Here is a 143,252-nt window from a genome sequence, read left to right on the forward strand (position 1 = left end):
GTGGATGACGGATCACCACCTCAAGCTGAACCTCGGCAAGACAGAGCTGCTCTTCCTCCCGGGGAAGGACTGCCCGTTCCATGATCTCGCCATCACGGTTGACAACTCCATTGTGTCCTCCTCCCAGAGCGCTAAGAACCTTGGCGTGATCCTGGACAACACCCTGTCGTTCTCAACTAACATCAAGGCGGTGGCCCGTTCCTGTAGGTTCATGCTCTACAACATCCGCAGAGTACGACCCTGCCTCACACAGGAAGCGGCGCAGTTCCTAATCCAGGCACTTGTCATCTCCCGTCTGGATTACTGCAACTTGCTGTTGGCTGGGCTCCCTGCCTGTGCCATTAAACCCCTACAACTCATCCAGAATGCCGCAGCCCGTCTGGTGTTCAACCTTCCCAAGTTCTCTCACGTCACCCCGCTCCTCCGCTCTCTCCACTGGCTTCCAGTTGAAGCTCGCATCCGCTACAAGACCATGGTGCTTGCCTACGGAGCTGTGAGGGGAACGGCACCTCAGTACCTCCAGGCTCTGATCAGGCCCTACACCCAAACAAGGACACTGCGTTCATCCACCTCTGGCCTGCTCGCCTCCCTACCACTGAGGAAGTACAGTTCCCGCTCAGCCCAGTCAAAACTGTTCGCTGCTCTGGCCCCCAATGGTGGAACAAACTCCCTCACGACGCCAGGACAGCGGAGTCAATCACCACCTTCCGGAGACACCTGAAACCCCACCTCTTTAAGGAATACCTAGGATAGGATAAAGTAATCCTTCTCACCCCCCTTAAAAGATTTAGATGCACTATTGTAAAGTGGCTGTTCCACTGGATGTCATAAGGTGAATGCACCAATTTGTAAGTCGCTCTGGATAAGAGCGTCTGCTAAATGACTTAAATGTAAATGTAAATCACCCCTGACAGAAAAAAAACACGACTCATCAGTGAAGAGCACTTATTACCAGTCCTGTCTGGTCCAGCGACGGTGGGTTTGTGCCCATAGGCGACGTTGGGTTTGTGCCCATAGGCGACGTTGTTGCCATTGATGTTTGGTGAGGACCTGCCTTACAACAGGCCTACAAGCCCTCAGTCCAGCCTCTCTCAGCCTATTGCGGACAGTCTGAGCACTGATGGAGGGATTGTGCATTCCTGGCGTAACTTCGGGCAGTTGTTGTTGCCATCCTGTACCTGTCCGACAGGTGTGATGTTCAGATGTACCGATCCTGTGCAGGTGTTGTTACACTTGGTCTGCCACTGTGAGGATAATCAGCTGTTCATCCTGTCTCCCTGTAGCGCTGTCTTTGGCGTCTCACAGTACGGGCATTGCAATTTATTGCCCTGGCCACATCTGCAGTCCTCATACCTCTTTGCAGCATGCCTATGGCACATTCACGCAGATGAGCAGGGACCCTGGGCATCTTTCTTTTGATGTTTTTCAGAGTCAGTAAAAAGGCCTCTTTCGTGTCCTAAGTTTTCATAACTGTGACCTTAATTGTCTACCGTCTGTAAGCTGTTTGTGTCATAACAACCGTTCCACAGGTGCATGTTCATTAATTGTTTATGTGTCATTGAACAAGCATTGGAAACAGTGTTTAAATTTTTTGCAATGAAGATCTGTGAAGTTATTTGGATTTTTACCAATTATCTTTGAAAGACAGGGTCCTGAAAAATAGTTTCTTTTTTTGCAGAGTTTATATATATTTGGACCTTTATTTAACTAGGCAAGTCAGTTAAGAACAAATTCTTATTGACTACCAAAAGGCAAAGGCCTCCTGCGGGGACGGGGGCCTGGGATTAAAAATAAATCAAATATAAATAGGACAAAACACACATCACAACAAGAGAGACAACACAACACTACATAAAGACACACCTAAGACAACAACATAGCAAGGCAGCAACACATGACAACACAGCATGGTAGCAACACAACATAACAACAATATGGTAGCAACACAACATGGTAGCAGCACAAAACAGGGTACAAAAAATATAGGGCACAGACAACAGCACAAAGGGCAAGGTAGAGGCAACAATACATCACACAAAGCAGCCACAACTGTCAGTAAGAGTGTCCACGATTGAGCCTTTGAATGAAGATATTGAGATAAAACTGTCCAGTTTGAGTGTTTGTAGCAGCTCGTTCTAGCTGCGGCAAATTTAAAAGAGGAGTGACCTAGGGATGTGTATGCTTTGGGGAACTTTAACAGAATGTAACTGGCAGAACGAGTGTTGTATGTGGAGGATGGGGGCTGCAGTAGATATCTCAGACATGGGGGAGTGAGGCCTTTTATAAATAAGCATCAACCAGTGGGTCTTGCGACGGTTATACAGAGATTACCCGTTTACAGAGGAGTATAGAGTGCAGTGATGTGTCCTATAAGGAGCATTGGTGGCAAATCTGATGGCCGAAAGGTAATGAACATCTAGCCACTCGAGAGCACTCTTACCTGCCGACCTATAAATTATGTTTCCGTAATCTGCAAAGGGCGGCAGGTAGCCTAGTGGTTAGAGTATTGGACTAGTAACCATGAGGTTGCAAGATCAAATCCCCAAGGTAAAAATCTGTTGTTCTGTCCCTGAACAAGGCAGTTAACCCACTGTTCCTAGGCTGTCATTGAAAATAAGAATTTGCTCTTAACTGACCTGCCTAGTTAAATAAAGATAAAATTATAGCTTGGGTAGGATAGTCATCTGAATCAGGGTTAGTTTGGCAGCTGGGGTAAAAGAGGAGTGAATATGATAGAAGAAACCAAGTCTAGATTTAACTTTGGCCTGCAGCTTTGATATGTGCTGAGAGAAGGACAGTGCACCGTCTAGCCATATTCCCACGTACTTGTATGAGGTGACTACATCAAGCTCTAAACCCTCAGAGGTAGAAATAACACCTGTGGGAGGAGGGGCATTCTTCTTACCAAACCACATTACCTTTGTTTTGGAGGTTTTCAGAACAAGGTTAAGGGTAGGGAAAGACTTAACCAAATATTAAAATAGGATATAGAAAGATAAACCAGATGAACAAATAGGTCAAAAATCTACTAACACCACCATCCTCGTAAAACAAGGTTAAACCACACGACCTTTGTTTTGGAGGTATTCAAAACAAGGTTAAGGGTAGAGAAAGCTTGTTGGACACTAAGAAAGCTTTGTTTTCCAGCTGTATCATCTGCATATAAATGGATAAGAGAGCTTCCTACTGCCTGAGCTATGTTGTGATGTAAATTGAGAAGAATGTGGGGCCTAGGATTGAGCCTTGGGGTACTTCCTTGGTGACAGGCAATGTCATTTACAAAATAGCCTCCAGCACTCTACTCAGCAAATTGGATGCGGTCTATCACAGTGCCATCCGTTTTGTCACCAAAGCCCCATATAGTACCCACCACTGCGACCTGTATGCTCTCGTTGGCTGGCCCTCGCTTCATATTCCTCATCAAACCCACTGTTTCCAGGTCATCTATAAGTCTTTGCTCGGTAAAGCCCCGCCTTATCTCAGCTCACTGGTCACCATAGCAGCACCCACCCGTAGCACGCGCTCCAGCAGGTATATTTCACTGGTCACCCCCAAAGCCAATTTCTCTGTTTGGCGCCTTTCCTTCCAGTTCTCTGCTGCCAATGACTGGAACGAATTGCAACAATCACTGAAGCTGGAGACTCATATCTCCCTCACTAACTAACTTTAAGCGTCAGCTGTCAGAGCAGATTATAGATTACTGCCTCTGTACATAGCCCATCTGTAAATATCCCATCCAACAACCTCATCCCCATACTGTTACTTATTTTTGTTGCTACTTTGCATTTATTGCCTTACCTCCCTTATCCTACTTCATTTGCATTCACTTGTATATAGACGTTTTCTATTGTATTATTGACTGTGCTTGTTTATCCCATGTGTAACTCTGTGTTGTTCTTTGTGTCGCACTGCTTTGCTTTATTTTGGCCAGGTCGCAGTTGTAAATGAGAACTTGTTCTCAACTAGCTTTAAATAAAGGTGAAATAAATTACAATTTTAAAAATCACTGCGGAGTGTTTTTTGTTTTAACGTTATTGAAGTCATGTTTAATATTGAGCGCACGGTGGCGCCAAAGGACAATAACGTTGCCCGTTTATGGCTTAAACTGACAGTGTCGTATTTTGATGACGTCACTGCAATGGCCGCTCTCACTGTATCGTGTAGGTTTTTTTTATTTCCTCCAGCATAGCAGATAAATAACCATACCATTATTTATTGTAGAGCCTCAGACAAAGAGGAAGAGAGACGGGGTTGTTCTTAACGCCGCCTGTCTTCAACGAGGTTCAGGTTGGAAAGGTGACTGAAAATATTTCAAGTTTATGTAGCTAACGTTACTGGTGTTTGTAGGGGGAGGGTTGCATTGTTAATTGAACAGACAAGCATGCTTCGATAGCAGACCAGAAAGTGCTATTTTGCATGTATAAAGTTGCTTTTCAGTTGCATTGGTTGGTTAAACCCTTTTAACGCATTGTGGCATCTTCTAAATACAAATCAGACGTTAGCCTCTTGTCTGGTATAGCCTCGCAGTTTTCGGGCCTGCTTCACCCGGTAACTAGCTAACGTTAGCATTGTTGTTGTAAGCTAACGAGACATCTTTTCGTCCTACTGCGCTGAAGTTGCCTCTTAATTTGCTTATATCTAGCTACGACATTGTTCTACTAAAAACACAGAGTCCCCCAGTTTTAATAAGAAAATTGTGTTGAAGGCAGCTATGATCACCTTCTCTAGTTGAAACACAACTAGTTAACGTTCGCTTACTTCGCTAGGTAATTTCCCAATAAAATGTGATTTGATATAAAATATCAATATGTAATCATCTCTGACAGACTTATTGACCGGCGTGAAGTTTACTATTCTCGAGATAAGGCGGATGCACTCGCTACATGCATGTATCTTATTGCGAACTTTGGGGCCATATGCAATCAGATTACGAGCTACAATTCGCGTTTTGACGTCTTCCATCGAGATGATTTCAATGAAATCACATTTTCTTGGTCACATACAGTACCAGTCAAGTTGACACCTACTCATTTAAGGGCTTTTATTTTTTACTACATTGTAGAAAAACTATGACATAACACATGGAATCATGTAGTAACCAAAAAAAGACTAATCAAAACATATTTTTGATTCTTGAAAGTAGCCATCCTTTGCCTTGACAGTTTTGCACACTCTTGGCATTCTCTCCACCATCTTTACCTGCAATGCTTTCCCAACGGTCTTGAATGAGTTCCCACATGCTGAGCACTTGTTGGCTACTTTTCCTTCACTCTGCTGTCCAACTCATCCCAAACCATCTCAATTGGGTTGAGGTTGTGTGATTGTGGAGACCAGGTCATCAGATGCATCACACTCCTTCTTGGTCAAATAGACCTTACACTGCCTGGGGGTGTAAAAACAAATGATAGTCCCACTAAGTGCAAACCAGATGGGATGGTGTATCACTGCAGAATTCTGTGGTAGCCATGCAGGTTCAGTGTGCCTTGATTTCAAAATAAATCACTGACAGTGTCACCAGCAAAGCACCACCACACCACCTCCATGCTTCACGGTGGGAACCACACATGTGAAGGTCACCAGTTCACCTGCTCTGCGTTTCACAAAGACACAGCGGTTGGAACCAAAAATCTGAACTTTGGACTCATCAGACCACTGGTCTTCTTAATATTGGTGTCCTTTAGTAATGGTATAATTTGACCATGAAGGCCTGATTCACACAGTCTCCTGTGAACAGTGGATGTTGAAAAGTGTCTGTTACTTGAACTTTGTGAATCATTTACTTGGGCTGCAATTCTTGAGGCTGGTAACTCTAATGAACTTACCTTCTTCAGCAGAGGTAACTCTGGGTCTTTATTTCCTGTGGCAGTCCTCATGAGCCAGTTTCATCATATTTCTTGATGGTTTTTGTGACTGCACTTGAAGAAACTTTCTTAAGTTCTTAAGAAGAAGAAACTTTTTAAAGTTCTTAATTTTTTTATATTGACTGACCTTCACGTCTTAAAATAAGTATGGACTGTTGTATCTCTTTGCTAATTTGAGCTGTTGCCATAATATGGACTTGGTCTTTTACCAAATAGGGCTCTCTTCTGTGTAGCACCCCAACTGATTGGATCAGATGCATTAAGAAGGAAAGAAATACCACAAATGAACTTCTAACAAGGCATTCCTGTTAATTGAAATGCATTCTAGGTGACTACCTCATGAAGCCTGTTGAGAGAATGCCAGGAGTGTGTAAAGCTGTCATAAAGGCAAAGGGTGGCTGCTTTGGTGAATGTCAAATATAACATACATTTTGGTTACTACATGATTCCATATGTGTTATTTCATAGTTTATTTCTTCACTATTATTCTACAATGTAGAAAATAGTATAATTAAATAAAAACCCTTGAATGAGTAGCTGTGTCCAAAATTTTGGCTGGTACTGTATGCTGAACAAAAATATAAACCCAGCATGAAAAAATGAATGATTTTACTGAGTTCATATAAGGAAATCAGTCAAGGTTCTGTTATAATCTCCACCCGGCACAGCCAGAAGAGGACTGGCCACTCATCATAGCCTGGTTCCTCTAGGTTTCTTCCTAGGTTTTGGCCTTTCTAGGGAGTTTTTCCTAGCCACCGTGCTTCTTCACCTGCATTGCTTGCTGTTTGGGGTTTTAGGCTGGGTTTCTGTACAGCACTTTGAGATATCAGATGATGTAAGAAGGGCTATATAAATTGATTTGAATTTAACTAAATTCATTAGGCCCTAATCTATGGATTTCACATAACTGGGCAGGGGCGCAGTCATGGGAGGACAACTGACAAACATATGGGCCTAGCTCCCAAGTGGGTGGGCCTATGCCAACCTATGGCTGTGCCTAGTTTCATCAGCTGTCCGGATGGTTGGTCTCAGTTGATCCCACAGGTGAAGAAGCTGGATGTGGAGGTCCTGGGCTGGTGTGGTTACACGTGGTCTCGATTTTGAGGCCTGGTTGGACATATTGCCAAATTCTCTAAAATGATGTTGCTTTATGTTTGAGAAATTAACATTCTATTCTCTGGCAAAAGCTCTGATGGACATTCCTGCAGTCAACATGCCAGTTGCACACTCCCTCAAATTGAGACATCTTTAGCATTGTGTTGTGTGACGACAAACTGCACATTTTATAGTGTCCTTTTCTTGTCCCCGGCACAAGGTGCACCTGTGTAATGATTTTTGATATGCCACACCTGTCAGGTGGATGGATTATCTTGGAAAAGGAGAAATTCTCACTAACTGAGTAAACACATTTTTGCACAAAATTGGAGTGAAATATGGAACATTTCTGTGATCTTTTATTTCAGCTCATGAAACATGGGACCAACACTTTACATGTTGCATTTATATATTTTTCTCTGTATATTTATCAGATGTTATTGCAGGTGTATCAAAATGCTTGTGATCCTAGCTCCAACGTTGCAGTAATATCTGACGATACACACTAATGTAAAATATTGGAATTTAGAAGTATTAGGAAGCGCAATGTCGGAGTCAAGACTATGTATATGTACAGTTGAAGTCGGAAGTTTACATACACCTTAGCCAATTACATTTAAACTCAGTTTTTCACAATTCCTGACATTTAATCCTCGTAAAAATTCCCAGTTTTAGGTCATTTAGGATCACCTCTTTATTGTAAGAATGTCAGAAGAATAGTAGAGAGAAGGATTTATTTCAGGTTTGATTTCTTTCATCACATTCCCAGTGGGTCAGAAGTTTACATACACTCAATTAGTACTTGGTAGCATTGCCTTTAAATTGATTAATTGGGCCAAACATTTCAGGTAGCCTTCCACAAGCTTCCCACAATAAGTTGGGTGAATTGTGGCCCATTCCTCCTGACAGAGCTGGTGTAACCGAGTCAGGTTGGTAGGCCTCCTCGCTCTCACACGCTTTGTCAGTTCTGCCCACAAATTTTCTATGAGATTAAGGTCAGGGCTTTGTGATGGCCACTCCAATACCTTGCTTTGTTGTCCTTGAGCCAATTTTCCACGACTTAGGAAGTATGCTTGGGGTCATTGTCCATTTGTAAGACTCATTTGCGACCAAGTTTTAACTTCCTGACTGATGTCTTGAGATGTTGCTTCAATATGTCCACATAATCTTCCTTCCTCATGACGCCATCTATTTTGTGAAGTGCACCAGTCCCTCCTGCAGCAAAGCACCCCCACAACATGATGCTGCCATCCCTGTGCTTCACATTTGGGATGGTGTTCTTCGGCTTGCAAGCATCCACCTTTTTCCTCCAAACATAACGATGGTCATTATGGCCAAACAGTTCTATTTTTGTTTCATCAGACCAGAGGACATTTCTCCAAAAAGTATGATCTTTGCCACCATGTGCAGTTGCAAACCGTAGTCTGTCTTTATGGCGGTTTTGGAGCAGTAGCGTCTTCCATGCTGAGCGGCCTTTCAGGTTATGTCGATATAGGACTTGTTTTACTGTGGATATATATACTTTTGTACCTGCTTCCTACAGCATCTTCACAAGGTCCTTTTCAGTTCTGGGAACGCATCTCCTTCCTGAGCAGTATGATGTCTGCGTGAGTCCATGGTGTTCATACTTGCGTACTATTGTTTGTACAGATGAACATGGTACCTTCATGCATTTGGAAATTGCTCCCAAGGATGAACCAGACTTGTGAAGGTCTCAAACTTTTTTTCTGAGGTCTTGGCTGATTTCTTTTGATTTTCCCATGATGTCAAGCAAAGATGCCCCGAGTTTGAAGGAAGGCCTTGAAATACATCCACAGGTACACCTCCAATTGACTCAAATTATGTCAATTAGCCTGTCAGAAGCTTCTAAAGCCATGACATCCTTTTCTGGAATTTTCCAAGCTGTTTATTGGCACAGTCAACTTAGTGGATGTAAACTTCTAACCCACTGGAATTGTGATACAGTGAATTATAAGTGAAATCGTCTGTATGTAAACAATTTTTGGAAAAATGACTTGTCATACACAAAGTAGATGTCTTAACCGACTTGCCAAAACTTTGTTTTGTTAACAAGAAATGTGTGGAGTGGTTGAAAAACGAGTTTTAATGACTCCAACATAAGTGTATGTAAACTTCCGACTTGGTAAGAAGTATAGACATTATGGACAGTATATGAATATAATATGTAGTATATCTGAAGAGTGGTATATGTACAGCAGTATTTATACAGTGCATTCGGGAATGTATTCAGACCCCTTCCCTTTTTCCAAAACCAAGCCACGAGGTCGAAGGAATTGTCTGTAGAGCTCTGAGACATGATTGTATTGAGGCACAGATCTGGGGAAGGGTAGCAAAAAATGTCTGCGGCATTGAAGGTCCCCAAGAACACAGTGGCCTCCATCATTCTTAAATGGAAGAAGTTTGGAACCACCAAGACTCTTCCTAGAGCTGGCCAAACTGAGCAACCGGGTTTGACCAAGCACCCGATGGTCACTCTGACAGAGCTCTAGAGTTCCTCTGTGGAGATGGGAGAACCTACCAGAAGGACAACCATCTCGGCAGCACTCCACCAATCAGGCCTTTATGGTAGAGTTGCCAAACAGATGCCACTCCTCAGTAAACGTTACATGACAGCCCGCTTAGAGTTTGCGAAAAAAGGCACCTAAAGGACTCTCAGATCCTCTGGTCTTATGAAACCAAGATTCAACTCTTTAGCCTGAATGCCAAGCATCACATCTGGAGGACACCGGTCACCATCCCTACGGTGAAGCATGGTGGTGGCAGCATCATGCTTTGAGGATCTTTTTCAGCGGCAGGGACTGGGAGACTAGTCAGGATCGAGGAAAATATGAATTGAGTGAATTAAAGCTCCAGAGCGCTCAGACTGGGACTCAGACTGGGACTAATGTTCACCTTCCAACAGGGCAACGACCCGAAGAACACAGCCTAGACAATGCAGGAGTGACTTCGGGGCAAGTCTCTAGATGGCCCAGACAGAGCCTGGGCATGAACCCAATCTAACGTTTCTGAAGAGACCTGAAAATAGCTGTGCAGCAACTCTCCTCATCCAACCTGACAGAGCTTGAGAGGATCTGCAGAGAAGAATGGGAGAAACTCCCCAAATACAAGTGTGCCAAGCTTGTGTCATACCCAAGAAGACTCAATGCTGTAATCGCTGCCAAAGGTTCTTCAACATGGTACCGAGTAAAGAGTCTGAATGCTTATGTAAATGTGATATTTCAGTTTATTTGTAATAATTTAGCAAAATGTCTAAAAACCCATTTTTGCTTTGTCATTATTGTGTATTGTGTGTAGATCGATGAGGGGGGAAAAGATTTAATCAATTTTAGAATAAGGCCATAAGGTAACAAAATGGGAAAAGTCAAGGAGGTCTGAATACTTTCCGAATGCACTGTATAGGATAGACCTTGACTAGAATACAGTACATACTTATGAAGTGGGTAAAACAGTGTGTAAACATTATTAAAGTGACCAGTATTCCATTACGATGTACATAGGGCAGCAGCCTCTAATGTGCATGGTAGAGTAACTGGGTGCTAGCTGGCTAGTGACAGTGACTAAAGTTCAGGGCAGGGTACTGAGTGGAGGCTGGCTAGTGGTGACTATTTAACAGTCCGATGGCCTTGAGGTTTAGTTGTTTTTCATCCTCTCGATCCCAGCTTTGATGCACCTGTACTGGCCTTCTGCATGGTACTGAGGTAAACAGGCTGTGGCTTGGGTGGCTTAAGTCCTTGATGATCTTCTTGGACTTCCTTTGACACCGGGTGCTGTGGAGAGCAATGTTCCCCCGGTGATGCGTTGTGCAGACCATGTGATAAAGCCTGACAGAATGCCCTCAATGGCGCATCTGTAAAAGTTTGATGGTTTTAGGGGCCATGCTGAATTTATACAGCCTCAGGTTGATGAGGTGCTGTTGTGCCTTCTTTACCCACACTGTCTGTTTTGGGTGGACCATTTCAGATTGTCAGTGACGTGTATGTCGAGGAACTTTAAGCTTTTCAATTCATCCACTTCGGCTCATCGATGTGGTTGGGGGCATGCTCCCTCTTCTGTCTCCTGAAATCCATGATCAGCTCCTTTGTTTTGTTGATGTTGAGGGAGAGGTTATTTTCTTGGCACCACTTTGCCAGGGCCCTCACCGTCTCCCTGTAGGCTGTCTCGTCGTCGTTGGTAATCAGGCATACCACTATTATTGTCTGCAAACTTGATGATTGAGTTGGAGGCGTGCATGGCCACGCAGTCATGGGTGGACAGGGAGTACAGGAGGGAGCTGAGCACACATCCTTGTGCGGACCCTGTGGTGAAGATCAGTGGAGTGGAGATGTTGTTTCCTACCTTCCCCACTTGGTGGTCTGTCAGGAAGTACAGGGCCCGGTTGCACAGGGTGTGGTTGAGACCCAGGGCCCCAAGCTTGATGATGAGTTTGTTAGGGTAACATGGTGTTGAAGGCTGAGCTGTAGTCTATGAACAGCATTCTTACATAGGTATTCCGCTTGTCCAGATGGGAGAGGGCTGGGTGCAGTGTGATGATGATTGCGTTATCTGTGGATCTGTTGGGGCGGTCTGCAAATTCCAGTGGGTCTAGGGTGTCGTAAGGTGGAGGTGATATGATCCTTAACTAGCCTCTCAAAGCACTTCATGATGATAGAAGTGAGTGCTACGGAGCAATAGTAATTTACTTCAGTTATTTTGCTTTCTTGGGAACAGGAACAATGGTGGTCATCTTAAAGCAAGTGCAGACAACAGACTTGGATCGGGATTGAATATGTCTGTAAGCCTTGCGAGGGTTAACACGCTTAAATGTTTTACTAATGTCGGCCACGGAGAACGAGAGCTCACAGTCCACGGGAGCGTTGGTGGCCCGTGTTGGCGTCACTGTGTTTTCCTCGAAGCAGGCAAAGAAGGTGTTTAGGTTGTCCGGGAGAAAGACATTGGCGTCCACGACGTGGCTGGTTTCCCTTTATAATCTGTGATTGTCTGGAGTCCTTGCCACAAATGTCTCGTATCTGAGCTGTTGAATTGCGACTCCACATGACTGTTTGTACTCAACCATTTTCCCGGTCACCTTGCTGTGGTTAAATGCGGTGGTTCACGCTTTCAGTTTATTTTGGCAATTATCTGTATATTGCCTAGAGACATTGTCTTTGTGTATTAAACCAAATGTATCTATTTTATTGACAGACAATTGTATAAGTAAATTCTTTCTTCTGTTTTAGTGGATCATTCTCCAATGGACACCCCTGAGAGTCCCACCCAGTCTCCTGAAAGCCCCAACCAATCACCCCAATCCCCAGAGGAAGAGAGGGCAATTTCTGACAGTGAGTTCCTGGCATCCCCCGAGGAGGAGGAGGAGGACAGGCTGCTCTCTGACAGTGAGCTGCTGAATGATGAAGACAACGGTGGTTTAGATGAAGAGGGTGGTGAAGGTGGGGACTCTGAGCTGGATGATGACGAAGATGGGGGGGTAGTTCAGGAGCGTATCTCTGACCCAGAGGATGATGAAGCTGATGGGGAAGGTGGAAGGGATAGGCATACTATTCTAGAACAGGAGCAGGAGGAGTCAGTGGGGATGGTGATGATGGGACAGGAGCGACAGGAAAGCCAATCAGATGAGGAGGAGGACCGGATCAGCCAAACTCCTAAGTCCCCTGATTCTGAGCCAGAGCAGGAGAGGTCATCCCCTTTAGCTGAGGAGATGTCCAGCCATGAGAAGGAAGATGAGAGTGGGGAACCGTCTGTGAAGCTGGCAGTGGAGACGGCAGAAGTAGATGATGAAGAAGAGGAAGAGAGACTGAGGAGGAGGAGGGTGGTGGTGAATCAGATGAAGGAGGAGTTGTCGTCTGTGTCCAGAGAGCTTGACGAGCATGAGCTGGACTATGACGAGGAGGTTCCTGAGGAGCCCAATGTTCTAGCGCCTGAAGAAGATGACGAGGTAGAGAAAGGACCCAGAGAAGGGGATGAGAAAGAGGACAAGAGCGTCAAAAAGAAAGAGAAGATACCAATCCTTCCTCCATCCCCAAAAGACGGTCCACCTAAGAAGCCTGAAGAGTCCAGGGCTCAGGACAGAGGAAGGAGAGATTCCTTTCGTGACAAAAAGGACGAGGATGATGGAGAGATTGATGAGGGAGAAATAGATGTAAGTAATGTGATTTATATGCTCTCTTCAATCTGCATTATACTTTTAATCAAGAAACTGATTTCTTTGAGTATGCAGGACTACTCACACTGAGATATGGGAAGGAAGCAAAACAGGAGAACAGATCAAGTACAGAACTGCAAAGTCAGAACTGGGGCTGTTGCAGTGACCATATTACCGTCACACCAACAGGCATGTATGTGTATTGACCACAGTCAAATTCCACATGACCGTTGAGTCACGATAATCTCCTATGCACTCTGTACATGAATGGCACTGATGCGTTGGGACTACACAACTCGCTAATGACCGTCAGGCCGCTAATGACTTGATACGCAGTGCACTATTGTCCCTCTAATCCAGCGTTTCCCAAACTCTGTCCTCTGGAATTTAGTTTTTTTGCCCAAACACTACACAACTGATTCAAATGATCAAAGCTTGAGGATTAGTTGATTATTTGAATCAGCTGGGTAGTGTTTGGGCAAAAAACAAAACGTGCACCCCTTGGGGTCCCGAGGACCGAATTTGAGGAACCCTGCTCTAACCACTCTGACATCAACGCAAATACACTGGAAAATCACATCAAACACTCATCATCAAAACAGTATTGTGCTTTTAAAACTCACTGTGATTGATCAACTTGAAAATAGAAGTTCAAAAACAGGTTGAAACTAAGTGAAAAACATGTTCGTTGTGGATCTTGTTTTAAAGCCAAACAAGGAAATGGACAGCACTTTCTAAGGGGATGATTCATTAAAAGCAATTGACGTGGCATGTAGTACGCCTATAGGCATATTAGAGCTTATGCATACGCCTATATATGATCACGCCTGGGGGAAAAGTCTGAATTAATGTAATGATTATGCCGTTATACAATACATAGCCTAATAGCCTACCACATATTCTTTGGTATGTAATTGGTCTAGCCTATAATCCAAAACTAAACAAATTCTAGTATTTGCCTTTGAGTGTGGACTGTATTATTATACATACTGGATGGACGGTTTACCTTATGCTACGCTCCAACATTACTATCCATGAGTCTGGGAGAGAACCTACAGGCCTTGGTGATGCTGTTGGTTCATTGATTGTGCAGGGCGGCTACAGAGTAGGCTGGTTAGCCTACAATTACAGTGAATTAGTATTTGTTTTATTTGATTAGCCTCACCACCATGTGTTTCCATCTCCTCTCTCGCTCTCCTTCATTCCTTTTTGTGAGCGCATAGAGAGAAATATGTTTCATTGTGTAAACATGTTACTATCGGTGTTCCTGAACAGATTTCACTTGGTTGCTTTCCCAAACGAAGCACTGTGTAGCTGCAGGAAGAGGGTTGGAGACCCCTTGAATATCACCAGCTCCTCAAACAGCCCAAACACTTCTAAATGCAATCCACAGGAGGCTGGTGGCACCTTAATTGGGGAGGACGGGTTCGTGGTAATGACTGGAGCTGAATCAGTGGAACGGTGTCAAATATATCAAACTCATGGTTTCCAGGTGTTTGATGCCATTCCATTTGCTCCGTTCCAGCCATTATTATGAGCCGTTTTCCCCTCAGCAGCCTCTACTGATACAATCCTGTGTGGAACACAGAGTTTTGGTGATTGCCACTTAAAAGAGGATTCCAGCTTTCTACTGCAACTATATTTATTTCTCAGCTGCTAAATGAAGCACATTGCTCCGCTGTAAAACCAGAGTCGCCTACCCGGCACGATGAAAAAAGGAGCCATGGTAAAAAGCAGCCTCCAGTCGCTATTCGAGTGCATACGGATAACGTCTTTTTTCCCTTGCCCCAGTTCTGCACATTTGATAATGGCCCATTTTAAATCGAAACTAATTCCACATATTATTAAAGACAAGATTATATTGAGAATAATCTGATGGGTGCGAATGTGATCACTTGATGAGAGAACAGCGTGTGCAGCCTGAGGCAAGGAACAGAGCACAAGCTTTTTTTGTAACTTTCTCAAATCATCAATATACTCGCATCATGCAGCCCTTATATGTTTTGATTTCTAAGACATTCTAAGGTTTATATTAGTCACAGTTAAAGTTGCAAAAAATGATTGACTTTTTAAAGGGAAGACTTTCCAAAGGCGCCCATCAGCGGCTTGTATGTGTGCAGGCCTGAAGATGCTGCATGTGTTCATTTAAAGGCAAATTACAGTGAGATCAGCAGTCGTTTGCATGACAGTTACCATCTGACAACATTTAATGACCGCCATAGCCCGAGTCAGAACCATGTGGCAATACAAATAACCTGCCTTGCACCCTGTCCCACTGACCTAGAGTCATAAGGTTACTTCACGGATGCACATGGGGACGTGAGTTGATATTTAGCTGTTCCATTTGTGCAGGATGATGACCTGGAGGAGGGAGAGGTGAAGGACCCCATGGACAGGAAGGTCAGACCCAGGCCCGTCTGCAGGTTCTTCATGAAAGGTACCTCAACGTACTCTCCTGTGCACCACTCGCGTGTACAACACCTGTCTTTTGACGAAACTACACTGTGCAAACATTGCGTGTGCAACTTGAGCATTCCATTCTACACCAGAGACGTATCATAAAGGTTAAACCGAAGGTAAAAACGTGAACCACTTGATCAGCAACACAAGTCTTGCGTGTTGTTGCTTCACTGATGTTCTGCTTCTGTGGCCTGTGTAGCGTTTCTCTTCTTCAATGTAACGGTCCTTTTGAAGCAGTGATATTGAAGACACTTGTTTCAGACAGCAGGGGGAAGCATTGTACTTCATAACTTAAATGAAGATAATGTGGTAATGGATTATTATTAGGAGCTAAGCCACATACAGCGATGATGGATGTCAACTTACACCCAAACACCATTTACTTAAAAGTATTTGAATTCAATGAAAATATGCTTTTTCCAATTCCCATGTGTCTGTTTTCCAAATGATATAGCTCTGTTTTTCTTTTCCAGGTAACTGCACATGGAGTATGAATTGTAGGTTCATCCATCCAGGGGTCAACGACAAGGGCAACTACTCTCTCATCTCCAAGCCAGACCCCTTCTCTCCCAACGGGGCACCACCTGGAGCACCCCACCCTCTCATTCCTGGAAGCAACCCATGGGTATGCACCACCTCTGGCCTGCTGTATTTGGACCTGAAGAGTGTGTGTGTGTTTCTGCATTGGGTAAATGTATTGTGTTTACATCTGTTTCCCTGTCACAGGGTGGACCTGCTGTTGAGGAGCTGCCTCCACCCCCTCCTCCAGTGGAGCCTCCTGTGGAGAGTGCCTGGGAGAGGGGTCTGAGACATGCCAAAGAGGTACAACACCCTCTCAGCTCTTACAAGCATATATGTACTCCTCTTCTGTACAGGTTATTTTTCAGCACCAGCTGATATTGAGTATGTTGATTTTTTAATTGACATGTTTTCTGAGAGGGTCACCCTGCTACATTTGGCTCGTGAAGCGTCTTTATAATAATACAAGTGTGCATGTGTGTTTAGCCTCTATGGGTTTGTTCAGTCAGCAGGTTATGGTGAAATCCCAGACTTTCCTTGTGTAAAAATTGCCCTATTCCCCTAGGTGTTGAAAAAAGCTACCATACGCAAAGAGCAGGAGCCAGACTTTGAGGAGAAGCGCTTTAACGTGACCATTGGAGAGGATGAGCGAGACTTTGACAAGGAGAATGATTTCTTTCGGGAACGCAGCTACCGCATCACCAGAGAAATCAGAGACCCGGGGTAAGCTCAGGAGCTATGGTTCAAAAGAGAGAAAATATCTTGCCATGGTGGATGTTTTCAAGAATTGTTTTAGACTACGTCTCTGTTTAAACTGTTTTTGGCCTTTTCTTCCCCCGTAGTGACTTGGAGTTCAGAGACCCAGTCTATCCGTAAGTACAATGTAGGGGGCGGTAGTAACGTCCTCTTTTCATACATCTCTTATCTCTACGTTTCCCTGCTTGATTATCAGCTCCTGCTCTGCTGTGAGAATCCAGCTGGTCAGTTATAATGACCAGCCCACTCCACTAGGCCTTATGATTCACATGTCTAATTATGGGTTTGTTCAAATATACAAATAAAATGAACCCTAAATTATATAGATGGTGTATATCTCTATTGTACGATTTGTCCTCGTTTGTGATGTCATTTCAGTAATGACCCTTATGCTGATCCATACTATGACTATGAGATGGAGGCCTTCTGGAGAGGGGGACAGTATGAGAACTTCAGAGTGCAGTACACAGAGACACCTCTGCCCTACCACTACAGTGTAAGTACACTCAGAGCGACATCCACCACCCAAGGACTACACAACTTTAAACACAAATGCACAATCAATATTAACTTTGTCGGATTTGCATTTTACTGGTAAGTCTTTTGGTTAAAGAGAATCTTGAATGCGCCGTTGGAAGCGTAAAGCAGGTTGAGCCTGGCTGGAGGTCTATGGCAGTGTGTTTACAAACCCACCTGTATGAATGTTAGGAGCGTGAACGTGAGCGGGACCCGCGAGAGCGCCATCGTGACCGTGAGCGGGACCACCGCGAGCGAGAACGCCGGCAGAGAGAACGTGAAAGGGAAAGAGAGAGGGAGCGAGAGAAGGAGAGAATGCGCAGAAAGGAGGAGTGGGAGAGGGATCGCATGAAGCGTGATGAGAAGGAGAGGCCCGTCAGGGAGCGGCCTCCACGCGAACCTCGGGAGAAGAAGGAGGGGGAGGACAAGCAGCCTAAAGGTCCCCCCAGGTCCCCCATCGATACCAACATGCCCCCCAAGTGAGTAGCATGTCCTTTATTACAGGTAGCATGTCCTCTAGACCAGGGGTTCCCAAATTCGGTCCTGGAACCCCCCCGTGCACGTTTTAGTTTTTTTCCCCAGCAATACACAGCGGATTCTAATAAACAACTCATCATCAAGCTTTGGTTAATTAAACGCGCTGTGTAGTGCTCAGGCAAAAAACAAATACTTGAACCGGGGGGAAATGACCGAGTTTAGGAAACTCTGCACTAGACCAGGGGTTCTTAAACTATTTCGGCTTGAGACCCAAATAGTCCTCCAATGACTTAAATGAAAAGGAAATGATGTGTGATTTATAGATGTATTCTCAAAACTCGTGAGTTTACATACTCTTAGGTTGGAGTCATTAAATCTCGTTTTTCAACCACTTCACACATTTCTTGTTAACAAACTATAGTTTTGGCAAGTCGGTTAGGGCGTCTACTTTGTGCATGACACAAGTAAAATGTCCAACAATTGTTTACAGACAGATTAGTTCAAATCAAATCAAATGTATTTATATAGCCCTTCGTACATCAGCTGATATCTCAAAGTGCTGTACAGAAACCCAGCCTAAAACCCCAAACAGCAAGCAATGCAGGTGTAGAAGCACGGTGGCTAGGAAAAACTCCCTAGGAAGAAACCTAGAGAGGAACCAGGCTATGTGGGGTGGCCAGTCCTCTTCTGGCTGTGCCGGGTGGAGATTATAACAGAACATGGCCAAGATGTTAAAATGTTCATAAATGACCAGCATGGTTGAATAATAATAAGGCAGAACAGTTGAAACTGGAGCAGCAGCACGGCCAGGTGGACTGGGGACAGCAAGGAGTCATCATGTCAGGTAGTCCTGAGGCATGGTCCTAGGGCTCAGGTCCTCCGAGAGAGAGAAAGAGAGAATTAGAGAGAGCACACTTAAATTCACACAGGACACCGAATAGGACAGGAGAAGTACCCAGATATAACAAACTGACCCTAGCCCCCCGACACATAAACGACTGCAGCATAAATACTGGAGGCTGAGACAGGAGGGGTCAGGAGACACTGTGGCCCCATCCGAGGACACCCCCGGACAGGTCCAAACAGGAAGGATATAACCCCACCCACTTTGCCAAAGCACAGCACCACTAGAGGGATATCTTCAACCACCAACTTACCATCCTGAGACAAGGCTGAGTATAGCCCACAAAGATCTCCGCCACGGCACAACCCAAGGGGGGCCAACCCAGACACGTTGTTCACTTATATGTGACTGTCTCAAAATTCCAGTGGGTCAGAAGTTTACATACACTAAGTTGACTATGCCTTTAAACAGCTTGGAGAATTCCAGAAAATTATGTCATGGCTTTAGAAGCTTCTGATAGGCTAATTGACATAATTTGTTTCAATTGGAGGTGTCCCTGTGGATGTATTTCAAGGCCTACCTTCAAACTCCGTGCCTCTTTGCTTGACATCATGTGAAAATCAAAAGAAATCAGCCAAGACCTCAAAAAATATGTGTAGACCTCCACAAGACTGGTTCATCCTTGGGAGCAATTTCCAAACGCCTGAAGGTACCATGTTCATATACAAATAATAGTACGAAGTATAAAAACCATGGGACCACACAGCTATCCTACCGCTCAGGAAGGAGACGCGTTCTGTCTCCTAGAGATTAACGTACTTTGGTGTGAAGATGCTGGAGGAAACAGGTACAAAAGTATCAATATCCACAGAAAAACGAGTCCTATATCGACAAAACCTGAAAGGCCGCTTTCTGTTTGAGCGTCTGTCCAAATATTTTGCTGAGGAAATGGGAGAGATTCCCAGTGTTGAAACAGCTCTGATCCATATCTTAGACTAGAGAGGACAGTGAAACATCGCATCCCTTTAACCTCCAATCAGTCAGTGACTGGACTGGTGCTGTCACTGAACATTCTTTTGCCATCACAGGAACAGTCCTTTGTGCGGAATGTTTTTGAATGTGTGAATAATTATTTTGAGGGGTCATCAGATAAGGTCCGTCCGTGACAGCTTGTTCTGCGCTCATCTCCTCCAGGAATGTTGCAACACATCATGTTGTGATTTCAGTGTCTTTGTTTCTCTTACCTGGGAATAACTGAAGGGAGGTCATGCCATACTATGTTATGAACATAAACTGAGGAATGAAAACAGTGTATGGAACCTTCTTTATTTTGTATTTCTCTCTCATTCGTTTGTGATGCTTTATTGCTAAATGTGTGATTGATTTGATTGCCTCTCTCAACCCCTCTTCCCAGTCGGCCAATGATGGAGCCGCCTCTCAAAACGGAGCTGATGCCCATGTCCAAGCGGCCAGATGAGTGGAAGGACCCCTGGCGCCGGTCTAAATCCCCCAGGACACGTCCGGGCATGTCCGGGTCACCACCGCGGGGCCGCCGGCGTCACCGGCCCTCTGGATCCTCTGTCTCACTGTCCAACTCCTCTAGGTAGCTTTCAATTCAGCCTTACCTTTAGTCTGATACTCTGGTAACACCTTAAATCAACACTTTAAAACAATGTTTTTATTCTGCAGTAATTTATATCTACTTGAGTACTATGGGTTTCTGTGTGTGTGTTAAAGAGTGAGGTTAACTGTGGGTTTTGTTCTGCAGGTCTTCGTCCCGCTCTTCCTCCTACACAGGCTCCGGATCATCCCGGTCTCGCTCTCGCACCTCATCCTTCAGCTCGTACTCCAGCCACTCCTCCCAGCACAGCTCCTTCAGCGGCAGCCGCTCCAGGTCCGTAACACACACTCTGCCTGTCTGTCTGTCCACCCCCACAACACTGTCTGTTGAGTAGGACACCCATTCACTGAGAGCATGGTAACCTGTAATCTCAGGTCTCCCATAAGAGAGCTGATATGTATCATGGATCGGAGATGACTTAGGGTTGAAATTAAACGAGGCCTTCTGTTTGTCTCACTGCAGGTCCAGATCGTTCTCCTCGTCTCCCTCTCCGACCCCTTCAGCACAGAGAAACGCCAAGAATAAAGCAGCGGCCCCACTGGCCCTAGGGCCCAAAGGGTAAAGCTATACTCATCCGTCCATAGACATACTGTATATTCATCGGTTGTGCTGTGCACTTCCATACACAACTCACACAGATCATATGTACTTTTCCTTTCATGGCTTGAGTCAATATACAGTGGGGAGAACAAGTATTTGATACACTGTCGATTTTGCAGGTTTTCCTACTTACAAAGCATGTAGAGGTCTGTAATTTTTATCATAGGTACACTTCAACTGTGAAAGACGGAATCTAAAACAAATATCCAGAAAATCACATTGTATGATTTTTAAGTAATTAATTTGCATTTTATTGCATGACATAATTATTTGATGCATCACAAAAGCAGAACTTAATATTTGGTACAGAAATCTTTGTTTGGAATTACAGAGATCATACGTTTCCTGTAGTTCTTGACCAGGGTTGCACACACTGCAGCAGGGATTTTGGCCCACTCCTCCATACAGACCTTCTCCAGATCCTTCAGGTTTCAGGGCTGTCGCTGGGTAATACGGACTTTCAGCTCCCTCCAAAGATTTTCTATTGGGTTCAGGTCTGGAGACTGACTAGGCCACTCCAGGACTTTGAGATGCTTCTTACAGAGCCACTCCTTAGTTGCCCTGGCTGTGTGTTTTGGGTCGTTGTCATGCTGGAAGACCCAGCCTCGACCCATCTCCAATGCTCTTACTGAGGGAAGGAGGTTGTTGGCCGAGATCTCGCGATACATGGCCCCATCCATCCTCCCCTCAATACGGTGCAGTCGTCCTGTCCCCTTTGCAGAAAAGCATCCCCAAAGAATGATGTTTCCACCTCCATGCTTCACGGTTGGGATGGTGTTCTTGCGGTTGTACTCCTCCTTCTTCCTCCAAACACGGCGAGTGGAGTTTAGACCAAAAAGCTCTATTTTTTTTGTCTCATCGGACCACATGACCATCTCACATTCCTCCTCTGGATCATCCAGATGGTCATTGGCAAACTTCAGATGGGCCTGGACATGTGCTGGCTTGAGCAGGGGGACCTTGCGTGCACTGCAGGATCTTAATCCATGACGGCGTCATGTGTTACTAATGGTTTTCTTTGAGACTGTGGTCCCAGCTCTCTTCAGGTCATTGACCAGGTCCTGCCGCGTAGTTCTGGGCTGATCCCTCACCTACGTCATGATCATTGATGGCCCACGAGGTGAGATCTTGCATGGAGCCCCAGACCGAGGATGATTGACCGTCATCTTGAACTTCTTCCATTTTCTAATAATTGCGCCAACAGTTGTTACCTTCTCACCAAGCTGCTTGCCTATTGTCCTGTAGCCCATCCCAGCCCTGTGCAGGTCTACAATTTTATCCCTGATGTCCTTACACAGCTTTCTGGTTTTGGCCATTGTGGAGATGTTGGAATCTGTTTGATTGAGTGTGTGGACAGGTGTCTTTTATACAGGTAACTGGTTCAAACAGGTGCAGTTAATACAGGTAATGAGTGGAGAACAGGAGGGATTCTTAAAGAAAAACTAATAGAGACGGAATTCTTACTCGTTGGTAGGTGATCAAATACTTATGTCATGCAATAAAATGCTAATTAATTACTTAAAAATCATACAATGTGATTTACTGGATTTTTGTTTTAGATTCCATCTCTCACAGTTGAAGTGTACCTACAAATTACAGACCTCTACATGCTTTGTAAGTAGGAAAACCTGCAAAATCGGCAGTGTATCAAATACTTGTTCTCCCCACTGTAGATCAATCAATATTGATACTTCATAGTCTTACATAATAATAGGGTAGTTTGCATGTAATGCACATGCTGTATTGTTCATCTTAGACATGTAGCTAGCATGCTTCTAGTATTAGTCTGTAGAATCACTGCATGTGTTTTTCCCTCATGGATGTGACGTGTGTAAATGCTGCATGCCAAAAAACAAACCAATGTCTTATCATCCTCAAGCATCCCGTCGAAACCTGGTGCGCCTTCCCCTCCTGGTAGGGAGAAGGCTCCCCCCAAGAAGGCTCCAAGCCCACCACTGCCAGGCCAGCCTGGGAAACCCCCCAAACCCACCCTAGAGGGGGCTAAGCCTGGCAACTCCCGCGAGCCCCGTGAGGTGGGCCGACCCATGCCGCCTCAGGAGGTGGGCCGACCCATGCCGCCTCAGGAGGGGGGCCGACTCATGCCACCTCGGGAGGGGGGCCGACCCGTGCCCCCTCGGGAGGGTCAGGGGGGCCGACCCGTGCCGCCTCGGGAGGGTCAGGGGGGCCGACCCGTGCCGCCTCGGGAGGGTCAGGGGAGCCGACCCATGCCGCCTCGGGAGGGTCAGGGGGGCCGACCCATGCCACCTCGGGAGGGGGGCCGACCCATGCCGCCTCGGGATGGTCAGGGAGGCCGACCCATGCCACCTCGGGATGGTCAGGGAGGCCGACCCATGCCGCCTCGGGAGGGGGGCCGACCCATGCCGCCTCGGGAGGGGGGCCGACCCATGCCGCCTCGGGAGGGGCCGACCCATGCCGCCTCGGGAGGGGGGCCGACCCATGCCGCCTCGGGACAGGGGCCGACCCATGCCGCCTCGGGAAGGGGGCCGACCCATGCCGCCTCGGGATGGTGGCCGACCCATGCCGCCTCGGGAGGGTGGCCGACCCATGCCGCCTCGGGAGGGGGGCCGACCCGTGCCTCCTCGGGAGGGGGGCCGACCCGTGCCTCCTCGGGAGGGGGGCCGACCCGTGCCTCCTCGGGAGGGGGGCCGACCGATGCCTCCTCGAGATGGAGGCCGACCCATGCCGCCTCGGGAGGGGGGCCGAGCCATGCCTCCCCGGGAGGGGGGCCGAGCCATGCCTCCCCGGGAGGGGGGCCGAGCCATGTCACCTCGGGAGGGGGGCAAACCCCTCAACCTGCGGGAGGGCCGACGGAAGGAGCGGCAGCAGCACAATCCACCCAGGAGGTAGGACAGAAGTACACATTTGGTCAGAGATGGCCATCTATCTTTCACAAGTTCCTTTGTCACATTCAACACAGCCAACCTGAAATCTCAAGGTTATCCAATGATATACAAAGGTGTAACAGGGCTCGACATACAGGGCTGCCCGCTTGCCTAGGGATGTTTTGGAATCCCCCCGGGCCTGTCAATCATTCATGTCAGTGGCCCGCTTTGGCCAGTGAAAAAAATATAATAATAATGGTATTTTCAGTCTAGACTAAAATTAATTTTAAAATTACATTAATTCCCCGAAGCTGTTAGTTCATGTATATTGCTGTGAAAAAGTATTAACGCCCTTTCGAATTTTCTCTACTTTTGTATTTTTTTTATACTGGATGTTAAAAGATCTTCAACCAAAACCTAATATTAGATAAACGGAACATGAGTGAACAAGTAACGCAACAGTTAAATAATTATTTAATTCATTTCGTAAACAAAGGTATGCTGTGTGAAAAAGTATTGCCCCTTACACTCAATAACTGGTGGTGCCACCTTTAGCTGCAATGACTCCAACCAAACACTTCCTGTAGTTGTTGATCAGTCTCTCACACCGCTGTGGAGGAATTTTGGCCCACTCTTCCATGCAGAACTGCTTTAACATTTGTGGGTTTTCAAGTATGAACTGCTTGTGTCAAGTCCTGCCACATCTCAATTGGGATTAGGCCATTGCAAAATTTCAAGTGTGTATACTTTTTAGCCATTTTCATGTAGACTTGATTGTGTGTTTTGGATCATTGTCTTGCTACATGACCCAGCTGCGCTTCGACTTCAGCTTACAGACGGAGGGCCTGACATTCTCCTGTAGAATTTTCTGATGCAGGCAGAATTCATGGTTCCTTCTATTAAGGCAAGTCGTCCAGGTCCTGAGGCAGCAAAGCATCCCCAAACCATCACACTACCACCACCATGCTTTACCGTGGGTGTAAGGTTCTTACTGTGGAATGCGGTGTTTGGTTTTCACCAGGCATAATGAGACCCATGTCATCCAAAAAGTTATACGTGTGACTCATCTGTACATAGAACATTCTTCCAAGAGTCTTGATGTTCTTCCAGGTGCTTTTTGTCAAACTTGATTGAACTTTTTGGATGAGATGGGTCACATTATGCCTGGCGAGAACTGAACACTGCATTCCACAGTAAGTACATTGGCCTACCCACTTGGAAGTCAGGCCCTGCCAATTAGAATGAGTTTTTCCCCACAAATGGGCTTTATTACGTACAGAAATACTCCTCAGTTTCATCAGCTGTCCGGGTGTCTGGTCTCCAAAGATCCCGCATGTGAAGAAGCCGGATTTGGAGGTCCCGGGCTCCGGTTGAGCCGTATGCGGTTGAGGCCGGTTGAATGTAATAACAAATTCTCCAAAACAACGTTGGAGGTGGCTTATGGTAGAGATATCAACATTAAATTCTCTGGCAACAGCTCTGGTGGACATTCCTGCAGTTAGCTAAATTGAGACATCTGTGGCATTGTATTTTGTGACAACTGCACATTTAAGAGTGGCCTTTTATTGTCCCCGGCACACAGTGCATCTGTGTAATGATCATGCTGTTTTATCAGCTTCTTGATATGCTACACCTGTCAGGTGGGTGGATTGTGTTGTCAAATGTGAAATGCTCTCTAGCAGGGACATAAACAAATTTGTGCATATAATTTGAAAGAAATTAGCTTTTTGTGCATATGGACATTTTCTGGGATCTTTTATTTCAGCTCATGAAACATGGAACAAACACTTTACATGTTTCGTTTATATGTGCAGTTTTGTCATGCAACACAATGCCACAGATGTCCCAAGTTTTGAGGGAGCATGCAGTTGGCATGCTGACTGCAGGAACGTCCACCAGATCTGTTGCCAGAGAACATAATTTTAATTTCTCTTCCATAAGCTGTCTCCAATGTTGTTTTTGAGAATTTGGTAGTATGTCGGACAACCTGTATGGCTTCGTGTGGGTGAACGTTTTGCTGATGTCAACGTTGTGAACAGATTGCTTCATGGTGGCAGTGGGGTTATGGTATGGGCAGCCATGAACAATGAACACAATTACATTTTATCGATGGAAATTTGAAAGCACAGAGATACCGGGACGAGATCCAACGGCCCATTGTCATCAAATCAAATTGTATTGGTCACATACACATGTTTAGCAGATGTTATTGTGGGTGTAACGAAATGCTTGTTCTTCAAGTTCTGACAGTGCAGCAATGTCTAACAAGTCATATCTAACAATTTCAAAACATATACACGCAAATCTAAGTAAAGGAATCGAATGAATATATAAATATATGGACAAGCAATGTCAGAGCAGCATAGACTAAGATACAGTAGAATAGTATAGAATACAGTATATACAGTGGGGCAAAAAAGTATTTAGTCAGCCACCAATTGTGCATGTTCTCCCACTTAAAAAGATGAGAGAGGCCTGTAATTTTCATCATAGGTACACTTCAACTATGACAGACAACACAAAACCACATTGTAGGATGTTTAATGAATTTATTTGCCAATTATTGTGGAAAATAAGTATTTGGTCAATAACAAAAGTTTATCTCAATACTTTGTTATATACCCTTTGTTGGCAGTGACAGAGGTCAAATGTTTTCTGTAAGTCTTCAAGGTTTTCACACACTGTTGCTGGTATTTTGGCCCATTCCTCCATGCAGATCTCCTCTAGAGCAGTGCTGTTTTGGGGCTGTTGCTGGGCAACATGGACTTTCAACTTCCTCCAAAGATTTTCTATGGGGTTGAGATCTGGAGACTGGCTAGGCCATTCCAGGACCTTGAAATGCTTCTTACGAAGCCACTCCTTCGTTGCCCGGGCGGTGTGTTTGGGATCATTGTCATGCTGAAAGACCCGGCCAAGTTTCATCTTCAATGCCCTTGCTGATGGAAGGAGGTTTTCACTCAAAATCTCACGATACATGGCCTCATTCATTCTTTCCTTTACACGGATCAGTCGTCCTGGTCCCTTTGCAGAAAAACAGCCCCAAAGCATGATGTTTCCACCCCCATGCTTCACAGTAGGTATGGTGTTCTTTGGATGCAACTCAGCATTCTTTGTCCTCCAAACATGACGAGTTGAGTTTTTACCAAAAAGTTATATTTTATAATAATAATAATAATATATGCCATTTAGCAGACGCTTTTATCCAAAGCGACTTACAGTCATGTGTGCATACATTCTACGTATGGGTGGTCCCGGGGATTGAACCCACTACCCTGGCGTTACAAGCACCATGCTCTACCAACTGAGCTACAGAAGGACCACTTTTGGTTTCATCTGACCATATGACATTCTCCCAATCTTCTTCTGGATCATCCAAATGCTCTCTAGCAAACTTCAGACGGGAGTCCCTGGCGGCGTAGTGTGTTACTGATGGTAGGCTTTGTTACTTTGGTCCCAGCTCTCTGCAGGTCATTCAGTTGGTCCCCCCGTGTGGTTCTGGGATTTTTGCTCACCGTTCTTGTGATCATTTTGACCCCACGGGATGAGATCTTGCGTGGAGCCCCAGATCGAGGGAGATTATCAGTGGTCTTGTATGTCTTCCATTTCCTAATAATTGCTCCCACAGTTGATTTCTCCAAACCAAGCTTACCTATTGCAGATTCAGTCTTCCCAGCCTGGTGCAGGTCTACAATTTTGTTTCTGGTGTCCTTTGACAGCTCTTTGGTCTTGGCCATAGTGGAGTTTCGAGTGTGACTGTTTGAGGTTGTGGACAGGTGTCTTTTATACTGATAACAAGTTCAAACAGGTGCCATTAATACAGGTAACGAGTGGAGGACAGAGGAGCCTCTTAAAGAAGAAGTTACAGGTCTGTGAGAGCCAGAAATCTTGCTTGTTTGTAGATGACCAAATACTTATTTTCCACCATCATTTGCAAAAAATTCATTAAAAAACCTAGAATGTGATTTTCAGAAGGGAAAAAAAGCATTTTGTCCGTCATAGTTGAAGTGTACCTATGATGAAAATGACAGGCCTCTCTCATCTTTTTAAGTGGGAGAACTTGCACAATTGGTGACTGACTAAATACTTTTTTTGCCCCACTGTACATACAGTGCCTTGCGAAAGTATTCGCCCCCCTTGAACTTTGCGACCTTTTGCCACATTTCAGGCTTCAAACATAAAGATATAAAACTGTATTTTTTTGTGAAGAATCAACAACAAGTGGGACACAATCATGAAGTGGAACGACATTTATTGGATATTTCAAACTTTTTTAACAAATCAAAAACGGAAAAATTGGGCGTGCAAAATTATTCAGCCCCTTTACTTTCAGTGCAGCAAACTCTCTCCAGAAGTTCAGTGAGGATCTCTGAATGGTCCAATGTTGACCTAAATGACTAATGATGATAAATACAAACCACCTGTGTGTAATCAAGTCTCCGTATAAATGCACCTGCACTGTGATAGTCTCAGAGGTCCATTAAAAGCGCAGAGAGCATCATGAAGAACAAGGAACACACCAGGCAGGTCCGAGATACTGTTGTGAAGAAGTTTAAAGCCGGATTTGGATACAAAAAGATTTCCCAAGCTTTAAACATCCCAAGGAGCACTGTGCAAGCGATAATATTGAAATGGAAGGAGTATCAGACCACTGCAAATCTACCAAGACCTGGCCGTCCCTCTAAACTTTCAGCTCATACAAGGAGAAGACTGATCAGAGATGCAGCCAAGAGGCCCATGATCACTCTGGATAAACTGCAGAGATCTACAGCTGAGGTGGGAGACTCTGTCCATAGGACAACAATCAGTCGTATATTGCACAAATCTGGCCTTTATGGAAGAGTGGCAAGAAGAAAGCCATTTCTTAAAGATATCCATAAAAAGTGTCGTTTAAAGTTTGCCACAAGCCACCTGGGAGACACACCAAACATGTGGAAGAAGGTGCTCTGGTCAGATGAAACCAAAATTGAACTTTTTGGCAACAATGCAAAACGTTATGTTTGGCGTAAAAGCAACACAGCTCATCACCCTGAACACACCATCCCCACTGTCAAACATGGTGGTGGCAGCATCATGGTTTGGGCCTGCTTTTCTTCAGCAGGGACAGGGAAGATGGTTAAAATTGATGGGAAGATGGATGGAGCCAAATACAGGACCATTCTGGAAGAAAACCTGATGGAGTCTGCAAAAGACCTGAGACTGGGACGGAGATTTGTCTTCCAACAAGACAATGATCCAAAACATAAAGCAAAATCTACAATGGAATGGTTAAAAAATACTTAGCACAGTCATTGAAGAAGAGTGGAACAACATTCCACAGGCCACAATCAACAGCCTAATCAACTCTATGCGAAGGAGATGTGTCACGCTGCATGAGGCAAATGGTGGTCAAAACAGATACCGACTGGTTTTCTGGTATCTGTATTCCCAGTTGCGGAATCAATAGATTAGGGCCTAATGAATCATTTCCTCATATGAACTGTAAATCAGTGAAGTCTTTGAAATGGTTGCATGTTGCGTTTATATTTTTGTTCAGTTTTATAGCTTATTAGTAGTGAACACTGTTGCTGCTCCACTAGCTAGAGACTTCACTGGGTCTCATTTTGATCTTTTGCAAATCAAGTTGTTTTCATTATTTTCAGGCTGTATTTCACAGGTAGGCCTAATACCAGGCATATTTGTGTGGGTGTGTTTTATTTTTATTGAACTTGCATGACTGGTATCCCTCAGCTCACAAAGACACTTTGTATGGTAGCTAGATTAGCATCAGGAGGGACCTTTTCTGTGAGCATTGCTGTGTGTTGGTGGAAGAGCTATCCTCTGTCTGAGGGTCAGGTGACACTATGGCTGGGCCTTCATCAGAAAGAACCTCGGTCTGGTGCTGTGTGTTGGTGGAAGAGCTATCCTCTGTCTGAGGGTCAGGTGACACTATGGCTGGGCCTTCATCAGAAAGAACCTAGGTCTGGTGCTGTGTGTTGGTGGAAGAGCTATCCTCTGTCTGAGGGTCAGGTGACACTATGGCTGGGCCTTCATCAGAAAGAACCTCGGTCTGGTGCTGTGTGTTGGTGGAAGAGCTATCCTCTGTCTGAGGGTGACACTATGGCTGGGCCTTCATCAGAAAGAACCTAGGTCTGGTGCTGTGTGTTGGTGGAAGAGCTATCCTCTGTCTGAGGGTCAGGTGACACTATGGCTGGGCCTTCATCAGAAAGAACCTCGGTCTGGTGCTGTGTGTTGGTGGAAGAGCTATCCTCTGTCTGAGGGTGTGGCTGGGTGGAAAGGTCTGGTGCTATGTGTTGGTGGAAGAGCTATCCTCTGTCTGAGGGTGACACTATGGCTGGGCCTTCATCAGAAAGAACCTAGGTCTGGTGCTGTGTGTTGGTGGAAGAGCTATCCTCTGTCTGAGGGTCAGGTGACACTATGGCTGGGCCTTCATCAGAAAGAACCTAGGTCTGGTGCTGTGCTATAGAAGGGAAGGAAAGCACAGCGTGGGGGCAAGCCACTAGCTTTGGTTTCTCTGCCTGCCTTGGTAGAATACACTAGGCTCACTCTATGTGTGTGGCATGGTGTCCCCTGTGGAAAACATCATGTAAAACATTTTGTCCAGTGGTCCTGCATCTCTAAAGACACATTGTCCTCCCATGTAAAAGGACTTGGCCACACTTTTTATGTTAGTCATTTTGTTCAGCAATGATTCATAGTTAATAGGGTGACAGTTTTATACTTTTGCTTGACTCCTATTTAGTGGAACATGATCCATTACTTAAATTCATACCATGCATACATTTTGAATAGGCTACTGTATGAATGCTTTTCTTTGATCTCCACTTTTAGTGGTTTATAATATTGAAAGGATGGGAAAAGTAGTTAAGTACAAATATTTGTGCTTTTATGTTAATTTCATTTACATAGAGTGCTTTGGAACTGATCACCAACCTCCATGTACAGTCGTGGCCAAAAGTTTTGAGAATGACACAAACATTAATTTCCACAAAGTTTGCTGCTTCAGTGTCTTTAGATATTTTTGTCAGGTGTTACTATAGAATACTGAAGTATAATTACAAGCATTTCATAAGTGTCAAAGGCTTTTATTGACAATTACATGAAGTTGATGCAAAGAGTCAAGATTTGCAGTGTTGACCCATCTTTTTCAAGACCTCTGCAATCCACCCTGGCATGCTGTCAATTAACTTCTGGGCCACATCCTGACTGATGGCAGCCCATTCTTGCATAGTCCATGCTTGAAGTTTGTCAGAATTTGTGGGGTTTTGTTTGTCCACCGGCCTCTTGAGGATTGACCACAAGTTCTCAATGGGATTAAGGTCTGGGGAGTTTCCTGGCCATAGACCCAAAATATCTGTGTTTTGTTCCCTGAGCCACTTAGTTATCACTTTTGCCCTATGGCAAGGAGCTCCATCATGCAGGAAAGGGCATTGTTCGTCACCAAACTGTTCCTGGATGGTTGGAAGAAGTTGCTCTCGGAGGATGTGTTGGTACCATCCTTTATTCATGGCTGTGTTTTTAGGCAAATTTGTGAGTGAGCCCACTGCCTTGGCTGAGAAGCAACCCCACACATGAATGGTCTCAGGATGCTTTACTGTTGGCATGACACAGGACTGATGGTAGCGCTCACCTTGTCTTCTCCGGACAAGTTTTTTTTCCGGATGCCCCAAACAACCGGGAAGGGGATTCATCAGAGAGAATGACTTTACCCCAGTCCTCAACAGTTCAATCCCTGTACCTTTTGCAGAATATCAGTCTGTCCCTGATGTATTCCTGGAGAGAAGTGACTTCTTTGCAGCCCTTCTTGACACCAGGCCATCCTCCAAAAGTCTTCGCCTCACTGTGCGTGCAGATGCACTCACACCTGCCTGCTGCCATTCCTGAGCAAGCTCTGTACTGGTGGTTCCCCAATCCCGCAGCTGAATCAACTTTGGGAGACGGTCCTGGCGCTTGCTGGACTTTCTTGGGCGCCCTGAAGCCTTCTTCACAACAATTGAACTACTCTCCTTGAAGTTCTTGATGATTCAATGAAAAAATGGTTGATTTAGGTGCAATTTTTCTGGCAGCAATTTCCTTGCCTGTGAAGCCCTTTATGTGCAACGCGATGATGACGGCATGTGTTTCCTTGCAGGTAACCATGATTGACAGAGGAAGAACAATGATTCCAAGCACCACCCTCATTTTGAAGCTTCCAGTCTGTTATTTGAACTCAATCAGCATGACAGAGTGATCTCCAGCCGTGTCCTCATCAACACTCACACCTGTGTTATCGAGAGAATCACTGACATGATGTCAGCTGGTCCTTTAGTGGCAGGGCTGAAATGCAGTGGAAATGTTTTTGGGGGATTCAGTTCATTTGCATGGCAAAGAGGGACTTTGCAATGAATAGCAATTCATCTGATCACTCTTCATAACATTCTGGAGTGTATGCAAATTGCCATCATACACACTGAGGCAGCAGACTTTGTGAAAATTAATAATTGTTTCATTCTCAAAACGTTTGGCTACGACTATACATGGTTACTTGGCACAAGAACAGGCAAATCAAATTGAATTGGTCACATACACATATTTAGCAGATGTTATTGCGGGTGTAGCGTAATGCTTGTGTTCCTAGCTCCGACAGTGCAGTAATATCTAATAATTCACAACAATACACACAAATCTAAAGTAAAATAATGGAGGTAAGAAATATATCAATATTAGGACAAGCAATGTCTGAGTGGCATTGACTAAAATACAGTAGAATAGAATACAGTATATACATTTGAGATGAGTAAAGCAGCATGTAAACATTTTAAAAGTGGTCAGTGATCCCTTGTCTATGTATATAGGGCAAAAGCCTCTAAGGTGCAGGGTTGAGTAACTGGGTGGTAATCGGCTACGGATGGCTATTTAACAGTCTAATGGCCTTGAAATAGAAGCTGTTTTTCAGTCTCTCGGTCCCAGCTTTGATGTACCTGTACTGACCACCTCTTCTGGATGGTAACGGGGTGAAGATGAATTTCTTCAGTTTCCTGAGGTTGAAGAGACGCTGTTGTGCTTTCTTCACCACACTGTCTATGTGGGTGGACCATTTCAGATCATCAGTGATATGTACGCAGAGGAACTTGAAGCTTTTCACCTTCTCCACTGCGGTCCCGTTGATGTGTATAGGGGCATGTTCTCTCTGGTGTCTGGAGTACAGGAGGGGGCTGTGCATGTACCCTGTGTTGAGGATCAGCAAAGTGGCGGTGTTGTTTCCTATCTTCACCACCCGGGGGTGGACCGTCAGGAAGTCCAGGACCCAGTTGCACAGAGATAGGCTCCGAGCTTAATGATGAGCTTGGAGGGTACTATGGTGTTGAAGGCTGAGCTATAGTCAATGAACAGTATTCTTACATCGGTATTCCGCTTGTCCAGATGGGATAGGGCAGTAGGGCAGTGTGATGGTGATTGCATCCTCTGTGGATCTATTGGGGTGGTAAGCAAATTGAAGTGGGTCTTGGGTGTAAGGTGGAGGTGATATGATCCTTAACTAGCCTCTCAAAGCACTTCATGATGGCAGAAGTGAGTGCTACGGGGCAATAGTCATTTAGTTCAGTTACCTTTTGCTTTCTTGGGTACAGTGGTGGACATCTTGAAGCAAGTGGAGACAGCAGACTGGGATAGGGAGAGATTGATTATCTCTGTAAACACTCCAGCCAGCTGGTCTGCGCATCCTCTGAGGACACGGAAGTAGGAAGTACAGTAATATAATTGATTGATTGCACAGATCTCATGTGGTATCAGAATAGCTTCAATGGAACTATTCACGTAGTGCAGATTGTATTCCACAACCTGGCACTACTCTGTCTGTTCATGGTTTAACAAAATATTATATGTTGCTTAGTTTGGCAAGTGGAGTAGGACAGCTTGTTAATAAGATGAGTAGGACTTGAAGACATGCTATTGTAGGCTGTTTCTTGGGTTTTCCTCTCGGGTGAACTTGTATTGTCAGTCAGTTTATGTTAGTGTTTCTTCTATATTTACAAAACAAATCTGCCGGGACGCGCTTTTAAAGGGATATGGTGATATTTTGGCTATTAAATCATGAACTCATGGATACCATTTGTCTCTGTGTGCAGTTAGAAGGAAGTCGCTAACGAGCGTTGGCGCTGTTTCTAACTGTTTCTAACATCTAGCTATGCTAGACTCAAGTCATTGCGCTAACACTAACTTCGAACTGCACGCAGAGCCATGCAAAAATCTCACATTATCCCTTTAAGATCAGTGGCAAGTTACAATGTATATAAGTAAACAGAGAGCAGTGGCGCGAATGAGAGCCTCGAGTGCACAGCCACCGCTTGCTCCTCATAATCTCCCTACAGTGAAGAGACACCCATCAGTTCTATTTCAGTTGGTGGCAATATAATTAAATATTCATGCATTTTGGAGTAGAATGTCCTTTTAAAAAGTCACCAGAAGTGGCCTTCTCACAGTCATTCTACAACAACACTCCTGCTCTGACTAAAATCTTCCGTCATATGTGATACCAGACTCCATTCCTCCTCTGCAGGGACAGTAGTTTGTTTTCTATTATATGAACTTATAACCCCTTGCCAAGTATGCAATGGGACTGATGCGTTGTTACAGTGATGTACAATCTGCTATTAAAAGTATGCTGATCTTTCCTCTCCTGTCTTTCTATTCCCCTGCTCCAGGCAGACGGTCAGTGGCAGTGTGAGTGGCAGTAGTTACTCTGGCTCCAGCTCTCGCTCAAGATCCCACTCCTCCTCTGCAACCATCTCACCTTCCGGGTCCAAGAAGTCCAGGTAGAAATAACAGATCCTACTTCCACTACTGGGTAAATATGGTGGTGGAAAAGTACCCAAGTGTCATACTTGAGTAAAAGTAAAGATACCTTAATAGAAGTAAAAGTGAAAGTCACCCACTAAAATACTACTTGAGTAAAAGTAATTGCTAAAATATACTTAAGTAAAATATACTCAAATTCCTTATATTGGGAATGGGGCGGCAGGTAGCCTGGTGGTTAGAACGTTGGGCCAGGTTGCTGGATCGAATCCCTGAGCTGACGAGGTCAAAATCTGTTGTTCTGCCCCTGAACAAGGCAGTTAACCCACTGTTCCCCGGTAGGCCGTCATTGTAAATAAGAATTTGTTCTTAACTGACTTGCCTAGTTAAATAAAGGTAAAACAAAATGTATATTAAGCAAACCAGATGGCACCATTATTATTAAATTACGGATAGCCAGGGGCACACCAACACTCAATCATAATTTACAAACGAAGCAAGTGTGTGAATTAGACCATTTTCCTATCTTTGCTAATCATTCAAAATGTAACGAGTACTTTTGGGTGTCGGGAAAATGAAAAAATAACATTTTCTTTAGGAATGTGTTAATGTAAAAGTTGTCAAATTTAAATAGTCAAGTACAGATACCCCCCAAAAAACTACTTAAGTAGTACTTTCAAGTATTTTTACTTAAGTACTTTACACCTTAGGATAAATGAGCATTGCACTGGTTTACACACAAATACAGAATAAACTACAACGTAACGTCTGAGGAAGTGATGCTGAACAGGTATTCCTTCGCCCACAGCTTAATTATTAGGATATTGGTAATCCTCCAAATCGACAATATGTGGATATGATTGTTACTTGGTTTCTTTTAATACCACACTGAACAAACTACATATAGAAAGCCAGATATGATTGCTTTAAAAGCTGGCAATTATGGTGTTTAGTAAAGCACTTTGAGACGGACATGTATTGAATCCTTTCTCTCTTCTTGCTATGTATCCACTGGTCAACTTTGTAGAAAATCCAGGTACTACGTCAATTTTATTATCCTTTTTCCCCCCTATACATCTGCTTCTCTTCATTCCTATTAACTGTAATTCATCTGTTTGATTGATTTCTTCTCCATGTTGCCCCACCATTCACTCATTTGTTACCCTCTGTACGTGTGTGTTGTAATCAACTTTTTTCTCACTCTAAAATATATATATTTTTACTGTGATGTATGAGTGAAACTACGTGTAAACAATGTGTTTTTGTGGCGCAGCACTGAGTCTCTTTCCCTGTGTTCTGTGTGGTCTCTGTGCAGGTCTCTGAGTGTGAGCAGTGTGTCTAGCGTGTCCTCGGCCTCCAGCAGCAGCTCTGTGAGGAGCGCTGACTCAGATGACATGTACGCCGACCTGGCCAGCCCTGTGTCGTCAGCCAGCTCCCGCTCCCCAACCCCAGGACACACCCATGCACGCAAGGAGAGGGGCCCCCCACGGGACAGGGGCCCCAACAAGGACAAAGGTAGTGGTCAGGCTTTTGTTATAGACTCTTGACTCACTCTGTATTGTGTTTAGGTTGGTGTGACACAGCCATAACAGAATCGCAGCATTTATTGGTTGTTGGTGACATACGTAGTGCTCTCCACACAGGGAAGCCCACTAAGAAAGATGAGCCCCATCCCCCCAGGGAGGACCGGAGGAAGATGGATCCCTCAGGCCTCCCTCCCAGAAACACTCACGGTCCCATGCCCAGGTCTGGGCCTGGCAGCAGGGGCCATGGTCCTGGAGGCCACCCCATGCACCCGCCGCACGGACCTCCCATGGGTCCCCCTGGAGGTTACGGCCAGCACAAAGACATCAAACTCACGCTCCTCAACAAGGTGACTAGTACTGGATTACTTTTGGAAGTCCCCAACCCAGGTAGACTACAAGTGATGAGTCTTTGAAGTTCTCTGAAGAGTATGTAGATACGAGTTACACTAATATCACACCCTGTGACACTGATGTCATTACAGGGTTTTGACTTTGGGGAAGGACAGTCAGTGTCTGACTTCCTCATACTCGTGTGATGTTATCAGTGAGACTGAATAAGTAGATATATTATTATCAAGCCTCTGTATACAATACTTTTGTTTTCGCTAACATTTACTCTCGGTTAACTGAAAAACAAACATTATTTGAATACCACCATTTAAGATGTGATTTGATCTCAATTTAATGTACTCCATTTTGCATTTGGTGCTTGTTGAATGTCTGACGAACCATGGCTCTCTCTCACTCTGTAGCAGCAGGCAGAGCGGGGTAACAGGAAGCGATACATGCCTTCAGACAAGGACAGGCCGACCTCTCCCCTCAGCAAGAGGATAGCAATGTCTCCTGAGAGAGGTGAGGGCCTCAAACTGTCCAGAAAAGTCAGGGATGAATGTGTTCTTTCCAGGGAAATCACACACACACACAGACACACACACACACACACACACACACACACACACAAATATGTGGTTCAGTTAACCCAAATGTGGAAATCCAACACCAGAGAAACCTCACAATAGGCTGCATTCTCTATGATCTGTCCACACGTCCCTGTTGTATTGTTGGTAATCAACTTCCCCTCAATGTCCTGCAGGTCGTGGTGACAGGAGGATGCCTGGACGGCCCCCACTCTCTCCTAGAATGGACCGGCCTAGAGGCCAGGGCCCTCGTCCCATGCCCCCACCGGGAGAAAGGTAGGTGCCCTCTGTGCTGCATCTCACCCCAGATCACACACACAACCCCAACCTGCCACCTCTTTGTTGGTGCTGCCCTTCTCCACTGCAGTAGTGATGTCATTTTAAGATTTTAGAGCAACCACAAGCCTTTGTTTTGAATGTGGATCAAGTCACGAAAGTGGAATCCCAGAAGTATATGATATTTAAGCAATAAGGCCCGAGGGGGTGTGGTATATGGCAAATATACCACGGCTAAGGGCTATTCTTATGCATGACACAGCGTGCCTGTACACAGCCCTTACCGTATATTGGCCCGTATATTGGCCCGTATATTGGCCATAAACCACAAAGCCCAGGGGTGCCTTATTGCTAATATAAACTGTTTACCCACGTAATTGAATGTTTTGTCATAGAAATGGTCTGGTTTGACAAATCAATACTTGTTTTATGTTCAAGTGTGTAAGGAGGGCAACAGTGAACCTGACACAATGCTGTAAAGCTAAAGAGACTTCCTTAGTTGGAAATCTAGTGGCCAATCAGCATTCAGGCCTCGAACCACCCAGTTTATAAACACCAATAATACACAGGGCATGTGACCATGGTGCCACACCATATAGAAAACTCACACAATGTGAGCCAAATCTACAGGTATCGTCTCTACCCTGGTAGATGTATCCTCATGATAACCCTTGTAAATTGTCATAGGCTTGTGGCTCTAAACCCAACCTTGTTATTTCCCTGTTTAGAAAACGTCCTCTGTCCCCACCACCCAAGTCGTCTGGGAAAGGTCCAGGGGGGTTGTCATCGGGCTCAGGCAAGCAGCCCCCAGGCGGCCCGGGCTCAGGCAAGCCTAGCAGCACACTGTCCCGCCGTGAGGAGCTGCTGAAACAGCTCAAAGCTGTGGAGGACGCCATTGCCCGCAAGAGGGCCAAGATCCCTGGGAAATAACCCTCACCCTGCTCGCCCGCCTGTCTGCCCAAGTCACCCAGGCAACTACAAGCATCAAGGGACATAAAATCACCAATCCCGTTCATGACGCCTAGCGTTCTCTGGAGATTTTAAAAAGGTTTCTGTCCCAAAATGTAAAGGCTATTGTGTAATTGTTCTTCGACAAAATGGCCACCAAAACATTTTTGCTTGTTTGCCCTCAGAGAGAGGTTGTCTTGATGATTTTACAGTACTGAAGAAATTTAGTAGCAGGGTGTCATTGTTGCTCTCTTGTCTGTTTAATAAGAAAGGAGAATATTGACATTGTCTCAATGATAAGGTGAATTTATATACTTTTGATCCACTCTCTCGGTCTGCCCCTTTTACTGTCTCATATCTCTCATGTCTTATTTTTATCGATTTTTTGTTGTTATTTTGGGGTTGGAATTGGTCTTGCCCTGTTCGATTCTAAAAATCCTGGAAACCGCTTCTAGGCTCCCATCTGGTTCTCTGTACAAACATTTAGCTTCTGTATTCATTCAGACTGAGAAACATTGAACAAGCTCAAAGGACCTCTTGTTCATGGTGGTCACATCTTAACCAATTACTTTTCCTCTTCTAGGTCTGTGCATTGTGTTATCTTACAGTGTGTATTTTACATACTGTTTTCAATCATAGTGAGCATATGACAAGCACCCTTTTTTTTCTCAAGTGTATGATTATAGAGAACAAATTGACAAATTGCTTTTTTTTTCTCCAGCTCTTCTCAAGTGATAAACTGTTTTATTTGTCCCACATTTTTAGTTGACACAGGAGTGTATGTTTGTGCTTTTGTGACAAAAGGCTTCTAAATAAACTATTTTGATAAAGCAAAACCATCTGAGCCAATTCCTTCTCTCCACACCCTCACTCTGCTACGTTTCCACGATCCTACATGACTTTGGATGAATCAATTCTTGAATTGCTTGTTTCATATCGTTTCTCACAAGAGATGGCGCTTCATGTACTGCATGTTAACATACATTTTCACTACCAAATATAATTAAAACACCTTGACTATCTCATCATGATTACTGCAGATTGTATGCATGTCAATGGGCAGGACACAATGCTTTCAATGGTGGGGCAAGGACATCACGTTAACTTTTTTTGCCCCTACTAGCACCTACTTTAATAATGACTAAGATTTGTGGTTGTCCCACCTAGCTATCTTACCCCTCCGGTTGTCCTCATATTCTGTATACACCCCGGGTCAAACTGACCCGCCTTGACCAAACCCCCAATGAGCACATGTGTGACAGTATGCATGTGCACAGCCTTTGCAGATATATTTCTTACACCTGCAGCACACAGTATGCATTGTAGAGTGCTTTGGTGGGCAGATCTGACACCTCTTACTTGCCCCAGCTGGGGCAGTGGCTAGTGGCTCCTCAGGTTGATCATGAGAGCTGGCCCTCTGAACAGCTTTCACAACTGCTGCAGATGCGTCTGCGGGGGAGACGCTCCCTTCTTTTGATGAATGGAGTTACATGTGCCTTTCCCAGCTGCTCGACAAACACCCTCTTCTTGTTGCGCTTACGAGTTATCCAGCAAGAGTTGTTCTCTCTCCATATCACAAAGGTATTGTAGGAGGAAACATCAATGATGTTGTGGAAGATGACCAGGGGCCAGCGGGCAGTCATCCTTCTGCAGCTGTATGTTCCAATCACCTTATTTAGGTGATTTAGGATCATGGCTGGCTTCCTGTCCTGGCGATGGCTAATTTCAGCCTCTGTGCGCAGTGTGCTCAGAAGTAACACATTCTTGTTTTTCTTTGGGAGGTAGGAAACTAGAGTGGTGGTGGGCGTGAAGGCAAACCTTGATGAGAAGACCTCTCTGTCCTTGACGCAAGCAGTGCAGGTGGGATCTCAGGGATCTGCTAACCGTTAGCTGTCTTATCGGCTGCTATCTGAATAGACAATCGGACTATTTATTTATTTATTTTTATTATTATTATGTTTTCTTCTTGGGCCTCTATAACTATATCTATTGTTTTTATTTTTGTTGTTGTGTGATTTGGATTAATCCCCTCTACCACACGGAACCCCACTAATCTACTGACGGAACGCAAGAGGTGGCTAATAACAGACCTCCATCCTATGCTAGCTTGCTACCGATGGCCTGGCTAGCTGTCTAAATCGCCGTGACCCCCAACCAACCTCTCCACTCACCGGACCCTTTTGATCACTCGACTAAGCATGCCTCTCCTTAATGTCAATATGCCTTGTCCATTGCTGTTCTGGTTAGTGTTTATTGGCTTATTTCACTGTAGAGCCTCTAGTCCTGCTCACTATACCTTATCCTTACCTATTAGTTCCACCACCCACACATGCAATGACATCTCCTGGTTTCAATGATGTTTCTAGAGACAATATCTCTCTCATCATCACTCAATACCTAGGTTTACCTCCACTGTATTCACATCCTACCATACCTTTGTCTGTACATTATACCTTGATGCTATTTTATCGCCCCCAGAAACCTCCTTTTACTCTCTGTTCCAGACGTTCTAGACGACCAATTCTTATTGCTTTTAGCCGCACTCTTATTCTACTCCTCCTATGTTCCTCTGGCAATGTAGAGGTGAATCCAGGCCCTGCAGTGCCTAGCTCCACTCCTATTCCCCAGGCGCTCTCCTTTGACGACTTCTGTAACCGTAATAGCCTTGGTTTCATGCATGTTAACATTAGAAGCCTCCTCCCTATGTTTGTTCTACTCACTGCTTTAGCACACTCTGCCAACCCGGATGTTCTAGCTGTGTCTGAATCCTGGCTTAGGAAGACCACCAAAAATTCTGAAATTTTAATTCCAAACTACAACATTTTTAGACAAGATAGAACTGCCAAAGGGGGCGGTGTTGCAATCTACTGCAAAGCCTGCAGAGTTCTGTCCTACTATCCAGGTCTGTACCCAAACAATTTGAACTTCTACTTTTAAAGCTGCCTGCTATAGACCACCCTCTGCCCCCAGCTGTGCTCTGGACTCCATATGTGAACTGATTGCCCCCCATCTATCTTCAGAGCTCGTGCTGCAAGGCGACCTAAACTGGAACATGCTTAACACCCCAGCCATCCTACAATCTAAACTTGATGCCCTCAATCTCACACAAATGATCAATGAACCTACCAGGTACCTCCCCAAAGCCTTAAACACGGGCACCCTCATAGATATCATCCTAACCAACTTGCCCTCTAAATACACCTCTGCTGTCTTCAACCAATATCTCAGCGATCACAGCCTCATTGCCTACATCCGTAATGGGTCAGCGGTCAAACGACCTCCACTCATCACTGTCAAACGCTCCCTGAAACACTTCAGCGAGCAGGCCTTTCTAATCGACCTGGCCGGGGTATCCTGGAAGGATATTGATCTCATCCCGTCAGTAGAGGATGCCTGGATATTGATTTTAAATGCCTTCCTAACCATCTTAAATAAACATGCCCCATTCAAGAAATTTAGAACCAGGATCAGATATAGCCCTTGGTTCTCCCCAGACCTGACTGCCCTTAACCAACACAAAAACATCCTATGGCGTTCTGCATTAGCATCGAACAGCCCCCGTGATATGCAGCTGTTTAGGGAAGCTAGAATCCATTATGCACAGGCAGTTAGAAAAGCCAAGGCTAGCTTTTTCAAGCAGAAATTTGCTTCCTGCAACACTAACTCAAAAATGTTCTGGGACACTGTAAAGTCCATGGAGAATAAGAACACCTCCCAGCTGCCCACTGCACTGAAGATAGGAAACACTGTCACCACTGTTAAATCCACCATAATTGAGAATTTCAATAAGCATTTTTCTGCACATTACTGTGCAGCCGTATTCATTGATCTGGCCAAGGCTTTCGACTCTGTCAATCACCACATTCTCATCGGCAGACTCGACAGCCTTGGTTTCTCAAATGATTGCCTCGCCTGGTTCACCAACTACTTCTCTGATAGAGAAGTGTGTCAAATCGGAGGGTCTGCTGTCCGGACCTCTGGCAGTCTCTATGGGGGTGCCACAGGGTTCAATTCTTGGACCGACTCTCTTCTCTGTATACATCAATGAGGTCGCTCTTGCTGCTGGTGAGTCTCTGATCCATCTTTACGCAGACGACACCATTCTGTATACTTCTGGCCCTTCTTTGGACACTGTGTTAACAACCCTCCAGGCAAGCTTCAATGCCATACAACTCTCCTTCCGTGGCCTCCAATTTCTCTAAAATGCAAGTAAAACTAAATGCATGCTCTTCAACCGATCGCTACCTGCACCTACCCGCCTGTCCAACATCACTAATCTGGACGGCTCTGACTTAGAATACGTGGACAACTACAAATACTTAGGTGTCTGGTTAGACTGTAAACTCTCCTTCCAGACCCATATCAAACATCTCCAATCCAAAGTTAAATCTAGAATTGGCTTCCTATTTCGCAACAAAGCATCCTTCACTCATGCTGCCAAACATACCCTTGTAAAACTGACCATCCTACCAATCCTCGACTTTGGCGATGTCATTTACAAAATAGCCTCCAATACCCTACTCAACAAATTGGATGCAGTCTATCACAGTGCAATCCGTTTTGTCACCAAAGCCCCATATACTACCCACCATTGCGACCTGTACGCTCTCGTTGGCTGGCCCTCGCTTCATACTCATCGCCAAACCCACTGGCTCCATGTCATCTACAAGATCCTGCTAGGTAAAGTCCCCCCTTATCTCAGCTCGCTGGTCACCATAGCATCTCCCACCTGTAGCACACGCTCCAGCAGGTATATCACCCTAGTCACCCCCAAAACCAATTCTTTCTTTGGCCGCCTCTCCTTCCAGTTCTCTGCTGCCAATGACTGGAACAAACTACAAAAATCTCTGAAACTGGAAACACTAATCTCCCTCACTAGCTTTAAGCACCAACTGTCAGAGCAGCTCACAGATTACTGCACCTGTACATAGCCCACCTATAATTTAGCCCAAACAACTGCCTCTTCCCAACTGTATTTAATTTATTTATTTATTTTGCTCCTTTGCACCCCATTATTTTTATTTCTACTTTGCACATTCTTCCATTGCAAAACTACCATTCCAGTGTTTTACTTGCTATATTGTATTTACTTTGCTTCTCACCTCATTTGCTCACATCGTATATAGACTTGTTTATACTGTATTATTGACTTGTGTAACTCTGTGTCGTTGTATCTGTCGAACTGCTTTGCTTTATCTTGGACAGGTCGCAATTGTAAATGAGAACTTGTTCTCAACTTGCCTACCTGGTTAAATAAAGGTTAAATAAAATAAATAAATAAAAATAAGAGGTGAAGAAATTGTCGCATGTGACATTGTGACCCCTCAGTCCCTCTGTCACATCAAGCACAACCCGCATCCCCTGGTTCTTCTCTGGGCCTCCACTGGTTGGCTTCCCGGTGTAGACTTGCATCTTCCAAGCGTAGCTGGATTTGGCGTCGCAGGCCACCCATGAATTGATGCCATATTTTGCTGGCTTGCTGGACATGTACTGCCGGAAAGGACAACGTCCTTTGGCAAGAAGAGATTGGCATCGTGGGTAATTATTAGTATCGGTGTCACACAGAAACAGTCACGGACGTCAGTAGTGAAAATCCCTTTTATTATATATATATAATTTGATATTTATTTATAAAGCCCTTCTTACATCAGCTGATATCTCAAAGTGATGTACAGAAACACAGCCTAAAACCCCAAACAGCAAGCAATGCAAGTGTAGAAGCACAGTGGCTAGGAAAAACTCCCGAGAAAGGACAGAACCTAGGAAGAAACCTATATACACTACCTCTGAATGTAACCAGTTGCTCATCCACTGTCACGTCAGGCCCTGGGTTGTAGAGGACTGGCAGCCGCTCTCAGACCTCTCTTATGGCTGCCAGTTTGTCTGTCGCACGTCTTACAGGTCTTGACTCACGGTCATCAAATCGTAGCAGTCTTGAGTAAGTGTGAAAGAGTTTGAGTGGCATGGTGGCACGGAAAATCGCCCTTCCACTCTGCATCCCATAGACTAGCTGCAGCCTTACCTCGGGACCTGTATACACCTGCTAAGATTAGCAGCCCTATGTAGGCATGCAGGTCAGTCTCATCAATCCCTTTCCAGCTGTCTCCATATTTTCGAAACCCCTTCAGATTTGTCATGTCCAGGATGATTTTTTCTATTGCCTGTGTGATGAACAGGTAGAATGTCGAGGCCATGTCATGGGCATGGGAAATGGCATACGTTGTGGGTCCCAGGGTCATCTCCAGGCCCTTATGCTCTGCCATCCTGCCCTGGTAGTGATATGCTACTGAGGACCATTTGATTTTGCCGTTTTTTGACAGGAAAATCTCTCTTTTAGCTTGAGGGAGTTCTTCTTCTTCCTCTTCTTCTGAAGATGATGCATTGTGCTCTGGGTTGTATTCCTCCCCATCTTCATCTTCTGACACATCCTTCACTTCCTCTTCAGAATCAGAGGAGTCTTGCTGGACATTTGAAAAAATATTTTCTAGAACCTGTTCAGCAGTGAAACACACTGTCATTGTTTCAGCACCTTGGACAAGACCACATGTCCCGACATGTACGGACGGACTTGTCTGGACATGTACGGAAATGTACCCATAACAATATTAGTATCTGTTGCTTCCTACAGCTTTCATGGATACATGAAGAAAGGCAACATTTCACTTTTGTACTACTCATACTGTACTACTGGGCACATACACGTAACAACAAACAATTCCACACACAGACATGGGGGGAGCAGAGGGTGAAATACACGTCAAATAATGAGGGAATGTAAACCAGGTGTGCGGGAAAGCAAGACAAAACAAATCTGAAAATGAAAAGTGGATCGGCGATGGCTAGAAGACCAGTGATGTCGACCGCCGAACGCCGCCCAAACAAGGAGAGGAACCGACTTCGGCGGAAGTCGTGACAATGTCAAGTTGAATAATATCCTAAAGGGGATTGTTCTCACTGCTCCACGTCTGGACATGTACGGACATGTACCCATTCACTTTTGTAGTACTGGGTTCAGTCTAGGACAAGTCATCAAATTTCAAGTTGCATAATATCATGGAGGTGATTGTTTTCACTGCTGTAGTGTCGGGTCAAAATGACCCGAGGACAGCGGGAGGGTCAACACTGTGTGGGTTCGAAATGACCCGAGAACAACACAGTGTCGTGTCGGGTCAAAATGACCCGAGAACAACACAGTGTCGTGTTGGGTCAAAATGACCCGAGAACAACACAGTGTCGTGTTGGGTCAAAATTACCCAAGGACAGCGGGAGGGTCAACAATGTGTGGGGTAAAAATGACCAGAGGACAGCGGGAGGGTCAACAATGTGTGGGGTCAAAATGACCAGAGGACAGCGGGAGGGTTAAGATTAAATGTGTTTCCATGGAGGTGACATGTCATGATAATTTACTGAAAGTTAGTAAGGTGGAAATGTGAGCCCAGCTGAACTGGTCAATGGTGAAAATCTACTGATTTAACATTTTATTATTGGAAAGTGAAATAGACATTGGAAAGTTCAAGGTACCAGCATTGGAAAGTTCCATTGTACAAGTCTATTTATTTAATATGTTTGCTCTTTGGGGCAGGGGTTTGATCATTGGAAAGTTCATGGTACTTGCCCTTATTGGGCTAGACTCATCTTTTCACCGAGCCTTTATAAAGTGGCAGATTTGTATCTCTTAGACATATTACTCAGTGGCAGATTGATAGTCTAGGGTCAGTTCCATCATGACCAGAATGTATTAGAAGAAACACACTAGTAGTTTATCTGCATGATAGCTCATTAGCTTGCAGATGGAGGGAACTTCTACTTTATCACAAAGAAAACTACCTATTTATAATGAAGCATGTTGACTTCTGACAGTTTACTGTACCATGTGGAACCCTTTTCAGATTTCTCTTTGCCTATGTATTGGCTTGATGGTGAGAATACCTGGCATTTTGACAATCTCACCTGATAGTTTATTACAATGCACTGATAAGGCATTATTGTATGCCTATCTCTCACTGCTGTACAAACACATCATGCTGTTCAAGAACCACCTTTGTTGGAAAGAATTCAATCAGGAAAAACACAGATTAGAAATACTTTCGGAACTCTGTGGCATCGACTTGCTCAGTGTGAACTGAAATGGTTGGTTAAGGGCTTGTAACTAAGCATTTTACGGTTGTATTCGGCGCATGTGACAAATACAATTTGATTTGATTTGATGGTAGTGAAGGAAAAGGATCCGATGGGGGGTCTGGAGAGAAGGAAAAGGCTCAGATGGTTTTGCTTTATCAAAATACATTATTTAGAAGCATTTTGTCACAAAAGCACAAACATACACTCCTGTGTCAACTAAAAATGTGGGACAAATAAAACAGTTTATCACTTGAGAAGAGCTGGAGGAAAAAAAGCAATACTTCACATCAATGTTAATTTGTTCTCTATAATCACACACTTGAAAGAAAAAAAACCCAGTTGAAGTGGCCGTCCTGATGAAAACCATTGATTGCATCAGAGTGGGAAGACCCAGGTTGCAGGAGAAAGTTGTGGTCTTGTGGGAAGGCTGATGAGGTTTCCTAGTGAAGCAGCTAAATATACTGTATTGAGAATTTAAGCATCATGTTCTGAAGAACAAAGTAAAATCATCAGCAAAGCAAAAGCCTATTGGTCTAACAACTAAATTAACCATAATATAAGAAAATTATAATTTAATACATTGTTACATTTATTATGAGTAGAAAACTGTGAAAAGGTGTAGTAGGATAAGCCACAATTAGGCTACATTTATAGATGGATGCAGATCAAATCAGTTTTAGCATTGTATGTATTAATGAACAGTTTTGTTACATTTCTTCATAATTCCTAGCTTCTGTCTTGACTGAGAACATGTCAGTAAGATTATTGTCAGTCATAAATGACTAGGGGATGCAGGTTGTCTGATATTAGATCTATCGTCAGCGTCAATATAGTAATTACATCAGATAAAAAAAATCAATGTGTATAAGCTATAGTATAAATCACATGAGTTCATATAAATGAATTTAATAACAGGTGATGTAATCTTAATGTAGACACTCACTGTAGGAAAGAGGATGCAGGGAACTCAATATTCCATTTCCTCCTACATGTGGATTTCCCCAAGCAGATAGTAGACTTGCCTATAAATTGTGTAGGAGCATGGGCATGATGGCACAAACCGAGCAAAAGCACCTGGGCTCCTCTAGCAAGATATTTGATATTTTAACAGGCCAGGCCTATTCAATATTATGCAGGTAAGTGAGAGATTAACTGCCCTGATGGAATGAAGTGTATACACCTCAATTCATGTTGGGTTGCCTTCTAATCCATCATTAGATGGATAGGCCTTTTTCAAATGGAAATTTCCAAATGTTTTTCATTTATTTCATCATTCCTTTGCAGACTCTAATTTTACTTGGACTTGTTATTGCTAAATGTAAATGGACAGCAGAGGCACACAAGTATAAGGGATGCTTCAGTACAGAAAAACTGGAGCATAGAGCTCTCAAGATCCTTCAACGAAACCGGTACCAGACAGATGTTCATATTAATGAATCACAGTATCACAAACTGGGTATGAAGAAGACCTGCCCCACTGTGCTTCGTTCACAGTCAGTAGACTACAACAATCGTTCAGTCTCCCCCTGGCGGTACAGGTAAGGCATCTCGTTCTCCTCTAAGTAAATACCTTTTGATAGGTCGAACATTGTTTTAACCATGCATCCATAATATTGTCAGTCTGACAATAACATAATTTGAGTAAATGTGCATGCCATATGGTTTCGAAATACATTTTTGGATAGCAATTTTCATTAATTAATAATTGGCTATTTTGATAACTGGATTGCCACTTTTCCCTTAGCATCGATAGCATGGAGGGACGATTCCACGAAAAGATTGTTGTTGCTGAATGTCTATGCGAGGGATGCCTCGTCATTAAAGGGCCCGGACACCACAGGGCCCAACATCATGCATATAACTCTGTGCCTATAGAGCAAACCCAGATGGTATTGATGAAGACCGTATGCCTGAACAACCCAGAAAAATACTCACTTACATCACACTTTGTCAAAGTGCCCATTGCCTGCACCTGTGTCAGGAGTAGGATATGATTGCCTCTCATAGAGGACAGTTTTTAGACAAACTGTCCTGACATGTTTCACATTTTGTTGTTTGTTTTTCAAATGCACTTACACTATTGAAAGTATTGCACTTAATATGCTTATGGATAATAAGCTATAGAGAATACATGCATTTTTATATGAGACCAAATTATTTCTGTACAGTATTTATGTTTCAAGATTGTATTTATTTAATGATCTATTGACTATTTATTGAACTAGCTATGTTCTAAATCTGTTTCTTTATATATGGTTTTTGGTGACTTTTGTTAATAGGCCTGTCTATTCCTTTCAACATCAATGTGTTCTTCTGTTGTTGTTTTCCCATCAGCTGCTCCACAGGCTCCCGAGTGGCGCAGCGGTCTAAGGCACTGCATTTCAGTGCTTGGGGTGTCACTACAGACACCCTGGTTCGAATCCAGGCTGTATCACAACCGGCCAAAATTGGGCGGCGCACAATTGGCCCAGTGTTGTCCGGGTTTGGCTAGTGTAGGCCAAGAATTTGTTTTTAACTGACTTGCCTAGTTAAATTAAGGTTACATTTTTTTATATTTATATATATATATCCATGGATATTGATTGGTAGTGATGCATTTATAGAAATGTAGCATCATTTATGGGATTTTATTGTTGATTCCTTAATAAAGATGCCTAATGAAATATCTGCCCCTCTTGCTTTATTTTGTCCAGCCTACACATTCAAGAATCACAGATTTTCTATACACTTGACCAATAAACTTGACCACTTGATCAGTAGACAAGGTTAATTAATTTAGGATTAAATATTGGTTTAGCTTCATGGGGGTCATAATGTATAATAACGTTATTAAATAGACTAAACAAAAAAACGCGCAATGGAAAACGCTGCATTATTACATTACATTAATAGCCATACATTTGTTTAGATTTGAGAATCAGCGCAGTTGAAGTCCCTGATCTTTAGCCAACGTCATGGCTGCAATTCCTTCTAGGCGTCCGCCATTTCTTTATCCCTATTTTATGCTTTCAAATCTTTGAAATTATGACCAATCGGATGCACTCCTGAGCTACCCACAATATTACGTATACTTTCTGCGACAAGTGTTTTTAGCAGCATGGCTAAAAATGAGTAGCGGGTCTTGAATTGAAAACTGCAGGACCTCTGCTGAAGCGAAATAAAACATAAATATGACTTCAGCCATACTGTCTGCACTTGGTGTCCTCACTAAACCTATCGGAGGTAAGTTAATATTCCGTGTGATTTAGCTAAATACGTTCCTCATTAATATATATGTGTACAGTGCTAGCTAGATTAGCCACGTATGATACGTGAACGCTGTCTACGTTTAATTTGATCCGCTATACTGCATTTCATTTTATCCATGTCAGAAGAAAAAGCGCTGTTACTAGCTAGCTTGGTAAATCAGCTCAATCAATGGGCTTTGACTAAATCTGTCTGGATGTATGTGTGTCTGCTGATCCTATATGTCCCCTCCAGAGACCATAGTGCATGGTACTAAATATACTGAACAGGAGGCACTGATGGCTGCACTCCAAGCCAACCAGGCCCTGCTGGAGGAACGTCTGCAGGGGGAGAAGGGCCTGTACGAGGTGCGCAGACTGCGGGAGGAGGTGAGGGCAGGGGTGCCCTGGATCTGCACTGATACAGAGGACGTCACATGGAGCTTTGTCCAAGAGTGTCTGCTGCTGTTGCTAAGCCTGTCCCGTAACCTCACTCTCCAGCTAGAGCTCTTCAACCAAGCCCCCAGTCCGGCTATGTCCAGGTTGCGGACCCCTGAGATGGCCCCTCCTCTGCCCCCTGACGTGCTGAGCGTGGCCCAACAGAAGACACTTGGTGCAGCTCTTCAATTTGTTGTCTCCCTGGGCCTCTGTCCCTACCTGGCCCTGGGGGTGGGGGTGCCACTGGGGCGCAGGTCAGCGTTTGGGAAGTTGGTGGAGGGGTTGGTGTGTCATGATGTGGCCCCTGTCCCTGAGCGCCGTCTCCTGACCACCACTGCTGTTCTGATGGAGCTGTCTGTGCTGTCATCACTGGCCACCATGGTCTACACTCGCCACCTGGGAGATGTCATGGCAGCGCTATGCCAGCTAGGACACCGCCCAGAGAAAGGCACCACTAAGGAAGAGAAGGTAATTCACTGTTCCGGCCTGACGATGTTGAATATGAATGGTATTATTATAACTTGATATCATGGATTTGGATATCAGTTTTTCAGCAAAATAAGATGCCCATGTAGTTTCCTGTTTTGTCTATTTGCCATTATGAAGTCAGTTATTCAACTTGTGATAGATAGGATTGTCATAACACCCTTTTGCCACTAGATGGTGGAAGTATTAAGCGGAGGAACAAGCAGGCTCACTCTTTTGACCACTCTTTTGAAAAATGTAGGAGATCAGTAAGGAGGAACGCAAGAACTGCAGGGAGGCTCTTCAAAAACTCTTGGGGAAAGTCTACCAGCCAATCGTTATCAAAGAGCTGCTTATTCTCCAAGGCGGTCCCAAACAGGTAGAGCGCAGTGAAATATCTGTACACCATTACATATCAGTATGTTTTCCTCTATGTACTTGTATATGGTGCTGTCTGTCTTCCCTGGTGTAACCGAATGTAGCAGGCGTAAAAGAAACGCATGAGCGGCCTTTCTTTCTTTTTGATCATAACAAGAGAGAAAAAACTGTAGAGGGAGATTTTCTAATGCACTATTCATCCAATCCTGTAAATGTGGAGGAGGAGTTAAGATGGAGTATCACCTTGTTAACGTCCGAAAGCCGGAAATCCATTTTTCCTGAAAACCGTAAACATCTGGTTGTTTTTGACACTGCTGATGGTAACTCTGGTATGATCTTCAAAGAGTATCTTAAAGGTCCAATGCAAATGTTTTATCTCAATATCAAATTATTTCTGGGAAATAATTAAGTACCTTACTGTGTTTTCAATTCAAATGGTAAAAAATAAACACAAATAGCTTCTTAGTGTAAAGGAAGTCACGCTGCTTGCTTAGCGAGTACCACTTCCTCCTGAATTGGGCCATACCTGGCGCAAACTCGGGACCCCTGCCTTGCTAGCACACGTGACCACCCTCAAGCATCTTACCAGCTTGCACTGACCTGTCATCTGGCGCTGGTCTTTTTAAACAGTGGGGACACTTCAGGCTGAGGAGTAAGTTTCACACATCCCCATGTGCTACATTAGCAAAGAGCATTTCTCAAGCAATAATTTTGCTAGGAGTGTCTGGGAGTGGTCTGAGTGGGGAGGGGATACTGAAAACTATCTGTTATTGACAAAGAGGTTTAGAACTCTTCCTTACTAGTTTATTAACTAAGGTCAAGTAAAAATTCCAAACAGCTCTTACACTAAAATGGCATTACTTACTACGACTGTGATATGTGGTCGTCTCACCTAGCTATCGTAAGATGAATGCACAAAGTCGCTCTGGATAAGAGAATCTGCTAAATGACTAAAATGTAAATGTCTCTCTGCCCTTCCAGGCCCCTCCAGGCCATGGTACTAGTGGTGGCAATAGGAGCCCCCTCAGCCAGGCTCCCCCATGGCTGAGGCGTCTGTGTGGGCAGTTGCTGTCTGAGAGGCTGATGCAACCCAATGGAGTCCAGTCTGTGGTGAGGGCTATCCTAGAGGGAGGCGCAGGTGAGCTTCGCTGGAGACGTAGGGGGAACATTTAGAAACCCTGGCCATGAGATGGCAAGAAACATCTACCAAACACTTAGGTATTATCAGTTGTTGTGATGAGTGACCCATAAAATAATGCAGTTTCACTTTTTGTTCCCTTTCTCTCTAATAGGAGGAGAGTCTGATTGGAGGAAATGTGATGGTGTTGCCAGGATCCTAGCAGCTTGCCCTCAGCAGTCTCTATCTTCAGACAGCTACTACAGTCAGGTTTGCCCCCAGGTAAACCTGTCATGTTTTTAAAGATTTATGGAAATTAAACTTGCTGTACATACCGGCATAAAAGTCTAGCTTCATTCTGGTAATATTATTCTGTCTTAATGGTCAGATTCTGGAGCTCCTGCACTTCAGAGACAAGCTGACAGCTCAGCAGTTCCAGCGTGTGGCCACCAGGGCGGCTCTCACCATGGTGCAGGACTGCCCAATGTTTGCCCTGCAGTACCTGCTCACTCCCCTCTTCAGCTCCCTTCACCGCTGTGGCCGGATGACAGGTCAGTGCAAGCTGTGCAGTATCTCTGAGAGAACAAATGTACTAATTAGTTGCCTAAACTATATATGCAAATGTAGTGGACACCCCTTCAAATTAGCGGATTCTGCTATTTCAGCCACACCGTTGCTGACAGGTATATAAAATCAAGCACACAGCCATGCAATCTCCACAGACAAACATTGGCAGTAGAATGGCCATACTGAAGTGCTCCGTGATTTTCAATGTGGCACCGTCATAGGATGCCACCTTTCCAACAAGTCAGTTCGTCAAATTTCTGCCCTGCTAGAGCTTCCCCGGTCAACTGTAAGTGCTGTTGGAACGCAGACTGTGGGCCAGTCCTAATTGCCCAATGTCAGTGCCCGACCTCACTAATGCTCTTGTGGCTGAATGGAAGCAAGTCCCTGCAGCAATGTTCCAACATCTAGTGGGAAGCCTTCACCGAAGAGTGGAGGCTGTTATAGCAGTAAAGGGGGGACCAACTCCATATTCATACTCATGATTTTGCAATGAAATCAAATCAAATTTTATTTGTCACATGCACATGTTAGCAGATGTTAGTGCGAGTGTAGCGAAATGCTTGTGCTTCTAGTTCCGACAATGCAGGAATTACCAAGTAATCTAGCTAACAATTCCAAAACTACTACCTTATCGACACAAGTGTAAGGGGATAAAGAATATGTACATAAGATATATGAATGAGTGATGGTACAGAGCGGCATAGGCAAGATACAGTAGATGGTATTGATGAGATGTTCGCGCAGGTATTCACATTCTTTTGGTCATGTAGTGTATGTTGGTTTGTTAAAAATAACAACTTCTGTAGGCTATATAACTGAAAAATAACCACCACTGTTGTTAGCTTGCAGATCTGATTGCAGCTGCTCACCGCTTTCTATCAAATGATTTGGTCTGTGCATCAGGGAAATTGACACTGCTGCAGAGATTGACTCCGCTGGCTTTTAATTAGAGTCTGCCGGTCAATGTCCTTACCACTCTGAAAATGACTCTTGGTATTTTACTTGTTTATGTGTGTGTGCGTGCATCTTAATATGTGCCTGTGTGTGTTTGTTTGCGTGTACATGTATGGGTGCCCATGCCTGTGTGTGTAAATTGTGGTATTGCTTGAGGAGCACTCTGTAAAGTTGGGCTAATTGAATATGGATGTCCCCCTGCTGTTAACAGGCCTGTGGTCTGGCTGCTGATCTGACAGATAGATAGTACACAGACACAGCAAATCTGCATCAGCAAAGAACCCCTCATTGATCCACTTAACCAATAGGACACATCTACCCTATGAAACTCATCCTTGGCCTCTTTCTGTTTTGAATAGTATCCTAGTTTAATTTAGATCCTGCCCCAGTTACTATATTTTTTTAACATGTATTATGTGTGTGTGTGAACAATTATCCTCTATTCTGTAGGTATTGTCCCTCGCTGAATTCAGCGTGTGTTTTTTAAGCTCGCGAAATTCTGGCTCACGATTAAAGATGTCTGCTGGCTGTAAGTGCTTGTTTACGTGATGCTGAACATGAACCTGTAGGTTCAGACACAGCTTGGGTGGCTCTAGGCACTGAGTATGTCTGTATTTGTCAGGGGAGGGTCAAACCCGGGTCACAGTGGAGGAATGGGAGCTGACGCGCTGTGCGGAGGACGTGTTTAAGGTGAGTGGAACACAGACGATTAACTCAACCAATGTAAAGGCCAAACCTAGAGATTTACTGTATCATTCTCTCCTTCCATCTCTCGATCTCTCAGATCTGTGTGGTGGGGAACAGCCCGTCTGCTCCTTTGCTGAAGGCTCTGGGAGAAGTGGTTCCTGTTCTCTTCGATCTGTACTGCTTTACCAAGAAGAATGCTTCCCACCTACGGTCAGTTCTCTGTTAGAGAAATACTGAGCAGTTGAAGCATTTCAATATCTGGCTATTACTAAATAGTCTGAATAAGCCCTATTTGTGATGGTCACTTCAGCGATATAACAATGGTTTCACCTGTATCAGTCTCTGCTTTTTAGGTAGTTTCTAACTTTTCCCTGTGTATGTGTATGCTCCACAGCGCCCCCTGTCAGGAGATCCTGCTCTGGTACTTTGGCAACTCTGAGCTTTCTGTCGCCCTCTCAACGCTACAGCAGCTGTGTGCCATGGATGGAGGGGCAGGCGGGGTGGCCTCTGGCTTCCACTTCACCCCTGGTAGTGACGGAGGGGCACAGCTTAACCCCTCAGAGACCATCAGGTGACTGGCATTCAACATCACACAGTTACTGGTCTCCAATACTCCCATATGAGAAGAAGATGCTAGTAAAACCCCTTCATTGGGCGGAGGGGTTGTTATCACTGATCTGATGACTGGGATTGATGGATGTAATGTAGTGGAAACTGCAAGTGCACCTATCCAGTCATGTTAGAAAAAACATTTAATATGCAATCATGCACCAAGTCTCTCCCATCATGTGTGTTGGTCTCCTCTACCCTTCATGTCTCAGTGATGAGGATGATGCTCTGTATGAGAAGGTGTCTGGGGAGCAGTGGAGGGTGGAGTGTCTGGCCCAGCTGCTGGCTGAGATGAAGGATAGCGACCTGCCTGGAGACTTCTTCCTGGAGCTGCTGCAGGTATCTAATGTACCACACACCGAGACACAGACAGACACAGGCAGAGAGACAGCCTATGGCTTTGGTCAGTATTGTCCTGCTGCGTTCCCCAGGTGGGGTTGGTGTGTAAATATGGACGCTCTCTTCCCTGGCAGGCGCTGACTTGCTGGGCTGCAGAGGAGGAGGAAGAGGAGCAGGAAGTGGACACGTCAGCCATGACACTACTGCAGCTGGAGCAGCATCTGTTAGGGAAAGTCACAGGGAGGGGTCAGAAGCTGGCCCTACTGCAGGTGCTGGCTGTCATGTGTGAGGGCCTACCACACACTCTACTGCTGCGCAAGCCAACCCAGGTAACTACTGGTATACACTCCAAAGCTAAACTCAATGACCTTGCTCCTGTTCAAGATTGGATCATGTCAGATGCCAACAGTTGATTGACTTGAGTATTTTTTTTTCACTGCTTAAATATTTATCTCCAGCTCTAAAGTTTCAGTCTCCCATAGTTTACGTTATTATCTCAGTTTATGTTCACCATTTTTCCTCTTGTAGTTTTGTGATGAGCTTTTATCAAACTTTAAGTCTTTCTGTCTCTCCCTCCGCATCAGGGCTTTACAGAACACTGGTCCTCTGGGCCTCCTTATTGAGGAATGAGGGCATGATGAGTAATACTTTAAGAGCTCTAAGAATAGTGTGGTCTATCTCTGATTAGGTAAAAGACCCAGGGCTAGTGCTGTGCCATTTTGCCCAAGGAAAACCATTCACTCTCAGATTAGGAAACTTCTCTGATAAACTGGCTTCAGTTCAGTTGATAAGCAGTATTTTTAGCCATTTTATCTTGAGGGCCCTCAGCCAGGGGTTTTTGCAGAGACATTTTAACGTTTTTTTAATGTTTAAATCTGTGGGTGTGAGAATTTAATTGCACTAGTTAATATGCACCTCTTGGTAGGAAATGTGTGGTTTGTATACATGCAGCTGTCTGTCTGTCTGTCTGTCTTGGAAATGATATGTCTGTCTGTGTGTTCTCTCCCAGGTGGTGGAGTTCATCGTGGCCATGCTGCAGAGGGCCTGTGTGGGTTTGGACCAGGTCCGGGCTGCTGCAAGTCCAGTTGAGACCCAGACACTCAGCATGGGAATGGGCCTGGTGGCCACCCTGCTGTCAGGACCCTCACCGGTACTGCACACACAGCTAGGGAACACACACCATTCTGTTCAGGCAACAGGCTTTACCTTTGATACTACTGTAGATGAGTATGGTATCATACTGTTTGATATGTGGCATTTTGTTTTGATGTCTCTCTCTCCTTGTCGCAGCTGAGTGCTGAGGACTACTCCTCGATGTCCAGGCTCCTCCCACCTCTGGAGGAGATTTCCCAGAGGCACCCTGAGGTGGTCATCCAGGAGCTGGCCTCAGACCTGCGAGCCGCCATTGCCACACACGGTGCCTACCAACCTGACAACGTGACACGAGCCACTCAATATCAAAGTCCCAAAACGGACAATAACGTGCCTACTAAGAAAAACTTCAAGACCCAAACAAGTCCCTCGCAAGTCTCCCTAACAAGACTTTGCTCACCCACCCTTCATAACAACCCCAGCACAGACACTACTCAAATGCCTAACACTCAAGCCTCAATTCAGACCTGTATCCCCAACCTCAGAACACAGAGCAGCTCTGGTGATAGTCTGGCCCAGAAAACTCATCTACCCCAGAGGGTATCATCTGGGGCTGGCCAGGGTCCTGCAGGGGTGTCTGCTCCTGATGGGGGGCAGTCAGGTGGGAGGGGTGGCAGCAGTAGCAGCAGTGAGCCCTCCAGTGGCACCCCCAGTAGGGCCTTCTCAGACTGCATGCTCGGGGCATGTGATCCTGAGGTCCCCACCAGAGCAGTGGCCCTGAGAACCTTAACACGGGCCATACAGAACGGAGACCGGGAGGCTCTTCAGAATCAGGAGAAAGTCCTCACGGTGAGTAGAGTGGTGGAGAACCAGTAAATATTGCATGTAGCTTATAGAATATGACTCAGTGGTTTGACTGTGTATCAACCAGGGGACCCATTGCAGTCATGGGTTTAATAGGTTCCCTCTGATTCAGTGTTATCCATCTTTCTACCTCCATCGCTGACTTCCAGGGTCTCCATCTCCCTTGAGAGGGGTCTTCCTCTAACACCATAGCCTCACACAGGCCCTGGAGGCATGGACAGTAGCAGCAGAACCCGTCTCTGTGGGAGTTACTGTCTGTTTGGGTGGAGAGCATGTTTAATAGATGAGGGGAGTTGATCAGAGACCCTGGGGGAATGCAGTGTGGTCTATGGGGACTTGTTAATCTGGTTGAGGGGTGGTGAGGTTGAGGGAACTGGATTATCACACTGGGTCTGGATCTCATTTAGTATTCAGTGTAATGAGCACCCCTTCTGTGTGCACCTTCCACGACCCCCCCCCCTGGGGATCCTCTTTAATCTCCATCCTATTGTACTTCTCTTTGTGTTGGGTTGTTTTGGGACAAATTACAAGCACTATGAAGAAAAATTATGTAGTGGTGAAATTATCATTTTTATAGGATGTCAGATGGGAAAGTTGAGCAGCTTTGGTATAATGTGTCCTGTGATGGCTTTGTCTTCCAGCTCTTCCTGGAGAACTTGGAACATGAAGACACGTTTGTGTATCTGTCAGCCATTCAAGGTAGGAAGTCGATGGTCTCCAGGTGGTGCTTAACCTTACATGTGTAAACTTTTGGTCTTTTACTTTAGTTTTGTGGGTTGATATTAACCTTTGGCTTCGGCTAGCTTTCCTTTAGCAAGTTGTAGCAAGTATAACTAGGATACAACAATTATATCTCATCTAATTTGCCCTAGAAACTGGAATGACATTAACTTGCAGTGGCATCTTCTTCATGGTATATAGGTTTTGCTGGGCTTAGAGTTTCTCAGTGACCCATTCTGTGTCCCTCTCCTCCCTGCAGGCCTGGCGGTGTTGGCAGACTTCTTCCCTGAGAGGATCCTGCTGCGGCTGCAGGAAGAGTACCAGAATGTTCCATCCTCTCAGAAGGAGAGGTCCCTGGAGACACGGCTGAAGGTTGGAGAGGTGCTGATGAGGGCTAGCAGGGCTATGGGTGAGTGGACTATTATCAGCACAACTAACTGACCTACTAAAAACCTGCTCACCACACATCCTGGGAGAGGCTCCAGCAATACACTCATTAACTCAATGAGATTATTATATTTTGGTGTGTAGATTTGACCACACAGAGAAGGAAGCGCCTGCAGCTAGCCTCAATGACACAGTTTTGAGGTTAGGTTTTGACAGATTCATAGGCTGTTTTGTGAGGGATGTGTATGAATGATTGTGAATTTGCTTACTCATGTTAGTGTTTCCATTTTAATTATGTGTACATGTGTGTTGGTCTATGTTAACGGTGTATGGGGCCCAATTATAGTTATAAAGTCCTAAAACGGTCGTAAAACAGACAGTACATGCTTGTTCCACACTGAGGGGACTATATCGAAACCTATCCCTCTCTGTTAGAATTCCTTGTTTGTGGTCTTTCCCTCTCCCTGGTTTTGTCTACCATTTTCCCGGGACAAGTGAGGGGTTATTCGGCATGCCCCCCTTCCCCTCCCTTATCTTGGATGTGAAAGTCCCCCAGACAGACCAGCGACGGTCTCTAATTGGCCCTGCTCCACTAGCCTAACAGAACATCATCTCAGCTTGTTTGTCGCCCCATTAGATACCCACAGGAATCTTTTGTCACTCCTCTGGATCATTCTCCCCTTTCTTATGCATCTGGGAAAACACCCCCGTCTGCCAAACCCTATAATCTGAATCGAACCATATTAGCACCCCGTCTTTTTTTGTGTCCCCCCACATACTACAGATGGGCATTTTAAATTCCTTTCCTATTCAAGTAATATCATTATATTTTTCTGGGATATCCGGAATGCAAAATCATAATACAGAATTTGCTCTACAATGCAAAATGATGGCAGAGGTCAACAGCGGACAGACTGCATTTCTCAGGTAGTTTTGGCTAACAACAACAGCGAAAGAGAAGTCTGATTTTCACCATGATAGAACTGATTATAATACAAAAAGGTTTTCTGGTGAGTATTTTGTATTGAATTGATCTGTGTCAGGTCCTGTGGAAACTGTTAGGTGCGCGCCTGTAATTGCTGTTTGACGTGCGGAACATAGCATACCAATGCTATGAGGGATAAAAACAAAGTGTACACGTATTTTTATTTTTTTGAGGAATTTAAAATGTTGTGCTATATCCTTGCAGGTTAAGCTTTTTCACTGTATAAATAGGCCTAAAAATCATTTAACACTCACTCAAGTAAGCGAATACTAACATCCATTAGGATATTCGATTAACCATGCCATCCCTACCACGTACTGTATCCCCAGTGCACAAAAGGCCACTTTCCCTTTGCTTTTTCAATGTATTGCACATTAATACATTTCCATCAAAGGAATTCTTGAGATTCTTTGGCCCAGGTCAGATCTTGGTCTGAGAGTGATGTAAATGTACAGTTTTGACTGACTGGACAAAGGAGCTACAATGAGTCAGGAACAGATAGTAGTAAATGGGCAAGGGAAGCATGAGAGTAGCAACTGGACGAATACAGGCCTGCTGACCTGGATAAAACACCCAATTATTCACAAACCGACACCCGTTTTCTCTTTTATTAAGGCAGTTAATAAAATACCATCCTTTGAAACATGGCTCTGACTGAGGAGTGGCCAGCTGAACTGGTGTGTATGGGTATCTGGAAGGTGGAGGCCAGGCTGAATGATATCTCTCATGGTGGGTCTATCTGACTGGGCCAGCAGACTCAGCTGCAGGGACCACGGCCCAGTCCACCCATCTGGGTCTTACTTGGACACCCAGTCACCTGGCCAACTCCATGGCTCTACTGCTTTATGTTGAGGAATAGAGCAGTGGGGGGCTGTCTTAGTAAGACAGATTTACACACACTGAAAGGAGTAAAGCGTCTTCTCTATTTTAGTTTCTTTGCAGATTTAGCAACCACCTTTGTAAAACAAAAACACACACGAGTCAGCTCTTTGTATAGATTAAAACAACTTCACCAGCTGGACCAATAGGCAGGTAGTGTGATGCCATGTCCTCCTGATGTGCATTGGAGGACAGACCAGATGTGGGGAAGTTTCCTCAGCACTGTCAGCAGCCAGTAGTCAGTTTTGCTGGCAGCCAATAGTACAGTATTGATAATCGTTAATAACAATTACAAACCTTATCATCTTCCTTCCTGTGTTTCAGGTGACCTGGCTCCCCACCATGGCCGGCCTCTGATCGGGGTCTTCCTGAGGGGGACGAGGGACGAGGACCGCAGTGTCCGCGCTAGCTGCCTGTCCAACCTGGGAGAGCTCTGCCAGAGACTCAACTATGCCCTGGGGCCTTGGGCTCAGGAGGTGAGGACCACTAGTAAACCATGTCATATGGTTAAACAAATGTCTGTCAGTTTATTTGCCTATAGTTTCTAAGTACAGTACCAGTCAAAAGTTTGGACACACCTACTCATTCCAGGGTTTTCCTTTATTTTTACTATTTTCTACATTATAGAATAATAGTGAAGACATCAAAACTATGAAATAACACATATGGAATCTTGTAGTAACCAAACAAGAAAGTTGAAAGTTTTGTCAAGTGCAGTCACAAAAAACATCAAGCGCAATGATGAAACTGGCTCTCATGAGGACCACCACAGGAAAGGAAGACCCAGAGTTACCTCTGCTACAGAGGATATGTTCATTAGAGTTACCAGACTCAGAAATTGCAGCACAAATAAATGCTTCAGAATTCATGTAACGGACACATCTCAACATCAACTGTTCAGAGGAGACTGCGTGAATCAGGCCTTCATGGTCGAATTGCTGCAAAGGACCCACTACTAAAAGACACCAATAAGAAGAAGAGACTTGCTTGGGCCAAGAAACACAAGCAATGGACATTAGACTGGTGGAAATCTGTCTGATGAGTCCCAATTTGAGATTTCTGGTTCCAACCTCTGTGTCTTTGTGAGACGCAGAGTAGGTTAACGGTTGATCTCCGCATGTGTGGTTCCCACCGTGAAGCATGGAGGTGGAGGTGTGATGGTGTGTGGGTGCTTTGCTGGTGACACTGTCAGTGATTTATTTTGAATTCAAGGCACACAACCAACATGGCTACCACAGCATTCTGCAGCGATACGCCATCACAAAAGCATTCCACTGATGCTGGCCCATGTTGACTCCAGTGCTTCCCACAGTTGTGTCAAGTTGGCTGGATGTCCTTTTGGTGGTGGACCATTCTTGATACACACAGGAAACTGTTGAGTGTGAAAACCCCAGTAGTATTGCTGTTCTTGATACAAACTGGTGCTCCATGCATCTACTACTATTAATAATATTACCATTATTATTTGTATTGTTTCATTCACTTCTGTTGTACCTGCACTGTTCTAGCTCGGAGCGTAAGAATTTCACTCTACCCTGCAAATGCATCCGTGACCCTGTGCATGTGACTAATAAAATAATCTGTCAATGAATCATCCTAAATTTGCCAATCACTGATTATATAGTGACGTAACTACTCCCTCTCTTAAATCTGTCAATGAGTCCAGATGTCCCCTGTCTTGGCGTATGGCTACACTTATAGCCATAGGATGGTTGGGGTCAGGGTGGGATTCATCTAGGGGTCCGGCGTCAGGGAACAGCAGGTATTGCCCAAGGTTAAAGGTCACGGTTCACTTTCTTCAGAGGGAGAGAACTGAACTTTGACTGTCTTGTCCTACTGCCCCTCTCTCAGCCTGTGCCTCTGCCCATGACACATTTTTCCCAGCTCAGCGGTATTGTGTGTTGGAGTGTCCTCTCCTAAAGAGCCCCTCCCTCAGTGCTGAGATCAGGCTTTTCACTGGTGGGGAGAGCATGAGGGGGAGGGGCCGGAATCACTTTACTCAAACGCTCGTCCGCTCTAGTCTATGTTTGAGTTGACAGAAATGTGTGTGTGTCAGGGCAGCTTGTGGAAGGCCTGTCTGCCTGCTGCAGTGGTCAGGGTCCTAAATAAAGATGCTTTGACGACCAGGGGTCTGTCAGCGAGGTCTGTGCACTGCAGACTCTGCCTCATGAATACGCATCTCTGTCAGGCTGAGTAACAGGGATGCCTATTCATGAGAGCCATGGCCCTCTGCTCTCTGCTACAGCCTAATCCCTCTCAGTCCATCACAGCCTGCCGTCGGTGTGTGTCTATCCTACCTATATGTTAATCAACCTAGTGCACTAGCGGTAACCACAGCACTGTGGACCTTGGCAAGGTCATTGCTCCTTTATAGATCCTCTGAGAGTGTGTATTTATCTGTGTATGTGTTTGTTCTTCCTTAGTTGAGCACCTGTTTGACGGCACTGATAAAGACCGAGAAGGAGGCAGAGGTGCGGCGAGCTGCTGTCCACGTCATTGCCCTGCTGCTCAGGGGCCTGAGCGACAAAGCCACCGAGGTACAGTACTAGAGCAGTTGTCTGTACCCGTACAGGTACAAGAGCCACATGGATACACACATTTGTTGAACACTCCTACACACATTTGTTGAGCACTCCTACACATTTGTTGAGCACTCCTACACACATTTGTTGAGCACTCCTACACACATTTGTTGAGCACTCCTACACACATTTGTTGAGCACTCCTACACACATTTGTTGAGCATTCCTACACACATTTGTTGAGCACTCCTACACACATTTGTTGAGCACTCCTACACACATTTGTTGAGCACTCCTACACACATTTGTTGAGCACTCCTACACACATTTGTTGAGCACTCCTACACACATTTGTTGAGCACTCCTACACACATTTGTTGAGCACTCCTACACACATTTGTTGAGCACTCCTACACACATTTGTTGAGCACTCCTACACACATTTGTTGAGCACTCCTACACACATTTGTTGAGCACTCCTACACACATTTGTTGAGCACTCCTACACACATTTGTTGAACACTCCTACACACATTTGTTGAACACTCCTACACATTTGTTGAGCACTCCTACACACATTTGTTGAGCACTCCTACACACATTTGTTGAACACTCCTACACACATTTGTTGAGCACTCCTACACATTTGTTGAGCACTCCTACACATTTGTTGAGCACTCCTACACATTTGTTGAGCACTCCTACACATTTGTTGAGCACTCCTACACACATTTGTTGAGCACTCCTACACACATTTGTTGAGCACTCCTACACACATTTGTTGAGCACTCCTACACACATTTGTTGAGCACTCCTACACATTTGTTGAGCACTCCTACACATTTGTTGAACACTCCTACACACATTTGTTGAACAGTCATAAGAAGTGAAAAATGGTCATTGGTATGGCCTCTTACAGAATGTAATCTAATATAGTTGACATATTAGTGCGTGGAGATGTGTGTTGGAGGGCCGGCGGGTTGCAACAGAGATCGTTGCGGTCATCATACTGCGGTCATCATACTGCGGACGGTCAGACAACTTTGGAGGGTTTTTTGTCCTGCAGAATATTTTGAAACGGTTGTCATTCTGCTTTGTATGCATTAACTTTGGACAACCTATTGTATTAAAAGTAGGTGTAAAAGTAGATTTTATTTCTTACCAGTACGGGACAAACACTTCTTTTTTTTTTTATAGGCTAGGTTTAATCATAGAATTACATAGAGAGGCCTATAGAATCCCTAATCATTTCATATATGATCTCTGTGGTCTTAGCCTAGGCCTAGTAAAACAATGTATGACCTTTTAATGTGGCATAAACACAACCAGTCATGATGTTTTAATCTGATTGTCAAACAATCACTTCAAAAAGGTGCTCCTGTAGGCTACCTGTGCATGTTCGTCCACTCACTAAATCATTCCAGCATCCAAACCCCAACAGTGCGCTGTGCATCCGCAATGAAAAGAGACATCTGTTACAAAACGCCTATGTGTTTTGTAATGACATTCTTCGGTTGTCATTATGCCTTCACTTGTAGCCTGAATTGATGTGTCCACTACCTATGCATAGGCAGAGAATCACATGGCAGTTACCTTTCCAAGGAAATTAACTTAAATATGATTACACTATAGTTTACTACCGTGTCTGTGAATAAATATTGATAATGGAAACAAGTGGAGGGCACTGAACCAACGTGAGTCGAGGTACAGTCAAATTGTGATTATCATTAAAAAGGAAAAGATGCAATGCGCATACCATGGTGAGCGAACGCTGCGCCCTTTCAATAAACATTGTTTACCCATTTATTTGTCTCTATCTGCAAATCGTTGTGAAAGGTAGGGTAAGCATACCTATTAAACCCACTTTCCCATCAAGCCCACTTCCATCTTTGGATGCCAAAAATGTAATAAAATAAAACAACTTTTCTGCTGTTTAACGTTTCAACTAATTCATTTGGTTGTTACACCCAACTTTTTTATTCTAAGCCAATCAGATGTTGTATTATTAAGGTATTGACTGTTATGTATAAGTTCCCACTAATGGCTAATTTCAAAGCTGAAAAAAAACTTGTTGATGCTACCCTCAGATAAACAACATCTTCAGATATTTTAGAATGTGTTGATTCATTGCTATTTCTTGCCAATTGAAATAAGGGTTTTTCATGCTAGCAGTCATACATGCATGTCACAGTTACACAGTAGCAACAAATTGGTGAACTACAGCAAGATAATATATTTCAGGCATTCTCAGCTTACATTTATTTTCAAAGCATTTTGACTAATTTTACTGTTAAATCAACCTTGCATTGATATACATACAGTGGGGCAAAAAAGTATTTAGTCAGCCACCAATAGTGCAAGTTCTCCCACTTAAAAAGACGAGAGGCCTGTAATTTGCATCATAGGTCCACTTCAACTATGACAGACAAAATGAGAAAACAAATCCAGAAAATCACATTGTTGTATTTTTAATGAATTTATTTGCCAACTATGGTGGAAAATAAGTATTTGGTCAATAACAAAAGTTTCTCAATACTTTGTTATATACCCTTTGTTGGCAATGACAGAAGTCAAACGTTTTCTGTAAGTCTTCACAAGGTTTTCACACACTGTTGCTGGTATTTTGGCCCATTCCTCCAAGCAGATCTCCTCTAGATCAGTGATGTTTTGGGGCTGTTGCTGGGCAACACGGACTTTCAACTCCCTCCAAAGATTTTCTATGGGGTTGAGATATGGAGACTGGCTAGGCCACTCCAGGACCTTGAAATGCTTCTTACGAAGCCACTCCTTCGTTGCCCGGGCGGTGTGTTTGGGATCATTGTCATGCTGAAAGACCCAGCCACGTTTCATCTTCAATGCCCTTGCTGATGGAAGGAGGTTTTCACTCAAAATCTCACGATACATGGCCCCATTCATTCTTTCCTTTACACAGATCAGTCGTCCTGGTCCCTTTGCAGAAAAACAGCCCCAAAGCATGGTGTTTCCACCCCCATGCTTCACAGTAGGTATGGTGTTCTTTGGATGCAACTCAGCATTCTTTGTCCTCCAATCACGGCGAGTTGAGTTTTTACCAAAAAGTTATATTTTGGTTTCATCTGACCATATGACATTGGGAGAATCTTCTTCTGGATCATCCAAATGCTCTCTAGCAAACTTCAGATGGGCCTGGACATGTACTGGCTTAAGCAGGGGGACACGTCTGGCACTGCAGGATTTGAGTCCCTGGCGGCGTAGTGTGTTACTGATGGTAGGCGTTTTTTACTTTGGTCCCAGCTCTCTGCAGGTCATTCAGTAGGTCCCCCCGTGTGGTTCTGGGATTTTTGCTCACCGTTCTTGTGATCATTTTGACCCCATGGGGTGAGATCTTGCGTGGAGCCCCAGATCGAGGGAGATTATCAGTGGTCTTGTATGTCTTCCATTTCCTAATAATTGCTCCCACAGTTGATTTCTTCAAACCAAGCTGCTTACCTATTGCAGATTCAGTCTTCCCAGCCTGGTGCAGGTCTACAATTTTGTTTCTGGTGTCCTTTGACAGCTCTTTGGTCTTGGCCATAGTGGAGTTTGGAGTGTGACTGTTTGAGGTTGTGGACAGGTGTCTTTTATACTGATAACAAGTTCAAACAGGTGCCATTAATACAGGTAACGAGTGGAGGACAGAGGAGCCTCTTAAAGAAGAAGTTACAGGTCTGTGAGAGCCAGAAATCTTGCTTGTTTGTAGGTGACCAAATACTTATTTTCCACCACAATTTGCTAATAAGTTCATTAAAAATCCTACAATGTGATTTTTGGGATTTTTTTTCTAATTTTGTCTGTAATTTTTGAAGTGTACCTATGATGAAAATCACTGGCCTCATCTTTTTAAGTGGGAGAACTTGCACAATTGGTGGCTGACTAAATACTTTTTTGCCCCACTGTAGATGCCATTGACATTTAGTTGGGCTTAAAAGGTACAGTAGTACAAAAAGCACTCCCTCTATACAGAGTGTAAATTACAAAGAAATATTGTTCAATATGATCAATACTAATTTTGCATAATATTGTAGTCTATAGTATATATTTATAGCCCAGCCCAATTAGTTTCCAAATATTTTATGAGTAGACTTTGCTCTTCTGTCTTTTTCACCATAAATCACTGTTTGTAAACCAAGCATGCTCCATTTAGGCCCAGTATGCTCCTTTTAGTTCCAGTATGCTCCTATTAGGCCCAGTATGCTCCTATTAAGCCTGGTTTATATTGAAACACATGGGGATAGTGTGTTGATATCCCTAATATTCAATTACCAAAAAACATTATTTTTTTTCTCAGATTTGTTGGTTAAAACACACAAAAACTACAGGTATGCATATTATGCATCTAGCTATGGTGCCTTTACCAAGATAGAAACCTCTGTACTCTCTCCAAGACTTTTGGAGTGGACAAGTAGTCCTTGATGCAGAGAGAGAAGAATAAGATCAGGGTTGAAGGATAGAAGACCTACAAGAGTTGACAAAAATGCAAACAAATGAAGAACAGGAAGATGACAATTTGAAGACTGCTCATGCACTTTTGGGTGGGGGAATTGTCATATTGTTGTCTTTCATTTATCCAGGTGATTCTGTTTTTGGGTCCACCACCTGTACCTTTTTTAATACACAGTAGGGAGGAAGATTTATGTTCTAACCAATCAGTAACAAACCTGATTCAACTAATTGAAGTCAATAATTAGTTGAATCAGGTGTGTACTGTTTTTTTTTTTTACTGGTTTGCAAGAACAAAAGTCCACATTGATCTCTGTGGACTGTCAGGATGAATTGCAATGATCAGTTTATTCTAATAACTTTAGGGGAGATACATTTTATATTAGAAGGATTTCCACGTCTCCCTCTGTTGGTTCTCAGTCCAGGAAAGTAGGGTTGTTTTTGTTCTTTCTTTGATAGTACTTGTAAATGTGATATTTCAGTTTTTAATACATTCTGGGTGTATTGTGTGTAGAGTGATGAGGAAAAACAACAACCTTTTTGAGTAAGGCTGTAACGTAACAAAGTGGGAAAAAGTCAAGGGGTCTGAATACTTTCAAATGCACCACCATATGTTAGAAATGTGTAAACTTAAATTTTGGTGGACTTAATAGGTACCCTTACCCTTTATGCAAAGTGTGGCTCAAGAAAAGGTTAGTGTCTGCTTTCATCATCCAGGCTGCTTCAAGATCAGTAGCCGTACCTCTACGCTCCTAAATTGAGCGTGTGAGATCAGGTGTGCGTGTGGCCACAATTAAATAGAGTATTCATGGGAAGAGAAGCAATAGGCAGGTATCTTTCCAAGGGAATCTACTTCCTAAATATAATTAGGCTATAGTTTACTACGTTGCCTAAAAATAAATATTGCTCACTCATATTTGTCTGTCTGAAAATCATCCCACTCCTAAAAGGTAGGTTATATGCATAATGTAGCTCAAGAGAAAGTTAAACTCTGATCTCTTCAAACGATGTCTAGCCTACTGGCTGATATAGCCATAGCCACAGCAAGATGTTTGCCCTCTCTACAGATGACTATATCGGTCTGCTAATACAGGACTAGTAAAGGCCCAGTGCACTACTTTTGTGAGAGACAAAAGTCTCCATATATGTTTTTCTATTAATATATATTTGATTAAATCAGATTTTTCAACACCCCTACTTCCCATTGCTGTATATATAGCCCAGTAATGGGCCATGTGAGAATCTCTGGTAATGTAACCAGTGGAGGCTCCTCAGAGGAGGAATTTCATATAAATAAAAAGAGTGAATCATTTAAAAATGTACCCTTTTTTGATAAAACTATAGTAAATATATTCACATGTCACCAAATAATTTATTAAAACACACTGTTTTGCAATGGTCTACAGTAGCCTCAACAGCACTCTGTAGGGTAGCACCATGGTGTAACCGGATGATAGCTAGTTTCCGTCCTCCTCTGTGTACATTGACTTAGGAGGCTCGTGGTTCTCATCCTCTTACATAGACACAGTAATTATGAGATTGTCCTCCAACCTATCAGAGCTCTTGCAGCACGAACTGACATGTTGTCCACCCAAAGGGTCAGATAATTAATCTAGCACTGAAAGCATAAGCTACAGATAGCTAGCACTGCAGTGCATAACATGTGGTGAGTAGTTGACTCAAAAAGAGAGAAAGACAATAGTTGAACAGTTTTGAACAAATTCATCTCTTCAAAATGAAGGAGAAGCGAAAGAGAGAGGGATAGCCAGCTAGCTAACATAGCATCCCTCTCTGTTTGAGCAGGGTGTTTACTTTCACTTACTAAGCTGGTGAATGCAGCTAGCTAGTTTAGCCTATTCAAACACCTGGCTTAAAGAGCGAGGGATGAGAGCTAGCTGGCTATGGCTATCCAACACTGGAACTCGTCAAGGTTAGCTTTTGGTTTTATAAATGTATTGCCACAGGGGCCTGCTGGTGTAACTGCTAAACTGTTTGCTGCTGACTGTACTGCATGATTGTAGCTGGTTTACTAACACTGTTAGTTCAATTAGCTATGTTGACAATGACATTATGGTGACAATGTAAGCTGTGTGTAGCGCTTAGCAGAAGTTTTTTTCGCCAGGTCAGACAGCTGATGTGTGAAGTCCACTGAAGTCCACAAGCAAAGTGAAAGGGTGAGAGGAGAAGAACGTGTAGATTTGAGAAGGAATTATACAATGATCAAATGGATCATGCTGTTTGTATTTGGCTGCTATGAAAGTGAACTGTGTTTACATGTATTCATTCTGCTGATTCTGTTGAAAAGCTTTTCTTTAACGTAAGCAAAGGGAACAGGGATAAACATACCTGAATTTGTCCAATAGTAACTCTCGTTTCAAACGGTTGGACTAATGATTACACACTAGATCAGCTAGATGCAGGCAAGAGTGTGCAGGCGGTATTTGTCAATGTCTGTCACCTTGATTACTCAAATTTCTTTCAACCTGTGCACCTACGTTGTAAACTTTCATTCATAGGCTAGGTTGTAGTAACCTCATGATGGGTGTGGGGATTGTTTTTAAAATCATGTAGTAGCCTAAACCTATCGACGCAACATTGAATTGGGTGAATGGAATATGAATGACAAATCAAATTGTATTGGTCACATGCGCCGAATACAACAGGTGTAGACCAATCATGGTCCAAATGTGTGTTTGGACCATGATAGTTTGTTGATGTGGACACCAAGGAACTTGAAACTCTCTGCCCGCTCCACAACAGCCCTGTCGATGTTAATGGGGGCCTGTTCGGCACTCCTTTTCCTGTAATCCACGATCAGCTCCTTTGTCATCAAATACGCTGTAATAGAAATAAGGCCATGCTCATTAAAAAAATAATTGTCCTCCCTCATCTTAAACTGTACCGACCGCCACTGAATGTAACCTATTTCTTTGGTTATTTTTTAGCATTTTGAAATTGCCTAGAGGGCACAAAATTATTTGGGACCATGGCTGGCAAGCGAGCTGCGTCACATACACCTAAATAACATTGCAGGACTAGTTCTTGCAGGAGCGGGTGGGAGTTGGACAGAAAGCCAGCGAGAGCAGGCAGGAGCGGTATGAAAAGCTGTGGGTGGGAGCTGGATGAAGAACTCAGTCCTGCGCAGACCTCTGTGTGTCTTGGTGAACATCACTGTGTTTAGGCTACATGTGCAATCCTGGAGCCAGCTGGAATGGAGAAACAAATATCCCAGTCAGTGGTGATTTTAGCATGTAAATCTTGGTGGGGCAAATTCCCCACCAAAATTGTTGATGCATGCCAGCAAAGCAACTACACAACACAACACTAAACAATACATTATTTGCACTATAACGGTGATAAACGGTGCCCACAACTGTTAGGACCTACATAAAGCTGTTCCAACAGCAGAGCTTTATTTTCAGCACCATGGAGTGAATCCTTACCACCGCTACACCTGGCTTTCAGCAGAGCCTTATCTGGCAGCGAAACAGTTCATTCTGCCTCATGTACATTGCCCCCTTATGCCATAGTTTGTACATCTCAATTGTCAGTAGAAACCACATTTGTTTAAATAAATCAGCCATACATCTGCCTTTTAAAATATATTATTTTAAAAGGCAGATTTATGACTGATTTACTTAAACAAATGTGGTTTCTACTGACAATTGAGATATACAAACTATGGCATAAGGGGGCGATGAGCGAATAAGAGGCCATCCGTAATTTAGATTAAAACATTAATTAGCGAGCTTGGATGGACGTAGTCAATATAACTATTTGTTCAGCACTTTTGAAACATACAGTAACAGAATTCAGAACATGGACCGTCCTATAAAGGGGGCATATAATCAGACAGTGGAAGCTCTTACAATATTCAATGATTACATTTCTATAAAAGAGGCTACATGTGCACCACCAAGTCAGAACAGTAGGCTAAGTTATGAGGGGGAAAGGGACCAAATTATTAGTGTGAGGCACACGGGCTACTAATATAATAATAATAATAATAATATATGCCATTTAGCAGACGCTTTTATCCAAAGCGACTTACAGTCATGTGTGCATACATTCTACGTATGGGTGGTCCCGGGAATCGAACCCACTACCCTGGCGTTTCAAGCGCCATGCTCTACCAACTGTGCTACAGAAGGACCACATAACTAACATTTAGTCTTACTTTGTTAGCTACAGTATACATATCTCCCTAGCATATTACATAATTTATGCAGCAGCATACAATACATTTTTGGACTCACCTTGTGCTGTGCTCACTTGAAGGTGGTGTGGTGGTCCCTGTGGGCAAATTTGATTCATGATGATGACTGCTTGCTATCTAAGATTTTGAAAATATGATGTTAACATGATCAGTCCAATCAGTAGGCTAATGCAATTGAAGGCTTGTATCAAATTGTTGCTGACTGAAACTCCCAAAGCATTTCAATCCTTGTATAACATTTGAAGCAATAACATACCCACTTCAAATTTTATTGGTCACATACTCGTGATTAGCAGATGTTATTGCGGGTGTAGCAATGCTTGTGCTTCTAGCTCCGACAGTGCAGTAATATCTAACAAATTACACAACATATACACATAAATCTAAGTAGGAATTAATTAAGACTATATACATATGGACGATAGACAGTTGCGGTAGCGATCTGCATTCCTCTTTTGGCGTGTCACGGACGGCTTCCCATGTCTCCTCCGCGTGCCTGAACCAGTCGTCCACCGCAGGAACCTTGGTCTGACCCTGATGCCAAGGCGCCAAACCAGCTGGTACCATGGTACGCACAAGAAGGGAGAGAGGTTAGTGGAGTAATGGCAGAGCAAGTTCTGTGCCATCTCGGCCCAGGGCACAAACGCTGCCCACTCCCCCGGCCGGTCCTGGCAATAGGACCGCAGAAACCTGCCCACATCCTGGTTAACTCTCGCCACCTGCCCATTACTCTGGGGGTGAAGCTCTGAAGTAAGGCTGATCGAGACCCCCAGACGTTCCATGAATGCCTTCCAGCCCCTAGATGTGAACTGGGGACCCCGATCAGACACTATATCCTCAGCCACCCCGTAGTGCAGGAAGACGTGAGTAAACAAGGCCTCCGCAGTCTGTAGGGCCGTAGGGATACCGGGCAGAAGGAGGAGTTGACAGAACTTAGAGAAACGATCCACAATGACCAGGTTCGCGGTGTTACCCTGTGAGAGTGGAAGATCAGTCAGAAAATCCACCGACAGGTGCGATCAAGGCCGCTGTGGAACGGGTAAGGGGTGTAGCTTACCTCTGGGCAGGTGCCTAGGAGCCTTACACTGTGCCCACACCGAGCAGGAGGAAACATAAACCCTCATGTCCTTAGCCAAGGTAGGTCACCAGCACCTCCAGCTCAAACAGCGCACTGTCCGACCGATCCCAGGATGACCAGGGGAGGGTGACGTGTGGGCCCAATAGACGAACAGACACCTAGTGGGACACTGGACGGGAGCGGGCTCTGCGCGTAACGCCTGCTCAATGTCCTTGTCCAGCTCCCACACTACCGGCGCCACCAGGCAGGAGGCGGGAAGTATGGGGGTGGGATCCGTGGGCCACTCCTCTGTGTCATACAGCCGGGACAATGCGTCGGCCTTCACATTCTGGGAGCCTGGTCTGTAAGAAAGGGTGAACACAAAACGGGTGCGAAACATGGCCCACCTTGCCTGGCGAGGGTTCAGTCTCCTCGCTGCCGGGATGTACTCCAGATTGCGGTGGTCAGTCCAGATGAGAAAAAGGTGTCTAGCCCCCTCAAGCCAATGTCTCCATGCGTTCAAGGCCTTGACGACAGCCAACAGCTCCCGGTCCCCCACGTCATAGTTTCGCTCCGCTGGGCTGAGCTTCTTCGAGAAGGCACAGGGGCGGAGCTTTGGTGGCGTACCCGAGCGCTGAGAGAGCACAGCTCCTATCCCAGCCTCTGATGCGTCCACCTCAACTCTGAACGCCAAAGAGGGATCCGGTTGGGCCAGCACGGGAGCCGAGGTAAACGGAGCCCTCAGGTGACTAAAACTACCGTCCGCCTCAGCTGACCACTGCAAGCATACCGGGCCCCCCTTCAGCAGTGAGGTAATGGGAGCGGCTACCTGACCAAAACCCCGGATAAACCTCTGGTAGTAGTTGGCAAACCCTAAGAATCGCTGCACCTCCTTTACCATGGTGGGAGTCGGCCAATTACGCACGGCTGCAATGCGGTCACTCCATCTCCACCCCTGAGGTGGAAATGCTGTACCCTAGGAAGGAGACACATGCTCGGCGCAGAGTATATCAAAATGTCATCAATATACACCACTACACCCTACCCGTGCAGGTCCCTGAAAATCTCATCTACAAAGGCTTGGAAGACAGATGGCGCATTCATCAACCCGTACGGCATGACGAGGTACTCCGAAAGTGACTTTTGGCGCCGACAGAGATGGCCGCCTCGCTTCGCGTTCCTAGGAAACTATGCAGTTTTTTGTTTTTTTACTTGTTATTTCTTACATTAGTACCCCAGGTCATCTTAGGTTTCATTACATACAGTCGAGAAGAACTACTGAATATAAGATCAGCGTCAACTCACCATCAGTACGACCAAGAATATGTTTTCCGCGACGCGGATCCTGTGTTCTGCTTTACAAAGAGGACAACGGAATGGATCGCATGCAGCGACCCAAGAAAACGACTCCGAAAAAGAGGGAAACGTAGCGGTCTTCTGGTCAGACTCCGAACAAGGGCACATCGCGCACCACTCCCCAGCATTCTTCTTGCCAATGTCCAGTCTCTTGACAACAAGGTTGACGAAATCCGAGCAAGGGTAGCATTCCAGAGGGACATCAGAGACTGCAACGTTCTCTGCTTCATGGAAACATGGCTTACTGGGAAGACGCTATCCGATGCGGTGCAGCCAACGGGTTTCTCCACGCATCGCGCCGACAGAAACAAACAACTTTCTGGTAAGAAGAGTGGCGGGGGCGTATGCCTCATGACTAACGAGACATGGTGTGATGAAGGAAACATACAGGAACTCAAATCCTTCTGTTCACCTGATTTAGAATTCCTCACAATCAAATGTAGACCGCATTATCTTCCAAGAGAATTCTCTTCGATTATAATCACAGCCGTATATATCCCCCCCAAGCAGACACATCGATGGCTCTGAACGAACTTTATTTAACTCTTTGCAAACTGGAAACCATTTATCCGGAGGCTGCATTCATTGTAGCTGGGGATTTTAACAAAGCTAATCTGAAAACAAGACTCCCTAAATTGTATCAGCATATCGATTGCGCAACCAGGGGTGGTAAAACCTTGGATCATTGTTACTCTAACTACCGCGACGCATATAAGGCCCTGCCCCGCCCCCCTTTCGGAAAAGCTGACCACGACTCCATTTTGTTGATCCCTGCCTACAGGTAGAAACTCAAACAAGAGGCTCCCACGCTGAGGTCTGTCCAACGCTGGTCAGACCAAGCTGACTCCACACTCCAAGACTGCTTCCATCACGTGGACTGGGACATGTTTCGTATTGCGTCAGATAAAAATATTGACGAACACGCTGATTCGGTGTGCGAGTTCATTAGAACGTGCGTCGAAGATGTCGTTCCCATAGCAACGATAAAAACATTCCCTAACCAGAAACCGTGGATTGATGGCAGCATTCGCGTGAAACTGAAAGCGCGAACCACTGCTTTTAATCAGGGCAAGGTGTCTGGCAACATGACCGAATACAAACAATGCAGCTATTCCCTCCGCAAGGCTATTAAACAAGCTAAGCGTCTGTACAGAGACAAAGTGGAATCTCAATTCAACGGCTCAGACACAAGAGGCATGTGGCAGGGTCTACAGTCAATCACGGACTACGAGAAGAAACCCAGCCCAGTCACGGACCAGGATGTCTTGCTCCCAGGCAGACTAAATAACTTTTTTGCCCACTTTGAGGACAATACAGTGCCACTGACACGGCCTGCAACGAAAACATGCGGTCTCTCCTTCACTGCAGCCGAGGTGAGTAAGACATTTAAACGTGTTAACCCTCGCAAGGCTGCAGGTCCAGACGGCATCCCCAGCCGCGCCCTCAGAGCATGCGCAGACCAGCTGGCCGGTGTGTTTACGGACATATTCAATCAATCCCTATACCAGTCTGCTGTTCCCACATGCTTCAAGAGGGCCACCATTGTTCCTGTTCCCAAGAAAGCTAAGGTAACTGAGCTAAACGACTACCGCCCCGTAGCACTCACTTCCGTCATCATGAAGTGCTTTGAGAGACTAGTCAAGGACCATATCACCTCCACCCTACCTGACACCCTAGACCCACTCAAATTTGCTTACCGCCCAAATAGGTCCACAGACGATGCAATCTCAACCACACTGCACACTGCCCTAACCCACCTGGACAAGAGGAATACCTATGTGAGAATGCTGTTCATCGACTACAGCTCGGCATTCAACACCATAGTACCCTCCAAGCTCGTCATCAAGCTCGAGACCCTGGGTCTCGACCCCGCCCTGTGCAACTGGGTACTGGACTTCCTGACGGGCCGCCCCCAGGTGGTGAGGGTAGGCAACAACATCTCCTCCCCGCTGATCCTCAACACGGGGGCCCCACAAGGGTGCGTTCTGAGCCCTCTCCTGTACTCCCTGTTCACCCACGACTGCGTGGCCACGCACGCCTCTAACTCAATCATCAAGTTTGCGGACGACACAACAGTGGTAGGCTTGATTACCAACAACGACGAGACGGCCTACAGGGAGGAGGTGAGGGCCCTCGGAGTGTGGTGTCAGGAAAATAACCTCACACTCAACATCAACAAAACTAAGGAGATGATTGTGGACTTCAGGAAACAGCAGAGGGAACACCCCCCTATCCACATCGATGGAACAGTAGTGGAGAGGGTAGCAAGTTTTAAGTTCCTCGGCATACACATCACAGACAAACTGAATTGGTCCACTCACACTGACAGTGTCGTGAAGAAGGCGCAGCAGCGCCTCTTCAACCTCAGGAGGCTGAAGAAATTTGGCTTGTCACCAAAAGCACTCACAAACTTCTACAGATGCACAATCGAGAGCATCCTGGCGGGCTGTATCACCGCCTGGTACGGCAACTGCTCCGCCCTCAACCGTAAGGCTCTCCAGAGGGTAGTGAGGTCTGCACAACGCATCACCAGGGGCAAACTACCTGCCCTCCAGGACACCTACACCACCCGATGTTACAGGAAGGCCATAAAGATCATCAAGGACATCAACCACCCGAACCACTGCCTGTTCACCCCGCTATCATCCAGAAGGCGAGGTCAGTACAGGTGCATCAAAGCTGGGACCGAGAGACTGAAAAACAGCTTCTATCTCAAGGCCATCAGACTGTTAAACAGCCACCACTAACATTGAGTGGCTGCTGCCAACACACAATCATTGACACTGACCCAACCCCAGCCACTTTAATAATGGGAATTGATGGGAAATGATGTAAATATATCACTAGCCACTTTAAACAATGCTACCTTATATAATGTTACTTACCCTTCATTATTCATCTCATATGCATACGTATATACTGTACTCTACATCATCGACTGCATCCTTATGTAATACATGTATCACTAGCCACTTTAACTATGCCACTTTGTTTACTTTGTCTACATACTCATCTCATATGTATATACTGTACTCGATACCATCTACTGTATGCTGCTCTGTACCATCACTCATTCATATATTCTTATGTACATATTCTTTATCCCCTTACACTGTGTATAAGACAGTAGTTTTAGAATTGTTAGTTATATTACTTGTTGGTTATCACTGCATTGTCGGAACTAGAAGCACAAGCATTTCGCTACACTCGCATTAACATCTGCTAACCATGTGTATGTGACAAATAAAATTTGATTTGATTTGATTTTGAGGTGGTACTGAAAGCCGTCTCCCTCTCGGATATGCACCAGGTTGTAAGCTCTCCTGAGATCTAGTTTGGTGAAGAAGCGCGCCCCATGCATAGACTCTAACGCTGTGGCTATGAGCGGTAGCGGGTAACTATACATCACAGTGATCTGATTCAGAACCCGATCGTCAATACACGGGTGCAGTGAAGGCGGGTGAAGTGGAGGACCGAATGTACACCTGATGTAGGGATTCGGGGACATATGTTTCCATAGCCTCCGTCTCTGCCTGTGAGAGGGGATACACGTGACTCCTGGGAAGTGCAGCGCCTACCAGGAGATCAATCGCCCTGTCGATGAGGTGGTAATTGAGTCGCCTTTATTTTGGCGAGAGACAAATCGGCATATTCAGGGGGAATGCTCACGGTGGAGACCTGGTCTGAACTCTCCACCGTAGTAGCACCAAAGGAAACCCCTAAACACCTACCTGAGCACTCTCGCGACCACACCGTGAGAGCCCTCTGTGGCCAAGAAAGAGTGGGGTTATGACAAGCTAACCAGGGTAGGCCCAGCACCACGGGTAATGCAGGAGAGTCCATAAGGAAGAGACTAATTCTCTCCGTGTCACCCCCAAAGGAGGTGTCACCATGCCCAAAGGAGCAGTGACAACCCTGACCCTAATGGTCGACTATCTAAGGCGTGAACGGGGAAGGGCACTTCCACAGGAACGATGGGGATCCCTAAACTATGGGCTAATGCTCTATCAATAAAATTGACAAACACAAACATATGTGCAACAGAGGGCTCTGGGTGAAAATGGTGCCGGTTCACCTGGGGTGACGCTTGAGCGCCCTGCCTGCTGCCTCGATCCCCAGAGGAACCAACCCAGCACCGACCGGCAGTGTGACCTCTGCGGCCACAGATGGTGCACGAGCTGGAACCCCCTCCGGTCTCCCTGCGCACCGCCCCTCCCAGCTCCATGAGTATCGGAGAGGGTTTCCTAGAGGATGGAACCACCAGACCCCGATCTGAACGTCCGCGGGTAGCCTGCAGGTTGTCCAGCCGGATGGACAGGTCTACCAGCTGGTCGAATGTGAGGGTGGTGTCTCTGCAGGCCAACTCCCGATGGACGTCCTCGTGCAGACTGCAGCGGTAATGGTCGATCACGGCCCTGTTGTTCCATCCCGCGCCGGGAGCCAGGGTCCTAAACTCCAGGGCGAACTCCTGGGCGCTCATCGTCTCCTGCCTCAGATGGAAGAGGCGTTCACCTGCCGCTCTACCCTCGGGTGGGTGGTCGAAGACTGCCCGGAAACGGCGGGTGAACTCCTCAAACTGGTCCAACGCCGCATCTCCCTCTCTCCACATGGCGTTGGGCCACTCCAGGGCTTTCCCGGTGAGGCACAAGACGAGGGCGGACACCCTCTCACGGCCCGATGGAGCCGGGTGGACGGTGGCCAGGTATAGGTCTAATTGTAGCAGGAACCCCTGGCAGTTCGCAGCCTTCCCGTCGTACTCCTGGGGCAAGGAGAGACGAATCCGACTGGGACCAAGCCGGAAGAGGGGCTCTCAGGGGAGACCCCGGTGGTGCTGGTGGAGGCGCTGGAAGAACTCCCTGTCTCTCCGAGTGGTCCATTCTTCGGACAGCGCGGTCCATGGAGGGGCCAAGATGGTGAAGCATTGCTGCATGCTCCTGGACGCGCTCCTCCACCCCTATACCCGGAGTACCTGCTCCTGCTGACTCCATAGTTTGGGTCTGTGATTCTGTACGGGGTGCGAACTGGCAGCAGAGAAGTCAGACGCAGGACAGAAATAACTGTGTTTCCAACAGCGCAGTTTATTAACGAAACCCACCGGAAAACAGAATAAAATAAATTGGTACATAACCCAACGCACACCAGGACAGACGTGCACAATAAACAATCATCGACAAGGACATGAGGGGGAACATAGGGTTAAATACACAACATGTAATTGATGGGATTGGAACCAGGTGTGATGGAAGACAAAACCAAAGGATCAGCGATGGCTAGGTCGGTGACTTCGAAAAATCTCAGTTTGGATATTAGTTAGGCTACAATTGGGATGGGAGATGGTAAGTTGAGGTGAATGCTGCCCATGATCATCTTGTTTAATTTATTATAACATTTTGCCATGTTATGTAGTTTAACAAGTTTATTACTTTGCTCTTCTCGCGGTCACTTAGTAAGTAGCCTAGGCCTACTCTCAACCAAAACCCTGTGACTTCACTCACGGACTTGTCTGATAATCAATCAATGTGATTTTGTTTCACTGAATCTCCGTCTGTATAGGTTAATTGGTTTCTGGCTCCAGCATCCCAGAGTCGCCTCTTCACTGTTCATGTTGAGACTGGTGTTTTGCGGGTACTGTTTAATGAAGCTGCCAGTTGAGGATTTGTGAGGCATCTGTTTCTCAAACTAGACACTCCCATGTCCTTGTCCTCTTGCTCAGTTGTGCACCAGGGCCTCCCACTCCTCTTTCTATTCTGGACAGTTTGCGCTGTTCTTTTTAGGGAGTAGTACACAGCGTTGTACGAGATCTTTAGTTACCTGACAATTTCTCGCATCGAATAGCCTTCATTTCTCTGAACAAAAATAGACTGATGAGTTTCGGAATTAAGTTTTTGGTTTCTGGCCATTTTGAGCCTGTAATCGAACCCACAAATGCAGATGCTCCAGATACTCAACTAGTCTAAAGAAGGCCACTTTTATTTCTTCTTTAATCAGGACAACAGGTTTCAGCTGTGCTAACATAATTGCAAAAGGGTTTTCTAATGATCAATTAGACTTTTAAAATGATCATCTTGGATTAGCTAACACAACGTACCATTGGAACACAGGAGTGATAGTTATTGATAATGGGCCTCTGTACGCCTATGTAAGATATTCCATTTAAAAAAATAGCCGTTTCCAGCTACAATAGTTATTTACAACATGAATAATGTCTACACTGTATTTCTGATCAATTTGATATTTTAATGGACAAAAAAATAGCTTTTCTGTCAAACAAGGACATTTCAAAGTGATCCCAAACTTTTGAATGGTAGTGTATATTCTAAATGTATTTATTGAAATAGACTCCCACATCTGCACACCACTACTACCACTCAACCCCGGCATGCACACGAGAGGTATAAAAAGTGTATGCAGGCAAGAATGTGATAAAAGTAGGCCTGTTTTAAGGGGGAGAAAGAAACATTGCCCTTCTTTTTTTTACAGGCAAAATACCGTAACTCCTATGTGAAAGCAGTTAAAGAAAACAGTGGATCTGTCTTTTCCTCTTCCCTTATTTGGAACACCAGTCTGAAAGCCACCTTTTATACTTTATCCCTGAATACCTTTCTGTAGACATCATGATTCTCTCACTCACACAACCTTCAATACACACACCGCAGTTTACAGCAAGTACCAGTGTTCCACAGCACAGCTCCCTGAATTCAACTGTTATTATGTCATGCACGGTTATAAATATGGAGTTACTGCCCAGGCAGGATATTTTTAGTTCGTATTTTGGTGTGTGCTGCACTCTGTGACCCCAGAGCATGTGAATCAGGTGTAGTAGGTTTGCTTCCACACACACTGATTTCATTGCACTGTGGCCATCCTGGTTCCACACTCAGGAGGTGTGTGTTTGATGTGGTAGGTATGTTACCTTGGTGCCAGTCTGTGCCACTGTGACTCACATTGGTTTCCATTGGTAGATGCCCCTCCACCCCCCCTAACCTGATTGTTTAAACAGAGTTAACAGTCTGCTTATGGAGAACAGAGCCCGACTGATATGGGGGTTTTGGACTGATTCCGATGTTTTTTGGGGGTTAAAACTTACAGATACCGATATCTGCTGATATACTGTTTTACAGCGGGAAAATTAACAAGTAAAATTTGTCCACACAGGCTTCTCAAAATTGCCATCCAAAAGAGCAATTGTCAAAGAAATATGCTTCAAATGTTGATTTCTTACATTGTGACAATATTGACACATTATGAGAATGGCCACAAGTTTTCAGATAAGCATGAGATTCCCTTTTTTCCATCCTATCTATTGGATTTTGGTTATCGGTGGAAATATCGTCCGAGATCGTTAACAAGCCAATATTGTTTGATAATATCAGCGAAACGATATATTGGTCAGGCTCTAATGGCGAGGCCACACTAATACAGAACTGATAGATGATAATAGCCAGGGATTTTCCACAATGTGTGATGGGACTGGCCACTGTTGATGAGTTGTCTGGGAAAGTCTTCAAATTGTGTGTTAATGCTGTGACACTTTCTGAATTTTGAGAGTCCCATATCTTAAATTGATTGAAGGAGGGACTGTACACAAAAACTTTGGGCAAAAGACTCAAGGGATTACAGGCAATACTGGTTATTTTGATCGCTCAATAGTTGGTTCTCAAATGTTTGTGTGTGCACACTTCGTTTCATTGTATCAGTAGACCCAAAAGGCCAAAAGTTCAGAGATGTCATGTAGACAACATCCCTGTGTACCAGGGCCTCAGAATGTGTACATCAAATATGGGCATTCCTGAAAACAATATAGGCTAGTAGAAGGAAGAAAACAAAAACAAAGGAAGGAAGAAAACAATGTCCATATTATCACCTCTGGTGCTCTACACTGGCCGGCATACTGAAAACACTAGTAGAAGTGTGAAAACATTAGGTGTGTTCAACAGTAGAATCGGTTCAGAGCCTGTTCTTTGAAACAATTGGTCCTCTAATCTTGTGTCACCATGCTCCACAATGTGATTACAGACTGTTGGCAGATTCTCACCAAGAACAGGAAGGAGACTTAGTAAAAGCATCCTGTTTTGGACTTGCATTGTAACAACCATGTTATCTGGGGAAAGTCCATGCTCATCTTGTATGACATACTCTCTGTCCAACCAGAGAGTCAAACGCTGAATACAAAGAACAGCTAACTCTCAAACTTTAGGACTGGACACTGATGTGTTGCTAAGGGTCAGTACAGTCTGGACAAAGAACCTGTTAACTTTACCCCCTTGTTTTATAGGGTTATTCACTCTCCATTCTATCTAGGCTGCTTGTCCGACCTTTGCATTACTGACCATTTGATTCCTTCGTATTGACCAATATCTAGTCCTGCGTAGCATAGCTCCAAACCACGTTGTCCACTCCTTTTGGAAGTCTGAAGAATGTTGTATTAGCTGAAACAGCTCGAATGGTCCAGTCGCTACATTTTGACTGAATGTTAAATGTCAAGGACCCCCCCCCACACACACACACACTGATTTTACACCGGGTTTCCAACCCATTGGAACTACTTTCTGCGATTGACTTGATCAGGCTTACCGATTTAGAGATGCCTGGTTCTCGACTAGGCTAGCCAATATCTAGTTAGCTGTCTTTTGGTCGTATGACTTCTCAAATCTGTAACTGGTCTTCACAACACACTTTTCCCTTGGTTAACTTTCTCAGTCCTGTCATTTGGTTAATTGCTGTAGCTGTGTGTGCAGCTGTTGTGGTGGCAATAGCACTGAGGCCATGTGAAAATATCAGTTAGGTAGAACAGACATGACCTTAAACCTGATGACTCAAACCTGGTGATTGAGAAGAAACAGCTGATGGCTGAAGACCTGCGTCTACCTTGTGCTCCCAGGAACACTGATCACCTACCTACACCACACTCATTATGACTCTGTGAAATCACTCTCTTATTCAGTTCTGTATACATCCCTCTAATCTCTCTCCCTCCATATTTTTCTCTCACCTTTTCTCGTCTCTCTTAATCTCCCAGGTCCTGAGTGATGTTCTGCTGGACCTGTACCGGGCATTGAAGTGGGTGGTGCGCTCAGACACTGATGATGTCACAGTGCTCCATGCTCAGCTGGCTCTGGAGGACCTTGACGATGTCATGAGGAGGTTCATCTTCCCTGCACAGAAGCTGGAGAAGAAGATAGTGGTTTTGCCATGAGATTTTAGGAACATGAGCCAACAGCACACACACCAACTAACCAGTGTTACGATAACTTTTTAGGAGTATCCAGGAGTAGGAACTAGGGGATAGTTTCAGACTGGGCACAACATTTCACCTTTTTGTCCAAGTTCCCGCTGAAGGTGAAAGAGCAGGCATTGAATGATAGCTGAACTGTGTGTAAAACACGACTTTCTCAACAAACACGAGAGTTACCTCTCTTGGTCATTTTCTCAGTGTTTGCAGTACATGGAGTCCCCCAAGCCAGTCTGTGTCATGCTATCATTGTGACCATAGGGAATGAAGGGTATTTTATCACAATGACAGATCTAGGCCTTCTGCAGAGGCACCAAACTTTCCCTCTCTGGAAACCAGACCTGTATGTGCCTATGAATCTTATAAACAGAGGTTACAGGTTGACATTAGAGGTGATGATGATCAGCTGATAATGTGTGTGTGCCTCTGAATAAAATCCCATTACAGTGAAATAAAATAAAGGGATATGAGTTTCTTTTTGTATGAACAAGTGCATGTTCCTTTGTTTGAGCGTTGTTCTTTACGGTGACCTCAGGCTGTTGTAGTTTGTGTTCTAGGCAGATGGCCCAGTGGAGCTGAAAGTAGCTCAGGAGCAGGGATTCCGAGACACTAGGGACTAACCATGAATTCACCAGCACAGCACTTTTAGCTTCCAGCAATGAGCTTACCCTGCTTGCACTGTAGTCCCGTATTCATAACCATAAACAAGGTCAATTCTTGTAAGCAGTTGGCTAGTTATGTGATCCTTGCCATTATAAGTGTATAGAATTGAGCACTGTACTGAAAATACTTTCGATCTAAACATGCCATGAAGATATATTTTTATATATTTATTTAGATCAAATGTCATGTATACAGTATACAGTTATGGTTACTTAATCAAATAGCTTATCATTCTCTATGGAGAGAGGGATGTTACATTAATACTGTAATGAATTTGTGTTTATTTTCAGCAAATTTGTGTAAATATTTGTATGAGCATAAGATTCAACAACTGAGACATAAACTGAACAAGTTCCACAGACATGTGACTAACAAATGGAATAATCTGTCCCTGAACAAGGGTGGGTCAAAATCAAAATTAACAGTTAGTGTATGGTGTGGCCACCAGCTGCATTAAGTACTGCAGTGCATCTCCTCTTGGACAGCACCAGATTTGCCAATTCTTGCTGTGGGATGTTATCCCACTCTTCCACAAGGCAAGTTGCCTGACATTTCTGGGGGGAATGGCCCTAGCCCTCACCCTCCGATCCAACAGGTCCCAGAGGTGCTCAATGAAATTGAAATCCGGGCTCTTCGCTGGCCATGGCAGAACAGTGACATTCCTGTCTTGCAGGAAATCGTGCACAGAACGAGCAGTATGGCTGGTGGCATTGTCATGCTGGAGGGTCATGCCAGGATGAGCCTGCAGGAAGGGTACCACATGAGGGAGGAGGATGTCTTCCCTGTAACGCACAACATTGAGATTGCCTGCAATGACAACAAGCTCAGTCCGATGATGCTGTGAGACACCGCCCCAGACCATGACGGACCCTCCACCTCCAAATCGATCCCGCTCCAGAGTAACGCTCATTCCTTCGACGACAAACGCGAGTCCGACCATCACCCCCAGTGAGACGAAACCGCAACTCGTCAGTGAAGAGCTCTTTTTGCCAGTCCTGTCTGGTCCAGTGACGGTGGGTTTGTGCCCATAGGCGACGTTGTTACCTTTGATGTCTGGTGAGGACCTGCCTTACAACAGGCCAACAAGCCCTCAATCCAGCCTCTCTCAGCCTATTGCGGACAGTCAGCACTGATGGAGGGATTGTGCGTTCCTGGTGTAACTCGGGCAGTTGTTGTTGCCATCCTGTACCTGTCCCGCAGGTGTGATGTTCGGATGTACCGATCCTGTGCAGGTGTTGTTACACGTGGTCTGCCACTGCGAGGACGTTCAGCTGTCCGTCCTGTCTCTCTGTAGCGCTGTCTTTGGCGTCTCACATTACGGACATTGCAATTTATTGCCCTGGCCACATCTGCAGTCCTCATGCTTCCTTGCAGCATGCCTAAGGCACGTTCATGCAGATGAGCAGGGGCCTTGGGCATCTTTCTTTTTGAGTTTTTCAGAGTCAGCAGAAAGGCTTCTGTAGTGTCCTAACTTTTCATAACTGTGACCTTAATTGTCTACCGTCTGTAAGCTGTTAGTGTCTTAACGACTGTTCCAAGGTTGCATGTTCATTAATTGTTTATGGTTCATTGAACAAGCATGGGGAACAGTGTTTAAACCCTTTACAATGAAGATCTGTGAAGTTATTTGGATTTTTACGAATTATCTTTGAAAGATAGGGTCCTGAAAAAGGGACGTTTCTTTTTTTGCTGAGTTTACCTTTTTAAGCAACATGAGGTTCAGGTAAGTCATACTAGTGCAGCCGGACGTAGAAATGCAGAAATGATGTGTGTGCCAGCCTGCCAGGGATTGTCTCAGCTTGACTGCCAAGGACATCCACACAGTGAGTGGGATGCTCTGATAGTGTGATGCTATGCTCTGATTCACCTCAGCTCACCGCAGGACAGTAACCCTGAAACACAGCCAGCCAAGTGGCGTACCACCCCACAGGCCCCATGCCATTGCTATCCATGAAATGGCTCTTACACTAATTACAGTACTGCCACGCCCTCTGAGCAGGAGATGGGGTGAGAGAGTAAGTGGGACCAGACACAGTTGTATACAGTATGTGTTATAAGATAATTGGTAACTTGGTGTTCAGGGTATGACTTGAGTAGTGTATGTGATTACAGGATGTACTGAGTGTGTGTGTCAGAGCTTCCTGCAGTTTCTCTCCCTTAGTCTATCAGCCTGTGTCAGACCTGCAGGCTGTCGGCAGCACCGGCGCAGGAGAGGAGGGGTGGGTAAATAAATAAGCCCATAAAGGATGCTTTGAGCCAGGCAGTGTGGAGGAGGGGAGAGGGGGTCTGCCTGAACAGTCCCGAGTCTTGTTGGAGGCTGGCTACACTGCAGTGAGCTCGGACAGGGAGGGGGAGCTAGTGAGAGGGTAGAGGGGTCTTGAAGGTGAGAGGAGGAAAAGCAGCATCAGTCTGGGCAGCTATGCACCGAGCCGGGACAGTGTGACAGAGGAGAGCGGAGCAGGGATTTGGGCTGTGCTGCAAAGGGATGCAGAGTGGAGCTTCCACTGCAGCAGGGAAGCGAGATCGAAACAGAGAGGGTGACTGAAGGACAGGCAAGCAGGAGGCTACGGAGACCTAGTATCAGACCTCCAACCTCTACCACATTTTGGCCCGACCTCTTGCCCATGGGAAAGACCACCGAGCAGACATGGACTCAAGACCGGATGGGTGAGATCCAACCAGGATCAGGGATGGGATCAGCTCATCTGCTATCCTCTTGTACACTTATCTCTGCCTAACACTCTCAGCTGTTGGGTGAGACTGGGATCTGAGGGCCTTCATGCCCTGAGACTGTCCAGGTAGATAGAGGAGAGGGAGAGGAGGAGGGGCAGGGGGAGGTGGGACAGGGGAAGTGAGGGAGAAGGAGGCTGAGGGTGAGGTAGAGCTGTATTTTTGGATGAAGGACTCCCGAAATAAGCGAGCTGGAATAAAGATGTAGTGTGAGTGGGAAGCAGAACAAGTAGTGTGCTGTGCTGCAGAGTGTGGTGGAGTGGGGCAGACCGGGAGCAGGGGGGGGACTGACGGACACACAGGCGGCCTGACGGAGCTGCAGGGGTGACTCCAGTGGGGGAGACAGAGCCTGAGCGGTCCACTGGATCAGGAAGGTATGGGACAATACTATGTTTTATGTTACTATGTGTGAAAGAAAGAAAGAAAGAAAGAAAGAAAGAAAGAAAGAAAGAAAGAAAGAAAGAAAGAAAGAAAGAAAGAAAGAAAGAAAGAAAGAAAGAAAGAAAGAAAGAGTGGTACGTTTGTGAAACCTCTGTGTAAAAATAAAAATAAAATAAAAATTTAGAGAGAGCCTTGTGTATAGCAAATGTACTTGTTCACTGTGCTGATGGCCAAAAAAGGATGTCAGACGAAAGGTAGAAAGTAACATTTGGTTTGAAACAAACATTACCATCTCAGAATATATGTATGTTTAATTGTATGTAAGTATTAGAAATAGAGGGAGTATGTCATGGGGTAAAGAATGAGTCACATTCTGTTTATGAGGAGATGAATGTCTCTTTGTGTGTGTGTGTGTGTGTGTGTGTGTGTGTGTGTGTGTGTGTGTGTGTGTGTGTGTGTGTGTGTGTGTGTGTGTGTGTGTGTGTGTGTGTGTGTGTGTGTGTGTGTGTGTGTGTGTGTGTGTGTGTGTGTGTGTGTGTGTGCGTGTCGGCTTGTGTCAGTTTAGTGTTTTGAAAGTGTAGGGTACAGAATTATGTATTTTGTTTGAGCACATTGGTTGGTTCCCTGAGGCTGGCGGAACGTTAGAAAGAAACGACAGCAACGCCTCAGACTTCTGTTTGACTTCTGTTCCAAGGAAAACGTTGATTGTTTGACTTTCCATGGCATCACTGGTTGACTCCAAACTGGGGTCTGGTGGCCATTTGAAAAGGCCCTGTTGGGATTTGCCATCAGGCCTTATGGGAAGCGGTGCTGGTTTCTCAGTGGTTTCTATTTGACTAACTGGCCCAGTTACCAACCACCTCAGCTCAGTCTGCCACAGAGGTGCTTAAGCTGCTTTACCAAAACTCTCTGCAACCACATGTCTCTTTGTATGGGGGAACATGAAAGATGACTTTTTATTCAATAATTTAAGAAAAGAGATCAATGTATTTTACATGAGTATTTTTGCCATATAGTCTCTGCTTTTTGTGTACTCCTTGAAAGTGCCTCAGTCATTGTAAATGTGTTGTGAGATTTAAAGAGAGCCCTCTAGTGGGGAATAGATGTGCATTGTTATACATTGGCCTAACTGAAGATGATATATTATTATATTCTGAGTCATGGTGACAATATTACTAAATACATACTGCAAGAAGCTGAGTCTCCTGTGCATGGAAAGCAGAAAGATCTCTGGGTTTCTCAGAGAAAACTCCAGGGCTTTGATTCACAGGCTTGTATCTGATTGGATGAACCATGACTCATGAAAGCAAGGCTGTGGGAGTTACAGTATTGATAGAGTATATTGATGAAGAGTCAAGTTGAAACCCAGCAATCAAGAGACTCCACTCACTTCCCCCATCCATCTCTCCCTTCACATGGTCATCCACTCCCCCTCCTTTGCTTGCTGTCATCCCTCCCTCCTCTCCTCCCTCCTACCCTTCTTCACTAGCCTCTGTAGATGTCTCCTGTCCCACAGCCCAAATGCTCATTCAGTCTGCACCAGCCTGCCATCACACCTGAGAATACAATCCATTCATTCTGTTGGAGGGGCACATTACACCTGCAAATACCTACCTGGGACCTGGGACTCACCTGGGAATAGCTACCTGTGCCCATGCTTGGCTCTCCTCTGTGAATGCTGAACTGCAGCTCACTCTAGAGCCACTGGATTACACAGCAGATTCTTCATTTGAATGGGACATCCAAGATAGAGGAGATACTCCAGGAGATACTCCAGGAGATGTATGTTTAGGTAGCAGAGACAGAAAAAGCCTTGATCATGAACTGAAATCCTGCTTCTCCAGCTGTCACCATTACCACCACAGTGAGTACTTGCCTTTGACCACTGACTACTCTAAGGACTTAACCATATTGTTCAGGTATTCCCTCAACTCTGTTGTCGAAATGTAGAATTATACTCAGTGCTTGAAAGTGCATTGTAGTAGAAGGGTCCCACTGGGCACACCATGTCAATAATTGGGTAATATTTGGTTGATACTTTGATCAATGAGATTACAAACTATTTTCATCCACTCACAAAGATAGTCAAAAGTTTGTTGAATTCCCAATGTGTTATCAGTACTGTATGCTTTCAAGCACCTAAAAACACTAATTCCAATGGAAAATCTGTCAGATTTTTGGTTTAGTTGTCAGTTGAATGCGATATCACTGCGCTTTCAACCAATTAAAAGCACAACAAAGTTCAAATGGGAATACAATGTTAGATATTTTGTTAAAACAACAACTTAATGTGTTACCACTGTGCTTCATATACTAGCACAACTAAATGACTTGAATTGCAGTTTAGATTATTTAAGTACATTGTGCAAGTGATCAATGTCGTTTGAGATTCTACGCAGATTGTTATAGCAATTGTGAAGATTTCCAGAGACCTACATGCATTTGAACATGCACGCTTTCTATGATTACGTAACACATTTATTGTCAGAACAACCTCCAAATGTGGCGAGGATTTATTAATCATTTTAAAGTTGAATAAATAGTTTTATGTTAGTTTGTAAGATAGACTTAACTGTAGGCTATTTATTGTATTACAGAGTAACATTGAATTGTGTTTGGTTGACAATGGAGATGTATCTACTGCTTGGATAGTTCCACCTGAATCCAACATATTTTTTGTTAACTGGTCGACAAGTTAATATTTACTCTACTGCAAAAGTGATTTTGAATTGTGTTTGGTTGTCAATGCAACCAAATATCATCATTTGAAGGAGATGTATCCTTGGATAATTCCGTCTGTGCCACTGAATTCCAGTTTGTCTACAAATTAATAATTGGTACAGTATGTTAGATTCACGTCTCCAACCAAAAATCTAAGTTAATTAATAGGACTAAATCAAATCAAACTTTAAACAGGGTGGCAGGTTACCTAGTGGCAGGTAGCCTAGCAGTTAAGAGCATTGGGTCAGTAACCAAAAGGATGCTGGTTTGAACCCCTATTCAGACTAGGTGAAAAATCTGTTAATGTGCTCTTGAACAAGGCACATAGGCCATAGTAGAATGACCAAATCGCTCTCTAGTGGCCTCACATGGAATGTTATTCATAATTAATCAAATAAATTCATAATTAAACCCTCTGAAAAATCCAGTGTTTCTATGTCAAATGGTTTCGTTTTATTTCAGTTTTCTGTTATGTACGGTACCAGTCAAAAGTTTGGACACACCGACTCATTTCAGGGTTTTTCTTTATTTTTGCTATTTTCTACATTGTAGAATAATAGTGAAGACATCAAAACTATGAAATAACACATATGGAATCACGTAGTAAGCAAAAAAGTTTTCAACAAATCAAAATATATTTTATATTTGAGATTCTTCAAAGAAGCCACCCTTTGCCTTGATGACAGCTTTGCACACTCTTGGCATTCTCTCAACCAGCTTCATGAGGTAGTCACCTGGAATGCCTTTCAATTAACAGGTGTGCCTTGTTCTCTCCTTCTTAATGCGTTTGAGCAATTGCGACAAGTTAGGGGTGGTATACATTAGATAGCCCTATTTTGTAAAAGACCAAGTCCATATTATGGCAAGACCAGCTCAAATAAGCAAAGAGAAGTGACAGTCCATCATTACATTACATTACATGAAGGTCAGTCAATGTGGAAAATCTCAAGAACTTTGAAAGTTTGTTTAAGTGCAGACCTAAAAACTATCAAGCGCAATGATGAAACTCTCATGAGGACCGCCACAGGTAAGGAAGACCTAGAGTTACCTCTGCTGCAGAGGATAAGTTCATTAGAGTTAACTGCACCTCAGATTGCAGCCCAAATAAATACTTAACAGAGTTCAAGTAACAGACACAACTTTTCAGAGGAGACTGTGAATCAGGCCTTCATGGTCGAATTGCTGCAAAGAAACCACTACTAAAGGACACCAATAATAAGAAGAGACTTGCTTGGACGAAGAAACACGAGCAATGGACATTAGACCGGTGGAAATCTGTCCTTTGGTCTGATGAGTCCAAATTTGCGATTTCTGGTTCCAACCGCCGTGTCTTTGTGAGACACAAAGTAGGTGAACGGATGATCTCTGCATGTGTGGTTCCTACCGTGGAGCATGGAGGAGGAGTGATGGTGTGGGGGTGATTTGCTGGTGACACTGTTGGTGAATTATTTAGAATTCAAGGCACACTTAACCAACATGGCTACCACAACATTCTGCAGCGATACACCATCCCATCTGGTTTGCGTTTAGTTGGACTATCATTTGTTTTTCAACAGGACAATGACCCAACACACCTCCAGGCTGTGTAAGGGCTATTTGACAAAGGAGAAGGATGGAGTGCTGCATCAGATAACCTGGCTTCCACAATCACCTGACCTCAAACCAATTGAGATTGTTTGGGATGAGTTGGACCGCAGAGTGAAAGAAAAGCAGCCAACAAGTGCTCAACATATGTGGGAACTCCTTCAAGACCGTTGGAAAACCATTCCTCATGAAGCTGGTTGAGAGAATGCCAAAAGTGTGCAAAGCTGTCATCAAGGCAAAGGGTGGTTACTTTGAAGAATCTCAAATATAAAATATATTTTGATTTGTTTAATACTTTTTTGGTTACAACATCATTCCATATATTTGTTATTTCATAGTTTCGCTGTCTTCACTATTATTCTACAATGTAGAAAAGAATACAAAAAATTAAGAAAAACCCTTGAATGATAAGGTGTGTCCAAACTTTTGACTGACACTGTACATAAAGTGTAATATTGGGATGCAAACCCAAAATGTAATACATTTCAACTCCATATCTGACATGGTACAGAGGTGTTATTTTGTTGTTGTTGCTTATAACCATGTGTGTGAGGTGTGTTTCAAAGTAGATCTGTTTAGGACTACCAAGAATCACTCTATGACCTTGACCTTCTGGTCCTTCTGTAGCTCAGTTGGTAGAGCATGGCGCTTGTAACGCCAGGGTAGTGGGTTCGATCCCCGGGACCACCCATACGTAGAATGTATGCACACATGACTGTAAGTCGCTTTGGATAAAAGCGTCTGCTAAATGGCATATATTACTTAGCCCACTGCAGTAAAGGTTAACCCTAATTGCTCCTGTGAGTAAAGAGTACAGTATGTTATAGTATATTGGGTAATGTGCCACTGCAAAGGCTGGAATTCTATGGAGTTCTGCATCAGTGATCAGTGACACTACTCAACTAATCTACATTTTCAAGATGGCATAAAAACAGTAACTACTCTTTGTTTCATTTATTCATTGTTTTATTAATCGGCCGTGCAGCCCAACTTGGAAGTCCATCTTTCTACCTGAAACATGATTTTCAGTCCATAGAGTTTGATTTTCAGTCCATTCTTCTCTAATCCTGCTTGCTAACAGCCCCCCACAAAAGTGAATGTGGCCCTCTAATTAGTCTGTCTGCCTGCCTGTCATCTCCTGTATGCCCAGGGGGCATTAATGGCGTGCTGGCTGCCTCGCCCTCTTATTGTCCCCCATGGTCCCCAGATCATAGACTGGCCCTTAGAGGGGAATAGTTACTGTATATGTGTTGTCAGTGGACACATCTGCACTCACTTTCACATAAGCAATTCTAGATGCAATATCAGGCATGGTGGAATATTAACGGAATAACGGAATATTATGGAAATTCTGTTCAGGTAGTGTATTACTTATCCTGGTGGTGTACAATATTGACAATGCCTACAAGTAGCGTACAGAGTATTATTACATTGAATGCAGGTTGTATAGAAAAGATGAGTGGTAAACTGCCTGAGGACCATGATGTAAATTCACTTTATGAATTCCATTTCTGCCAATGCTTTCCCTACAAGTGGATGTTATGATATGAGGTCTGTGAATGAAGGCCGTCTTTCTCCAGCAGAACCGAAGCAGGGGGCACAGGGAGGTAATTTCATCAATGAAAGGGGGGATTGTTCTCCATTCTGGCCACTCCCGAGTACCTTCCAAGCCGTGCCTGGTCTTTAATTAAAGTAATTAACCTGGGGGGGCAACAGCAGATGTCTAACTCAGTTTTTTCTTTCACATTGAATTCACGTTAGTTGACAACTCAACCAAATGTAAATAAAAACTAGACGTTGAACGTCTGTGCCCAGTGGATGAGCTCTGTCTTTCGTCCATCAGTTCTTTCTGGAATCATGAATCCATTCCCTCTCTTGTTCCCTCCAGATGCCCTCTCGCTGTAGGACTGTGCTGCATATCGTGACGACCACCCTCTTTGCCGCTGTGGTCCTTTTTGGGATCCTGCTGGCTTACGTGACTGGCTACCAGTTCATCCACACAGAGCAGCACCACCTGTCTTTCGGCCTGTACGGAGCCATCCTATCTCTGCACCTCTTCCTCCAGAGCCTGTTTGCCTTCCTGGAGCACAGACACATGCGCAGCCCCGCCCAGCCCCAGCACCTGCGGCGCTCTGTGGCCCTGTGCATCGCTGCCTACCAGGAGGACCCAGACTACCTGAGGAAGTGCCTCCGCAGCGTGCGCCGCATCTCTTTCCCCGGCCTGAAGGTGGTGCTGGTGGTGGACGGGAACAGGCCGGAGGACGGCTACATGATGGACATCTTCCAGGAGGTGATGGGTGGAGCGGAACAGGCCGGCAGTGTGGTGTGGAAGGGGAACTACCACAGTGACGGGGGCGGGGGTGGAGGGGTGGGCGGAGGGGGGGCCAGAGCAGCGTCCCTGCATGCGGAGGAGGCTGCACGTGTGGCCAGGCTGGTGAGGAACTGTCGCTACTCCTGTATCATGCAGGAGTGGGGAGGGAAGAGAGAGGTGATGTACACAGCTTTCAAAGCCTTGGGAGACTCTGTGGACTATATGCAGGTAAGTCTCTCTCAGTGGTTGAATTTTGCATCAGTGTGTCATCTGTCCTGCTTGATAGAAATAGGTCATCTAACCTCATTCTGAGTCTCCACAGACATTGTCACAAGGCCTTGTTTTGATGCTCTTCGATTAGAGAACAATATCACAAATCTGCGAACACGTACACACACACACACACACACACACACACACACACACACACACACACACACACACACACACACACACACACACACACACACACACACACACACACACACACACACACACACACACACACACACACACACACACACACACACCCTTTTATTACATATTATAGCAACGGACTGATATTTCTGTGTTGCTCCTGGGCTTGTGGATTCTTATAAAAACAAAGATGCACATTGAGCCATACACAGTGCATTACTGCATTGTCAGGGTCGAAGTTCAGTTGTTCAGCTGACCCTCACCTGTGTGCTTCTGGAACACCTGTGTGCTGTCAGTAGTCTCTAAATTGTCTCAGGTAACTTGAGTGGCATCTGATGAAACATAATGGAACTAAAACACCTGCTGTGGCCCTAGGCTGCCGTCTTGAGTATTTCTCAATCATCAATAGACAGTTAATCACTCGTTTGTTAATGTAGACCAGTGTGTATTGTAAACATACTGTATGATCCCAACAGCTATCGTAACGTCAATAGTAAGATCAATGGCCTATTGTGTGATGGATAAGCAAATCAGTTTAATCCACTGTCTAAACCAATACACATTACCACAAACTTGGCTTCATGTCAGTTATATTATAAGGGTAGAAATAAGGCCCCCATGTGTGTGCCATTGCAGGTGTGTGACTCAGACACAGTTCTGGACCCAGCGTGCACCATAGAGATGCTGAAGATTCTAGAAGAGGATGCAAAGGTGGGGGGAGTAGGTGGAGATGTTCAGGTGAGAGACTTCTTTCTCCAAGAAGACCCTTCACAATGGTGTTATTGTCTTCCTTCCTATAATAGTACACTGAATCAATCATCTGCAACAGTTTCTCCTGTCCTCTTATTGTTTCCCTTCAGATCCTGAATAAGTATGACTCGTGGCTCTCCTTCCTGAGCAGTGTGCGTTACTGGATGGCCTTCAACGTGGAGCGGGCCTGCCAGTCCTACTTTGGCTGTGTGCAGTGTATCAGTGGTCCCCTGGGCATGTACCGTAACTCCCTGCTGCAGCAGTTCCTGGAGCCCTGGTATCACCAGACCTTCCTGGGCAGCAAGTGCAGTTTCGGTGACGACCGCCACCTCACCAACCGTGTGCTCAGCTTCGGCTACAAGACCAAGTTCACCGCTCGCTCCCAGTGCCAGACTGAAACGCCAACGCGCTACCTCCGCTGGCTCAACCAACAGACCCGCTGGAGCAAGTCCTACTTCAGGGAGTGGCTGTACAACGCCCTCTGGTTCCACAAGCACAGCCTCTGGATGACCTACGAGTCTGTGGTGACAGGCTTCTTCCCCTTCTTCCTGGTTGCCACAGTGATCCACCTGTTCTACCGCGGGCGCCTGTGGAACATCCTTCTCTTCCTGTTGACAGTGCAGCTGGTTGGCATGGTGAAGGCTACCTACGCCTGCTTCCTGAGGGGCAGTCTGGTCATGATCTTCATGTCTCTCTACTCCCTCCTCTACATGTCCAGCCTGCTGCCAGCCAAAATCTTTGCCCTGCTCACTATCAACAAGGCTGGCTGGGGCACATCAGGACGGAGGAAGATTGTGGTGAACTTCATTGGGGCTGTGCCTGTCACAGTGTGGGGGGTTGTGCTGCTGGGTGGGGTTGCCTACACCATCTACTGTGAGACCCAGGAGCCCTTCAGTGAGACAGAGAAAGCCCTGCTCATCGCTGGGGCCATCCTGTACGCCTGCTACTGGGTCATCCTGCTGGTTCTTTACCTGGCTATAGTAGCCAAACGCTGCAACAAGAGGGAGGAGCAATACCACCTGCCGTATGCAGAGGCATAAGACATGAATCAATGATCAGTGTTTCAATGGTGCTGCTGGAACAGCTGAGCCAGTTTTTGGCCCCACCCCTCTCATGCCATTCTGTCTCCGTGGTGCTAAACCTCTGGTTCTAAGGGACATATGTGGTATGAATGTGTTGTAGAGTGCTCTACCAGTGGTCATGAGTTACAAGGGCATGGTGCTTTCCATAGATATAAAGCACATTATCATACAACCCGTTTACAAGAGATTGTAAGAGCTATGACACAGGCCTGGGGGTTTGGGCTTATCAAAACAAGTATATGTGTCAGTATGAAGCAGTGTTGATATGTCTCCAGCCTGAGTTGAATGACTGAACATAGAGACAGTAAGACACATGTACAGAGGGCCCTCTTTGCCTCAATCAGGTGACACAATGATCTACAGTTGTATTTATTTAATACAGTAATTTAAAGACAATCCAACATGTATACATAACCCATAAATACATTTTTGGTGCTGTTGAACAGTGCCCAAGATAAAAGTTTAGCTCATATGGTAATAGTCCAATCTTCCAATGCCTGCAAGGATATTTAAATCCAATTAAATGAGTCAATTAATTTTGTGTGGGCATTTTATTGTATGAGTGCCACATTGTATACACATTACATAGAGTATCAATGCTCAGTACAGGATATAATTTACCAATTTACCATTCATTCCATCATGTAAACTGCTATGACCAAAGACCACTTGTTTTTTGACCGCATGCCTGACCATTAGTATAATGCAAGTACTAACTCCACATTGCTGTTATTAGTTGTTAAATCCAGAATAAGAAAATAGAAAACCATGATCCCCTTTTAACAAGGCCATTGGTATTAGTGTAGGTACCATGTCTAAGTTGACATGTTTTTGTTGTTGGAGAATGGAGATACTGTATGTTTTTGTTGTTGGAGAATGGAGATACTGTGTGTTTTTGTTGTTGGAGAATGGAGATACTGTATGTTTTTGTTGTTGGAGAATGGAGATACTGTATGTTTTTGTTGTTGGAGAATGGAGATACTGTATGTTTTTGTTGTTGGAGAATGGAGATACTGTATGTTTTTGTTGTTGGAGAATGGAGATACTGTGTGTTTTTGTTGTTGGAGAATGGAGATACTGTATGTTTTTGTTGTTGGAGAATGGAGATACTGTATGTTTTTGTTGTTGGAGAATGGAGATACTGTGTGTTTTTGTTGTTGGAGAATGGAGATACTGTATGTTTTTGTTGTTGGAGAATGGAGATACTGTATGTTTTTGTTGTTGGAGAATGGAGATACTGTCGTGGAAATTTCCACTCTTGTGCTTTTTAAGTTGTGTCAATATTATTTTATTCAGTGAGAATTGCATAACTTGAAAGTGCAAACAAGACACAAGAAACAACACTTGTTTACAGGGTTGTTCAGCCTCTGGCACAGTAGGTCAATTTGACGGTACAGTATATTTCCATGACCACACAGTCTGAGTAGATATTAAAGTACAAACTTGGTAGGTCGGCCATCCATATGCATTTGCAGTGTTGTCTTGGCTGTAAATCAGAGTTTGCTGTTGTTGGGGCTCAAAACTGCAACCTCAACATTAGCCACAGGAATAATGTTTCCCTCTACTTTCAAGGGTGTATGTAATGTGACTGTGTAATAAGACTCAAAGTGGTATAGATATTGGGATTACATTAAGAAATTAGAGGCATAAATAAAATAGAGAGGACTGTTATTGATGTTGTATGGTGTGTAGATATCATATACAATATTTGTTATAGTAGCGTATCTATCAGGCTGAACATCTGCTCAGTCTACAATATTGTCTTTCATGCCATTTTGATTTCCTCGATACTTCCTGCCTCTGATGTACACTCAGACCCTTGAGCTGTGACAGTTTCCGACCACTCACGTTTGACAATAAATCAATGGGTCTCATAACGCTGAGTGACAGTAGATGTCCACCCATATTTTGTAGGCATATCTTACATGGAAAAACACTCTTATAATAGAACTTGTTTGAATATAATTATAGAACTATTCAATAAGTCTTAACGTGACTTAAAATCGATACCAGAATGTTCTAGGCATTCTCTCAATGCCGCAGAACGACTGTTGAGCTCATACATCATTCAATGTTTACAAAAGGCAATGTTTCAAAGAATATTGCAAGGTAATATATTTTCTGTATTGAACATTTACAAAGATATTTTGAAGATGCATTAAGAATGATGGGGTGAAGAACAGGCTTATATTTAAAAGGAATTATGGAGTTCTGACATTTCATGAAACAGCTGTTTACATCATGTTTATAGTATGATGTAGCTATGGTCAGTGAATTCAGTGTGGTTTGGTCTCTAGAGCTCAACATTGCTTCACTGGTATTTGTGAAGTTACATGGATGAGAGATAAGACTTATTTTATATTACCATTTAGGGATGATATGTAGATTTAGAACAGGTAGGTATAACTGTCATGTAGAAGTAATTAACCAACAGATAACATTTCTAACAGTAGCAGGGTAAAAAAATATATTTAAAAAACCTCTCAGAATCAAACAACAGCATATGGCTATTGATACACAACATAACACATATAGTTTTATTGGTATAGAATAGCTGAAAATAAAGTATTGTAACCACCCATGTATTTCATTATGAACATATTTAAATACAGTATAAAATACATGTTTTTGGAAAAAGGTTTTGTATTTACATTTCAATCAGAACATTTATTTTTTACACTTGTACAGCGGTTGAAAAACTGTATGTTTTTGTATCTGAATAAAAACATGCTCATTCCACTGTTATACTGATTTCTTTCCCATCCGAAAATAAACACAGTACAAATGGCATATCAACACATTAAATCATGTCATAAAAATGCAAAAATGATTGAAATATCTTGATTTTACTAATACACCACCGCATACAGCAAATTCGAGGAGCATAACCACTTACATATCTAAACAAATATGTACACAGTCTAGTTCCAGTGGTCGATAACCTCAAGCCAGAGGAGTGTGTCCCAAATACAGTCTTGCACTGTGTGCTCCATACTTGTGGATTTGATGTCATTAAGAGAACAGCATGTACTTTCCTCCCACAGAGGTGACCAGGGTCATTAGGCACAAAACGGAACACTGAAACAAAGAGGGACAATCTGAACATGTCAAATTTTTCAGTAAAAAGGGGTTTTCGACAGTGAGCCCTAATGCATACGACCAAGTACTTTACTACACTTTCTTGGGCACATTAGTGATGATGGGCTTTGGGCGAGTCTTGAAGATTAGCTTCTTCTTGATGAGGGCGGCGACAGAGTAGGTGGTGGGGTTCTGATGGTTGGTTTCCATGGGAACCTCATCCCCCTGCGGGAGGCCAGAGTGTTTCATCAGGACAGCGAAGGGCTTCTCCAGTTTGACCACCTTTCCATAGAGGATGTGGTGTCCCACGATGAGCACAGGCACACCCTGGGGGAGGGGATACAGGTGAAGACAAACAACATCTCAGAGTGGAAAGAGGTGAGAGAAGAGTGTACTAACACTATATTATAGTGCCATGTTGTCCTGTACCTCTTTGGTGTAGAGCAGATCTCCCATCAGGTTCCCAGCCAGTCCAGAGTTCTGCCTGGACACCATCTCCCCCTGGAGTTCAACCAGAAGCCACTCAGCAGGACCAGCCCCATCCACACTGGACAGGGATGGATAGGGGAGTAGAAACAGACGTACTCACCAATTACATAACTAGACATCAAGCAGTCACTAAACATAAATTCATCTTTAACACACTACAACAGACTGATTGACTGTTTTATTTTTTTAACCCTTATTTTACCATTTTAATTTGACTGAGAACACATTCTCATTTACAGCAACAACCTGGGGAATAGTTACTGGGGAGAGGAGGGGTGTGAATGAGCCAATTGTAAACAGGGGATGATTAGGTGGCCATGATGGTATGAAGGCCAGACTGGGAATTTAGCCAGAACACCAGGATTAACACCCCTACTCTTACAATAAGTGCCATGGGATCTTTAGTGACCACAGAGAGTCAGAACACCTGTTTAACCTCCCATCTGAAAGACAGCACCCAACACAGGGCAATGTCTCGAATCACTGCCCTGAGGCATTGGGATATTTTTCAAACCAGAGGAAAGTGTGCCTCCAACACCACTCCCAGCAGCATCTGGTCTCCCATACAGAGACAGACCAGGACCAACCCTGCTTAGCTCCAGAAGAAAGCCAGCAGTGGGATGCAGGGTGGTATACTGCTGACAGATCTAACTCTGTTCATTAACATCTTATGAAATTAAATACATAGCTAGGTAAGGTACACTACTCTGAACCAATGTTTTATACAGCGACGAGACAAGACAGAAGCCGTGTAATAAGAATTCAGATGATTGACAAGTCTTACCTTGAATTTATGATTATTTGAACCATCGTACTGCTCGAAGAAATATAACTAAAACACAGAGGGGGTGAGGAGAAGAAGAGAGATGCAACATAGGCACTTAACTAGACATTGTTAGGTACATATAATGATGCGTTAACGCTTATTCTATCTTTGACAAATCCTGATTGTTTTCATGGTTTTCCCGCCAGCAACATGTACCACCTTCTTCCGGCGCACAGTTGCGTCACTCACATCTAGGGTTTCCGGTTCAAAGGTGTCCAACGTGGTGTTTGCTGTAACGTTTGAAACTCTTAGCAACGAACGTATGGTGAAAGTGAAGAAAATACTAAAGAAGGGGGTGATACAAGTAAGCGTATTTGTTTTACTCTTTTTATGTTCAATATATATCGGTACTTGCCAATAATGTAATTATTTGTTGATAGGCATGTTCTTGTCTTTCAGTGGAACGTTACAGTGAGCGTAGCTAGCTAACCGGCCAAATTGTGAGCTAGCAAGCTAACTTTAGTTAGCTATCTTTATCCAAGTAGGCTAGTTTTGTAGTTGATTGATCTTGTTGCGGCTTACATTTCAAATTATATATTTAACATGATGATCGTTTATCCGCTAACTAGTTATTGTAACTAAGTCCATCAATGTTAGCTAACATTACTGTTTTCCATGCAAAACTATTCATCCTCTTTTTAATTTTTAACATGTATCTGTTTTCTTAGATACGCAACAATGGGGGAGTTCAAAGTGCACCGGGTTCGGTTTTTCGACTACATGCCCACAGCGATCAGAGCCATGGCATTCAATGCCCACACAGAGAGACTAGCCCTTGCACGAATGGATGGGAGTGTCGAGATTTTCAACTTCACTGACCACTATTTCCAGGAAAAAGTTAGTAGCTTACTTAATTATTTTATGGCATGTTCAGAATGTAAAGAAACATTTTGTTTGGCCATTACATTCTAGCACATTTTAAAAACTTCGAACCTCTCTCGTTTGGCCTTTGTTGGTCGACATTGTTGATTGACATTGTTGACAGAAATTGCCTCAGTGTGGTTGCTAACTTGCCATTAACACTGGTTTTGGATCTGCAGGTTATCCCAGGGAAAGACTCCCGATCCATCGAGTCTCTGTGTTGGGTTGGAGGACGCCTTTTCAGTGCTGGCCTGAATGGAGAGATCGCAGAATTTGACCTGGAAAACCTAAGACCCAAGTACTCCCTGGAGGCGTATGGGGGCCCCATTTGGACCATAATCAGCAATACTCAAAGGACACAATTAGCGGTCAGTTACCCCTCTAGAATCAATGTATTTTCAGAAATATTCCAAGTATGCCTGCTGTATGTGTATTTATTTAGCTATTAAAACTATGTAAATGTGCGTTTTTCACCTGTTAGATTGGATGTGAAGATGGGACAGTGAAGTTGTTTGAAGTACTTGAAGAGCACATACAGTTTGAGCGCAATCTGGACAGACAGAAAGGTAAGAGAAACGGTCCTTCTGATTTAATTGTCAAAAAATGTGTTCCTTCCATAGATTGCAGCCTTTCTTATGCTATATAAGGGGCGGCAAGGTAGCCTAGTGGTTGGAGCGGTGGACTAGCAACCGGAAGGTTGCAAGTTCAAACCCCCGAGCTGACAAGGTACACATCTGTCGCTCTGCCCCTGAACAGGCAGTTAACCCACTGTTCCTAGGCCGCCATTGAAAATAAGAATTTGTTCTTAACTGACTTGCCTAGTTAAATAAAGGTAAAATATGGGCATCCTCACTCACACTATCAATGGGATTAGGGACATTGCCCATGGGTGTTGAGAACTAAACCTCTTGTTGGAGTGCAGCCCTGTTAAACATTCTAATCCTGTCTTTCAGGTCGCATCATATCCCTCTCCTGGCACCCCTCTGGCACACACATCGCTGCTGGCATGATGGACATGATCCGTGTCTTTGATGTTCCAACTGGTGAGCTATGATCTGCTTTGAATAATCCATTTACATTCGAAAAGTAGTGTTGAATTCATACTTGTTCCAATTGGCCAGTGAGGTTGTGGTGTCCATGTAGCTACTTGTAGTTTGATCCTGACGCCTAGTGTTTGTTGTCTCAGGTCATGCTGTACAGAGGCTCCTGGTGGACCGGGGCTTTGGAGGCTCTAAGAGTCGGGAGACAGTAGTCTGGAGCGTGGCCTTCCTGTCAGACCATACTGTCGTCAGCGGGGACTCTGCTGGGAAGGTCCAAGTCTGGGACGGACACACCGGCGCTCTTGTCAAAACACACCTGGTGACCAAGTGGGATGTGCTGGCACTGTCTGTCTCTAAGGTGAGAGGATATTCTCTGTGATGGACACCTGACGTTAACAAACATCTTATCTCTCCTTCCGGATTGGCGCACTCTATTTTTATTCAGAGGGGAGAGAGCAGGGTGACATGTCTGAAGGCATGTATTTGTTTGTTTCACTAGAATGGAGCTTCCTTCCTGACTTGGCTGTGTGTGATTGACAGGACGAGAGCAGTGTGGTGGCAGGGACGTCAGAAGGCACTGTGATCCAGTTCCAGTTCATTGCTCCTACTCTGCATCAGCAGCAGGACAAGGAGTGGGTCAGAACCAGGACCTTCAAGAACCACACGCATGATGTCAGAGCCCTGGCTGAGATCGAGACTGCCATCGTCTCTGGAGGTCAGTACTACTGCTCAAATGGGGGAAGATGAAATGCTACTGTAGTACAATAAATCTTGCTTTATATTGACTGCATAAAGACTCATTCTGGATACATTATTTTCTCAGGCATGGATACCCACCTTGTAGTGAGACCCCTCTTGGAGAAGTTTGATGAGAAGTCACACGCTTCAGGACTTCGGAAGATCCACTTTCCCCACGTGAGTACAGAAATGGCAGAAATTATTCATTATTATAGAATTGCCTTAAGGCGGGGTTCGATCCTGTTTTATTGTTGTTTTTTCCCCAGCGGAATCTAGTATCCTGTGCGAAGAAGGCAGGACTACTGCTCTTCCAGTTCCCTGGTCAGCTGGAGCTGTGGAGACTAGGAGATAGTGATGGACATGGTGAGAACCACACACACACTGTCTAGGAAGATGGGAGAAATACAGTCAATATCGTTGACTCTTTCAAACAAAAGGCAGTGGTCATCACACTTGTCTAGTAGGTATAGTTGTTGTGTGCAGTATTTGACAACTCATCTGTCTTCCTTTCAGGGAAGCCAGGAGACCGCTTGCCTCTGAAGAGGAAGCCGGAGAAACTCCTCCTTCTGAAGAGAAAGGTAGCTACGTGGCTCCTGCATATCAACTTGATCAGTAGAACCATCTAAGATCACCCGACCCTCTAGCCTTTCCTCTTAGCTTATCTGAGCACAGTATACAGTGAATCTGAGTGGCATATTCTTGAGTTTATAAACTCAGCAAAAAAAATAAACGTCCTCTGACAAGGCTATTAAGATACAGAAAATGTAACTAAATCAACGTTTTCCCTTATGCTCTGGGGAAATTTGACCCGGAACAGAGTTTGAAGTCACTAAAATACTATTTTAAGTAATTTTTCCACCAAATCAAACCAAATATTTGTATGAACATAAGATTCAACAACTGAGACAAACTGAACCAGTTCCACAGCCATGTGACTAACGTACATTTAATAATGTGTCCCTCAACAAAGGGGGTGGGGTCAAAATCAAAAGTAACAGTTAGCATCTGGTGTGGCCACCAGCCATACTGCTCGTTCTGTGCGTGATTTCCTGCAAGACAGGAATGTCAGTGTTCTGCCATGGCCAGCGAAGAGCCTCTTTAGTGTCCTAACTTTTCATAACTATGACCTTTTTGCTGAGTTTATAATGTTAAAGAAATGCTGTTTAACTGTAGTATTGTTGTGACCTTTGCCCCCAGGGTGAAGATCATATTTGCTGCAGTGCCCTGTCCTCCTGTGGAGGATGGCTAGCTTATTCCACCGTGTCCTGCGTGCGTATCTACAGGCTGCAGACGGACAATAATAACATCAGTATTACCAAGGTATTACCAAATCCTGAGTGTGGATAAAGTCAACCTTCCTCGCCTCTACTGTATCATGCGTGTCGCTCTGGCAGTAGTGGCAATGACAACAAAATGTTTTCAAATATTGAGATATTTCTTCTACTATTTGATCTCTGGTTATGAACTGATTTCCCCGATTGTGATCTAAAGTCAACTAAGTCAATATTCCAGGATTGATTTCTCATTGTTTGACTAATTCATAAGATCTTGTTCTTGTTGATTGTCATTTGAGCTTGTGGAATCTGATCATGGATTGTGTTCAGTTTTCCCAGGGACGGTGAAATTTGCAATCATTCAAATGGACCAGCCATTATTTCTATGCCATTATTAATTCATCCCAGGGGTTTTCAACGGGGTTGGGGTCAGTTCTTCCACCCCGATTTCGAAAAACTATTTCTTTATGGACCTCACTTTGTTCATGGTGGCATTGCCATGGTGAAACAGGAAAGGGCCTACCTCAAACTGTTGACATGAAGTTGGAAGCACAGAATTGTCTGGAATGTCATTCTATGCTGTAGCATTAAGATTTCCCTTCATTGGAACTAATGGTCCTAGTCTGAACAATTAAAACAAAAAACAGTTAGACCATTATTCCTCCTCGACTAAACTCTACAGTTGGCACTATGCATTCGGGCAGGTAGCGTTCTCCTGAGATTCGTCCGTTGGACTGCCAGATGGGGAGCTATGGTTCATCACTCCAGAGAATGCGTTTCCACAGTTTTACACCACTCCAGCCGACGCTTGGCATTGCGCATGGTGATCTTAGGAGTGTGTGCGGCTGCTTGGCTATGATAATCTATTGACACAGTTCTTGTGCTGAAGTTACTTCCAAAGGCGGTTTAGAATTCTGTAGTGAGTGTTGCAACTGACATACACATTTTTACACATTTCCACTTCACAATAACAGTACTTACAGTTGACCGGGACAGCTCTAGGACAGAAATTTAACAAACTGACTTGGCATCCTATGACGGTGCCACGTTGAAAGTCACTGGGCTCTTCAGTAAGGCCATTCTACTGCCATGTTTGTCTCTGGCGATTGTATGGCTGTGTGCTCGATTTTATACACCTGTCAGCAACGGGTGTGGCTGAAGTAGTCGAATCCACTGATTTGAAGGGGTGTCCGCATACCTTTGTGTGTATATATAGTGTAGGTTCAGCAATATTTTATTTTTAGAATATATTTGAACTACCTCACTTGTCTTCCCTCCCAGGTATCCAAACTCCCAAAAGCTCTACGCTCTGCACACCAGCTCTGCTTCTCCTCAGACTCCTCCAAGATGTTTGCTGCCTCCAGCCAATCATCGGTCCTCGTTATTGCTCTTACCCAGTCTGAGTGCAAGTATGTGCACACCCTCAAGCCCAAGTCAGGTCAGTGGATCCTCCAATATGTCACCTCAGTTTGGTTGTTCTTCACTGGAAAACCATAGCTTTATTTTGTATAATTCCGATTCTAAACTCTGATTGTGGCAGCATGGTCTCACTCTGACGTTTCCTTCTCCAGGGTCCAGGCAGCCCATTCACCTAATGACTACCAGTGTAGATGGGAAGTGGCTGGCGGCCGCAAATAGTGACTGTGAGATCCACGTCTACAATCTACAGAAACTAAAGGTGAGTGGGTTTTCCAGCCAAGCTCTACAGCTGCTTGTTAGACTACAAGTAACATTGTAAAAGTTGTATAATCTTCTACCAATGACAGCCACTCATGGCCCTGTTCTTGTGTTCCAGCTCCATTGTATGGTACCTGTTTATGGTTCCTGTCCCAGTGCCATGGGGATCCACCCCACCACCAACAACATGACAGTGGTGCACGCTGACCAACAGGTAAACACCATGCCATCCCCTCACATTGCTGCCACTGCAGTTGTAGATATTAGTATCTCTCAATTATACCTTTTACAGGCTTGATCTTGTTGAAATTGTTGTCATTTCCCTTGTAAGTTTAGGATTTAGTTCACGTGTAGATATGCTGACTGTTCTGTGGTGCATGTCTGTAGTTATTTGAGTACTCTATAGTGGAGAAGCAGTACACAAACTGGAGCCGAAAGCTGCAGAAGCAGGGGCTCCACAACGTGTGGTTGGACCGGGACACACCCGTCACCCACGTGACCTTCAACCCGAAAAACCCAAATCAAGTTGTCCTGCACGACATGCACATGTTCTGCATAATCGACCAAAGTCTGGTAAGAAACCTGCATTTCCCAAAGGCATCCTCCTTTTTGTTTTTCTTTCAAGTGTTTATTCATCAATGTCCTTGTCATAATGGCCTTATTGGTTTTAGTGGCCTAGTATGGATCATACTGAATGTATCATTTAGAAATACACCTGCTGTAAGTGGCCTGTGAGGTTAACGCTGTCCCCTTTTCCCCCTCAGCCCCTCCCTGATCAGAAGACCCAGTTTTACAATCAGATGACCCTCAGGAGCCTATCAGAGCAGGAGAGGCCCAGTCACCTCCATGCTTTCAAAATATGCAAAACCTTCCAGGTCAGTCTCCTCTTTTTGGCCAGGTAGAAACCAACCCCAAACTGGGACAATATCAGGATTCTGTTGGATATACCCTATATACAGTGGTCCTTCTGTAGCTCAGTTGGTAGAGCATGGCGCTTGTAACGCCAGGGTAGTGGGTTCGATATACGTAGAATGTATGCACACATGACTGTTTAAATCTCTAAATGCATATATTATATATTATATATTATTTAAATTCTGTAAATATAACAGGTCAAATCAGTATGTTTTATTCATGGGTCTGTTCCTATGATATGTCCTGTGTAGGACCTGCTGTGTGTGAGCCTGTTGGATGACCAGTCTCTGGTGGTGGTGGAGCGCCCTCTCCTGGCCATCACATCTCAGCTGCCTGCTCCAGTCCGACAGAAAAAGTTTGCAACATAAACATGGCCGTGTGTTTTTATGTTTGTCTGTGGCTGCACTTCAATTCTCTAACCTCCCTGAGGTGGACATACATTCATTGGATTTAAAAAGAATGCCATTTCAGGGAGCAGAGGAGGGAATGGAAACACAGCCTGTGTCTTCACCCCTGAGCCATGCTTTGTAAAGACTGTTTGATATGTTAATAAATGAAATATTTACTGTAATGTACATACCGTTTTGTCATCCACCCCAAGGTAGTCACCTAAGGTTAGCGTTAATGGTTAGATTTTAGTGTAACGTTTCGCACTATTTAGGTCTGTACAATAATGTGAATAGCAGACCATGCCTCAAACCAAGTTTATTTAGGTCTGTACAATAATGTGAATAGCAGACCATGCCTCAAACCAAGTTTATTTAGGTCTGTACAATAATGTGAATAGCAGACCATGCCTCAAACCAAGTTTATTTAGGTCTGTACAATAATGTGAGTAGCAGACCATGCCTCAAACCAAGTTTATCAGACCATGCCTCAAACCAAGTTTATTTAGGTCTGTACAATAATGTGAATAGCAGACCATGCCTCAAACCAAGTTTATTTAGGTCTGTACAATAATGTGAATAGCAGACCATGCCTCAAACCAAGTTTATTTAGGTCTGTACAATAATGTGAATAGCAGACCATGCCTCAAACCAAGTTTATTTAGGTCTGTACAATAATGTGAGTAGCAGACCATGCCTCAAACCAAGTTTATTTAGGTCTGTACAATAATGTGAATAGCAGACCATGCCTCAAACCAAGTTTATTTAGGTCTGTACAATAATGTGAGTAGCAGACCATGCCTCAAACCAAGTTTATCAGACCATGCCTCAAACCAAGTTTATTTAGGTCTGTACAATAATGTGAATAGCAGACCATGCCTCAAACCACGTTTATTTAGGTCTGTACAATAATGTGAGTAGCAGACCATGCCTCAAACCAAGTTTATTTAGGTCTGTACAATAATGTGAATAGCAGACCATGCCTCAAACCAAGTTTATTTAGGTCTGTACAATAATGTGAATAGCAGACCATGCCTCAAACCAAGTTTATTTAGGTCTGTACAATAATGTGAATAGCAGACCATGCCTCAAACCAAGTTTATTTAGGTCTGTACAATAATGTGAATAGCAGACCATGCCTCAAACCAAGTTTATTTAGAATACACAAAGCAACATTACAGCACCAGTTTGACAACATTTGGATATCACTGTTTCACTCAGTTACATCTTGTTCATACCTCTAGCTTATTAGTTGTGTAATTCAGTCTTTGTGTGTAGACCCGCTTATTGTCCTGGAACTGAGCACCATTTCATTTAGTAATCAAATACAGACATGGACTCCTAACCACTCAATGTTTATTATACTAAAGCACATTTTTGTGAAAATACTGGATGGAATAGGATCAATTTGATTCACTTTCGATAGTTTGAACTGTTCGATGTTCTGAAAGTGATGTGATCATTGGTGTAAGGCCTAGCTTGCTCTCCCACTATGATAGACAGACAGGCTTTGTTCACGCTGTCAGTAGAGTGGAGGGTAGTTGTGAAGTTATTACATGAATGTATGGAGTCTGTTTGTGGTTCTGGTTGACCCCCAGCTGTTTCTGGGTCTGTTCCTGGGTTTCAGTCTGATAACCATAAATCCTGTGTGTTTATGGGACCTTCATCCTGCTCGCCTGAAGGGTGAGTGGGCCAACAGCAGCACATGGTTCTTATTTTCTATTGACCAGCCCTCAATGGGCCTCAGGTTAGGATTCAATGTCTGGGTTTACACAGGCAGCCCAATTTTGATATTTTTTCCACTAGTTTTGAGCAATCGCGTTTCTTTTCACAGATCTTTTTCAGAGCTGATCTGATTGGTGAAAATACTTATTAGTTGGAGAAACATTGGTCTGCCTAGGTGGCGGGTGTGTGTGCATCTAGTTGTGGAGTGTTTTGCAGTGGATCTACTTAGATATTATGTATAGAATAATGGCATGTTTTAATTTTAATTTCCCAGTTTGAGATGGAAAGAAAAGTGCTTTGATGTTTACTGTCTTATACCTTTCTCTGCTTCAACCATAACGCCATTATTCTTTACCCATAACTAAATCACAACATGTTTCTCTGTGTGTGTGTGAATCTCTCAAAGTAGTGTATTATGTGTTAATCCTGCTTGGACCATTATTACAAAAGTGAGTATACCAGTTAGAGAAGAGGTAGGAAATGTAGGCTTGTTTTCGTCCTTTTCCCAGGCCAGACATGAGAAATGTAACGCACCGTGAGGTTACCAGGTCTGGTTTGGTTGTGTTCTGTTGACCTGGTCTGGTTGTGTTCTGTTGACGAGAGGTTTGGTATCTGGGCTCTGATAGCTGAGGTTCTGTGGAGAGGTATCCGATGCTCTAAGGAAAGACATTGATCTGTTGTGATGAGTATGAGCATTTACCATCTGTCAGAAATTGTTATCATAGATTGTTAGATTGTCCTGTGATAGCTCTGGCATAGGCAAAACATTTTGATGAGGGGAAAATCGATACTGTTACATAGAGCAATATTATTTTGGACAATATATATTTTTAGCTGGTGCTAAATTGACTGTACCTGTGCCAAAATGCTTGTATTTTTCATCCTATAGCTTCTTCTCCATCTTTTAAAATAGTGAGCCAACATGTTTTCAGGTATTTCATTTCCATGATTGATCAAAACAAATGTACTTATGCTCTCTCTAGTCTCTGCAGCAGACATACAGAGAGCAATATCTTTGGAACATCAAATCATAATACATATTGTATTGGCACCTAAATATCGTGATAATATCATATAGTGAGGTCCCTGGTCTTTCTCAGCCCTAGAAAAGAATATAGGCTATATCCTTTTTGTTTTTCTAAATGCCATCTAGATCTAGTTTTCTGTCCCAGTAAGACCTACCTCATCCCAGATGTTTGTGGTGGTGTTTCTCATAGGCCACAGCATTATTAGAGCTGCTTCCAGTTCCTATGGTGGAGAAATGACAGGTGTATAAAAGAGACTCCAGTAGTTGATCCAAATGCAGTAATAATGATTGAGTATACAGGACAGTTGGTCATCACACCTACCCAAGTAATCCTTATAGTCCTTGTAGGACTTTTGCCGCATGGGACGTCCGTCTGGAAGAGAGAGAGCACCTCCAGTTAGTTTATGGCAGTTTTTCGAACTACATTGAATGGGTGTTGACTGAATCTGACCTTACCAGAGTTACCACGCGACTTGATGCACTGTCCCCTGTTGGGGATGCCAACGGCGGGGTTTCCTTGGTTGATGATGTGGCACTCGTAGCCCGTGGGACAGTGAAGGGGCTCGTCACCATCCTCTGTGGTGCTGCATGCCTCCGCTATTGGGAAGGGGACACACAGGTCAGAGGTCAACTAAACACATACTGATGATGTAGACCTCAGGTGGGTTTATGGTTCCAGGCTACTCACCCTGCAGTACCTCCTCTGGACCGTCTAGAAGCCAGCCATTCCCTCCCAGCCACCGAGGCTTGGGTTGAACCAGCCAGTCCAGCACTGGTCAACACAAACACACGTCATTGAAAAGTTTGATCCTAATTATATCGTCAGGACTTTAATGCATATCCTTGTGGTTAGAACCATGCCCATGCTATATATGGCCATGTGTGTTGTCAAATGGGTCGATAAGTATGATTTTGTTTACTGTATACTAGATCTATGGTGCTCACCTGGTGGTGGCTGCACTGACTCCAGACAGGCGTAGATGCAACCGTTGTAACAGCAGCGTTTGTGGCGCTCACACTCTGAGTCAGAGCGGCAGCCGGGCACCTCGCAGGCCCGCTCCGGTAGCATCTGAGGTGGGGGTGGGCAGCGGTCGTTCTTCTGGTGCTGGGTGGACTGGGACTGCTGGTTTGGATACTCATAGTCCTGAGAGGAGATGAGATAAGATGATGACTTTATTGTTTGCACAGAAATTTGCTGAAATATAAAGAGACCTGGATCCTTTCCAACATAATAGCTATTGTAGGCCTACAAAGATAAATAATGGTAAGTGTGCTTGTCCTATCCTTTTGACCAGCAGGTGGCAGTAACTGATTTATGTATCATACTTGTTGCAACATTATCCATCAGCTTCTTCTATTTCTTATGTTTTTTAGTGTAATGTAGCTGTCATGCCTGCCAGTACTCTAAAAATGTGGGGGGATGAAGAATTGAAGAGTAACTCAATATGCAGGGAAATAGAGATCTCCACAAGTGATACACTGTCAAGGAGGTCCTACCTGCCTCAAACCCACACACATTCTCCACCTCTCCTGACCAGTGGTGGTCTGTGATTGTGCCTCAAACCCACACACATTCTCCACCTCCTGAACAGTGGTGGTCTGATTGTACCTCAAACCCACACACATTCTCCACCTCCTGAACAGTGGTGGCCTGTGATTGTACCTCAAACCCACACACATTCCCCACCTGAACAGTGGTGGTCTGTGATTGTGCCTCAAACCCACACACATTCTCCACCTCCTGAACAGTGGTGGTCTGTGATTGTGCCTCAAACCCACACACATTCTCCCCCTCTCCTGAACAGTCGTGGTCTGTGATTGTACCTCAAACCCACACACATTCTCCCCCTCTCCTGAACAGTGGTGGTCTGTGATTGTACCTCAAACCCACACACATTCCCCACCTCTCCGGAACAGTGGTGGTCTGTGATTGAACCTCAAACCCACACACATTCCCCACCTCTCCGGAACAGTGGTGGTCTGTGATTGCTCGTAAAGAGCTTGTGAAACACTTACATAATCAGATCTGTAATACAGCCATGACTGTGCTTACTGATTTGCTTGGTTCAATAAGCTACAACTATTTCCATGCACCCATGTGGTGAACTTCACCCATTAGAGGCTGCACTTCCTGTAAGCTCTGGAGGAGGTCATAGGTCAAACACAGGTTTATTTAAGTTTGTGGTCACTGTATGTGATGTGCATTCAACCACACCACTTTCCTCATATTTTCTAGTGTTATTCCACAGAGGAGCTGCTCTGGCTCAGCAGCAGATCCAGTGAGGTCAGGTTTCCGGTTGAGGTATTATACAGTGCCAACCAGACACAATCTGGGAGGCTCACTCTGCCAATACAAATTCCTCTGCTCTATCATCCTTAATCAAGCAGTAGTTAATCAGAATGCAAATATTCCGCATTGTCTGGCCTAGAGAGAACCAATGCCCATCTATAGCATGGAGCTCCATAGCAGATACTGTAAACTCAGGTGTGCGTCCTGCTACTCACGTAGTGGATACCCTCTCACTAATTAGTTAATGTGCTTGCAGACTGATCAATTTTTTTTAAACTGCACTGTTTATATGGCAGACTAAGCAACTGCTCTTCCAAATCAACCGTAAAAATTAAAGCAAATGTTTCGTATGGGTGTTTGTGACACACAGAATGCATATTTGTAATAAACACACAAATCGTTTGCTTCATCAGCTGCCAGCCTGGTGGGTGGGGTGCCGGGTCTCACCATGGCTTAGTGACTGAATCAACTTGTGGCGTTGGCGTGGCAACACACAGAGGCACTACTTTTTGGCCCTCCCTTTCAGTGTGACCACAGTGCGTCCTCAGGCTGTGCCTTGGTTAGGGTATTGATCTTGATTTGACGCCAATTGACTACATCTTAGGACCACTTCCAGATTGGTTATGTGCTTTACAGTGATTCACCTTCCTCAAAGTTCATCTTTTGAGCTCTTGACTTCATCAGGGTTCTCTTCATACTGAGAATGTGTGCTTTTAGCAGCCAAGGTCTACGTTGGCCAGATTGGAACAAGCATCTCTCAGATCTTCTGACTGTCTGTCTCCTGAGGGTTTCTAGGCCTAGTCATATTAACCTAACCTATAGTATCTCAAAACCAGTGGAAAGGTGAAAGAGAAGCTAATCAAATGTCATAATGCTGTTCAGTCTACAAAATGATTCTAATCCTATAAACACATGATTATGGGATGCAAAGTAGGCCATTCACTTTCATCCTCATGTCATCCTATATCTTTACAAATGCATCTCCAGGTTTAAAGTACAAGAGTGAGACTGATTATCTCTGTGAATGGATAATGTGAGTTACAGTGACCATGGTTCATTATATGCTAAGTTCCCATCGTTTCCCCTCAGATCTCAGTAACAGAGGAAGTAGTGTCTGGATCCTGTCTGTCAGTCTATCAGTCTACCTGTCTGAGTGCCAAGCTGCCCTACCCTGCGATGCACTGTGCCGTGCTGCATGTGTCTGTTTGATGTTCAGTCCCACATTGTTTATTTATTGTTTATTGGTATCTTCCTGCTGGGCCACAGAGATGCCGGCAGCCCTGTTATACTGGTGTTTACTGGGAGCATTGTCTTCCAGGGCAGGGTTTTCAAAGCTGAGCGCTGCAGCTGTGGTCTAGAGCAATCAGAAACCAAATTTGGCTGCAGACTGCGATGTAAACTGTGATCAGGCCATTGAGGTCTGTTTTGTATCTAGTTCTTAGATCTGACACTTCCTGATTCCGAGAACTCCAGGAAGCACACCATGCAGCCTCTCCAGTGACTATGTGTAATGTGATACTGTCATACAGCTCAAATGGATTGCACTGATTATTTCATACTAGTCATACGTATGGCCATGCTATTTGGATCGGTATCTCCTCCTTTCCCATGTAATATAACTACATGCATTATCCAGCCTCCTTTTCATGCAGAGTTCTCCTGTGCTGTGAAAGGTCTATAGACCAGCCTTGCTCTAGACTTTGTGTGGCCCCTGGGCACTTAGTTCATTTCCTGCACTGATTCTGACTGACAGCTGGCAGGGTCTGACCTTAGTCTATAAAGAGATGGAGTGTAGCCAGACAAATACTGGGGAGGGGGTGAAATGATGTTTTAGTCAGATATTATATCTGTTTGGGCTTCTTGCGTTCAATTTGCAGTCTACAAATTAATTGTAGCTATGTTCCGGCACCCTGAACATCCACTCATGAACAAATTGGCCTGCGGCTGAATCTAGTTGATTGTGTACAGTAACGTACAGACCATGCTCACATCATCTGACTGGGATTAACGTTCAGAATGCCTATCAAAGTCCACATCACCTGACCACCTCTGCCAGCAGACTGAGTGTATTAACTCTGACCTACCCAGCAGTATCGTCAAACCAAGTATAAAACATACCTTACCTCCTGTGGATTTCTTCAAGAATATTTTTTCCAATATATTACTGTGTGGCAAGGCCATATGTTTTGTATTTGTTACGAATATTTTCAATTTTTGTCCTACTCATAGACAGAGTGGTGTTTACTGGCTACAATAGAGGGATTGTCTGCTATATTGAGTCCAGCCATCTTGGAATAGCCTATACTGTAAATGAACTTGGCCACCATGCTGGAATGTGCAAAGTTAAGATGCCTGTTCCAATTCGGTTCGTTCTGATGTTTTAGCACACAGACAGCCCAATTCCATGGGATTCATTCCCTTATAGCTCCCATGGATAAAGAGCTGTAGCTGTAAGATGGTAAACAGAGGTGTGAGAATCACCTGGGGAGGACATAAAATGCTGAGAGAGGCCAAGGCAGATGGGCCAGAGCAGAAACAGAACAGGAAGGCCAAGGATTTGCTGAGCATCTGCAGGCCCAATCTAATTTCAGAGCCTGACAAAAGCCTGTCCCCATCGAGGGAAATTAATGGAACTGTACAGATTTAGTACAGTTGATAACATCACAAACATTCCTATATCCCCCTGGATGGGACACAATAAGAGGAGTGTTACTCCAAAATTTGCATCAATATTCTCTGGGTGCTGTCTAAGCAGTGGCAGCTGTGGTTATTGAAATGCTCTCCCCATGCTAGCAGAATGTTTGCATGTTTCTGACTGTGCTGGCTGGCTGTGCTGGCCGGCTGCTCATTCTACTTTGCTGGTCTGGAGGGAGAAAGAGAGCTGCACCTTGTGCCCCTCTGCCTCCTGCACCTCTCCCATCTTTCCCCTCCCTCCTCCCCTCCCTCTGTCTGCTGCTCTCACACAGGAGCCCCTCTGTGACAATGGCCATGCTCTGTTTCTCTGTGGTCTGTCTTCTGCATGACTGTCTGTCACTCCTCCACTCCTCACACAGCCTTTATGAAACCATAGTGCTGCTATTGCTAAGACTGAGCACACTGGAAGGGTTTACATGAATAAGATGCCTGGGCTTTTAAAAGCTGTGTAATGATTGAATGACGAGGGCAATGATATTGACAATAGCTTATAAATGGCCTCACAACAAGGTGTCCATGCAGTCAATACTGAGTTCCTGCCTCATCCATTAAACACCACTCTGTGGGCACTCTAATGGAGAGGAGTCACTTGGGGCTGCCTGGCAATGGGATGAAATCATTTAATGAAACAGTCCAATTCATTTGAGTCATCTCACTCAAGAACTTTGGCACTTATGAACTTTGCAGTTTAAGCTGCAATTACAGCGGAGCAAAGTGCCAGAAGGATTTGACCCAGTGCCCCAGTTCTGGACTAATCTGAGCCAACACTACACTACGACTACTGACCTGAGGTGACCCAGTGCCCCAGTTCTGGACTAATCTGAGCCAACACTACACTACGACTACTGACCTGAGGTGACCCAGTGCCCCAGTTCTGGACTAATCTGAGCCAACACTACACTACGACTACTGACCTGAGGTGACCCAGTGCCCCAGTTCTGGACTAATCTGAGCCAACACTACACTACGACTACTGACCTAATGGGATAAGATAAGATTGCAGCACTGAGGAGTGTGCGCGTCTTGTCGGTTCCTGTTCGAATTTGTTTGCTCAGAATGTCCGGGCAATAATTTCCTTTGACCGACAAGCACTTCTGGATCCCTTACCATTGGGCAGAAGGTATCAAAGGATGAGGTCTGACACAAACAGGCTCAGAGACAGTTTCTATCAACAAGCCATCAGAGACAGTTTCTATCAACAAGCCATCAGAGACAGTTTCTATCAACAAGCCATCAGAGACAGTTTCTATCAACAAGCCATCAGAGACAGTTTCTATCAACAAGCCATCAGAGACAGTTTCTATCAACAAGCCATCAGAGACTGTTTCTATCAACAAGCCATCAGAGACAGTTTCTATCAACAAGCCATCAGAGACAGTTTCTATCAACAAGCCATCAGAGACAGTTTCTATCAACAAGCCATCAGAGACAGTTTCTATCAACAAGCCATCAGAGACCGTTTCTATCAACAAGCCATCAGAGACAGTTTCTATCAACAAGCCATCAGAGACAGTTTCTATCAACAAGCCATCAGAGACTGTTTCTATCAACAAGCCATCAGAGACAGTTTCTATCAACAAGCCATCAGAGACTGTTTCTATCAACAAGCCATCAGACAGTTTCTATCAACAAGCCATCAAAGACAGTTTCTATCAACAAGCCATCAGAGACAGTTTCTATCAACAAGCCATCAGAGACAGTTTCTATCAACAAGCCATCAGAGACAGTTTCTATCAACAAGCCATCAGAGACAGTTTCTATCAACAAGCCATCAAAGACAGTTTCTATCAACAAGCCATCAGAGACAGTTTCTATCAACAAGCCATCAGAGACAGTTTCTATCAACAAGCCATCAGAGACAGTTTCTATCAACAAGCCATCAGAGACAGTTTCTATCAACAAGCCATCAGAGACAGTTTCTATCAACAAGCCATCAAAGACAGTTTCTATCAACAAGCCATCAGAGACAGTTTCTATCAACAAGCCATCAGAGACAGTTTCTATCAACAAGCCATCAGACTGAACACTTCAACTGGACTGACCACCTGCTCTTATTCTCCATAACACACACACACACACACACCACACACACACACACACACACACACACACACACACACACACACACACACACACACACACACACACACACACACACACACACACACACACACACACACACACACACACACACACACACACACACACACACACACACATTGCTGCAGCAACAATGTAGGTACTCATATCAGCTCTAACTATCCCCCACCTTTTGGTTAAGCCTTCTCTTCCTGATACACTGGGCGTCTCCTGTGCTACACATCACAACTGCTGTTACCAGACACTTATTACACTGCTCAGTTTATACTGACCCTCCCCAATACACGTGTAAATATTGGACTATATATTGTGCCTTCCTCTATTACAATATTAGATTCTACTGAAGGAACCATTTTGTTGGACGTTGTATACTATGCAAATCCCATACATACTGTACGACTAATACAACTTGAAACCTGAAACCGACTCCCATCCACTGTACGGTTAGACAACTCAAATATTTAAACTAGTCGGATAAGCTCACCTAACATCCTGCAACCATTACTGGCTTATTCAGACAAAAAATAAAGGCAAGGGAAGGCAACAGGTGTTGCACATGCTGGTGACATGGAGTTGTGAATGAAGAGTGAAGGAAGTGAAAGAGGTGGAAGGCTTGGAGAATAAAGCATTAGGTCACGGCCACCTCAGCATGTTCCAATTAAAGTGGCTTTGAAGCAGCGTCCTTGAAGAATGTCAGTTTGGCCATCGGTCGTGAGGGAAGGAGAGGGAGGGAGAGAGGGAGAAAGAGGGAGTGGGAGAGAGAGAGGGAGGGAGGGAGAGAGAGAGAGAGGGAGGGAGAGGGAGAGAGGGAGTGAGAAAGAGAGAGAGAGAAAGAAAGAAAGAAAGAAAGAAAGAAAGAAAGAAAGAGGGAGAGAGGGAGAGGGAGGGAGGGGGAGAGGGAGGGAGGGAGAGAAAGAGGGAGGGAGCGAGAGGGAGAGAGAGAGAAGGAAAGATGGAGGGAGAGAGAGAGAGGGAGGGAGGGAGGGAGGGAGGGAGGGAGGGGGGGGGGGGGCACCACAGTGCACCGGCCCTCGTTAACTATGATCAATCAAACCTGCACTGAGCTGAGTTAACGAGCTAAGGCCCACTAAGTTCCTGCCCCAATAACCCTAACATCCTTTACACCAGGTTCACACAAACACATACACTCGTACCGCACACACATGCATCCTGCTCTGTACCTTCTATTTTGTAGTCTTGTGAGAGTTTTTTTGATAGAGTTCAAGCACATTACTCAGTACGTTTATCTTCAGACATACACACCTCCACTGAGCTCTTCAACAGAGACATAGTCACATCACTGTTAACACCCTCCTCTCACCTCAGCGCCAAAACTGTTTTCAGTGTGAAACCTTCAAACTACACTCCTCTGCCACCCTGCTAAAACAGAGTATGTATTGTATTTACACCAGCCTTTCCCTCTCTCTTATCTCACACACACACACACACACACACACACACACACACACACACACACACACACACACACACACACACACACACACACACACACACACACACACACACACACACACACACACACACACACACACACACACACACACACACACACATTGCTGCAGAAACAGTGTAGGTACTCATATCAGCTCTAACTAACCCCCACCTTTTGGTTAAGCCCTCTCTTCCTGATCCGTCGGGCGCCTCCTGACCCACAGGACAGCACCAGCATGCAGAGCACCAGCACCAGCGGTGTCCGGACATGACAGCCAGGCATGGTCTAACACGGAACTCTTCCTGTACTCCTCACACTGTTTCGTCTCTTCTTCTGCCACTCCTTGTATTCTGTATTGTATCCTTCTTCCTTGGAGTTTAGAAAAGGTGGCCTGTTTTTCTTTGTATGTCTTATGTTTTATCCTTCCCTCCAACGCTGTGTTGTTCAGTCCAGTGCTTGGTATTCCTTATTGGGCCGGTATTGAGGCAGGGGCTCCTGTTCTCGTGTTCCTGTGAAGCCAGCGATTACACAAGTTCTGCTACAGGACAAGTCTTTATAGCCATCTGAGCAGGGAAAACTGCAAGGGAAAATCAGGAAGTGGAATGGAAAGGAGGAGAAAGAATGAATAGAGCTACTGTGGAGAGAAAAGGAAAGAGGGAGATAGTTAGGGGAGTCAAGGAGAGGAAGTGAAATGCAGCTGTCTGTGCATCAGTTATTCTGAGGAGAGGGTTAAATCGGTCTGCTGGCACGACAAGCACGTCTGCCTATGACTGAGAGAGGGAAGGAGGGAGGGAGAGGGAGGAGGGAGCCCTAAGGAGGGAGGGGAGAGAACAGAAGACCAAAAGATGTGTAGAATGAGATATTGTTGCCCCATGTGTCTGTAACTAGAGCGAGAGAGAGAGCGAGAGAGAGAGAGAGAGAGAGAGAGAGAGAGAGAGAGAGAGAGAGAGAGAGAGAGAGAGAGAGAGAGATGGAATGAGAGACATCCATCCTTGAGTTTGGGTATATAGTATTTGTCTTTGGGAATGTACTGTATGTGTTAAAGAGAGTAGGAAAAACATTGAGGGCTAATTCTGACAGCATATAGTACATTTCCAGTATGGACTGTATGTTAAGAGTTAATGTAAGGGTTTTCTTCTGGTGAAAGAGAGGCGGACCAAAATGCGGCGTGGTGGTTACTCATGTTTTTAATAAAGACGACTATACATGAACAGACTAAACAAAACAAGAAAAGTGAAAACCTAAACAGTCCTATCTGGTGCAAACACAGAGACAGGAACAATCACCCACAAAACCCAACACAAAACAGGCTACCTAAATATGGTTCCCAATCAGAGACAATGACTAACACCTGCCTCTGATTGAGAACCATATCAGGCTAAACATATCAGGCTAAACATAGAAATAGACACAACATAGAATGCCCACCCAGCTCACATCCTGACCAACACTAAAACAAGGTCAGCCCCCCCCCAAGGTACGGACTCCGAACGCACAACCTAAACCTATAGGGGAGGGTCTGGGTGGGCATCTCTCCGCGGTGGCGGCTCTGGCGCTCGACGTGGACCCCACTCCATAATTGTCTTAGTCCACCTCCTTAGCGTCCCTTGAGTGGCGACCCTCGTTGCTAACCTTGGCCTAGGAACCCTAACAACGGGCCCCACTGGACTGAGGGGCAGGTCCGGACTGAGGGGCAGCTCGGGACTGAGGTAGCTCGGGACTGAGAGGAAGCTCAGGACTGAGAGGAAGCTCAGGAAGGTTGATGAATCTAGCAGATGCTGGCTGACTGGCGGTTCCGGCAGATCCTGGCTGACTGGCAGTTCCGGAAGATCCTGGCTGACTGGCGGTTCCGGAAGATCCTGGTTGACTGGCAGTTCTGGCAGATCCTGGCTGACTGGCGGTTCCTGGCTGACTGGCGGATCTGGCGGATCCTGGCTGACTGGCGGTTCCTGGCTGACTGGTGGATCTGGAAGATCCTGGCTGACTGGCGGATCCTGGCTGACTGGCAGTTCGGGCAGATCCTGGCTGACTGGCAGTTCGGGCAGATCCTGGCTGACTGGCAGTTCTGGCAGATCCTGGCTGACTGGCAGTTCTGGCAGATCCTGGCTGACTGGCGGTTCCTGGCTGACTGGCGGATCTGGCGGATCCTGGCTGACTGGCGGATCCTGGCTGACTGGCAGATCCTGGCAGAATGGCGGATCCTGGCAGACTGGCGGATCCTGACTGACTGTCCATTAATCACCGTACTCCATTCTGCTTGTTTGTTTTATCTGTCGGCCCCGTTGCCTAGTCAATGCCATTTTACCTGCTGTTGTTATGCTAGCTGATTAGCTGTTGTCTCACCCACTGTTTTAGCTAGCTTTCCCAATTCAACACCTGTATGCCTCGCTGTATGTCTCTCTCAAATGTCAATATGCCTTGTATACTGTTGCTCAGGTTAGTTATCATTGTTTTAGTTCACAATGGAGCCCCTAGTCCCACTCCTCATACCCCTGATACCTCCTTTGTCCCACCTCCCACATATGCGGTGACCTCACCCATTACAACCAGCATGTCCAGAGATAAAACCTCTCTCATCATCACCCAGTGCCTGGGCTTACCTCCGCCGTACCCGCACCCCACCATACCCCTGTCTGCGCATTATGCCCTGAATATATTCTACCATGCCCAGAAACCTGCTCCTCTTATTCTCTGTCCCCAACGCTCTAGACGACCAGTTTTGATAGCCTTTAACCGCACCCTCATACTACTCCTTCTCTGTTCCGCGGGTGATGTGGAGGTAAACCCAGGCCCTGCATGTCCCCAGGCACCCTCATTTGTTGACTTATGTGATCGAAAAAGCCTTGGTTTCATGCATGTCAACATCAGAAGCCTCCTCCCTAAGTTTGTTTTACTCACTGCTTTAGCACACTCTGCTAACCCTGATGTCCTTGCCGTGTCTGAATCCTGGCTCAGGAAGGCCACCAAAAATTCAGAGATTTCCATACCCAACTATAACATCTTCCGTGAAGATAGAACTGCCAAAGGGGGAGGAGTTGCAGTCTACTGCAGAGATAGCCTGCAAAGTAATGTCATACTTTCCAGGTCCATACCCAAACAGTTCGATCTACTAATTCTGAAAATTACTCTCTCCAGAAATAAGTCTCTCACTGTTGCCGCCTGCTACCGAGCCCCCTCAGCTCCCAGCTGTGCCCTGGACACCATTTGTGAATTGATTGCCCCCCATCTAGCTTCAGAGTTTGTTCTGTTAGGTGACCTAAACTGGGATATGCATAACACCCCGGCAGTCCTACAATTTAAGCTAGATGCCCTCAATCTCACACAAATCATCAAGGAACCCACCAGGTACAACCCTAACTCTGTAAGCAAGGGCACCCTCATAGACGTCATCCTGACCAACTGGCCCTCCAAATACACCTCCGCTGTCTTCAACCAGGATCTCAGCGACCACTGCCTCATTGCCTGTATCCGCTACGGTGCCGCAGTCAAACGACCACCCCTCATCACTGTCAAACGGTCCCTAAAACACTTCTGTGAGCAGGCCTTTCTAATCGACCTGGCCCGGGTATCCTGGAAGGACATTGACCTCATCCCGTCAGTTGAGGATGCCTGGTCATTCTTTAAGAGTAACTTCCTCACCATTTTAGATAAGCATGCTCCGTTCAAAAAATGCAGTACTAAGAACAGATACAGCCCTTGGTTCACTCCAGACCTGACTGCCCTCGACCAGCACAAAAACATCCTGTGGCGGACTGCAATAGCATCGAACAGTCCCCGCGATATGCAACTGTTCAGGGAAGTCTGGAACCAATACACGCAGTCAGTCAGGAAAGCTAAGGCCAGCTTCTTCAGGCAGAAGTTTGCATCCTGTAGCTCCAACTCCAAAAAGTTCTGGGACACTGTGAAGTCCATGGAGAACAAGAGCACCTCCTCCCAGCTGCCCACTGCACTGAGGCTAGGGAACACGGTCACCACCGACAAATCCATGATTATCGAAAACTTCAACAAGCATTTCTCAACGGCTGGCCATGCCTTCCACCTGGCTACTCCTACCTCGGGCCAACAGATCCGGCCCCCCCGCAGCTCCTCGCCCAAGCCTCTCCAGGTTCTCCTTTACCCAAATCCAGATAGCAGATGTTCTGAAAGAGCTGCAAAACTTGGACCCGTATAAATCAGCTGGGCTTGACAATCTGGACCCTCTATTTCTGAAACTATCCGCCCCCATTGTCGCAACCCCTATTACCAGCCTGTTCAACCTCTCGTTCATATCGTCTGAGATCCCCAAGGATTGGAAAGCTGCCGCAGTCATCCCCCTCTTCAAAGGGTGAGACACCCTGGACCCAAACTGTTACAGACCTATATCCATTCTGCCCTGCCTATCTAAGGTCTTCGAAAGCCAAGTCAACAAACAGGTCACTGACCATCTCGAATCCCACCGTACCTTCTCCGCTATGCAATCTGGTTTCCGAGCCGGTCACGGGTGCACCTCAGCCACACTCAAGGTACTAAACGACATCATAACCGCCATCGATAAAAGACAGTACTGTGCAGCCGTCTTCATCGACCTTGCCAAGGCTTTCGACTCTGTCAATCACCATATTCTTATCGGCAGACTCAGTAGCCTCGGTTTTTCGGATGACTGCCTTGCCTGGTTCACCAATTACTTTGCAGACAGAGTTCAGTGTGTCAAATCGGAGGGCATGCTGTCCGGTCCTCTGGCAGTCTCTATGGGGGTGCCACAGGGTTCAATTCTCGGGCCGACTCTTTTCTCTGTATATATCAATGATGTTGGTCCTGCTGCGCGCGATTCCCTGATCCACCTCTATGCAGACGACACCATTCTATATACTTTCGGCCCGTCATTGGACACTGTGCTATCTAACCTCCAAATGAGCTTCAATGCCATACAACACTCCTTCCGTGGCCTCCAACTGCTCTTAAACGCTAGTAAAACCAAATGCATGCTTTTCAACCGATCGCTGCCTGCACCCGCATGCCCGACTAGAATCACCACACTGGATGATTCCAACCTTGAATATGTGGACACCTATAAGTACCTAGGTGTCTGGCTAGACTGCAAACTCTCCTTCCAGACCCATATCAAACATCTCCAATCGAAAATCAAATCAAGAGTCGGCTTTCTATTCCGCAACAAAGCCTCCTTCACTCACGCTGCCAAGCTTACCCTAGTAAAACTGACTATCCTACCGATCCTCGACTTCGGCGATGTCATCTACAAAATCGCTTCCAACACTCTACTCAGCAAACTGGATGCAGTTTATCACAGTGCCATCCGTTTTGTCACTAAAGCACCTTATACTACCCACCACTGCGACTCGTATGCTCTCGTCGGCTGGTCCTCGCTACATATTCGTCGCCAGACCCACTGGCTCCAGGTCATCTACAAGGCCATGCTAGGTAAAGCTCCGCCTTATCTCAGTTCATTGGTCACGATGGCAACACCCATCCGTAGCACGTGCTCCAGCAGGTGTATCTCACTGATCATCCCTAAAGCCAACACCTCATTCGGCCGCCTTTCGTTCCAGTACTCTGCTGCCTGTGACTGGAACGAATTGCAAAAATCTCTGAAGTTGGAGACTTTTATCTCCCTCACCAACTTCAAACATCAGCTATCTGAGCAGCTAACCGATCGCTGCAGCTGTACATAATCTATTGGTAAATAGCCCACCCATTTTCACCTACCTCATCCCCACAGTTGTTATTTATTTACTTTTCTGCTCTTTTGCACACCAACACCTGTACATGATCATCTGATCATTTATCACTCCAGTGTTAATCTGCAATATTGTAATTATTCGCCTACCTCCTCATGCCTTTTGCACACATTGTATATAGACTCCCCTTTTTTTCTACTGTGTTATTGACTTGTTAATTGTTTACTCCATGTGTAACTCTGTGTTGTCTGTTCACACTGCTATGCTTTATCTTGGACAGGTCGCAGTTGCAAATGAGAACTTGTTCTCAACTAGCCTACCTGGTTAAATAAAGGTGAAATAAAAATAAAAATAAAAACTGGTGGATCCTGGCTGACTGGCGGATCCTGGCTGACTGGCAGTTCTGGGATCTGACTGAAGTTCTGATCCTGGCATCCTGGCTGACTGGCGGCTCTGGCTGGCAGCTGGCGGCTCTGGCGGCGCTGAGCAGACTGGCGGCACTGGCGGCGCTGGGCAGACGGGAAGCTCCGGCAACGCTGGAGAGGAAGCCTCTGGCAGCGCTGGACTAAGGAGCTCTGGCGCCTCTGGAATGAGGGGCTCTTGCGCCTCTGGAATGAGAGGCTCTTGCGCCTTTGGACTGAGGGGCTCTTGCGCCTCTGGACTGAGGGGCGGGAGCTCTGGCAGCGCTGAACAGGCGGGAGACTTCGGCTGCGCTGGAGAGGAGGAAGGCTCCGGCAGCGCTGGACAGGCGGGACGCACTGTAGGCCTGATGCGTGGTGCTGCCACTGGTGGTACTGGGCCGAGGACACGCACAGGAAGCCTGGTGCGGGGAGTTGCCACCGGAGGGCTGGTGTGTGGAGGCTGCACTGGATGGACCGGACCGTGAAAGCGTACTGGAGATCTTGAGAGCAGGGCTGGCACCAACCACCCTGGCTGGATGTTCAGTCTAGCCCGGCAGATGTGAGGAGCTGAGATGTAGCGTACCGGGCTAAGCACGCGTACTGGGGACACCGTGCGTTCCACCGCATAGCACGGTGCCTGACCAGTACCACGCCCGCCACGGTTAGCACTGCTAGGCGCACTGTAGCGCTGAGCTGGCACAGGACGTGCAAGGCTAGGGAGGTGCACAGGAGGCCTGGTGCGTGAGGCTGGTACCATCTTCACCAGCCGACTAGCACGCACCTCAGGACGAGGATGGAGAGCTGACCCAGGTGTCATCAAATCCTTGACACGCTCCGTCAATTCTATTAACACCTTCTCGAGTGTCTCCTCATCTCCCATCCGTTCACTCTCCTCCATTCTGTCCAATAACTCCTCGACCCTCTCAGACTCAGCCCTCAGCTTCGCCGATAGCTCCGATAACATCCATGGCTCCTTACGGTAAACAGAGGGAGTTGGCTCAAGTCTGGCTCCTGACTCTGCCACACTCTCCCTGTAACCCCCCAAGAAATTTTTGGGGGTGCCTCTCGGGCTTCCAGCCGCTCTGCCGTGCTAGCTCCTCATAATGCCGCCTCTCTGCCTTCGCTGCCTCCAGCTCGGCTTTGGGGCGGCAATATTCCCCTGGCTCTGCCCAGGGTCCTTTCCCGTCAAGGATCTTTCTCCAAATAGTGAAGCCTCTCCCACTGCTGCTGCTGCTGCTGCCTTTGCTGCTGCTGCTGTTGCTCCTGCTGCACCTGTCGCTTCTCCTGCTGCTGCTGTTGCTGCTGCCTCTGTTTACCACGCCGCTTGGTCCTTGGTTGGTGGGTGATTCTGTAAGGGTTTTCTTCTGGTGAAAGAGAGGCGGACCAAAATGCAGCGTGGTGGTTGTTACTAAAACAAGGAAAACACACACGAACGATGGTCAGAATGTGACAGTTAATGTGTATGTATGCCTGTATTCAGTTATGATTGTTGTATATATTGTTGCATACATTCATGACTGCATGATATACAGTCATGGCCAAAAGTTTTGATAATGACACAAATATTCATTTTCACAAAGTCTGCTGCCTCAGTTTGTATGATGGCAATTTGCATATACTCCAGAATGTTATGAAGAGTGATCAAATGAATTGCAATTCATTGCAAAGTCCCTCTTTGCCATGCAAATGAACTGAATCCCCCCAAAAAAAATTTCCACTGCATTTCAGCCCTGCCACTGCCTCACAGTGAGGCGAAGACTTTTGGAGGACGGTGTCAAGAAAGGCCGCAAAGAAGCCACTTCTCTCCAGGAATACATCAGGGACAGACTGTTATTCTGCAAAAGGTACTACTGAGGACTGGGGTAAAGTAATTCTCTCCCCTTTCCGATTGTTTGGGGCATCCAGAAAAAAGCTTGTCCAGAGAAGACAAGGTGAGCACTACCATCAGTCCTGTGTCATGCCAACAGTAAAGCATCCTGAGACCATTCATGTGTGGGGTTGCATCTCAGCCAAGGCAGTGGGTTCACTCACAATTTTGCCTAAGAACACAGCCATGAGTAAAGAATGGTACCAACACATTCCTCCAAGAGAAACTTCTCCCAACCATCCAGGAACAGTTTGGTGACGAACAATGCCTTTTCCAGCATGATGGAGCTCTTTGACATAAGGCTAAAGTGATAACTAAGTGGCTCGGGGAACAAAACATTAATATTTTGGGTCCATGGCCAGGAAACTCCCAAAACCTTCATCCCATTGAGAACTTGTGGTCAATCCTCAAGGGTGGACAAACAAAAACCCACAAACTCTGACAAACTCCAAGCATTGATTATGCAAGAATGGGCTGCCATCAGTCAGGATGTGGCCCAGAAATTAATTGACAGCATGCCAGGGCGGATTGCAGAGGTCTTGAAAAAGAAGGGTTAACACTGCAAATATTGACTCTTTGCATCAACTTCATGTAATTGTCAATAAAAGCCTTTGACACTTATGAAATGCTTGTAATTATACTTCAGTGTTCCATAGTAACATCTGACAAAAACATCTAAAGACACTGACCTATTGGGGGGTCAGCAAATTCCTGAGAAGGTTATATATTGAAAGGATGATGTAGACGGTCAACCAGAAAGAATAAAAGCATGTTGCGTGTTCCAGGGAAGGAGCCACTTGTCTATGAAAAAACATGTTCCCTCTCAAACTAGGACATATCCCCTCACCCTTCTCACTCCCTAACTCCCCCTAACCCCCGTCATTCCCGTATCCTGCATTGAAAGGGGGAAAGAATGCTAAGCCTGCAAAAATCTCAGTCATTATTAGTTTTACAGGAGCAAGGCCCATGCCACAATGGGGCCCAAGCTATAGTAACACAAAGGAGAGAATGAAGAGAGAGAGAATAGCGAGAGAAAGACATGCCTGTCTGTCGCCAGCAGGGCCTGGATGGGGCATGGGGTGGGGAAAGTAGCTTTACTATAAAGACCCCGGATGATGTAACCATGGGATGTTCCCTGCCAGGAATGGTAATGCATCAATAGCGGAGGTGATACAGTAGCTACAGTAATAACAGCAGAAACCAAAAATTATGGAGCTAGGAACTAAAACTATGATAACATACCTCAGAGAACCATAATGCAACAATATGTGGAGCTCAGACCATTCATTACAGGACGGTTGGGTCATGTTGATTGTCGCTTTAAGCTGATTATAACCACTTAACACAGCAGTGGTAAACTTGTTGAGTGGTGTTTATTGGCATGGTGATTATAGCCAGACTAGAGACAGCTAAGTGTAGACATGTGGCTGTGCTCCATGCAGATGACAGTCACTCTCATTTCTGCACTGGTTAGGTTAGAGAGTCACTTCCCCTGTCACAGTCACCTATCACCCAAGACTGCCCAACCTCCCCCACATCCCCCCTGCATTCGTCACCTGCCCATCCCTGCGCTAGCCTAAACCCAAGTACACTCCACTCTGTCTACCACCCAACCACCAGCGCAACTCTTTGTCCCCTTCTATAGCAAGGGCACAGAGAAACTTGACTCGGATAACCTTGACACGGAACCTGGGCGCCCCCTTCACATGCAACAGGACCTGACTATGTTGAGTGTCTCTGTGTTCGTTAAATTCATTCTTATCCGGTCTTGTTACACCGTGTGTATGTATATGGGTGGCAGTTTGAAGTTACAGTGTGACCGTATTGGTTTTCCCAGGCAGTGTAGAAAGATATCGCAAACATATTCTGTGATGCATGCTGATTAAGCAAGGCAACACACACACACACACACACACACACACACACACACACACACACACACACACACACACACACACACACACACACACACACACACACACACACACACACACACACACACACACACACACACACACACACACACACACACACACACACACACACACACAGAGAGAGAGAGGCATACATTCCTTTGATCTGAGGCAATGTTCTCTGGAGATTGGGATGTTTCTGTTAAAGCAGAGAGGGCTTTTTGCACACATCACATGCTTCAGATCTCAGTGTGTACTGCTGCTCTAATGCAGCCCAGATGGACCACTGTCACGTCTACTCCTGCTCCCCCTCTCCAGCGCTCGACATCTCCGGTCTACTAACCACCGGTCCTGGCAACCATCATTACACACACCTGTGCCCCATCATGAGGCACACCTGGACTTTATCACTCCCTGATTACTTCCCCTTTATCTAGTGCTCCGTTGTTTCACCCATTAGGTAGTATTGTTTCCTGTTTTCATGTTTAGACGCTGCTCCTGTTTTTGTATTCACTCCATGTTCAAGCCTATTAAACTCACCAACTGCACCTGCTTCCTGACTCCCTGTGTCTCAGTTACAACCACGGTGGATAGCCATGGCACAGGGCATTAGGGACCTGAGTATGGTGATGAGACAAATCAAATCAAAATGTATTGGTCACATACACATGGTTAGCAGATGTTATTGTGAGTGTAGCGAAATGCTTGTGCTTCTAGTTCCGACAGTGCAGCAATATCTAACGTAATCTAACAATTCTACAACAACTAACTAATACATACAAATCTAAGTAAAGGAATGGAATAAGAATATATACTGTACATATAAATGTATGGATGAGCAATGACAGAGCGGCATAGGCAAGATGCAATAGATGGTATAAATACATTATATACATATGAGATGAGTAATGCAAGATATAGAAACATTATTAAAGTGGCCTTATTGAAGTGACTAGTGAACCTCCTCTAAATTGTGCATCTGTAAAAGTTTGTGAAGGTTTTAGGTGACAAGCCAAATTTCTTCAGCCTCCTGAGGTTGAAGAGGCTCTGTTGCGCCTTTTTCACCACACTGTCTGTGTGGATGGACCATTTCAGTTTGTCCGTGATGTGTACGCCGATTAATTAAAAACTTTCCACCTTCTCCACTGCTGTCCCATTGATGAGGATAGGGGGGTGCTCCCTCTGCTGTTTCCTGAAGCCCACGATCATATCCTTTGTTTTGTTGACGTTGAGTGAGAGGTTGTTTTCCTGACACCACACTCCAAGTGCCCTCACCTCCTCCCTGTAGGCTGTCTCATCGTTGTTGGAAATCAAGCCTACTACTGTTGTGTCGTCTGCAAACTTGATGATTGAGTTGGAGGCATGCATGGCCACGCAGTCATGGGTGAACAGGGAGTACAGGAGGGGGCTGAGCATGTACCCTTGTGTGGCCCCAGTGTGAGGATCAGCGAAGTGGAGATGTTGTTTCCTACATTCACCACTTGGGGACAGCCCGTCAGGAAGTCCAGGACACAATTGCACAGGGCGGGGTTGAGACTCAGGGCCTCTAGCTTAATGATGAGCTTGGAGGGTACTATGGTGTTGAATGCTGAGCTATAGTCAACGAACAGCATTCTTATATAGGTATTTCCCTTGTCCAGATTGGATAGGGCAGTGCGCAGTGTTATGGCGATTGCATCATCTGCGGACCTATTGGGGGGTCAGCAAATTGAAGTGGCTCTAGGTTGACAGGTAAGGTGGAGGTGATATAATAGACAGGGGAGGAAGGCATGATGTTAAAGCTGTAGTCTAATATATTGTTCCCCAAATGGGAGACCCAATCAGGTTGGTCCCCACTGGTCAGAGATTAGCAGTGATGGGCTGGTAAACCAATCCGCTTCTATTGCAGCCCCTGACATTAACTGTTGGGCATACCAGAAGGACAGTAAAATCTCCCTCAGTTTTTTATGTGATCACGTTTTCCAAAAACTCTGTTAAATATCTACTCTGAATTAAGATTCAAAGATGTCTGCAGAAATAATGGGGTGTCAGCTGTGATATGATGCCTTGAGTTTGAACAAATCTCTTTTGGTTATTGAACTACAGTAAGTGAAGCGGATCAACCCCCCAGTAAAAGAATTACATGATCTGTACTATAGCAAAGGTTATCCATAATATTGAAAACATTGTAACCACTCTAACAATGGAAATACATGTCCTCAAAGATGGAAAGCAGATGGGAGGAGGTAAGATCAGATGGGATCATTCTAGCCAATGAGAGGGAAGATTCGTGTGTGGCAGCCACAACTCCAATATAAGAAAAAAGTTATTTTCAAAGTTACCGAAATGCCACGTGCATCCACTTACAGTGAGGGAAAAAAGTATTTGATCCCCTGCTGATTTAGCACGTTTGCCCACTGACAAAGAAATGATCAGTCTATAATTTTAATGGTAGGTTTATTTGAACAGGGAGAGACAGAATAACAACAAAAACATCCACAAAAATGCATGTCAAAAATGTTATAAATTGATTTGCATTTTAATTAGGGAAATAAGTATTTGACCCTCTCTCAATCAGAAAGATTTCTGGCTCCCAGGTGTCTTTTATACAGGTAATGAGCTGAGAAAGGGAGTGCTCCTAATCTAAGCTTGTTACCTGTACAAAAGACACCTGTCCACAGAAGCAATCAATCAGATTCCAAACTCTCCACCATGGCCAAGACCAAAGAGCTCTCCAAGGATGTCAGGGACAGAATTGTAGACCTACACAAGGCTGGAAGGGGTTACAAGACCATCGCCAAGCAGCTTGGTGAGAAGGTGACAAAAGTTGGTGCGATTATTCGCAAATGTAAGAAACACAAAAGAACTGTCAATCTCCCTCGGCCTGGGGCTCCATTCACCTTGTGGAGTTGCAATGATCACGAAAACGGTGAGGAATCAGCCCAGAACTACATGGGAGGATCTAGTCAATGATCTCAAGGCAGCTGGGACCATAGTCACCAAGAAAACAATTGGTAACACACTATGTCGTAAAGTACTGAAATCCTGCAGCGCCCGCAAGGTCCCCCTGCTCAAGAAAGCACGTCTGAAGATTGTGAATGAACATCTGAATGATTCAGAGGACAACTGGGTTAAAGTGTTGTGGTCAGATGAGACCAAAATGGAACTCTTTGGCATCAACTCAACTCGCCGTGTTTGGAGGAGGAGGAATGCTGCCTATGACCCCAAGAACACCATCCCCACCGTCAAACATGGAGGTGGAAACATTATGCTTTGGGGGTGTTTTTCTGCTAAGTGGACAGGACAACTGGGTCGTGGATGAGAAAATGGGTCATGGATGGGTATTCCAGCATGACAATGACCCAAAACACACGGCCAAGGCAACAAAGGAGTGGCTCAAGAAGAAGCACATTAAGGTTCTGGAGTGGTCTAGTCAGTCTCCAGACCTTAAACCCATAGAAAATCTGTGGAGGGAGCTGAAGGTTCGAGTTGCCAAACTTCAGCCTCGAAACCTTAATGACTTGGAGAAGATCTGCCAAGAGGAGTGGGACAAAATCCCTCCTGAGATGTGTGCAAACTGGATGGCCAACTACAAGAAACGTCTGACCTCTGTGATTGCCAACAAGGGTTTTACCACCAAGTACTATGTCATGTTTTGAGGGGTCAAATACTTATTTCCCTCATTGTATATCAGTGCATTCGTAACAACCTAACCAATACAAAACGTACATTTGATCAAATAGAGCTCGCCAGCTTGTAGTCCTTAAAAAACTGAAATGATTTACCTCTGGTTCATTCCGCCATTCCTTTTGACAAAATGAATAGGGAAAGAATATGATGTTGGAATAAATGCTGATATGGTTAACACAGGCTTATGAGATCTTATACATTTTGTTTTATGAGACAGTATCAGTCAATTAACATGACCTTTATGAATGTATGTGCATTGTGTATTTTAAATTATATAAACGCTTCAAATTTGACAAAAAGTGAAGATTATCTCAGAACAAAACATATAGGATCTCCTAAGCTTGTGTTTAACACAGACCTTATTTTCAGCATTTATCCATTTCCCCGTAGACTTTGTTCAACGAACCATGGCGGAGTTAGTGCCTACAAAAAGATGCATTACTATTGCGCTCTATAAGCAATACATTTTTTTCTGGACCAAATTCGACACTCTTTCATTGACCTCCATAAAAAAATTACTCACTTCGTGGTCTTATTTTCGTGGACAAATTTTGGGCGGAGTAACTCCTCTCACGTCGCCTCTTCCTCTGACTATACATAAATGCATGATTATTAAAGTTCTTCTCTTCATGATGATGTATCCTAAATAGGTACACAAAGGTAGAATATTTTAATATCCTCCTTTGCATGTTTGGATATAATTCCACACATTTTATTATTCTAATGAGCTCTGCTCCCTAACAAGACGAAATCTATACAATTCATAGTCTGTTTCACAAGTTTGGACCTCATAGTACAGTACAATAGAGCATAATACATTACTGTACTCTACTCGTGTGCTCTACTGTACTATACTGAACTCTATTCAAGTATACTGTACATAACTATACTCTATAGGGGGGTTAGGGTTAGGGTTACACGGTTAGGGTTACACAGAAAAAAATATAAACGCAACATGCTACAATTTCAAAGATTCTACTGAGTTACAATTCATAAGGAAATTAGTCAATTGAAATAAATGCATTAGGCCCTAATCTATGGATTTCATGACTGAGAATATAGATATGCATTTGTTGGTCACAGATGCCTTAACCAGTCAGTATCTGTGACCACCATTTGCCTCATGCAGCGAATCACATCTCCTTTCCATAGAGTTGATTTGGCTGTTGGTTGTGACCTGTGGAATGTTGTCCCATTCCTCTTCAGCAAAGTTGCTGGATATGAGCGGGAACTAGAACACACGGTCTTACATGTCAATCCAGAGCATCCCAAACATGCTCAATGGGTGACATATCTGGTTAGTATGCAGGCCATGGAAGAACTGGGACATATTTAGCTTCTGGGAAGGAATTGTGTACAGATCCTTGTGACATAGGGGCGTGCATTATCATGCTGAAACATGAGGTGATGGAGGTGGATGAATGGCACGGCAATGGGCCTCATGATCTCGTCACGGTATGTCTGTGCATTAAAATTGCCATCGATAAAATGTTCGTTGTCCATAGCTTATGCCATCCCATCCCATAACCCGACTGCCACCATGGGGCACACCATGGGTCACTGTTCACAACGTTGACATCAGCAAACTGCTCGCCCACACAACGCCATACATGCTGTCTGCCATCTGCCTGTTACAGTTGAAATCGGGATTCATCCGTGAAGAGTACACTTCTCCAGTGTGCCAGTGGCCATCGAAGGTGAACATTCCAGAGCATCGTAAGTGAAATCGGTTACGAGTCAAGACCCTGGTGAGTACTACGAGCACGCAGATCAGCTTCCCTGAGACGGTTTCTGACAGTTTATGCAGAAATTCTTTGGTTATGCAAACCCACAGTTTCATCAGCTGACCGGGTGGCTGGTCTCAGACGATCCCTCAGGTCAAGAAGCCAGGTGTTGGAGGTCTTTACTCCAACATTATTGTTTCTAATACCTTTTAAATCAGGAGCAAAAATGTCAAAAATCAGATGTCATACTAATTTCAGCTTTTCATCCAGTAGAAATTGCAGCATACTATTGAGGAAGAGAATCTTCTTTTCACACCCACGTGTGTTCGACAACAGCTGATGATCAGAATGAATGAATGAATGGCAGGGAACAAGCGTAATTGTGCATTCGATGACGCCTTCTCAGTATGTATGTTGATAATTGTTGCTTACTGCATAAGTTTGTACTAAACAGTACATTCTAATAGTGTGTAGTATAATTAGTACACAGCAAGCAGTTTAAAGGTTCAATGCAGCGTTTTTATCTCAATATCAAATCAGTTCTGAGTGACAATTAAGTACCTTACTTTGAATGTTTTTCAATTAAAATGGGAAAAAAAATAAATAGCTTCAAGAATTTTGCTAGGACTGTCGTGGAGTGGGGAGGGGAGAACAAACTGTTATCAGTAGAGAGGTTTGGAACTCTATCATATTGGTCTATTAACTCATTTAGCATCTCATTTCTGGGAGAACTAGAAAGTGCAGTGGCTTGCGAAAGTATTCACCCCCTTAGCATTTTTCATATTTTGTTGCCTTACAAGCTGGAATTAAAATACATTTTTTTTTTGGGGGGGTTGTATCATTTGATTTACACAACAAGCCTACCACTTTGAAGATGCAAAATATTTTTTCTTGTGAAACAAACAAGAAAAAAACACAAAAAAACAAAACTTGTGAGTGCATAACTATTCACCCCCCCCCCCCAATGAGAGTCACATTTTGCAGCAATTACAGCTACAAGTCTCTATAAGTCTCTATAAGCTTGGCACATCTAGACACTGGGATTTTTGCCCATCCTTCAAGGCAAAACTGCTTCAGCACCTTCAAGTTGGATGGGTTCAGCTGGTGTACATCAATCTTTAAGTCATTTCACAGATTCTCAATTGGATTGAGGTCTGGGCTTTGACTAAGCCATTCCAAGACATTTAAATGTTCCCCTTAAACCACTCAAGTGTTGCTCTAGCAGTATGCTTCAGGATCATTGTCCTGCTGGAAAGTGAACCTCCATCCCAGTCTCAAATCGCTTGAAGACTGAAACAGGTTTCCCTCAAGAATTTCCCTGTATTTAGCACCATCCATCATTCCTTCAATTCTGACTAGTTTCCCAGTCCCTGCCAATGAAAAACATCCCCGCATCATGATGCTGCCACCACCATGCTTCACTGTGGGGATGGTGCCCTCGGGGGGATGAGAGGTTTGGGGTTTGTGCCAGACATACATTTTCCTTGATGGCCAAAAAGCTCAATTTTAGTCTTATCTGACCAGAGTACCTTCTACCATATTTTTGGGGAGTCTCCCACATGCCTTTTGGCAAACACCAAATGTGTTTGCTTATTTTTTTCTTTAAGCAATGTCTTTTTCTGGCCACTCTTCCATAAATCCCAGCTCTGTGGAGTGTACAGCTTAAAGTTGTCATTTGCAGCTCCTTCAGGGTTATATTTGGTCTCTTTGTTGCCTCTCTGATCAATGCCCTCCTTGCCTGGGTTTTGGTGGGCGGCCCTCTCTTGGCAGGTTTGTTGTGGTGCCATATTCTTTCCATTTTTAATAAAGGATTTAATGGTGCTCCGTGAGATGTTCGAAGTTACTGATATTTTTTTTATAATCCAACCCTAATCTGTACTTCTCCACAACTTTGTCCCTGACTTGTTTGGAGAGCTCCTTGGTCGTCATGGTGCCGCTTGCTTGGTGGTGCCCCTTGCTTAGTGGTGTTGCAGACTCTGGGACTCTTTCAGAACATGTTTATATATACTGACACTATGTGGCACTTAGATTGCACACAGGTGGGCATTATTTAACTAATTATGTGACTTCTAGAGGTAATTGATTGCACCAGAACTTTTAATTTTTTTCTTTTTTTAAACAAGTTCTTTTTTTCATATCACTTCAACAATTTTGACTATTTTGTGTATGTCCATTACATGAAATCCAAATGAAAATCAATTTAAATTACAGGTTGTAAATGTAACAAAATAGGAAAATAATAGTTTTTCATCTTGGCTTTCAAGATTGTTTAGTTTTCAGTCTTTATTCACTTTGAGTCTAGGATTTTGAACTTTAGCATTTTAGAATTTTTACAACTTTGTTTAGAACACTCCCCCCAAGTTGACTAATGAAAGACACTGTAGCTGGTTTTAAACTGCTCATCTGGGAGGGTCTTTGTGCTTGTAGCTGCTCGTTATCCTTACCCCCTGCAGCTGGCCCAATCACAACTCATTAGAACCATTTCCCCATGACCTCCCCCAATCAGTGCCGCTCTTCCACCCCCAGGGAGAGAGGGAGCCATCCACACTGGGCTGGAGGAGTATCCTTTTCCCCCTTTAACCTAGGCCTCTACCTACAATTTTCACCCTCCGCCTTATTAACCTTCCTCACTTTCTGCGCACCTTTTTCCACTCTATCATTTCCCTTTCATCTCCTTACCAACTTCTCTGTCTGTTTCTTACTTTTCCTTCATTCCTCAAACCTCACTCTGCCCCTGCTCCCCCCCCCCTCTCTCTCTGCCTCCAGCTGTCCCTCTCTACCCTCACCCTACAGCTACAGCCAGGGGCCCTTTGAACTCAGGTAGCTGCCCGAAATTCCACAATGTGACCCCTGAAAGCATGGTCAAAGCAAACATTTAAACTTGTAGTTACTATAGCGACATTCTTCCCTGGAGTCCAACAGTGAGGTCAAAGTGAAGGGGGGTTGATTAGGGTTGAGGATGTGGTAGGGACTGGGGGGAATGGGAGGGGAAATGGATCGGAGATCCTATTGAGTTCTTTAGGACTCCAAAGGACTCTGTCTTCCTGCTTTATAAGAGTTGAAGACTGAGGTCACCTGAGGTCCCATGTCCCACTTTCCCAAGGTATCATTCTCTCCTCTCTCCCTGTAATGACAAAGCAGGAGGCCTGTAGGTGAGAACTTTATTTGTCCTACTTTTTACCATCCCTTCATCATAACTTAAGCATATGTGTCACGCTATGTCTTTCAGCGGCTGTATGCATTCAAGCGGATTCCCAGTTATCTTCATTTGCCTTCCAGAACAGCACTGAGGGCTTGAATGAGGAAATATGATGCTCAGAAAAGTTTTCACATGTGGGACCTTGAAGAATGTTTGCCTGATACAGTATCAACATGTATTTTTACAATGCATACAATATGCTCAAACAAGAAAGGGAGATGTGGGTTTAGATAGTTTATACTGGAAAGTGATCAAAAGATTTAACAGACACTTACAACAGAGAATAGGAGTTTTAGTTCCATGGGATGGAAATGCTGTGATAATTTGTTTATTTGATCTGGTAGTCTTCTGTAAAAGATAATAGGTGGGCTCTATCACTTGGCAGTCGGCCATTTCACACACCCGAAGGGTCCTGGTGTGTGTGCGTGCGTGCATGTGTACGTGACGGTATGCCTTTGTACGTGCATGCATGTGTGTGTTTGTTTGCATGTGGTGGGAGATTCCCAAGCAAGTGTTTATGGAACAGCTGGCTTTAGCTAAACCTCCGTTTCTAGTTTATTATTCCAGGTTTATGGAAGGGGACTACTTTATTTAGGCTTATTTGTATTATTCCAGTGGTAAGATTTTTATCAGAGTGCCTGTGTTATTGCAGTTTTGTGGAGTTTACTTATCTTGGATGTATATTTTGCAAAAAACATTGTAGTGCAGAGTAAATGGAAAGCACTTCATTTGTTGCCTTTGTGAGCAATGTTTCACAGTACACAATCTAATTTCCCCTTAAATGTCTCATGTTGGGAGGATGACAATGAGTTAATGTGTATGTACATGTTTGTTCAGCTGTAGATTTTACAATTTACTGCTGCAAAGGTTATTCCCCCTATTACTACTGATCCACTAAACTATTTACAACTGCTAAACTCATTATCTAACTAATTTGAGTTAGTGCCAGCTCCAGCAATAAATATATTCAGACATGATCCCCACTGAGTTTAGCCATAGACTCTACTTTAAAATACCTCTAATCTCCACTAGAGGGAGTAAGTGTTATCCAACTTGTCCCAGCTATTTGAATGAGTCATATCAGAAGCACTACACATGTCCTACAAAGTATTGTTGTGGAGGACTGCACCTTTTTGGTCATTATCACATTTTGTGTTTTGTAATGAGTCAAAAGTGAATCACTGCATAGTTGTTGTGATACTTGAGGCCATCTGGTAGAGTTTTCCTTATTAGCTCATTTAAACTCTGTGAAGAAAAGAGGTGTCTGCCAGTGTTGTGTGAGTGAATAAGGCACTAGCTTCTGCAGAAACAGTTTAGATGATAAATCATCAGAAGAAGGAATGTGATTGTCACTATTCTGTTGAGGTCCTTGTCTGTTCAGCATTGTTGGACTCAGGAAGCTCCCTATGACCTAGCCCCCCCCCCCCCGTCTTCTCTCCTCTCCACCTCATTCTCTCACCTACAGTTACAAAGACAATCTCCATCTCCTGTACAGTACTCCCAGTCTGTACAGTCCTTTTTGCTGTGCTACCGTCCACTTCCACAGCTCCTCCCCCTTCTGCCTGTCCATAGGCGTATCATACATGTCCCGTCCTGGCTGACCCCTGAGCCCTGCGGTTCATCTGGTGCAGCAGGAGCAGAAAGAGGGCAGAGATGAGGAGGGCCACGCCTGCCATGATGAAGCCTGTCCCATAGTCACTCATCTTGTCTATAAGGAATCCTGGGTGAATGAAAGATGGGACACAATTATTACCATGTCCATGCATGTATTGTCATCTTCCGTAATTATGGGATATAAGGAATTTGTTCCCCTCACTAAGGATTGCTTTCTATTGCCACACACTAAGCTGTTTAAGAACACCACAGGCCAACGCATATCTTGCTTTTAACCCTTCCTTTATGTTCGATTCGGCCTACACCGTTCATGTTCCGGGTCAATTTGACCCATACAGTAAGTACATCAAGCTCATAAATTTATGATTTTAATCTCCTAAAATGTATTTTCCGGTAGCTGAGAATGTCCTTTTTCATATGCTTTTTTTCCCTGAGTTGATAGACCAGCTGTTCAAATATTTTTCCTAAATGTTTGATTACTGTACCAAAGTCATAAATTAATCAAATTATAACATTTTATGACATCTATGTAATTTCTTGCACATTCTTTTGCCAAACATCAGATCACTGTCCCTCGGCCTTTGAATATCACAGGGAAACATACTTATATCCATCCGTATGATAATCATGGATATATCTTTACTGCACATAAGACCATTAGTCTCTAGCACAAAGGTCAAGGTCAAATTGACTTAAAATTGGATTCAGATCAGTGTTGCTGAGCTTCTGAGCATCATAGGGAAATCAAACATATTCTATGTGATCAGCATGGTTGCAACATTCCTGCTCAAAAAGAAGCTTGTTTCTAGGACACACTGCTCAAATGTTATGTACACCAAGGTAAACTTATGGGTCAAATTCAAATCTGTGTTGCTCAACCTCTGAGCATCATAGAGAAATATACATACTGTATACATATACATACTGTATACATATATATACTGTATACATACTGTGCCTTGCGAAAGTATTCGGCCCCCTTGAACTTTGCGACCTTTTGCCACATTTCAGGCTTCAAACATAAAGATATAAAACTGTATTTTTTTGTGAAGAATCAAAAACAAGTGGGACACAATCATGAAGTGGAACGACATTTATTGGATATTTCAAACTTTTTTAACAAATCAAAAACTGAAAAATTGGGCGTGCAAAATTATTCAGCCCCCTTAAGTTAATACTTTGTAGCGCCACCTTTTGCTGTGATTACAGCTGTAAGTCGCTTGGGGTATGTCTCTATCAGTTTTGCACATCGAGAGACTGAATTTTTTTCCCATTCCTCCTTGCAAAACAGCTCGAGCTCAGTGAGGTTGGATGGAGAGCATTTGTGAACAGCAGTTTTCAGTTCTTTCCAAAGATTCTCGATTGGATTCAGGTCTGGACTTTGACTTGGCCATTCTAACACCTCGATATGTTTATTTTTGAACCATTCCATTGGAGATTTTGCTTTATGTTTTGGATCATTGTCTTGTTGGAAGACAAATCTCCGTCCCAGTCTCAGGTCTTTTGCAGACTCCATCAGGTTTTCTTCCACAATGGTCCTGTATTTGGCTCCATCCATCTCCCCATCAATTTTAACCATCTTCCCTGTCCCTGCTGAAGAAAAGCAGGCCCAAACCATGATGCTGCCACCACCATGTTTGACAGTGGGGATGATGTGTTCAGGGTGATGAGCTGTGTTGCTTTTACGCCAAACATAACATTTTGCATTGTTGCCAAAAAGTTCAATTTTGGTTTCATCTGACCAGAGCACCTTCTTCCACATGTTTGGTGTGTCTCCCAGGTGGCTTGTGGCAAACTTTAAACAACACTTTTTTATGGATATCTTTAAGAAATGGCTTTCATCTTGCCACTCTTCCATAAAGGCCAGATGTGTGCAATATACGACTGATTGTTGTCCTATGGACAGAGTCTCCCACCTCAGCTGTAGATCTCTGCAGTTCATCCAGAGTGACCATGGGCCTCTTGGCTGCATCTCTGATCAGTCTTCTCCTTGTATGAGCTGAAAGTTTAGAGGGACGGCCAGGTCTTGGTAGATTTGCAGTGGTCTGATACTCCTTCCATTTCAATATTATCGCTTGCACAGTGCTCCTTGGGATGTTTAAAGCTTGGGAAATCTTTTTGTATCCAAATCTGGCTTTAAACTTCTTCACAACAGTATCTCGGACCTGCCTGGTGTGTTCCTTGTTCTTCATGATGCTCTCTGCGCTTTTAACGAACCTCTGAGATTATCACAGTGCAGGTGCATTTATACGGAGACTTGATTACACACAGGTGGATTGTATTTATCATCATTAGTCATTTAGGTCAACATTGGATCATTCAGAGATCCTCACTGAACTTCTGGAGAGAGTTTGCTGCACTGAAAGTAAAGGGGCTGAATAATTTTGCACACCTAATTTTTCAGTTTTTGATTTGTTAAAAAGGTTTGAAATATCCAATAAATGTCGTTCCACTTCATGATTGTGTCCCACTTGTTGTTGATTCTTCACAAAAAAATACAGTTTATATCTTTATGTTTGAAGCCTGAAATGTGGCAAAAGGTCGCAAAGTTCAAGGGGGCCGAATACTTTCGCAAGGCACTGTATATATGTATATATATATATATATATATGTATAATGTGTTTTACAAGCTTGAGATACATACTTAGGAAAGTAAACTCAGCAATAAAAGACCCTGTCTTTCAAAGATCAAATCAAATCAAATTTATTTGTCACATACACATGGTTAGCAGATGTTAATGCGAGTGTAGCGAAATGCTTGTGCTTCTAGTTCCGACAATGCAGTAATAACCAACAAGTAATCTAACTAACAATTCCAAAACTACTGTCTTATACACAGTGTAAGGGGATAAAGAATATGTACATAAAGATATATGAATCAGTGATGGTACAGAGCAGCATAGGCAAGATACAGTAGATGGTATCGAGTACAGTATATGCATATGAGATGAGTATGTAAACAAAGTGGCATAGTTAAAGTGGCTAGTGATACATGTATTACATAAGGATGCAGTCGATGATATAGAGTACAGTATATACGTATGCATATGAGATGAATAATGTAGGGTATGTAACATTATATTAGGTAGCATTGTTTAAAGTGGCGAGTGATATATTTTACATCATTTCCCATCAATTCCCATTATTAAAGTGGCTGGAGTAGAGTCAGTGTCAGTGTGTTGGCAGCAGCCACTCAATGTTAGTGGTGGCTGTTTAACAGTCTGATGGCCTTGAGATAGAAGCTGTTTTTCAGTCTCTCGATCCCAGCTTTGATGCACCTGTACTGACCTCGCCTTCTGGATGATAGCGGGGTGAACAGGCAGTGGCTCGGGTGATAGTTGTCCTTGATGATCTTTATGGCCTTCCTGTAACATCGGGTGGTGTAGGTGTCCTGGAGGGCAGGTAGTTTGCCCGCGGTGATGCGTTGTGCAGACCTCACTACCCTCTGGAGAGCCTTACGGTTGTGGGCGGAGCAGTTGCCGTACCAGGCGGTGATACAGCCCGCCAGGATGCTCTCGATTGTGCATCTGTAGAAGTTTGTGAGTGCTTTTGGTGACAAGCCAAATTTCTTCAGCCTCCTGAGGTTGAAGAGGCGCTGCTGTCTGTGTGAGTGGACCAATTCAGTTTGTCTGTGATGTGTATGCCGAGGAACTTAAAACTTACTACCCTCTTCCATCAATGTGGATAGGGGGGTGTTCCCTCTGCTGTGTCCTGAAGTCCACAATCATCTCCTTAGTTTTGTTGACGTTGAGTGTGAGGTTATTTTCCTGACACCACACTCCGAGGGCCCCCACCTCCTCCCTGTAGGCCTTCTCGTCGTTGTTGGTAATCAAGCCTAACACTGTTGTGTCGTCCGCAAACTTTATGATTGAGTTGGAGGCGTGCGTGGCCACGCAGTCGTGGGTGAACAGGGAGTACAGGAGAGGGCTCAGAACGCACCCTTGTGGGGCCCCAGTGTTGAGGATCAGCGGGGTGGAGATGTTGTTGCCTACCCTCACCACCTGGGGGCGGCCCGTCAGGAAGTCCAGTACCCAGTTGCACAGGGCGGGGTCGAGACCCAGGGTCTCGAGCTTGATGACGAGCTTGGAGGGTACTATGGTGTTGAATGCCGAGCTGTAGTCGATGAACAGCATTCTCACATAGGTATTCCTCTTGTCCAGATGGGTTAGGGCAGTGTGCAGTGTGGTTGAGATTGCATCGTCTGTGGACCTATTTGGGCGGTAAGCAAATTGGAGTGGGTCTAGGGTGTCAGGTAGGGTGGAGGTGATATGGTCCTTGACTAGTCTCTCAAAGCACTTCATGATGACGGAAGTGAGTGCTACGGGGCGGTAGTCGTTTAGCTCAGTTACCTTGGCTTTCTTGGGAACAGGAACAATGGTGGCCCTCTTGAAGCATGTGGGAACAGCAGACTGGTATAGGGATTGATTGAATATGTCCGTAAACACACCGGCCAGCTGGTCTGCGCATGCTCTGAGGGCGCGGCTGGGGATGCCGTCTGGGCTTGCAGCCTTGCGAGGGATAACACGTTTAAATGTTTTACTCACCTCGGCTGCAGTGAAGGAGAGTCCGCATGTTTTCGTTGCATGCCGTGTCAGTGGCACTGTATTGTCCTCAAAGCGGGCAAAAAAGTTATTAAGTTATTAAAGGAGCGGGATCGATTTGGAGGTGGAGGGTCCATCATGGTCTGGGGCGGTGTGTCACAGCATCATCGGACTGAGCTTGTTGTCATTGCAGGCAATCTCTGCGCTGTGTGTTACAGGGAAGACGTCCTCCTCCCTCATGTGGTACCCTTCCTGCAGGCTCATCCTGACATGACAATGCCACCAGCCATACTGCTCGTTCTGTACATGATTTCCTGCAAGGTGGGAATGTCAGTGTTCTGCCATAGCCAGCAAAGAGCCCAAATCGCAATCCCATTGAGCACGTCTGGGACCCGTTGGATCGTTGGGTGAGGGCTAGGGCCATTCCCCACACCATATACTGACTGTTACTTTTGATTTTGACCCCCCTCCCCCCCTTTGTTCAGGGACACATTATTCAATTTCTGTTAGTCACATGTCTGTGGAACTTGTTCAGTTTTTGACTCAGTTGTTGAATCTTGTTATGTTCATACAAATATTTA

At 44.7% G+C, this 143,252-nt stretch overlaps 8 protein-coding genes and 1 pseudogene across 11 annotated transcripts in view; 5 read left to right on the forward strand and 4 right to left on the reverse strand.

Annotated features, from left to right (window-relative positions):
- The first annotated feature begins 4,140 nt into the window (after positions 1-4,140).
- LOC118396623 (zinc finger CCCH domain-containing protein 18-like) lies at positions 4,141-39,025 on the forward strand. Its single transcript, XM_035790925.1, has 20 exons — positions 4,141-4,296; positions 12,194-13,113; positions 15,469-15,553; positions 16,050-16,201; positions 16,303-16,398; positions 16,661-16,818; positions 16,938-16,967; positions 17,230-17,347; positions 17,560-17,846; positions 20,103-20,291; positions 20,457-20,582; positions 20,772-20,867; positions 22,789-22,969; positions 23,706-23,773; positions 34,432-34,542; positions 35,838-36,037; positions 36,166-36,395; positions 36,801-36,900; positions 37,142-37,241; positions 37,970-39,025. Exons 2-20 carry the CDS (start codon positions 12,208-12,210, stop codon positions 38,169-38,171), a joined length of 3,435 nt encoding a protein of 1,144 aa, XP_035646818.1. The 5' UTR covers positions 4,141-4,296; positions 12,194-12,207; the 3' UTR covers positions 38,172-39,025.
- Positions 39,026-43,478: 4,453 nt separating this feature from the next.
- Positions 43,479-44,707, reverse strand: LOC127908177 (piggyBac transposable element-derived protein 4-like; annotated as a pseudogene).
- Positions 44,708-44,743: 36 nt separating this feature from the next.
- On the forward strand, positions 44,744-48,304 carry LOC118396240 (interleukin-17C-like). Its single transcript, XM_035790336.1, has 4 exons — positions 44,744-44,769; positions 47,422-47,446; positions 47,595-47,848; positions 48,055-48,304. The coding sequence occupies exons 1-4, from the start codon at positions 44,744-44,746 to the stop codon at positions 48,302-48,304; spliced, it is 555 nt and encodes a 184-aa protein (XP_035646229.1).
- Positions 48,305-49,359: 1,055 nt separating this feature from the next.
- On the forward strand, positions 49,360-83,317 carry tango6 (transport and golgi organization 6 homolog (Drosophila)). The gene is made up of 18 exons (XM_035790926.2): positions 49,360-49,532; positions 49,791-50,440; positions 50,700-50,816; positions 51,797-51,953; positions 52,108-52,214; positions 52,321-52,483; positions 54,076-54,143; positions 54,238-54,350; positions 54,535-54,711; positions 54,962-55,088; positions 55,223-55,417; positions 56,098-56,238; positions 56,379-57,029; positions 57,686-57,743; positions 58,024-58,173; positions 60,340-60,491; positions 62,439-62,552; positions 82,644-83,317. The coding sequence occupies exons 1-18, from the start codon at positions 49,481-49,483 to the stop codon at positions 82,818-82,820; spliced, it is 3,369 nt and encodes a 1,122-aa protein (XP_035646819.1). The 5' UTR covers positions 49,360-49,480; the 3' UTR covers positions 82,821-83,317.
- Positions 83,318-86,371: 3,054 nt separating this feature from the next.
- On the forward strand, positions 86,372-96,936 carry has3 (hyaluronan synthase 3). The gene is made up of 4 exons (XM_052465688.1): positions 86,372-86,623; positions 92,824-93,474; positions 94,300-94,401; positions 94,524-96,936. The coding sequence occupies exons 2-4, from the start codon at positions 92,824-92,826 to the stop codon at positions 95,451-95,453; spliced, it is 1,683 nt and encodes a 560-aa protein (XP_052321648.1). The 5' UTR covers positions 86,372-86,623; the 3' UTR covers positions 95,454-96,936.
- A 1,075-nt stretch (positions 96,937-98,011) lies between these two features.
- LOC118396627 (chromosome transmission fidelity protein 8 homolog) lies at positions 98,012-100,069 on the reverse strand. Its single transcript, XM_035790931.2, has 3 exons — positions 99,847-100,069; positions 99,003-99,120; positions 98,012-98,900 (listed from the first exon to the last, which is right to left on the reverse strand). Exons 1-3 carry the CDS (start codon positions 99,870-99,872, stop codon positions 98,667-98,669), a joined length of 378 nt encoding a protein of 125 aa, XP_035646824.1. The 5' UTR covers positions 99,873-100,069; the 3' UTR covers positions 98,012-98,666.
- LOC118396625 (U3 small nucleolar RNA-associated protein 4 homolog) lies at positions 100,044-106,964 on the forward strand. Of its 2 annotated transcripts, XM_035790929.2 has the most exons (18): positions 100,044-100,192; positions 100,557-100,725; positions 100,929-101,117; positions 101,231-101,315; positions 101,703-101,792; positions 101,936-102,147; positions 102,330-102,504; positions 102,613-102,704; positions 102,794-102,890; positions 103,041-103,105; positions 103,725-103,847; positions 105,083-105,239; positions 105,373-105,479; positions 105,597-105,692; positions 105,866-105,887; positions 105,921-106,051; positions 106,243-106,353; positions 106,645-106,964. In XM_035790929.2, exons 2-18 carry the CDS (start codon positions 100,567-100,569, stop codon positions 106,759-106,761), a joined length of 2,028 nt encoding a protein of 675 aa, XP_035646822.1. In that variant the 5' UTR covers positions 100,044-100,192; positions 100,557-100,566; the 3' UTR covers positions 106,762-106,964. The 2 variants fall into 2 exon arrangements, with proteins under 2 accessions (XP_035646822.1, XP_035646821.1); XM_035790928.2 differs by having other exon boundaries at positions 105,866-106,051.
- Positions 106,965-107,913: 949 nt separating this feature from the next.
- LOC118396241 (WAP four-disulfide core domain protein 1-like) lies at positions 107,914-118,853 on the reverse strand. 3 transcript variants are annotated; one of them, XM_052465690.1, is made up of 7 exons: positions 118,240-118,853; positions 110,477-110,675; positions 110,220-110,303; positions 109,988-110,128; positions 109,854-109,904; positions 109,687-109,752; positions 107,914-109,160 (listed from the first exon to the last, which is right to left on the reverse strand). In XM_052465690.1, exons 1-6 carry the CDS (start codon positions 118,348-118,350, stop codon positions 109,688-109,690), a joined length of 651 nt encoding a protein of 216 aa, XP_052321650.1. In that variant the 5' UTR covers positions 118,351-118,853; the 3' UTR covers positions 107,914-109,160; position 109,687. The 3 variants fall into 3 exon arrangements, with proteins under 3 accessions (XP_052321650.1, XP_052321651.1, XP_052321652.1); XM_052465691.1 differs by having other exon boundaries at positions 107,914-109,178; XM_052465692.1 differs by lacking the exon at positions 118,240-118,853 and adding an exon at positions 116,785-116,861.
- A 19,103-nt stretch (positions 118,854-137,956) lies between these two features.
- The window catches only part of si:dkey-246g23.4 (uncharacterized protein LOC559426 homolog), a 21,695-nt gene continuing 16,399 nt past the window's right edge, over positions 137,957-143,252 (reverse strand). The window contains exon 5 of the mRNA XM_052465693.1: positions 137,957-138,236. Within this exon, the coding sequence (XP_052321653.1) occupies positions 138,094-138,236 (143 nt within the window). The 3' untranslated portion in view covers positions 137,957-138,093. The remainder of the gene's footprint in view (positions 138,237-143,252) is intronic.

The sequence above is a fragment of the Oncorhynchus keta genome, chromosome 17 (genome assembly GCF_023373465.1).
Source record: "Oncorhynchus keta strain PuntledgeMale-10-30-2019 chromosome 17, Oket_V2, whole genome shotgun sequence".
Classification (NCBI taxonomy): Eukaryota; Metazoa; Chordata; class Actinopteri; order Salmoniformes; family Salmonidae; genus Oncorhynchus; species Oncorhynchus keta.

Bases quoted from the DNA above. Each gene is read 5' to 3' on its own strand.
- has3 (XM_052465688.1), top strand. From the start codon at position 92,824: ATGCCCTCTCGCTGTAGGACTGTGCTGCATATCGTGACGACCACCCTC. The intron at 93,475-94,299 runs GTAAGTCTCTCT...GTGCCATTGCAG, and splicing joins ACTCTGTGGACTATATGCAG to GTGTGTGACTCAGACACAGT. The intron at 94,402-94,523 runs GTGAGAGACTTC...GTTTCCCTTCAG, and splicing joins GAGTAGGTGGAGATGTTCAG to ATCCTGAATAAGTATGACTC.
- LOC118396625 (XM_035790928.2), top strand. From the start codon at position 100,567: ATGGGGGAGTTCAAAGTGCACCGGGTTCGGTTTTTCGACTACATGCCC. The intron at 103,106-103,724 runs GTAGCTACGTGG...CTTTGCCCCCAG, and splicing joins TCCTCCTTCTGAAGAGAAAG to GGTGAAGATCATATTTGCTG. The intron at 106,052-106,242 runs GTAAGAAACCTG...TTTCCCCCTCAG, and splicing joins GCATAATCGACCAAAGTCTG to CCCCTCCCTGATCAGAAGAC.
- LOC118396623 (XM_035790925.1), top strand. From the start codon at position 12,208: ATGGACACCCCTGAGAGTCCCACCCAGTCTCCTGAAAGCCCCAACCAA. The intron at 16,399-16,660 runs GTACAACACCCT...CTATTCCCCTAG, and splicing joins GTCTGAGACATGCCAAAGAG to GTGTTGAAAAAAGCTACCAT. The intron at 16,819-16,937 runs GTAAGCTCAGGA...CTTCCCCCGTAG, and splicing joins AGAGAAATCAGAGACCCGGG to TGACTTGGAGTTCAGAGACC.
- tango6 (XM_035790926.2), top strand. From the start codon at position 49,481: ATGACTTCAGCCATACTGTCTGCACTTGGTGTCCTCACTAAACCTATC. The intron at 51,954-52,107 runs GTGAGCTTCGCT...TCTCTCTAATAG, and splicing joins TATCCTAGAGGGAGGCGCAG to GAGGAGAGTCTGATTGGAGG. The intron at 57,744-58,023 runs GTAGGAAGTCGA...TCCTCCCTGCAG, and splicing joins GTATCTGTCAGCCATTCAAG to GCCTGGCGGTGTTGGCAGAC.
- LOC118396241 (XM_052465690.1), bottom strand. From the start codon at position 118,350: ATGCCTGGCTGTCATGTCCGGACACCGCTGGTGCTGGTGCTCTGCATG. The intron at 110,304-110,476 runs GTGAGCACCATA...TGTGTTGACCAG, and splicing joins GTCAGTGCAGCCACCACCAG to TGCTGGACTGGCTGGTTCAA. The intron at 109,905-109,987 runs GTAAGGTCAGAT...TCTCTCTTCCAG, and splicing joins CAAGTCGCGTGGTAACTCTG to ACGGACGTCCCATGCGGCAA.
- LOC118396627 (XM_035790931.2), bottom strand. From the start codon at position 99,872: ATGGTTCAAATAATCATAAATTCAAG. The intron at 99,121-99,846 runs GTAAGACTTGTC...ATCCCTGTCCAG, and splicing joins CAAATAATCATAAATTCAAG to TGTGGATGGGGCTGGTCCTG. The intron at 98,901-99,002 runs GTACAGGACAAC...CCCCTCCCCCAG, and splicing joins ATCTGCTCTACACCAAAGAG to GGTGTGCCTGTGCTCATCGT.
- LOC118396240 (XM_035790336.1), top strand. From the start codon at position 44,744: ATGTACGGACGGACTTGTCTGGACAT. The intron at 44,770-47,421 runs GTACGGAAATGT...ATATTTTAACAG, and splicing joins GGACGGACTTGTCTGGACAT to GCCAGGCCTATTCAATATTA. The intron at 47,447-47,594 runs GTAAGTGAGAGA...ATTCCTTTGCAG, and splicing joins GCCTATTCAATATTATGCAG to ACTCTAATTTTACTTGGACT.